This window comes from Bos grunniens, chromosome 16 (assembly GCF_055505025.1).
Source record: "Bos grunniens cultivar Pamir isolate PY7600 chromosome 16, Bosgru_T2T1.0, whole genome shotgun sequence".
NCBI lineage: Eukaryota > Metazoa > Chordata > Mammalia > Artiodactyla > Bovidae > Bos > Bos grunniens.
In genome coordinates this window covers 19,997,425-20,141,603 of record NC_141180.1, presented here as the reverse complement: position 1 = coordinate 20,141,603, position 144,179 = coordinate 19,997,425, and the positions used below count along the sequence as shown (strand labels likewise).

Here is a 144,179-nt window from a genome sequence, read left to right as displayed (position 1 = left end):
GGATGGACTGGTTGGATCAATTCTAATATATCTATATCAATGATGGTATGCTAATTAACCAAAAAAATGTAATCTGGAAACATCACTGATAGTTGACCCAGATAGAACAGGTTTCCCATTTGGGTTTGGGGGGTTTTGTATCAGATACCTTTATTGCAGAAGGCAGTCGAAGAGTTATATGGAGGGTCAATAAACAGTTAAATATCACTTTGACAGTTAAATGTCATATATGAGACTCGACTGTGATATGAACTGGAACAGCTGTTTTTCATATGTTTATGTAATTATGCACAATTTGTTTCTAAAGAAGAAAACTCATTTGAATGATTGTTCAGAGAAAAAGGCAAGTTTGAGTTCTGTTCTTCACTTCTCCAGATGGACAGTCACTGGGTTCCAGGCAGAGTGAATCTGGTAGAAGCAGTCTTTACATATTTAGTATGTCAGGTTGTAACTCTCTGCTGCTGCTAAGGCACGTCAGTTGGGTCCGACTCTGTGCGACCCCATAGACGGCAGCCGACCAGGCTCCCCTGTCCCTGAGATTCTCCAGGCAAGAACACTGGAGTGGGTTGCCCAGGCAAGAACACTGGAGTGGGTTGCCATTTCCTTCTCCAGTGCATGAAACTGAAAAGTGAAAGTGAAGTCGCTCAGTCGTGTCCGACTCTTAGCGACCCCATGGACTGCAGCCTACCAGGCTCCTCCGTCCATGGGATTTTCCAGGCAAGAGTACTGGAGTGGGTTGCCATTGCCTTCTCCGAACTCTCTGTGCTGCTGCTGCTAAGTCACTTCAGTCGTATCCGACTCTGTGCGACCCAATGGATGGCAGCCCACCAGGCTCCTACCTCCCTCGGATTCTCCAGGCAAGAACACTGGAGTGGGTTGCCATTTCTATAACAGCACAAAACTACCAGCAAGAACCCTGCCAACACTGGGTAACCTGATGGCGACTAATTTTACACTTTGCCAGTTACATGGGGATTATGGAATCATTGTGTTATTAAGGCTCTTCAGAATAATTTGCAAATGACCAGATCATTTAGCCAGAGCTATCTCAAACTGATGAGTGTCAACACACTTTGACTGAGGCCTGTTGAGTAATGAATAGTTAAGATCTTATTTAAATTAGAAGAGTGAAGGAATGAACCTTTGAGAGGCTTGTACAATTTGACTACTTGACTTTGACTAAGACAGCCAATCTGCCAATATGTTTCCCTATCTTCTCCCATAAGGTAGGCTTTGTTTGGTGGGTAACTGAAGTAGTCCAAAGCATCAAATTTAATAGATCATTTGAAAATGAGTAAATAGGTTTCTGTATATGGGCAGGAGTAGCAGTAAGAAATGTTGAAAAGATAGGGAAATGTTCGTGGTTTAGGGTTAATTGTATTTTATTGTCAAAAGATGGGTTGACATCTACTACACTTAGAAAAACTGCCGTCCCCTCCCCATATTTTTGGTGTTAAGGTTAATCTATTAGAAGTAGTGGCAGCCCCCAAGGAATGTGAAGTGGGCAGTGGGAGCCTGAGGTATGTATTGAGGGCATGGGGGGTTGAGAACACACAGGAGAATCCTGGTCATAAACGCCTTAGGTTAGAAGAAAGAGTGGCTTTACTGTTAGCCACTCAGGTTTTAACTCCAGTGGCTTGTAGTCAGCACCCCTCTCCTGTCCAGAAACACACCATGAGAAGTCAAAAGAGAGCCATGCCAGCTGCACCAAACCATGCCTTTTCCGTCTCACTCTCGCACATTTGAGATGCCAATTGTCTGTTTCAAGGCATGGGGATGACAAGAGACTTCTGCCTGCAGTCAGGCATGTCCAGCCGAAAGACTTTGTAGGATTTTGATGTAGAAAGGATGTCAGATAAGGAAATTTGAAACCTAGGCCGACTGACTTGTCTGTGGTCACACAGCTTAAATTCCCATGTCCGCCAACTCCTAGCTCAGGGAGCTTTCCACGGGCGAATAGTGCAAAACCATCTGTGTCATATCAATGATTTGATGTCAGAAAACATAGTTTGGTACTTAAGTCCAAACGAATGGTGGTTCTGATAGGTAGCTGAGCAATCCCTGGTGTTGGTGGGGAAAGAGGTTGATCTACAAAGGTACCATGTTCTTCATTGTGTGTAGCTTAAATAACAGTGGGCCAGTTCTGCAGCTGAAGAATCTGGACAGGGGCATCTTTGGGGATGAGAAACTAGAATCTTACAAAGCAGTCCTTCTGAGACTTCCTATTAGCATCTGTACTAGGTAGCAAGGCCTTTCTAACAAACTTTTGGTATCTTTTCAGAATTAAATTTGTTGTATTTATATGTACAGTGCTACATTGTTCATAATTTTGCAGGAGCCATCACCAAGACATTTAAAAGATTCATTTCCTATAGTCCATTCAGATTATGACGTTTTCCAAGATGTCAGCGAAGGTGCCTATTAAATAAATTTGTCCACATGCTTTGAACGCAACCCTATTCCTAACAGCTAGGTGTCATTTGTCTTGGTCACCGGTCAGCCGAGTAAGTTCTTGGTGTCATAAGCCTTTTGGAACCAGAATACCTTAATCTTTGCTGTTCTTGACACCATGGTAGACAGAAATTGTTTTAGCTTTTCAGTCGAGGACTTCTTTAATATTAGAATCATCCTGTACCACTATTCCATGAAATTGAGTGTTTGATGTACCCCAAAACTGAGTAGAGAACTTGTTCACAACTAAATTTTCTTGGTTATAAGCATAAATTTCAGGAAATGCTTTTATTTTTCTGTTTGGTATAAACTTTGTTTTATATTTCTGTTACATTTTTTTAGTATTTTTTAATTTATGGAAAATGGTTATATAGGAACCAGTGTTTACTTGGTTATTATTTCTGGTGCAGTTTAGATAAAAATTTAATGAGGAAACCAAGATATGACTCTCTGCCCTCTAAACCTCTGTTATAGAACTCATGGGAAGTTATTGGGCTCAAAGAATTATGATCAGCCTAATTCTTGGAGTTTGAAATAGCATTTTGTTTGATTTATTTAAATATTTATGACGTTGGAATTTGTTTTGTCAAAAATGTTGAGGTGTTTTTTGTGCTTTTTGTTGTGATGATTCTGCAGGAATGAAAATTTCACTTAAATATGTGACCTAAAGAACTTAATTGAGTACAGTGCAAAGTTCCATTATACAGTAAAAGCAAAGATTTGACATTCTTCTTGACTAAAATGTTTGTCTTCATTTTGGGCACGACCTCTTTATTCTTCACATACTTTGACTTTTGTGAACCTTTGCTATCCTGTAGCTAAACACCTTAATTCCATGAAATTGGAGATTCATTCACACTGGAGCCTTTTAAATACTTGGCAGCTACTCAAAGACTTCTTTCTCTTGTTGACAGCAATGTTATCGAATCTTTGTAAATTGTTTCCCAGTTTCTTAGATGCTCTCTGGGGACTCTTCCACATGCTGAACAGCAAACCTCATCCCATCCTGCTGTGACTGGGGTTCAGTGCTGTTTCTGTCACTTCCTGCATTTCCTGATTCCGCGTACAGAAACTTTCCTGCAGCAGCTCTTCTGCCTGGAGCATAGTGTTTCCAGGTACTTCTCAACTCCATGTAGGCGATGTCTGGAACAAACTCTTCCTTAACCTGTCATTCCACAGGACCATAGTAGAAACCAAAGACTGAGCTCAGTTCATTTCTTACTGCAGCAAAGGACTTCTTGACAAAAGTATCCTGTACTACAGTACTGTTACTCATATGTTCTGATAAAAAAAATCTCTTCTCATGGCCATATATATGACAATACCTGTCAATTAAGTGACTGTATATGTAACATTTAGACTACTATTAGGCAAAATGGATTGTTTTGCCTAATTGTTCCTTATTTTGCCGCAGATTGTTCCTTATTTCCTCCTCATGATACCTTTCTCCTAATGGATACAGGTCTTTGCCTAGAGGGATGAAACTTCAGCAGACATATCACAAGTTTATCCTCTCTTTTCTGAATTTTAAAAGCAATAACTTCTCTTGTACTGATCAGGAGTGGGACAGAGGCCTGTCAAATTGTACCTCTTAAATGTCTCATTAGTCCTGGTTCTCTGTAGAGTTCTTGAATTGAGAGAAGAGGGGTGGAACTTTACTATAATTAAGTGATAACATCCTTCTTATGTCTCACATTGTAGGCAGTAGAACATCTGTTTATGATCAAGTAGAATGTTTTTCAACAACCTTTTCTGCAGTTGATGCAGATTTATCTTTGATAAACTATTTGAACTCAGAAACTTAACTCCATCAAAACTTTTTGGTCTTCATTTACTTTCTACATGGAATTGATGCAACAGTTGACTTTATCCAGATTGATAAGGCTCGGTAAAGTTGCCTCAAAACATGAATTAAGAGAAAAATTGTGAGTTTTACAATAAAGGCCAAAATCAATTTTAGCAAACATCATGGGATTATCAATAAACCTGCATTCTGTACGGGCTTTGCTTAGAATCACTTCAGATTTACAAAGTTATTCAACATTCAATTTTTGGTATCAATTCTAGAGTTTTGTGGAACTTTTATCAAGTCTTCTAAGTTGAACGAAATTAATGCTCAGTGAGGCTTCTTTGTTCTTATACCAGATCGTAAGTATGGAATACTCTTGAGACATAGTTTTATTAAAGACTATTTGAACAACTTGGCAAAATCATGTTTGATGTGAATGTAATGTTTAAGAATTTCCAATTTTTATATGCTATGTATCACTGATCCCTAACCTTTTATGGGATTATTAACTTTTGTCAAATACTGAGAACTATCCAGTGTCAGGAGTGTCTGACTCTGTGACCCCATAGAGTTCTCCAGGCGAGAATACTGGAGTGGGTAGCCATTCCCTTCTCTAGGGGATCTTTATGACCCAGGGATTGAAGCCAGTCTCCCAAGTGCAGGCGGATTCTTTACTATCTGAGCCACCAGGGAAGCCCCCCAGAAAGTGCACATTCGTTCAAAATTGTTCCCTATATTCTAGGAGTCTATGACTCCTGAAACCCACCTTACACATTTATGAACAGAAAAAGGTCAAGAAAATCACCCTTCTCCACCCAGGCCCTACCTCCATCCCTGGTGTCCCTGCCGCCATCCACTAGTTGCCTCAGATATAAATCTCGGAGTGGGATCATTCTTGACTGCTCTCTGCCCTTCATCTCACATCCAACCCATCATAAAAGCCTGTCAAATGCTACCTCCTAAATAGCTCATCAGCCCTTCTGTTTCTCTGTGGAGCTACTGCCACCACCTTAGAGCTACCTCCTTTCTGGCAGGTTAGTAGGTGTTCAGTACATTTCGAGTGAATGAATGAGTAAACAGGACAGAGAATAGGATATAATTCAGGTCAATTGAAATCTTGATTTCTTTCTGCTAGGCTATATATTCTGAATGTCTATTAAACAGAAGGCTTTAGTGGGAAGAGTCTGATCAAATATGAGCAAAGAGTCCATTTAAACTTTGAATTTCGAGATGAATAAGGAGCACATCTCCCAGATGAGAGAACTGAGAAGGACTGGAGATGTTTTGTCTAGGTTATTCTTCTTCACAAACCATATTTGGTTATTTTCCTGGTTTGGCTTATGAAAGAAAGTGCCAAAATAAATAAAAGTTTTATATTTGCAGCTTCTCAGCAACCAGCTTCTTAGCTTTCTCTCAGAGAAGTGTGATTTACCAGATTGGCTCCTTGGAGTTTATGGCTCTGATTCATTCTTGGAGGCACACCTTTGATGTCCCGTCTTATTTTCCAGAAACTTCTTTCAGCACCACAGACCCCAGTTCAGTGATCAAACAAAAGAAATTGATTAAAATTGTTCTTTGGGGTTAATATATTAGTTTGGACGTAAGTTGTTTTTGTGGGCTTTCTCAGTTGGGGCTGAATTGAGTTGTGTAATGGGGGAGTTGCAGGCAGGATTGTAACAGTACTGCTTATAGTTTCAAATCATGGCCTATAGTTTCAAATCATCAAAGGGGCAAAAACAAAATGAAAGACACCAAAGAATCTGCTCTTCTTACCAAGAGCCTCCTTTTTAGTTTTTGGTGGCTTTTATGTCATTAATACTTTTAAAAGTACTGTTAATACTTTTATGTCATTAATGCTTTTAATGACTTGAAAGATTCATGTTGTGAGGTTTCTGTTTTGAATTCAGTGTAGTGATTTGCAGCTAAAGAAATTAGCAGGGGAAACTGCCACTGGCTTTCAACTTGCTAGATGGCAAAGGTTAAATTGAAAATTCACAATGAAAAATCAAATGCTCGTGACTGCCCATTGCCAGCGTTTCCAAGCCCACAGGAAGGGCAGCAGTTGGCCAGCCTGGCCCTGTTTCAGTCTCCTGGGGGACTTTGAAAAAGGTCTGCAGCGTGGACCACAGCATCCTCCAAAGGCTTTGGTTTTATTGGTCCCAGGTGTTCCGATAAGCTGAAGGGCGGAGAATCACTGTGCAAGAAGATAATCCCAACTACAGGAAAAACTACGCACTGTGTCCTGACCTTTCTCACCATGAGCTTTAATTTTTTAGCAACACGGCATGTGGCATCCTGGTTCCCTGACCAGGGATTGGAACCCACATCCCCTGCATTGGAAGCTTAGAGTCTTAACCACTGGACGATGAGGGAGGTCCCCTCAACCATGATGGTTCTTACAGGAGGGCTTTTTCAAACTGTTCCTGCCGCCCCCTTCAGCCTTCGCGATCCCTCGTCCTCTGCCTCCTCTGACAGGGTCCAGTGTCCTCCAGCACCCCCCACCCCTCGGCCCCCCAAGTGCAGAGACGTGAGCTGCTGTGACGGACTAGGGGGTTTATCCCTCAGAAACACTGCTGTGGGAGTAAGAACTTGAGAACTGTTGTTAGAAAATCATTATTATTTGAAAAATAGGGTGGTGATTGACTTCTGCAACCAAATTTTGAATTTTAAGTGAAAACATTGGACAGGAGATCAATAGATTTTGGGGTGCAGAATACAACATCATTCGCTATAGCTGCGATGGACAGCAGATCCCTCGAACTTACTTATCTGAATTTCTGAGGTTTTAACTCCATTGATTGGTAACTCCCCATGTGCCCTAAAGTGATTTTAGGTTGTTTGCTGCTGCTAAGTCGCTTCAGTCGTGTCCGACTCTGTGCGACCCCATAGACGGCAGCCCACCAGGCTCCCCAGTCCCTGAGATTCTCCAGGCAAGAACACTGAAGTGGGTTGCCATTTCCTTCTCTCTTGGTTATCTGATATCTAAATCCAGGTTCTTTGATCTCCCCTGGTGGCATTTTCCCACTCAGTATGGTAAAGATTTAACATGGGAGGTATGATGTGCTTCTCCCCCCTCTCAAAAAGGACCAAGTGTTACAGTCCCATGACAGGTGTGGAAAGGACATGCCCAACTGGTGGAGTCAGTAGTAACTGTTTTACTCTTTGTTAACCAGGTCTCATTTTATCTTGATTGGACAAGAGAAACTGATACAATTGGAAACTTGATATGAAACCTTGACAAAATTCAATTTCCTGCTGTCTTTGGAAGAAATCTATAGCAGTGTTGGAATGGTCTGGTGTCACAGAAGGCATTAGCTCCGGGTATGTTGCTAAAACTTCGCAGGCTTTCCTTCAAGACCAGACATAGCTGAGCTTAGAACAGCAGCTGCTGAAATGCGAGACAGCAAGAGTGAAAGTGTGGAAACCTCGTGGGAGTTTTGACTTGAGGATTATGAACCCAGGATTTCTCTACCTGAATTACCTCTCAGAGTAGATCTGGTGATGGGAATATTTCACCAAAGCTGGACTTTTTTTTTTTTTTCCAAAACTGGATTTTAAAAAAATCTGCCCTGTTCTAATTGAAGTTCATAGTTCTGAAACCAGGTTTTGCTGCCTCCTCACTGCTAGGTGGCGCTCTGGGACAGGAGTTCTGTTGCCAACCCTAATGCTGAAAATCCTTTCCTTGACATTCTATTGACAGCACTGTAGAGTTTCAATGTTGCATAGACCTTGGAGCTCACCTTAAGCTACCCTCTTTTTTTTTCCTTGAAAAAAACAAAGTGACATAAGTGACTTCTTTGGGAAGTAAGGATCTTAGAGTAATTCTCATAGGGCAGCCTTCAGTTCAGTTAAGTTCAGTCGCTCAGTCGTGTCCGACTCTTCGCGACCCCATGAATCGCAGCACACCAGGCCTCCCTGTCCATCACCAACTCCCGGAGTTCACTCAGACTCACGTCCATCGAGTTGGTGATGCCATCCAGCCATCTCATCCTCTGTCGTCCCTTTCTCCTCCTGCCCCCAATCCCATCAGTCTTTTCCAATGAGTCAACTCTTCGCATGAGGTGGCCAAAGTACTGGAGTTTCAGCTTCAGCATCATTCCTTCCAAAGAAATCCCAGGACTGATCTCCTTTAGGATGGACTGGTTGGATCTCCTTGCAGTCCAAGGATCTCTCAAGAGTCTTCTCCAACACCACAGTTCAAAGGCATCAATTCTTTGGCACTCAGCCTTCTTCACAGTCCAACTCTCACATCCATACATGACCACAGGAAAACAGTTTAAACTTTCTACTAATTTGACCCCATAAGAAGCTACCACAGAGCTCTCTTTACAGAACTTGGACTTTAACACTGTATGTACATCTTTATCACATGAAGGTGGAGGGGAGGCTCCAACATAAGCACATTTGGAAGCTACAACTACTGATGCTAGCTTGCTCCACTGAAAAAATTCAAAGGGAAAAAATGTCACCTTTCCATCTTTATTTTGGGCTTTCCAAGCAGATATACTTTTTATCTCTTTTATAAATTTCTGTTGTTAAAAAAAAATGCAAAACTTTTACAATTGAAGCACATTTTGAATCTTTAAAAGGATTTTCTTAAGGCTTTAAATGTTGTGTGTGTGCAGGTTTTCCTGGGGAAAGTTCCCCAGATTCTTCAGATCCTCAAGAACAATAAAGAATACCTGCAGGAATTCTGCTGCCTGTGCTAGGAGACTATAGAGGAGATGGAAAGCAACTGGTAACCCTTGTGACTTCACTCTCGGGTGAAGGCAAGCGACTTCTCTGTGTGGAGAATGGGTTTGGCTCACAACAAGATCTTGAGTCAGTTATAATAACCATCACTTCATAGGGCTTTACACATTGCCAGGCAGCAGAGACAGCTGCCATCAGAAGTTAACGAGTTTGGATCACATTAACACAAGGATAGCAAATAAGTTCAGCACCCTGTCCCTTCTGGGCAGCACTGTATTTATAAAAGAGGTAGGCCAGCATTCACAAAAGAATTGCATAAATAATAAGAGCTTTATCGAATTTATGTAATGTGGCACAAGCCATTTGTTACAGATTATCTGCTTTATACAGATTATCTCATTTAATCCTTTCAGTAACACTGTGGAGTAGGTACTATTTCTACTCCCATTTTGCAAATAAGAAAACTGAGGCATGGAAAGATTAAGTATCTTTCCCACACAGAAATTGTGTCATAATAATGTTGATATTAATTTACTAAGTATTTATTATATGCTACACCCAATACGTACTTTGGAGTTTCCCTGGTGGTTCCATGGTAAAGAATCCACCTGCCAATATAGGAGACGCAAGAGGCACGGGTTTGATCCCTGGGTCAGGAAGATCCCCTAGAGTAAGAAATAGCAACCTATTCCAGTATTGTTGCCTGGAAAATTCCATGAACAGAGGAGCCTGGCAGGCTACAGTCCATGGGATCAGAAAGAGTCAAACATGACTGAGCACGCATGCACATACATATTTTATTTGATTTTCACAGTATCCATATTACTATTCCTGTTTTACAAAAGGAGAAGCTTGACGCTCAGAAAATTAATTTATCCAAAGTCACATCTCATATGAGGCAGGAACTAAATGTCTAACTCCTCCAAAGAGTTGTCTACATGGTCTCCCATCATGTCTCTCCTATTCTCTCCCAAACCCACTCCAATTCCACCCAAACCATCCTATCAAAAGTGCTCCTGTTAAGATCTCCTGTGACCTCCAAATCTCAGAGTCAGCTCTCAGCGCTCATCTTGCCTGACCCATCAGTAGCATTTGATACCCCTTCTCTCTTTCCAGGACTCACCTTTTCTGGGGTTCCCTCCTACTTGTTGGTCGAGGCCTGGCTTCTGCTTTCCTGGCTCCTCCTCCTCCCCCTGACATCTCCATCCTAGAGAGCACCAGGCTTCACTTTCTTGCAAGTTCCTCCAGTCCCAAGGCTTTAATTACCATCTGTATGCTCCCACACAGCTACCGCCCAGAACACTCTCCTGAACTCTCTACTCAAATGCCCACTTGACCTCTCCACTCAGATATCCAAACAACCTCTGAAGCTTAGCAGGTCCGAAACAGAACTCATGATCTTCGCCCTGTCTTCTGCCAGAACCATGCCTTGTGCAGAGTCTTCTGTGACCCCTGTGATTGCAACTCCCTCCGTCTAACTGCGCAGGCCCAAACCACAGATGCTTTGCTTTTCTCTCACATCTCACACCCAATCAGCCACAAAATCCTACTGGCTCTTCTTTCAAAATGTATTCATAGTTTACCTGAAATTCAAATGTAACTGGAATCCGTATTTTTATTTGCATACTCTGCCAACTCTCCCCACAAGGCCATACCTGACTTGTGGCCTCTGTTGCCTTCTGCCCTCATCCCCACAGCCTTCACCGTGCTCGCTTGAGTCCTCCCACACTGACCTTTATCTTTTTGTCAACAGGCAGCTCCCACCTTTGGCTTTGCCTCGGCTGTTGTCCCTTCAGTATTCGAATCTCCTCAAAGAGTTCATTTTGAAAATTACTGCTTGACCCTGCGCTCCAGATCCCTCTTACCCTGCTCTACTCTTTTTCTGTAGCACCTAACATATGGTTCCCAGATCACTCAGTGGTAAAGAATCTGCCTGCAATGCAGGAGACCGGGGTTCAATCCCTGGGTCAGGAAGATTCCCTGGAGAAGGAAATGGCAACCCTTTCCAGTATTCTTACCTGGAGAATCCCATGAACAGAGGAGCCTGGTGGGCTATAGTCCATGGGGTCACAAAGACTTGGACATGACTTAGAGACTAAGCAACGACAATGTATGGTATAACCTTTTATTGTGTATTGTCTGTCTCCAACAACCAGATTATGAACTCCACGAGCAGGCATTTTTGTCCATTTTGTTCATTATTGTATCCCAAGAGGCTTAAACAATAGTACATAGGTGGTCCAATCGCTGTCATGTCCAACTCTTTGCGACCCCGTGGGCTGTAGCCCACCAAGCTCCTCTGTCCATGGAATTCTCCAGGCAAGAATACTGGAGTGAGTAGCCATTCCCTTTTCCAGGGGATCTTCCTGACCCAGGGATCGACTTGCATTTCGTGCACTGCAGGCGAATTCTTTACCATCTGAGCCACCAGGGAAGCCCTAGCACATAGGTACCGGATAAATGTTTATTGAATGAATGATCTCAAAGGACTGTGCTCCTTTTTGTTGCGTTAGACCCCCTCTGTTTCAGCTTGTCTCATGAGAAATATTTGAAGAACCTGAGAGTGTATAGTTTGGAGAAGAGATGATTGGCCAGCTTGGGGAATGCACGTACTTCCCAGCTGTGACGGTTCTCTGGGACCTTCTGGGTCAAGGCCCAGAAATGTCCACAGCTCTCTGCCCAGGCAATGACCATGTCCCCTACCCTCAGCACCCTACTTAACAAAAAAGTTGCTTATTTTCTATACACAAGGCTCCATGCTAAACTCCAAGAATATGAGAATAAACAAGATAATTCCTATGTAGAAAGACCTTATATGGTGGTGGGTTTGAGGTTCCTGCCTGTTTGGTAAAACAAAAGGGAACTGGGCCTGACTGGCCACATTTGCCCCCTTTCCAAAGAAAGCACCGCAGCTTCCAAGTGCCCTCTATATCCAATCACCTCCTCCACCCCCCAGCTTTTTTCCTACTCTGGTAATCCCCAGAGAAAAAGCAGAGCGAATATTAAGCACAAGCAGTGAGAAGAACATCTGCTCTAACCTCACCATGACCCCGATGCGCTGGGCAGAGATAAATTAAAGCAAGCGCAGGAAGCCTGTTGGCGTCAGTGTCCAATGACGCCAACAGGAAGGTGGGGCGGGAGAGGGAGGGCGCGTGAGTGCACACATGGGCACCAAGAAGCAGACTCGCTGCTGAAAATCATTTCCTCCCAGAACATCCCAGGAGGGGAGAAAATCGTTACTACTGGGATAATAATGTTTACTCAATAACGTCGTATAAATCTTCAACCCACCTTATTTCTGCACTGTTATATTCCTGAAGTACTGATTAGAGACATCACCATCTTGATACACAATCAATCACTAGAAAATTCTAAAGCGTTTTGCAGAAACGTGGTAGTAACACATCAGCTAGACAATGGAGAAGTATTTTGGGGGGAGGATGGTTTTCTCACTTCCCGCTTCATCCTGGATGGACCTTCAGCTTGTACTGGTCACTCAATGAGAGGGCTGTCAGTATTCTAATTCAATGAAAATTTACTATAGGCTTGTTTGACACAGACTAACACTTCTGTGTCCACGGCATTAAATTTACTGAAAGGGCTCATCTTTTACAAAATGGAGATGGCTCCCTAGTGCAAAGGACCAGGCAGAGAGAGGGTAAAACCAAGTAGGGCTTGGGATCAACTACATGCCAGTAGCAAGAACTTGTTCTCTCTTCTTGTCAAAATTGACCAGATGTTAGCCGGAACTCGGGACACCTTAGATGACAGCCCAGGGTTCTAGAGGGGAATCCTGGACCTGGCAGATCTTGGAAGGCAGAACTGGCCCAGCCAAACTGGGGAGGAGTCATATTGATCATCAGTGTCACTGGATTTTCATTGTCAACTCTTCTCTCTCTGACCTTTGTTCACTGTGCCCCATGGAGGGCCCTGCTCTTCCCCATCACAGCACACACAGGCCCTGCTGGTGGTGCTGGCCCTTGTTCCACATTTTAGAGGCACGATTAAGCTACGCAGTTTATTTTTTTTTAATATATTTATTTGGCTGCTCTGGTCTTAGTTGTGGCATGCAGGATTCTCATTGCAGCATGTGGGATCTTGAGCTGTAGCATGTGGGATCTAGTTCCCTGACCAGGAATCGAACCCCAGTCCCCTGCATTGGGAGTGAGGAGTCTTAGCCTCTGAACCACCAGGGAAGTCCCTAGCTATGTAATTTAAAACTGTATCCATCACTCCTAGAAACTATTAGTGTCTTATAGTGAAATCTAGTCCCCTGGCTAAATCTTCCCTCTTTTTTTTTTTAATAATTGCACATGTAAAGAGAAGAGACTATGCTCTCTGCATATTTGCTTCAACATCATGAAGACTTTCCCATCAGTCCTTTATCTTTGACTTAAACGTTTCTCTGGTTTTTGGTAATGACATCCTATAAGGAAGTATCTTAAACTTGTTTTGGCACTTCCTGTCACTTTGATGAAGTGCGAATCTGGGGACCAATAAGATTCAAATTAAAATAATTTTACTGGGACAAATTACCCCTTGAGCACCAAAGTCAGAGCACTATTTTCAATCCTTTAAGTAGATCGTGTCCCGAGATGCTCGGGGTAGGACTGGCAGGCAGTCCACAACCATTGGGAGCATTCAGGCTGGAGGTTCAGCTCTGTGCTTTTTTTTTTTTTTTTTCCTTCCTTTTGCTTGTTTGTTGTACCATTATTTTCATTTTAAAGGTTAATAAAATTACTACGGCCACAAAAACTAGGATCTGACAGGATCCGCTGTCAACTTTATCGCAAACCCAATCTTCTTCCCAGGGAGCTTAGCCATCTAGCAGGGGGATGTGGCGAAACCAAGTCAAAAGGAAAAGCTAAGACTATCAGAGTTTAGACGACCTTTCTTGGAGTGTTTGCCTTTTGGAGGAGCAATGTATGAATGAAGAAAACGAGCATCTAAATGTCCAGGACCAAATAGGCCCTTCTTAGATGCTATGCCTCAAAATACTAAGAGAATTAACTATAATTCTGAGACTACATCAAGAAGACAATATTCCACTGACCCTTCTCATAACTGAGACAACTTCTAGTTAGTTTTATTTTTTAACTGAAGGATATTTGCTTTATAATGTTGTGTTGTTTTCTGCCATACAACAATGCAAATCAGTCATAATTATATATATATATATATATGCATATTTATCCCCTCCCCCTTTAGCCTCCCTCCCCCTTCCCATCCCACCCATCTAGGTCATCACAGAGTGCCAGGCTGGGCTCCCTGGGTTATATAGCAGATTCCTGCTAGATATCTATGTTATGCATGATAGTGGATACATCAATGCTACTTTCTCAACTCACTCTACCCCTTCCTTCCCCTGCTGTGTCCACAAGTCCATTCCCTACATCTGCATCTCCATTCCTATCGACCGTTCCCTCTTCCAGACAAATGCCAGTTCCATCGTTTCTAATTCCTCACATAAGGCAACATTAAGCGGTATTATTCTAACTACGAAAAGATGTTAAGTTTATCACTTTGTCCAAAAATGTGTGATTCAGTCACATGCAAAATGAAAGATGGCTGTTAAGGATTTCTTCCAAGACAAATAAGTCTCCAGCTCTCCCAACTCAAAGGACCAATTTTAAACTGAGGAATTGGCTGCTAGAGGAGACATTAAAGCCAAGTGTGAATAAATGCCTAGACCACTGGTCCTGAATGGCTGAAGCTCAGCTTCTTCATTCAGTCAACACATATTTGCCAGGAACCTACCATATGCCAGTCATTGTGCTAAATGCTGCAGAAATCCTGTCTTTAAGGATTTCACAGTTTGGTGAGAGGGTGGGCAGGGTGGTGGGCAGATAAGCAGCCATTGCAGGCTTGATGGGCTTCCCTGCTGGCTCAGATGGTAAAGAATCTGCCTGCAATGCAGAAGGCCAGAGTTCGATCCCTGGGTTGGGAAGAGCCCCTGAAAAAGTAAATGGCAACCCACTCCAGATTCTTGCCTAGAGAGTTCCACGGACAGAGGAGCCTGGCAGGCAGCAGTCCTTAGGGTTGAAGAGTCGGTCACAACCGAGTGACCTGGGCTTCACAGGTGGTGCTAGTGGTAAAGAACCTGCCTGCCAGTTTTGGAGATATAAGACACACGAGTTCAATCCCTGGGTCAGGATTGATCAACGCTCTTTGGAGCATGTTTAGGGACCCTCAGCAGCACAGAAGGCCTGACCAGCCAAGGGCTGGCGAGCAGCATACACTGCAGAGAAGGCTTCTTCGAAGTTGTCGCCTGTGCTCAGTTTTGAAGGTCATAAACCTGTCTGTGGTTTCAGTGCACAGAAGGTGTTTAAAAACCACTGAAAAGGTATTTCAAAAGCACAAAGAAAGGCGGTATGGGAGATATATTCCAGTGGTTGGTGGGGATTTAAAAAATAACTTTAGGGAAAATATCCCAAACTTCTAAAGAAGGTAAAAGATGACTTTATGACCTTTGATGTCAAGCTAAGAGCATTTTCTAAACAGCCTAACAAATTTCTTTTGCATAACTGATTATGGCCTAAACATTTTACAAGTCTGTGAAATTTATAAGGTGATTTACTTTTCTGCCAATTTAAAGAAAACTGTGGTTTGTAGTTTATTGTCCTGTAGGACATTCACCAATTTGAATTAACTTGGCAAATTTATTTCACCTTTCTTTTTTCCACTAATTATAAAAATCCCAAGTTTTCACATTACCTTTAAAAACAGCTTTGCCATCCTGCTGGTTTCATTATTAGAGTAAATAAAACTTTAAAATGAGCATGCTATTTTTTGTTGAAAAATCAGGTTTGCAACATTTGGGGATTACACTTTGATAGGTAAGTGTGACCAGAAAATAAATAGCTCGTTATGAAAACATATACTGCATGCAAAGTGCTTATTAAAGGTTTTGAATTTAGTGATGTTACCCAACCCTCATTAGCTATGTTCTCCTCCGTTTTTCCATCTTAAGAAAAACAGGGATATTCAGTAATATTCTAGACTCAGCACTTTCCTCTAGGCTGCAGTCTCTACTCTTCTTCTGTCGCCTATGTGCCCAAATAGGAACTGTTTCCCACTGTTTCACCTAGGGGCCTTATGGAAATGTTCATTTGTGTTTTTTTGTTCCCCTTGTGCTTTAAAAAAGCATATACATTTACAGGGATTAATTTGAGAACACCAGAACCATACAGAACAATGAACCATGTAGAACAATACACCAGAACCAACAGGCAATAAAGAAAGTGTATGCCTGCCAGGAAACCAGCCTACATCCTGCTGGAGTAGCACAGTACTGTGACTTTCTTCTGAGCCTGGTCATCACAAGATCCAAAACTTTTGACATGAGCTTGAGTCATTTTTAAATTAGTTCATGGTTAAAATTTGTAAGGGAGTTCTTTTCTTCTTCACTTAATTAATTGCATAAAAATTGAGAGATAGACATATAGATAAGTAAGGTGGAGAGTGAGTATGCATCAAGCAAAGAGCCCACATGTGCAGAGGCCTAGAGACGTGGGGATAAAGGGAAGAATGTATTTAAGGAACTCCAAGCGGATCAGTTTGACTGGATCACTGAGGAGCAGATAAGGTCATGAAGACATAAAGCTGCCCAAATAGATAGAAGCCAAATGAAAATGGGCCTTGCAGGCCATGCAAAGGAATGGAGACTTCTGAAGGCAGTAACAAGTCATTGAAGGATTTCAAATGCACTTTATAAAGACCACTTTGACAGCAAATATGAATTATAGACTGAAGGAGGCAAGATTAGAAACAGGGTCACTGGTTAAGAGGTCATTGCAATAATCCATAATCCATGTATTATTTGGCCTTGGAATACAGAATAAAGCAGGGCAAAGACTAATAGAGTTTTGCCAAGAAAATGCACTGGTCATAACAAACACCCTCTTCCAACAACACAAGAGAAGACTCTATACATGGACATCACCAGATGGTCAACACCGAAATCAGATTGATTATATTCTTTGCAGCCAAAAATGGAGAAGCTCTATACAATCGGCAAAAACAAGACCAGGAGCTGACTGTGGCTCAGACCATGAACTCCTTATTGCCAAATTCAGACTTAAATTGAAGAAAGTAGGGAAAACCACTAGACCATTCAGGTATGACCTAAATCAAATCCCTTATGATTATACAGTGGAAGTGAGAAATAGATTTAAGGGCCTAGATCTGATAGATAGAGTGCCTGATGAACTATGGAATGAGGTTCGTGACATTGTACAGGAGACAGGGATCAAGACCATCCTCATGGAAAAGAAATGCAAAAAAGCAAAATGGCTGTCTGGGGAGGCCTTACAAATAGCTGTGAAAAGAAGAGAAGCGAGAAGCAAAGGAGAAAAGGAAAGATATAAGCATCTGAATGCAGAGTTCCAAAGAATAGCAAGAAGAGATAAGAAAGCCTTCTTCAGCAATCAATGCAAAGAAATAGAGGAAAACAACAGAATGGGAAAGACTAGGGATCTCTTCAAGAAAATCAGAGATACCAAAGGAACATTTCATGCAAAGATGAGCTCGATAAAGGACAGAAATGGTATGGACCTAACAGAAGCAGAAGATATTAAGAAGAGATGGCAAGAATACACAGAAGAACTGTACCAAAAAGATCTTCATGACCCAGATAATCACAATGGTGTGATCACTGACCTAGAGCCAGACATCCTGGAATGTGAAGTTAAGTGGGCCTTAGAAAGCATCACTACGAACAAAGCTTGTGGAGGTGATGGAATTCCAGTTGAGCTATTTCAAGTCCTGAAAGATGATGTTGTGAAAGTGCTGCACTCAATATGCCAGCAAATTTGGAAAACTCAGCAGTGGCCACGGGACTGGAAAAGGTCAGTTTTCATTCCAATCCCAAAGAAAGGCAATGCCAAAGAATGCTCAAACTACCGCACAATTGCGCTCATCTCACACGCTAGTAAAGTAATGCTCAAAATTCTCCAAGCCAGGCTTTAGCAATATGTGAACCATGAACTTCCTGATGTTCAAGCTGGTTTTAGAAAAGGCAGAGGAACCAGAGATCAAATTGCCAACATCCGCTGGATCATGGAAAAAGCAAGAGAGTTCCAGAAAAACATCTACTTCTGCTTTCTTGACTATGCCAAAGCCTTTGACTGTGTGGATCACAATAAACTGTGGAAAATTCTGAAAGAGATGGGAATACCAGACCACCTGACCTGCCTCTTGAGAAATCTGTATGCAGGTCAGGAAGCAACAGTTAGAACTGGACATGGAACACAGACTGGTTCCAAATAGGAAAAGGAGTTCGTCAAGGCTGTATATTGTCACCCTGCTTATTTAACTTATATGCAGAGTACATCATGAGAAACGCTGGACTGGAAGAAACACAAACTGGAATCAAGATTGCTGGGAGAAATATCAATAACCTCAGATATGCAGATGACACCACCCTTATGGCAGAAAGTGAAGAGGAACTCAAAAGCCTCTTGATGAAAGTGAAAGTGGAGAGTGAAAAAGTTGGCTTAACGCTGAACATTCAGAAAACGAAGATCATGGCATCCGGTCCCATCACTTCATGGGAAATAGATGGGGAAACAGTGGAAACAGTGTTAGACTTTATTTTTCTGGGCTCCAAAATCACTGCAGATGGTGACTGCAGCCATGAAATTAAAAGACGCTTACTCCTTGGAAGGAAAGTTATGACCAACCTAGATAGCATATTCAAAAGCAGAGACATTACTTTGCCAACAAAGGTTCATCTAGTCAAGGCTATGGTTTTTCCTGTGGTCATGTATGGATGTGAGAGTTGGACTGTGAAGAAGGCTGAGCACTGAAGAATTGATGCTTTTGAAGTGTGGTGTTGGAGAAGACTCTTGAGAGTCCCTTGGACTGCAAGGAGACCCAACCAGTCCATTCTGAAGGAGATCAGCCCTGGGATTTCTTTGGAAAGAATGATGCTAAAGCTGAAACTCCAGTACTTTGGGCACCTCATGCGAAGAGATGACTCATTGGAAAAGACTCTGATGCTGGGAGGGATTGGGGGCAGGAGGAGAAGGGCACGACAGAGGATGAGATGGCTGGATGGCATCACTGACTCGATGGACGTGAGTCTCAGTGAACTCTGGGAGTTGGTGATGGACAGGGAGGCCTGGCGTGCTGCGATTCATGGGGTCGCAAAGAGTCGGACACTACTGAGCGACTGATCTGATCTGATAATCCATGTAGAAGTAATGAAAGCCTAAAGGAGGACCTAGGGAATGGAGAGGATTAGATTACCTCCCCTTGAAAAGAAAATGGTTCAAAGATCTTATCAGAAAGTATAACTCTTTCCCATGTTTTGTATCCACATCTAAATGAAACCAAAGAGATAATAGTAACATTCCAAGCAATAATTCTGTCTTGAGTCTGTTCCGGGAATAATTCTGCTACACATTGGCCTCTCCAGCTGCATTTTTTGCTGTATATAGAGTCTATGAAACTTGCCCCACATCCCTCAGAAGAGCACCCTGAGAGGAATTGATCACATGGGAGAAACACTGAACTACAGTTATCTCCCTTCAAGTCTTTTAGAAACAGAAGTTTTTCATTTCCCAATTCCAGTGAATCACTTATAACTAATCAAAACTCTCTTTCTTAAAAAAATGCATCATTTTCTTTTGCTAAAGTTGGTATTTTCTCTGACATGCAGTGGAAAATTAGATACGTTGATCTCTTACACGGGGCTAGGATCTCAAATGGTCATTTAAGAATGAGGAAACAGCTGCAGAGCCTGGAACCTAAAACCATCTGGGAAACTGGTGGAGTAAAAATCTCCAAAAATTTTCTCCTTCATAAAAGCAAAGAAAACACTAGTAAGATCGCAAGAATCAACTTGTTCTAAACCCTGGAAATTACCAAAGGCTTGCAGCAATCCAGAAAACATTGGTTCAAGAAAAACTTGATAAGAAGAGCAAGCTTTGTGGCATTTTAATTTGCCCTATTTCCATTCCCCCTCTCCCCAGCATCACGGTGGTCTTGAAACCAACAATCACTGTGAAAATCAGCTGTCTGGCAGCTACTGTAAGAAACACAAGAGAATTGGAACTTCTTCGAAGTCCCATTACCAGAGAACTTCTATTTTTTTTAACTGTCTGGCAGTTCCCTGGAAGACTCCATTAGCAAGTATATCTTTTTAAAAAATTTTATGTTGGAGTATAGTTGATTTACAATGCATGTTAATTTCCAGTGTACAGCAAAGCGATGCAGTTATGCATAGCTATTTAAACTTATGGTTACCAAAGGGGAAATACGGGGTGGAGGGGGGGAGAGATATTTTAGGAGGTTGGAATTAACATATACACACTATTTATATAAAATAATCAACAAGGACCTACTGTACAGCACAGGGAGCTCTACTCAATACTCTGTAATCACTTACTTGATGTAGAGTTCAACCAGTGCAAACAACCTATTCTCTGGGTATATTTATTGAGAACAATCAGAGGCAATTGTTTTACGTCATGAATGCCCAAGGCAGTGAATAGTAATAGTTGGGACAATTTGTTGTAGACCAGTCGCTAAGTCATGTTCTGACTCTTTGTGACCCCCATGGAGTGCAGCATGCTAGGCTTCCCTGTCCTTCGCTATCTCCTGGAATTTGCTCAAATTCATGTCCATTGAGTCAGTGATGCTATCTAACTATCTCATCATCTGCTACCCACTTCTCCTTGTCCTTAATCTTCCCCAGCATCAGGGTCTTTTTCAATGTGCTGGTTCTTCACATCAGGTGGCCAAAGTATTGGAACTTCAGCTTTAGCATCAGTCCTCCCTGTGAATATTCAGGATTTATTTCCTTTAGGATTGATTGGTTTGATCTCCTTGCAGTCCAAGGAACTCTTAAGAGTCTTCTCCAGCACCACAATTTGAAAGCATCAGTTGAGACAATAGGTGAACCAAAAAATCTTAAAAACGGAGAATGAGATATACATATTTTAAGGTTGGTGCAAAAGTAATTTTGGTTTTGCACTGCTGAAATTTATCATTTGATATTGGAATACATTCTTAAATAAATGTGGTTATGTTCTACATTGTTTTAATGTGTATTTCTTGCTTTATTTTTTGCTAATGACTTGTTACTTGCTGTTTATTTTATATGTATTTTAGACTATGGAAATGATGTTAGACAAAAAGCAAATTCGAGCAATTTTCTTATTCAAGTTCGAAATGGCTTGTAAAGCAATGGAGACAGCTCAAAACATCAACAATGCATGTGGCCCAGGCATTGCTAACAAATGTACAGGGCAGTGGTGGTTCAGGAAGTTTTGCAAAGGAGATAAGAGCCTTCAAGGTGAGGAGTGTAGTGGCCAGCCATAAGAAGTTGACAACGATCAACTGAGAGCAATCATCGAAGCTGATCCTCTTACAACTACATGAGTAGTTGCCTAAGAACTCAACATCAACCATTCTACAGTCGTTTGGCATTTGAAGCAAATTGGAAAGGTGAAAAAGTTTGGTAAGTGAGTCCCTCATGAGCTGGAAATAAAAAAAAAAAAAATGTTGTTTTGAAGTGTCATCTTATTCTGCACAACAGCGATGAACTGTTTCTCAATCAGATTGTGACATGTGATGAAAAGTGGATTGTATATGACAACCAGATTGTATATGACCAGCTCAGTGGTTGGACTGAGAAGAAGCTCCAAAGCACTTCCTAAACTCAAACTTTCAGCAAAAAATGTCATGATCACTTTTGGTGGTCTGCTGCCGGTCTGATCCATTACAGCTTTCTGAATCCCAGCAGACCCATTACATCTGAGAGGTATGCTCAGAAAATCAGTGAGATGCACTGCACTGAAAACTGCAAAGTCTGCAGCCAGCATTGGTCAACGGAAAGGGCCCAGTTCTCCATGACAAGGCCTGACCACACAACCAATGCTTTAAAAGTTGAATGAATTGGGCTAAAAGTTTTGCCTCATCTGCCATACTCACCTACCCTCTCACCAACTGACTACCACTTCTTCAAGCATCTCGACAACTTTTTGCAGGGAAAAGGCTTCCACAGCCAGCAGGAGGCAGAAAGTGCTTTCCAAGAGTTTGTCGAAATCTCAAGGTACAGATTTTTAGGCAACAGGAATAAACCGACATTTCTCCTAGGCAAAAATGTGTCGATTGTAATGGTTCCTATTTTGATTAATAAAGATGTGTTTGAGCCTAGTTATAATGATTTAAAATTCAGGGTCCAAAATGGCAATTACTCTTGCACCAACCTATAGACTGTTGGAAAGCTCTGATATGCGTATTCCTGGGCATCTAGAAAGCCATGTATATCTTCAAGGCTGTGCATATGCTCTGGGAAGAGCATATATACAAAATTAACTCAAAATATATCAAAGACCTAACTTAAAGCTGAAACTGTAAAACTTTTAAGAGAACATATAGGCATAAACCTTAGTGATCTCGGATTTAGCAATGATTTCCTGGATATGGGCTTCCCTGGTGGCTCAGATGGTAAAGGGTCTGCCTGCAATGCAGGAAACCTGAGTTGGTTCCCTGGGTTGGGAAGATCCCCTGGAGAAGGGAATGGCTACCCACTCCAGTATTCTTGCCTGGAGAATTCCATGGATTGTATAGTCCATGGGGTCACAGAGTCGGACATGACTGAGCAACTAACACATACTTTCTGGATATGACACTGAGAATACTGGCAAAAAAAGAAAAAACACAAACTGGATTTCATCAAAATAATCTTGTGCTTCAAAAGATACATCAGGAAAGTGAAAATATAGCCCAAAAATGGGAGAGAATTTTCATAAATACATTCGATAAGGTACTTGTATCTAGAATATATGAAGAAATCTTACAACTCTGAAATAAAAAGGCAACTAGCCCAATTTAAATGGGCTAAGGATATTAATAGACATTTCTCCAAAGAAGATAAACCAATGGCCAATAAACACATTAAAAGGTACTAAACATTAACAAATAGGGAAATGCAAGGCAAAACCTCAAAGTAATACTTCACACTCACTACTGTGGCTGTGATAAAAAAAGATAGTAACAAGTGTTATGAGTATGTGGAGAAATTGGAACTCTCATACACTTCCGGTGAGAATATAAAATGATGCAGCTGTTTTGACAACCAGTCTGGCTAAATACAGAATTACCGTATGACCTGACAATTTTACTCTTGGCTATTTACCCAAGAGTAATGACAAGTTATGTCTTTATGAAAAACTTGGACATGCATGTTCATAGAAGCTTTATTCATAGTAGATAAAGAAGTGGAAACAACCCAACAACGACTGAACGAATGGATGAACAAAATGGGGTATACCCATATGATGGAATATTATTCAGCCATAAAAGGAATGAAGTAATGATTCATGATACAACATACATGAACCTTGAAAACACGATGGTAAGTGAAAGAAACCAGACGCAAAAGGCCAAATGTTGTATGATTCCATTTATATGAAATTTCTATAATAGGCAAATCCATAGAGAGAGAAAGATCAGTGATTGCCAATGGATAGTAGGGAGGAGAAAACAAGGAATAACTGTTAATGGATATGGAGTTTCTGTTTGGAGTGATGAAAATATTCTGAAATATGGCAATGGCTTCCTAATTTTATGAATAACTCACTGAATTGTGCATTTTAAGAGGTGAATTTTATGGCATGTGAATCATGTCTCGGTAAAAATAAGTTAATTTAAAAAGTCTTTTGATAGGAGCAAAAGCCTATATCTGATCAAACAGGGTGCTTTTGACTTCACAGACTCAAAAGGAGGCTCAGGACACAGTGCTGTACAGGATCTTAATCACAGACATGGATCAGAATCATTTGTGGAGCTTTTAGACCATGCAGACAACAGGCCCACTTTTACATTTTCTGATTTAGTGGGTCATGGATAGGACCAAACGTATGATTTTATATATTCCTGATTTAGATGTTGAGGACTGCAGTTATTAGAGGACAGGAGGAGAAATTAGGAGTTGGAAAATCCAGATGCGTCACAATTCTAAGTCATTTTGGTTCTAGAGCGAGATTTCTCTCCTCTATTCTAAGAGTGGTTACTGTCTACTCCTTATGTTTCTTGAAGATATTTATAAAGCATATTGGTCAGTTACATTTCTCTTCCCAAATTCATGCCAGTATCTCAACTGTGTTAGTTAAATAAGAGGTACTCAATATTGTTAGTGTATTTTCCCTTATTTATATATACTTTTATCTGAGCCCCTACAGCTTTAGGAATGAATGGCAGCCCACTCCAGTGTTCTTGCCTGGAGAATCCCAGGGACGGGGGACCCTGGTGGGCTGCTGTCTACGGGGTCACACAGAGTCGGACATGACTGAAGCGACTTAGCAGCAGCAGCAGCAGCTTTCTCAAAGAGTAGCCTTGGAATCTGGAATAGTAGCTTTGGTGATAATACTCGAAGTATTGAGAGAATAAAAAGAATTTAGATAAGGATTAATATTGGTTCATCTAAAAGGAAATATGAGTTCTGGGGAAGATTAGAAATCTCCTTCATCACTGAATGGCATTCCATATGTCAATCTGTTGCTCACAACCTCAGTCTTGGCAAGTATTAGGACACGAACTCTCTAGGGCTGTCCCAAACACAGTGGGTCCCAGAAAAAGAAGTATGACTCGTGACAAGAACCCTGTGGGGTGCTTCAATCTGTTTCCATGATTTATGATCCCCTTACCCCAGTTGTGACTCCTACCATTTGGTCCAAACCTACAGAGACCATGTCTGACATTTTGGCAGAGAGAGGGGCATGTACTATCTTGAATCTATCTTGGGCTCACAAATCACCTTTCTTCCCTACAAAGTTATTAGTTGCTTAATTATAGAGGAGAAGTTTGCATCTGTGGCCAGATACCAGGGCCAAGTTTAATAAAACCTGAAATGGCTCCCAGTTCCCAAGGACAATCAAAATCGAAGAATTCCACTGCACACTTGCCCAGGACTATAGGGTTGACGAAAAATGCCAGTCTTCCCAAGTATAATATTTTCTCAGATTCCTGAATAGCTACTGACGATGTGTAATAAAACAACTGCTAATACATCTGGGTTTGAGTGAGATATCAGGAAAACAAAACTATCAAGGTGACCTACAAAAACTCACTTCCCATCTGTCTCCATTCCTCTTCCTCTAAAACAATATGTAGGGCACCTTGGTATGGCCTCAAAAAAGATAGGGAAGAGGGATGAATGACTTTTTTAAAGAGTCATTCACTTTAACTTCCCATACTGTATAATCCTATGTTGGGGGCTTTTGTGCAATTATCATTTTTACAGCTAGTAATATACACATTGTACAAAACTTAAAAGATTTTAAAAGATCTACAGAAAAAGTCTCCCTCCCATTCATTTCACTTAATCCTCCAGTGTCTTATCCCGGGATGGGGGCGATGGGGCAGGCATGGATGGTGCTAAGCAGTGTTTTAGGTCCTGGGGACAGAGAAGCAAACCTAACAAAGTCCCTGGCCTCAATGAGCTTACATTCTAGTGTGGAGAGACACAAAATAGGGTCCTGGTAAGTCCTATGAGAAAAATAAAATAGCCTGAGGAGGACTAGCCTTTGAGGCTCTCAAGAAGAGCTTTGGTTGGCTCTACCAAGTGTTGCCGAAATGCTGAGTGTGGAGCTACATGTAATGATGTGTCTACCAGATTTCCCAGCATGAAGTTGGTTGGTGACCTTGGCATTGGAGGGTAGGGAGAGAAGCTTGATTATGATGGATGGAAGAATGTGTAAGTGAGACGCAGAGGCAACAATACTAACTCACTCCAGAGGTTTGCTGTGAGTGGGCAGAGAAATGGGGCCCTGGCTGGAATGTTGTTGCACGGGTGAAATGGAACAATGCATATACAGTGCTGAGACCAACACCTGGCACAGAATGAGCCAGGGCTATTCTCCGTATTATATTTCCTATCCTTAGTTCTGTCTGTGTCTATTCAAAGCTCATTTTTTTTCTGAAAGATATTTTCAATCTATGCTTGTCTTATTTGAGTCCTGCGAATGTACAGTGATTCAGAGAAGTATCCACAATTATGAATGATTATATCTCTAGCGACTATGGATAAGAGTTACTGTTCTAGGAATTGTAAAAGGAAGGGCTTTGTGTTGTAAGTGGTTTGTCAGAATGCATTTGGTGCTGGCGGGGTGAGGTCAGATGAGAACTCATTTCAGCCTGAAAGAGTGCTTTGAAGGGCGCTGCCAAGTACCAGGTTTCAGGCGGTAAGTGATCTTTCTCTTTTTTCTTTCTGCTGCTGGGTCCCACCTTCAGTTCAATCACAATACAGATGTGAGGGCGCCCAGGGAATTCTCTAGACAGGTTTTCTGTGTCTCTAGACAGGTTTTCTGGCATTTCCTATTTTCTGGGCTTGGGGGCAGTGGTGGTGCTGGGTTTGTGGTTTGTCTGCTTTTGGTCTTTTGTTTGAGAAATGTCAGCCATATAGACACATTTCCCAATTGTTACTATTTACAATCACTTAAATGGCCATAGGGTCACAAAGAGTGGGACACAACTGAAGCAACTTCACACACTCGCACAAATGGCCATAAGGATAGAAAGACAAAGCAACTTGGACCACCGACAACCGAGGTAAACTACCCTAGCAGGAGGGAAAGAGGGCTAGTGGTACCCATCCTAAGTCACTCTAGTCCTGTTCCTCAAGGCACCAGCTCATGTCCCAAGCAGTAGCTCCATATTTGTTTAAAAATCTGGGTATATTTGCAGAATGTCAATCCTGTTAAAGAATCAGCTAACCCCAGATTCCCAGTATATTCATCTGTTGGTACCCGGCTGGATAGCTATTATCCTGGGAAGACAAGAACAGTCCTCTCATCTTCCAGGTGCTAGAGTCAGAATGCACTGTTCTGTTGCTCTTCCTGCCAGCTCAAAGACTGCATCCTGGAGCTTCTCCTCTTGGAGTTGTGGCTCCCTCCACCCCCATCCCCAACTCCCATGATGTCTCTTCAGCACTGTCCCCTTTTTGAAAGCAGTTTAGTGTGTGTTCATTATATAATCCCATGTATTTGTGACTTCAGTCACTGTCTTGCATTAACATATTAGTTATTTTGTATGTCTTATCTTTCCAACTATAATTGTGAGACCCTTAAATTTCTTTGAATTCTCTTTGGCTGAGTATATAGAACAGACACTCTGTAAATAATTGTGAATTAGTTCTAACACATTTCCTTACCCTCAAGGATCTTAACATTTCACTGGGGAGGGAAGGGATACTCAGGTGAAATAGCTCAATAACCAGTCAAGACAACAATTCACCGCCAAAGTGGAAGGTAGGCCTAGGAGGCACAGTGGCAAGGACGCCAGGGGAGAAAAAGCCACAAGGCTGAGCCAGTCTGAGAAGGCTCTTAGTTGCCCTGAGACAATAAGTCAATAGTTGGTTTTATAAATGAATCCAGCTAGCCTACTAGTACTACTGCAACTGTCATTTTGGCTTTTGTATACTGATCTCGCTGCTTCCCAAAAGGGATTTGTTCTACAGACAGGCCCACGTCCTGGCCCCTAGAAATCTCCCAACAAACTTTACTCCTGTCCTCTTTTCCCACTTTCAAAGCCCTTTCATCATTCTTCTTCTTTTTTTTTTTTTTAACTTCTGTTTCTATGAAAAGATTTATCTTACGGTTCAGCTCTCTAAAAGAAAGAGCCGCTAGCTGGAGAATGGGCATACAGAGGGTGCGTGTGCTTCCCTGTGCTGCTTTCTGGGTGCTGCAGTTGTGCTTTTAATCCTGCTGCTGTCAAGCTCCATTAGGAGGTTTGAGCATCAGCCTCCTACCTTTGGGGCCTGGCCTCCCATCAGCTCTGGCTGAAATGAGGACGGTGTTTGAGACTGGTAATCAAGAAGAAAGATAGGTTGGATATTTGCAAAGAGCCTTTACTCACCATGCTTACCACCCAGTCACCTTTCATATCACATGGGGGCATTTATCCTCCCATTTGCAAGCACTGACTGCCATTAGGGAAGCCATCAGGATGCTATGTGCTGGCATCCATAAAATCATTTTAAAACAGTAGTAGAGAATCAAGGCTAAGCTTCTGTAACTCTCACACACCTTTGAAAAGGAAAGGATTTCTTCTTTCTGGGAACATGGAACAGTGCTGAAGGAGCAGGGCCCCCCTCTCCTCCAAAGTAGGCAAAGCAGTTTTGATAATCCGGGGTGACAGATGTTACAACCAACAGCTTTCACATCTGGCCTCCAAGATACTTCAGTGGGTCAAAGAGGCACTTGGACTCTTGCCTCAGAGCACTGACAGCAAATTTCTGGGAAGGAAAAGGCCCCCTGACTTCTCTTTCTTTGCATTTGATATAAAGCAGGAACCGATGCCTTAGAAAGAATTCGTAGGATCACTGTTTCTCAAGCTGAAATGAACACCTTTATTGTCATCAGCAGAACATGTTAAGAGCCTATCTATGCAAGTTATTATGCTGGATCTCAAACCAGAATCTGTATATTTTTTTGTGAACCCTTAGTATAAAAAAGCACTCATTTGAACTCAGTAAATATATGAAAATCTGGATGAAATGCAAAGCTCAAAGTCATTGTAGGGAAAACAAACAGAAAGGTTATGAGTGGTTATCCCTATCTTGTTACCACAGCTATTTATTAAAATAAGTGCTTCTTTTTAAAGGAAAACTCAAACATTTACATAGAAATGTATTTTTTGAGCCAGGTATTTACTTTGGAATGTTAATTTAATTTATTCATTAGGAATTAAAATTTGCAAAATTTGAATTTGCAAAAAAGTTGCATATTAATACCCATAATTAGTTTCATTGATACAAGTCTAACACACTCATTTTTGAAATGATTGTTTGTCCTTCATTATGTTGAAGCAAAAACTTTTCTACTACAATCTGTGAAACAAATATATTTAGTATTAGAGGGCTGAGATAAGTTCAGACAGATTGGCCTCAGAAAAAAGAAGGAATATAAATTTATGAGATGATACACCATAAAAAGCTATGAATGTGAGTTTGGCTGTGAAGTAGCAGAGGAGAGACTGAAGTAGCAGCAAATGTCCAGATGACAATGAGCAAATCACTTCTGATGTGAGAGCCTGGGAGATCAGCACTAAGCTAAGTACGAAGAATGAGAGCTCTTCTTTAGACAGCAATGGTAACAGTAGCAGAGTGCTCTCAAAGACATTTCCGGAGGAAATAGGACAGTTTGCTCTGTAAGATGTGACACATGAGAAAACAATTTATATGGTTGCTTTTTAAAAATAACCTCTAGTATAAGAAGAAAATTTTGACTTGCGGTGCCCACCTTGGACTGAGTTAAGCAACGCTCTGGACTCAGGCCACTCCGCCCAGACTCAGCATTGCCCCAACTGCAGTGTTAGAATGGCTTCATCACAGATCCCACGTCTTCACACAGTTTTCCAGTTAAGAGAACACCATTCTTTGTCTGTTTGTTTAGTTTTGGCTGCACTCACTCTTCGTTGCTGTGGTCGTGAAAGAGTACTTTCCTGTGATTATAATACATTTCAGAACATTGTCTTAATGAGTAATATTTGTACCCCTGCCCCCCACGAATAGAGACTGAGACATGACAGCAGTTTCACTGGCTGTGAAGTGGCTGCTCAGTCTCATGCATGGGCCAGTTTTGGCCACCAGGGCAGGTGAGGGGCCAGAGGAGAGGATGTGGACCCAGGCCTGCTCAGAAAGGCTACTAGAGTGTGAAAGAAAAAAGGGACGCTCAATTGTGATGTGAGCACAAAGTGCACAGAGAGGAGTCAGTGACAACTATTTTTTTTTAAGATTTATTTATGGTTTTTCCAGTGGTCATGTATGGATATGAGAGTTGGACTATAAAGAAAGCTGAGCGCCGAAGAATTGATGTTTTTGAACTGTGGTGTTGGAGAAGACTCTTGAGAGTCCCTTGGACTGCAAGGAGATCCAGCCAGTCCATCCTAAAGGAAATTAGTCCTGAATATTCATCGGAAGGACTGATGTTGAAGCTGAAACTCTAATACTTTGACCATCTGATGCGGAGAGCTGACTCATTTGAAAAGACCCTGATGCTGGGAAAGATTGAGGGCAGGAGGAATAGGGGACAACAGAGGATGAGATGGCTGGATGGCATCACCAACTCAATGGACATGGGTTTGGGTGGACTCCAGGAGTTGGTGATAGACAGGGAGGCCTGGCGTGTGCAGTTCATGGGGTTGCAAAGAGTCGGACAGGACTGAGTGACTGAACTGAACTGATTTATATTTTTGGCTGCACTGGGTTTTCGTTGCTGTGCAGAGGCTTTCATTAGTTTCGGTGAGTGGGGCCAGCTCTCTAGTTGTGGTGCACAGGCTTCTCATTGCGGTGGCTTCTCTTGTTGCAGAGCATGCGCTCTAGGAACACGGCCTTTAGTAGTTGCCATGCGTGGGCCCAGTAGTTGTGCCAGGCAGGCTTAGATGTTCTGGGGCATGTGGGGATCTTCCCTTGAATTCCATTCAGTTCAGTTGCTCAGTCATGTCAGACTCTTAGGACTGCAGCACACCAGGCCTCCCTGTCCATCACCAACTCCCAGAACTTGCTCAAACTCATGTCTGTCAAGTCAGTGATTCCATCCAACCATCTCATCCTCTGTTATCCCCTTCTCCTCCTTCCTTCAGTCTTTCTCAGCATCAGAGTCTTTTCCAATGAGTCAGTTCTTCGCATCAGGTGGCCGAAGTATTGGAGCTTCAGCTTCAGCATTAGTCCTTCCAATGAGTATTCAGGATTGATCTCCTTTAGGATGGACTGGTTGGATCTCCTTGCAGTCCAAGGGACTCTCAAGAGTCTTCTCCAACACCACAGTTCAAAAGCATCAATTCTTCGGCACTCAGCTTTCTTTATGGTCCAACTCTCATATCCATACATGACTACTGGAAAAACCATAGCTTTGACTATACACACCTTTGTCGGTAAAGTCAACTCTCTGCTTTTTAATATGCTGTCTAGGGATTGTCCCTTACGAGAGATCAAACCTGTGTTTCCTACATTGGCAGGCAGATTCTTAACCAACAGACTAAAGGGAAGTCCGCCACTGTCTATTTTTTAAAGTTGTCTTTATTGCATACTAACTCTGCATAGCCACTGGGCTAGGTGATCTTTGTGTGGGCACACTTAAGAGGTAGAGAGTTGGGACTTCCCTGGTGGTCCAGTGGCTAAGACTCCATGCCCTCAGTGCAGGAGGCCAGAGTTCGATCCCTGGTCAGGGAACTAGATCCATATGCTGCAACCAGGAAGTTGCATGCCACAACTCACATGCCACAGTGAAGACCTGCTGTAGTCAAATAAATAAATAAACTTTTTTTTTTTAAGAAAAAAGTACAGAGAGTATTTATCTCTCATTCTATAGCTGAAGAACTAAGATTAAGAAAGATTAAGTAACTTTCCCAAGATTATTCTGGTTGTGAAAACACCCAAACTCAGTTTGTTTGACTATTGACTGTCCTATTTGTTGTTGCAGTATGATTTAAAATGCAAGCCAAGAATTCCTGATTTCCAAGAAGCAACTATAAAACACTGTTTCAAGAGAGGATTGGACATGCGTGGTCAGTCATGTCCACCTCTTTGGACCCTATGGACTGTAGCCCACCAGACTTCTCTGTCCATGGAATTTTCTAGGCAAGAATACTGGAGCAGGCTGCCATTTCCTTTTCTAGGATACCTTCCCGACCCAGGGATTGAACCCACGTCTCTGTGTCTCCTGCATTGGCAGGCAGATTCTTTACCAACTGCACCCCCTGGGGAGCCTCAAGAGAGGACAGATGCTTCATCTGTACTGGGAAGACCAAAAAAGGGAGACAGAAGAAAATGCAAAATTGAATAAATTTAAATGCAAGATAAAAATTCACAGAGGTAGCACACTCCTTTTTGTTGGATAATTGATTACACCTTTTCTGAATCTTGATCCCGAGGCTGTGTGAGAGAAGACCTGTCCCCTATTATTTCTGGGAGTTTTCCAAGGTTATTTTTTCACATTTCTCTCTTTCTCTGGGCTTGTATATTCACACATGCCACCTCCTTTCTGACCCAAATTGCAGCAGGCACAAAGGCAGCCCTCTTTACCTGTTCTTATACACCCACAAATTCATACACAGAAAGGCATATTGTTGGTTTAGAAACTTTGCTGAAGATCTGGGGGAAGACGTTCATAGGAAAGGGTGACATATGTCTGTGTTCACTATCCTCCTCTCATCGTCCTTGTTTCTTACACCCCAGGAGCAACAAAGTCTTCTCTTTGCCTCAGAGAGGACAGTTTTTTGAAAATCAATTTTCCCCCTAAATTTAGAAAGGAAATTCGGTGCATATCCTGTGTATTAGCATAACACACCCCTAATAGAGACTGGAGTGGCATTCAAATACATCAATGTTTTTGCAGCAGAATGAATAAATACTGGCACCAAGTGAGATAAATAAAGATTTTAAATAGCCTCACTGTTGCCTGAGATTTGCTACCAAATCAAATCAGCTCAGATTTTTTTTCTCAAATGAAATCATTTCTAAACTGAGGTTCATCGATTTTTGAATTTCAAATTGTGGATAAGGGATTGTAGAACTGTGTAAGAAAACCACTGAGCTAGGTTTTCTTTTTCTTTATTTTTTAAATTGTGAAAGTGTGGTAACACATTTACAGAAGACTTGGAAGATACAGAACAAAGTTACATATAGTTCCACCGTAACAATTATTTTTTTAAGTAGCTAAACTAAGACTTTTAGTTGAAGTTTCAAGGAGCTAGGTTTTATAATCTAGCCCTTCTCTGGAGACATCTGTGGCCTTAATCACTGATTAAACAGTACTGGACATCTTTAAAAAGAAAAACTTAAATCCTAGCTTTGATTTAATATGTAGCTTGAGTGTCTGATGGCAGAGTTGGTCATATGGAAGAAATTAAACTAACACTCCTTTTTGAAACTTTCCCCAGCAAAACCTGTCATTAGATAAAAAGAATTTTTATTTTCGCAATTATAATGAAAACACCAAGATTGCTTTGGGAAGAGAGAAACAGCCTCCTCAGATAAAGAAGGGGATGTTTCCACTGGCCAAAGAGACTAGGCTGAGGTGATGTAGTCCTTGTCTAAAGGGTCCTTTTATTTATTTATTTTTAATTTTTATTATTTTTAATCTGTGGGATCTTAGTTCCTCAACAAGGCATTAAATGCATGCCCCCTGCATTGGAAGTACAGAATCTTAATGAAGTCTCAGGTCCTTTCATTTTACAATGAAAGTCAATAGAAAAATAATATTCACTTTACAACTTACTTTACCGGAATGCATCTAAGAGAGCGAGGGATATGAGTAATTTTCTTTTTTTCCTTGAGGTAGTCCTATAGACTTCTAGCCAAAAGACAGAATTTTTACCAAAATAAGCCCTTCCAGATTAAAAAAAAGCAACACGTTCATGCATGCAACTGAAGATCTTCTGCTTCTGATAGTGGCAGACTTACCCTCCTGAAGGGTTAGCTGAAGGTGAGTAAAAGGTTGGATAAAACATGATTAAATAAAATCTTAAAAGCATTAAAGAGCTAACAATAAGGAATTACTAGCATTAAACCCAACCTGAAGATAGAAATCCAAAGAGATGGAACCTTACATTTGGGACACTGGGGGTCTTTTGATAATCCTGGTTAGAAGTCAGAAGTTGAAATGCACTGTTCACCAAAAGTATGAATGCTGCTAAAAAACCACCCTGTGCTTTGGTTTGAAGCCTTTTAAAGGAGTTACACTCTAGGGTAGAGCGAATGGACGTGCACTTATACTCGGGTGTGGGCTGGATCTGGTGACTCATTTCTCATGAATAGTATACGGCAAAGGCGACGCTCTTTCACCACATGAGCTTTCATCCCTGTTTCTTTCTTTTTTTGGGGGGGGGAGGTGCATGGCATGTGGGAATCTTAGTTCCATGACCAGGAGCTGAACCCATGCCCCCTGCAGTGGACATATGGAGTCTTAAGTCTTAACCACTGAACCACCAAGAAAGTCCCCTGGGTTTCTTTTTAAAAAAAATTTTTTTTAATTTACTGAACAGGTAGTTGATTTACAATATTGTATTAGTTTCAGGTGTACAGCATAATAATTCAGTATTTTTTCAGATTATATAGGTTATTGTAAGATAATGGGCATAATTCTCTGTGTTATACAGTATATTCTTGTTGCTTATCTATTTTCTATTTAGTAGTTTGTTAATCCCATACCCCTAATTTGTCTCTCCTCTCTTTCCTCTCCCTTTTGATAAGCACAAGTTTGTTCTGTATCTGCAACTCTATTCCTGTTTTGTATATACATTCACTTATATTATTTTTAGATTCCACATATAAGTGATATCATGTAGTATTTTTCTTTCTCTGTCTAACATTTCCCTAAGCATTATGTTCTCTAAACTGAAGATCAACAAGGATATGGAAGACCTGAACAAACTATAAAACACCTAGGTGTAACATACACCTATAGGATGCTCCACCTACAACACCCATCTTCTCTGGTGCGCATGACCTTCTCTAGAACAGCCCGTACATTAGGTCATAAAATACGTCTCAGTACATTTTAAAGACGTGACATCAAAGAAAACATGTTCTCTAACCAGAATGGAATAAAACTAGATAATACTAACATAAATAAATTTGGGAAACTCACAAATATGAAATAAACAACATACTTCAAGATAACCAATAGGTCAAGGATGAAATCCAATGGAAAATTAAAAATTTGATATGAACGAAGATGAAAACATAACACACCAAAACTTATGGAATACAGTGAAAGCAGTGCTTAAGGAGAGATGCATACCTATAAAGAGCCATCAACATATTAACAAAGAAGAAAGACCTCAAATCAATTACTTAAACTTCTACCTTAGGAAACTAGAAAAAAGAGCAAACTAAATCCAAAGCAAGAAGAAGGAAATAATAAAGATTAGGGTAGAAATAAGTGTGATATAAAATAGAAAAACAATAGAGAATCAACAAGGCCAAAAACTGTGACTTGAAAAAAAATCAACAAAATTGACCAAACTTGAACTAGACCACTCAAGAAAAAAAGAGAGGAGACTTAAGTTACTATTTGTTATTTTATTTGCTCAGTCATTTCCAACTCTTTGCAGCCCCATGGCAAGCTACTATACTCAAGAATAAAAGCTAATCACTACTGACATTACAGAAATAAAAAGGATTATAAAGGAGTACTATGAATAATTGTATACCAAAAAATTAGATAAGCTAGATAAAATGGACAAATTCCTTAAAAGATGTGAACTACTGAAACTGACTCCACAAGAAATACAACAATCTGAATATACCTATAACAAATAAAGTGATTTAATTAGTAATTAAGAAACTACTCACAAAGAAAAGCCTAGCCCAGATAGCCTCACTAAAGAATTTTATATTGTTGAAAGATGAATTCTTCCTTCATAAACTCTTCCAAAATAACGGAAGAGGAGGGAACACTTCTCAATTCATTCTGAGACCAGTATTACCCTGACACCAAAACCAGATAAAGACATTACAAGAAGAGAAAACTACAGATAAATATACCTGATGAATACAGATGCAAAACATCGCAACGAAATACCAGCAAATCAAATCCAGCAACACATAAAATGGATTATTCAGCAGGCTGCTGCTGCTGAGTCGCTTCAGTCGTGTCCGATTCTGTGCAACCCCATAGACGGCAGCCTACAAGGCTCCTCCGTCCCTGGGGTTCTCCAGGCAAGAACATTGAAGTGGGTTGCCACTTCCTTCTCCAATGTGTGAAAGTGAAGTCGCTCAGTCGTGTCTGACTCTTTGAGACCCCACGGACTGCAGCCTACCAGGCTCCTCCATCCATGAGATTTTCCAGGCAAGAGTACTGGAGTGGGTCGCCATTGCATTCTCCTATTCAGCAGGACCAAGTGAGATTTAGCCTAGGAATGCAAGATTGTTTTAACATCCAAAAATCAACAACTATAATACACTACTTGAACAGAATAAAAGTCAAAACCATTTGACCACATCAATAGCTGTAGAAGGCATTTGGTAAAATCCAACATTCTTTTTTAAAACAAGAAACATTCAACAAACTAGGAATAAAAGGTATCTTCTTCAGCCTGATAAAGGACATCTAGGCAAAAACCCATAGCTAACATATTTTGTGGTGAAAGACTGAATGCTTTCCCCCTAAGGTCAAGAACAGGACAAGGAAGTCGGCTCTTTCCACTGCTATTCAATATTTCACTAGAGGCTCTAGCCAGGACAGGAAATGTGGAGTGAAGTAGGCTGACCACAATGAATCAAAGTAGAAATCAATAACAGAAAGATAAAAGGAAATCTCCAAACACTTGTAAACCAAACAACATACTTCTAAATTATCATTTCATCAAAAAAGAAAGTCTTAAGGGAAGTTAAAAAAAATATTGAATAAAATAGAAGTTCAAATACAACATATCAAAATTTATGGGACTGAGAGAAAAATTTATTTCATTAAGTGCGTGTAAATAGAAAAGAAGAAAGTCTTGAACCAATGATCTAAGCTTTTGCCTCAAGAACCTAGGAAAAAGAGCAAAATAAACCTAAAGTATTAAGAAGGAAGACAAGATTAGAAACAAATAAAACTGAAAACAGAAAAACAATAGAGAAATTCAAGAAAGAAAGAGTTGTTTCTTTGAAGGAATCGGTAAAATTAGCAAGACTGACAAAGGAAAAAAAGAGATAACACAGATCACCAGTGTTTCGAGAGCAAAACAGGAAATATACTATAGACCCTGCAGACTTCAAAAAGATACCAAGGGAATATGGTGAACACACATAAATTTGACAACTTACATGAAATGCCAATTCTTTGAAAAATATGAAGTACCACATCTCACCCAAACTGAAGTAGACAATTTTAACAAACCTGTAACTATTAAGGAAGTTAAATCTGTAATTTAAAAACTTCCAAAAAAGAAACCTCCAGGCTCAGATAGTTTCACCAGAGAATTCTACCAGCATTTAAAGAAGATTCGACATCAAATCTACATCATCTCTCCCAGAAAATGGAAAAGGAGGACACATTTCCCCATTCATTTAATGAAGCCAGTATTACTGTGATATGAAAATTAGATCAAGACCATACAAAGAAAGAAAACTTCAGACCAATACATCTAATGAATATAGACACAAATGTGCTTAAGAAAATATGAGCAAATAGAATTTAGCAACGTATAAAGAGAATTATATACCATGACCAAGTGGGCTTCATTTCAGACATGCAAGGTGGGATCAATTTATAAAAATCAATCAATGTAATTTGCCATATTAACGGGCTAAAAAGAAAAAAAAATCACATGGCTATATAATCAGTGTAAGAATGATTGACCAAATTCAACCCCCTTTTGTGACAAAAACTTTCACAAAAATAGGAACGGAAGGCAAATTTGCCAAGTTGATAACTACAGCTAATTTATACTTAATGAGGAAAAGATTGAATGTTCTCTCCCTAATTCTTATCAAAATATCAGGAAGGTTCTTTGTAGATATAAAGAAGATTATTCTAAAGTTTAAATGGAAAAGCAAAGGAACTAGAAGATTTAAAACAATTTTCAATAGGAAGAACAAATATGGGTAGAATCAGTCTGCCCAATTTCAAGGTTTATTATATAGCTACAGTAATCAAGACTCATAATAGGAAAAACTGAAAAACCAGACCTTATTAAAATTTAACATTTCCTCTGCAAAGGGAAAAAAAAGTATCCATGTAAAGAGGATGAAAAGACAAGTTACAGACTGGAGAAAATATTTTCAAACCACACATACACAAAAGGACTAGGAACTAGAGTATATGAAGAACTCTCAAAACTCAACAGTAAGAAAATAAACAATCCATTTAGAAAATGCCCCAAAGATATAAACAGACATTTCACCAAAGAGAACATACAGATGGAAATATAAGCATGTGAAAGATGTCCAACATCATTAGCCAGTAGGAGAAGGTAAATTGAAATCACCATGAGCTATCACTGCTGATCTATCAAAACGGCTAAAATCTCAAAAACAATATTAACACCAAATGTTGGCAAGAATGTGGAGAAATGGGGTCCGTCATATATTGCTAGTGGAATGGAAAAATGGTAAGCTACTCTGGATGGCATCACTGACTCAATGGACATGAGTTTGAGCAAACGCCAGGAGATGGTGAAGGACAGGGAAGCCTGGTGTGCTGCAGTCCATGGCGTCCAAAGAGTCAGACACGACTGAGCGACTGAACAACGCTCTGTAAAACAGGTTGGCAGTTCCAAAAAACCAAGCATGCAACCACCACACAATTCAGAGATTGCTCTCCTGGGTATCTATCTCAGTAATAGGAAAACTATTTAGACCAAAAAACCTGTGCGCAAATGTTTACAGCAGCTTTATTTATAATAGCTCAAAAAACTGGGGGGCGAGGGAAGATGTCTCTCAATGGGTGAGTGAATGGTTAAACAAACCACAGTACATTCATACCATCCAATAAATAAACCTGCATGATTTTCCAAAGAATTATGGTCAGTGAGGAAAAAAATCCAAAAAGTTATGGACTGGACAGTTTTATTTATTTATAATGGACAGTATATCATTCTTGAAATTACACAATTTATTGAAATGATAAATAGACACATGGTTTCCAGGAGGGATGGGAAGGGGTGCCAGGCGAAAGCAGGTGTGGTTTTACAGGGAAACCTGAAGGATTCTAGTGGCGAGTAAAGATTTGAAAAGGCATTTAACAAAACAGAAAATTTGATTAGTCTATAAACACATGTAAAAGTGCGCAACCTCATTTGTATTGGGTTGGCCAAAAAGTTCGTTTGGGTTTTTCCATCCGATGTTACAGAAAAATCCAAACAAACTTTTTGGCCAACCCAAATAATTAGGTATATGAAATGAAGATCACAATTTTGATACCATTATGCAAATGCAACTACCACACAATTCAGAGATTGCTCTCCTGGGTATCTATCTCAGTGATGTTGACAAAAATGAAGAAGTCTGACAATGTTATGTTTTGGCAAGAATGTAGAGTAATTGGAACAATCATCCATCTCTGCTAGGAGTGTAAACTTTATGACCACTTTGGAGAACAATCTAGTATTCTCTGAAAGACTTAAATGTAAGTATACCCTATAGCTTAGCCATTCTACTCCAAGATATATACACTAAAGAAAAGTTTGCCTTTGCATGCCAGGAAATATATAGATACATGCAAGAACATTATTAGCAGCATTATTTGTAATAACCCAACTACAACTGCACACAACAAAACAGATGACCTCATAAACATAACGCAGTGAAAGAAGAGGCCAGACACACAACAAAATGCTCATGCTATATTGCTCCATAAACAGAAAGTTCAAAAACTAAACTACAGTGTTTAGAGATGAGTAACAAGCTGATAAAACTATAAAATATATATAAGGAAGTAATTACCATACACTTAGGATAGTTGTTGCTTTAGGGGGAAGGACTTATGAAAAACAATGGGATCTGAGTTGATGGCAATGTCCTGGTGGTTATTACAAACTTTAGTGTATTTTTCTCTGTGTGTAATTGTTTATGAGAAAATAACGCATCCCTTCATATTTCACTGTCTCGACTTTGAGAAGAAATGAGGACGGAGGAATGTAGATGTGAGGTTTGACTGTGTGAGAAAAAGCAGCACAGGAGAGTCTGAGGTCAAAATTTAGAACCTGTCAAGAGAGCCGGGGCGGGGGCGGGGGCGGGGGCGGGGGGGAGGGAGGGGAATGGAGTGTTGAGGAAATGGCAGACCTGCTAGGTTGATGAAGTGGGTAGATTGCCTATGGATGTTGTTGTTGTTGTTGTTTTCTCAATGCTTAGGAATAATAAAGTTTGCTCTAAAGTGCTGAATTTCTTACTCCCCTCTGTTACAAGTTGGACTTGAGCTGAGGGACTATAGTTTTTTTTTTTTTTTCCAAACTGTATTTGGTTCACCTTGGCTTTGAATCCTCCAGGCTATCCAGGGCAAGAAGAGGAAAACATTTGACGTGGAACAGAAGGGCTCCCTCCTTGAGCATGAAGACGGGTGACCCCATCCCTCTCTCCTCCCCAGTCCTCAGTTTAAGCAAGATGGGAACCGGGTCAGGAGAAAGATAAACAGACCAAATCAGGTAAAAGTTTCCCAAATTTGGAAGTCCTGGAAAGGGACACTTTCCTTCTGTCTCATTCCGTCAGGTTCTCCAGGCAGATCTCCTGAACTATTGATGTCAAAATTCATTGTCTGGAAGTACAGCACAGAAGCAACTTTAAAAGCTTTATGTGCTGTGTTGAGTTGCTCAGTCATGTCCGACTCTATGTGACCCCAAGGACTGTAGACTGCCAGGGGCCTCTGTCCATGGGGATTCTCCTGGCAAGAATAGTGGGGTGGGTTGCCATGCCTTCCTCCAGGGAGTCTTCCCAACCCAGGGATGGAACCCAGGTCTCTCTCATTGCAGGCGGATTCTTTACGGTCTGAGCCACCAGGGAAGCCTGTCATCTCAACTCTGAACCGCCAGGGAAGCTCCTATAAAAACTTTATAAGAGGATGATTTAACGAGAGTCTCGAGCACCCTTAACGTTTTCTCCTTGTGTTGTGGGGAAGAGCTCTGCTTCTTCTTCCCTGTCTTTTCCTGCCAAATCTTGCCAGCCCAACTCTGATCACACACTGACTCCCTCCCTGCCCAGCCCCGAGGACCGGGTACCCCTCAATGGCGGGGACATCAGGTGTCACTGGGGCTTCAGGGACCAGTGCGGACCGGAGTTAGGAGTTAGAAAAATGAGCCGTTCAGGCGGCTCTCGAGGCCAAGCCCAGTGGACAGCGACACACCCCGGCCCTTACGACTGTCATTCTCCCAGGGTTTTCCGCGCCGGACCCAATCTGTACGTAGCATACCAAGTCCCCTGAGCCAGCCTTCCTAAGGCGCCCGACACCGAGTTTCCATTTTTTTTTAGGCAAAAAGGCAGGGAAGCCTCTTTGGAAGGCAACCACCTGCGCTGTTCCATCTCTTCCCTTCGCCCTGGAGCAGGCAGCCTCTCTAGCTGGGGATTCTCCCAGGATGCGGGCCAGCGCCAATCAGGACGCTCGGCACCTGCCCCCAGTGCCAGCACCTGGAGGGGCGATGAGGTTCTCGGCTCCGGGCAGCGCCAGTCCTCCGAGTGCCGGGGAGGGCGGAGGAGCCTCACGTGGGCCTCTCCAGCCCGGGGCGCCCGGAAGGACGCGCGCAGACCCCGTGGGAGCCCAACCTCGGAGCCGCCGCCGGAGCGGAGCCGCTCAGCAGAGGTAAAGAGTAAGGCGTTAATCCAAGCCGAGGTTCCCCGAAGGAGGCAGAAGGGAGGGCGCGCGGCGGGCGGAGGACCACGCGGGGCGCCCGGATTTGCGCCGGGATGCTCCCGGCCAGCGCGTACTTTCGAAGGCGCCTCCGAAGCCGGGTAAGCGCGCCCCTGGATCGCCGCCCTCTGCCGATTCCTATCTTGGCCTTGGCCGTGGCCATGCCCTGCTGGCTCTGGGCACCCGCTCGCCTCTCCCGCTCGGCCCCAGAGCAGCTCCCTCCGAGGAGGTGGGGGTGGGGGTGGGGGGAATGTCTCCGGCTTCGTGGCCAGGCCCCCGGGTCCTGCGGTCCCCGCCCCGGGGCGGGCCTTGCCGGGCTCCTGCCCGCGGCCGCACGTCCGCCGCCCGCCTCGGCTTGGCCTCGCCGACCTGCTCCGCGGCGCTTTCCGCCCGGCGGGACCCCGACACGGACGCGGCTCCTGCGCCTTGGCGCACGCGAGCTCCCAGCGACCATGCGGCTGCCCCGGCCCGCGACGCGGCTGGCCGCGAGGTCTGGCCCGGCGCGCGTGAGTGAGCGGGGCTCGGGGCGGGGACTGAGGACCCGGGGTGGATGGGAACTGTCCGTCCGCGCTGCGGGTGGGTCCGAGCGCGCGGGCGCCCCCGGGCCAGCCTTGCAATTTGGGCTCGATGTGCTGATGGTTTTCCTGAAGTTTTTCAAAATAAGTCGGGCGGAGGTGCGTTCGCGAAGCCTGTTCGGCCTCGCCGGTCCAGGATTGCCGGGGGCTGACTGCCTGCCTCGGGGACAGAGAAATCGGACTGTCACCCGGGCCCTCTGTCCGCCTCGTCCTGGGGCCCAGGGCGGGCGTCCAGCCCCGCATCCCTCGGGCAGCGCGCGGGCCGGGGGGCGCGGCAGGTCTGACTGGAGGCGCCAGCCACATTGGAACTCGGCTCAGCGGCCGGGAGGAGGGTTTGGCTCGGATAGAGAGATCCGGAGGTGAGCGGAAAGCAGTGTCGGGGTGATTCCCCCCTTTCTGCTGCTCGCGCTCCACTAACTCGGAAGTTCGGCTGGGATGGGCGAGTAGAGCGCCCAGCGCGGCGCGTGCGAGACCCTCAGCGCGGGGGTGGAGGGCTTCCTGGCTGCTCTGCGCCTCCAAAGGCGGCGAAGGAGGGCAGGGGTGGAGAGCTGTCTTCTCTGTCGGTGTCTTTGGGCTATTTACACCATCCATGCTTTTCTGCCTCATCTGGGCATTGCTTTTCTCTGGGGCCCTGCAAGTTTGCTCCAACTACTTTAATGTGGCGGAGATGCGGATTGGGGGGCCGGTGTCCAGCGCGCAGGCTGGGGGCCCCCGCATCAGCTGAGGCACTTTCTTTCGTCCTTTCCAGTCCGCCCTGCTGCGGACCGGGAGGACCTGGGTTGCGGGGAAGGTGGTTTCCACTAGCAGGACTCTGCTGCGATCCTAAGGAGGCTGCAGTGTAACTGACACGGGTCGCGGTCTACACAGTCTGATCTCTGTGCTCTGCCAGGTCTCCCCGCCCCCCCCCCCCCCCACCAACCTCCCGTGGGTCGGCACGTTTTATACCGTGTGAGAGACAAACGATGTTGGACTCCAGATGCAGCAAGTTCACTTTGTTGCGATCCGCTGGGATCTGGAGTCTTGGGCGGGGGTGGGGGGTGCGAAAGGCCGCTTTATTTCTGTACTAATGAATGTACTTGAAATCACATTTGAATCTTGCCCCTTTCCTTCAGACTGACAGAGTTGGACCTAGGGGGAGGAAAGAGCAAAGGAACATTTTCTGAAAGCAATGGTAATTTCTCAGACGTCTCCCAGAAGGGTCCAGCTCCCACGCAGGAGATCTAAGCCAACAGAATACAGACATGTAGGTTCAGGTCGGCACTCATGTGGTTTCCTGAGGTTCAGCCGGGGCATTAGACATCAGCAGCAAGGTCCTCCTCACAGTTCCCTCACTGTCATAATTCTTGCCATGCTAGGGGTTGGGGGAAATGAAATGAGACAGGACCTTGAATGGGAAAAGTCTCAAGTTTCTTGGGAGGAAGGGGTATTATATGCATAGATAGAAGCCCAGCTGTAAACATCACTGAGATTCCTGCCAAAGCTAGAAATCTGCATGTAGTTGACCTCATCAAAAATAGTGTTTGGGAAAGCTAAGATGGGCCTGTGCTGCTGATGAGAGCAAGTCCTTCATGTTTTGCTCAAGAATCTCTGTTTTGTCTCTGACTTGCCCATCTGTAATTGGAAATGAGCTCTGCCTAGACCAGAGAGCCCTCAGCCTGAATACAAACGTCATCTGGCAGCAGAGGAGCCTGGCACAGAAACAGCCCACCCCTCACCCAGAGGCCCTGAAGGGGATTTTAGTGAGCTCTCCTGCTAACTTTGGAAGGAGCCTGGGGTGACTTACAGGAGGGAGTTGGGAATCCTCTGGGTGGCCATTTAACAAAAGAGCCTTTTCCCGGGGTGGGCAGTTCAGGACCTGTCAATTGTGAAAAGTGCCCTGAGGTTTAGAATCTGGCCTGATGGTTATTAACACTAATGAAAGCTGCTGCTGTTTGCTAACTACCTTCTGTGTACCAGAGATAAGGCTTTGCAAAAGATCAGTATTATGATCCCCATATTTCATGGAAATATGAAATTTCATATTTAGGAAAGGTTAAGCAATTTGCTAAGATCGTAAAGCTCGTCAGTGGCAAAGCTGTGCCTGGAACCCAGGTCTGTCTGATTCTGTCTCTGCTCCTTCCACAGGGCAACTCTCCTCCCCCTAAGAACAGACACACATGTGGGAGCTGAAAATACAGAACGTTGTGAATAAAGACTGTTATTTGTAGGTCCAAGGGATGTTTGTGACCCCATTAGACTTCAGAGGACGTGCTGTCCTGGTAAAACTGGATGCTCTTTTCTCCCTCTAGAACTCAGGCATTTAACTCATACAAAACAGATTAATTTCTTTAATATGTAAAGTATAAACGGCGATGACATTTATTTACCATTCAGTTAGCAAACATCAAAAAGATGGACAAACTGCTGATGAGGTTCTGAGAAAACAGGCAGTTTCATACATCGCTGGTCAAAGAGTAAACTGGTAGTACTCCTTTGGAGAGCATTTTAGACGCATTTATCAATATTAGTAATGCCCATGCCATCTGACTCAGTGATTCCAACTTTAAGAATCTAATTTGCCCTTGTTCTTGCATGTGGCCACATAGACATGTATCCGTTATAGTATTGTTTGAACAATGAAAGAACAACCTACATGCTCATTAAAGGAGGACTTGTAGTACTTCCAGATAGTGGAATACTGTTCTGTTCCTCCATTAAAAAAAAAAAATTTAGGAAGCTTACTATTAATATATAATTGATATAGGACAGTTTTCAAGATAGGGGCTAAGTGGAAAACATGCATAGGGTGTGTATAATAAGCTACTGTTCACACTATAAAAGAGAAGAAAGAAGAAGCAGTTCAAGATATTTGCTTGTATTTGCATAACCATATATACAAAAGCTAATAATATCTGTTGCCTCCAGGGAGAGTGGCCCTGTAAACTCTCTTATACATTTTTACTTTTGAATCATGTGAATGCATCAACTATTCTTAATAAAAACCTCTTTCCTTGCCCTGTGTCTGACATAGTCCCTCAAGCTCTTCTCCAGCTGAACGGGGTGGGGCATCATTCCCCCTAGGGTTGCTTGGTTCCCTTTCGGATAGAAGCAAAAGTGCTGAGAGACCGCACAGGGCCCATAGGCTCTGGGCCATCTAAAATTCCTTTGACTTCAGGCAGGTTTTGCTTGGAAAGTTGGGATGAGAGGTGTTTTAGCCTCTCTGAACTGGGTAGGGGAGATAGGATATCTCCAGCCTTGAAAACAACACGAAGAAATACCAACTATCCTTTTTACTGCCATATTTGTTGTTGTTTAGTCTCTAAGTCGTGTCCGACCCTTTGGGACTCCATAGACTGTAGCCCACCAGCCTCCTCTGTCCATGGGTTTTCCCAGGCGAAAATACTGGAGTGAGTTGCCATTTCCTCCTCTAGGGGATCTTCCTGATCCAGGGATTGAACCCACATCTCCTGCATCGGCAGGTGGATTATTTACCACTGAGCCACCTGGGAGAGCTCTCAGGATGGTACTGCCCGATTGTTCCTCTCTACAGGATAAAGCATCAGCACCTGGATAGCATTAAACAAGGGAGGGGAGGAACACTGTGGTTGGACTTCAGAAAGGGCAGAAGAGGTCTGTTTCTGGTGTTGCATTTGGACCTCAGAAAGGAGAGGAAGGGAGATACGCTTGAAAGAAAAGTTTTGAAAATTGTTCTGGGATCTAGGAATGTATTATAGACCCAGAAGAGGAAGGAAAGATATTGATGCAGTTGTCCGTGCATCAATCAATGTGTCCCCAGAAGCCCCTTTGGGTGCTCCCCATCTGCACAGACGCACAGCTCAGTTTTTCCCCCCATGCAGCCTAGAAGCCATTAGATGCATGAAGGTGGTTGGGGGCAGGTATTAGGCACTGACTTCCCTCCTTCAGGTAGGACAGACTGTAGAATAGCAGAACCAGTGGAAGAAAGGCTTGCTTCTAATCACATGAGAAGAGGCCCTCCTGCACTGTTAGGTGGGAAGCTTTCATTGGGAGCTCTCTCTGTTCAGTTACTCTGCTGAGCGTTCTGCCTACATTATCTCATTTAACCTCTTGATCAGGTACACGTGAAAACCTTTTGCCATCAAGTGACGACAACTTTATGCTCTCCTTTCAATGGCTTTTCCGATCTCTGCCCGGTAACCTGCAACACAGGCATAGCGGCATCACAGAAGCGCTTGCAGACACAGTTTGGGTTATAACAGCATGTGGCTGAGCATTCCACGCTTTGATGGATGAGCTGGAATCTGTGCAGGCTGGATAGGTTTGTATAAAGCAGGGTTCAGGGACAAAGCAGTCAGCGCTCTTGGTTTGGATTTTCATCTTTCTTGTTTCTGTCTCTGTGTGTGCATTAGGGCTGGGCTGAGTGGACTGCGAGTGTGATGTTCCCCGGGGATGGAGGGAGGAGGAGGGATTGTCTCTGCTTTAGTCCAGATACCAGTGGTGTGGAGGGCCGTGAGGATGTGCTTGGGAGGCCCGAGGTCTGCAGTCAAGGAGGGAGATGAGCAGAGTGGCCCCTGAGCCCTAGATCTGTGCTGGGAGTCTGTCTGCTGTTTGGGAAAAAAAAAAAAAAACACAACAGCCTGAGAGCTGAGAGGCTTGCTCATGGCAAACCTTTCTTCTCCCACGCAGCTTACTGGCTAGGGCTCACCTCTGACTCCCATTCCACTTCAAAAAGAAGCAGCTTGAATTTTTCTCCAAATAAATTCTGGAGCACACAGGCTCCTTCTCTATGCTGCAGTTGCCAGCAGGAGTGAGAGCAAGAAGCTGGATGGGAGTCTCAGCTAAGGCGGTCGGGAGCCAGCCAGAAGGCGGGAAAGCCAGATACCCCATCTATGGATATTTTCAAAAAGTCACCTTATGACAAGCACAAAGATGCTATTTACATACGTACGAGTAGTGGATGATCAGCCTAACACACTTCAATTCAGAAAATGCCTATTGTTTTCTGAGGAGGCAGAAAGGTGAGCACAGTCTTGTCCCCAGATCTGAGTTGCCTGCAAGGCAATCTGGGAGAGAAACATTCATGTCAGCAGTAGGACTTTGCAGACCAAAGAAGTCAACGCCAAGCAGAGGAACAGGTGACATGCTGTCACATGCAGGGGCTAGGGTGAGTCAGGCTGCCATGGTAATTCTGATAGATTATGAAGGTCTTTTTGGAGGAGGTGAGTTTTGAACCGAACCTTGAAGGTGAAGTATGATTTTGACAGATAAGCTCAGGAGAAAGGGCAGAAGTGGCTAAGAGAATAGCTTGGGCAAAGGCACAGGATTATGATAGAATGTGGAATGTTCAGAGATACACTCATATCAGTAAAACATCATGATTTACCCAGCTTCTGCCTCAGGCACATAGCATTTTCAGATACTTAGAGAATAAAACTCTATATCCCCATTAAATAGGTGCCCACTATGATTTTTTGTTGTTGTTGTTCTTTTTTGGTGGTAAAATCAACAGGGCTTGATGATGGATTAGATATTAGAAGTGAAGCTCACAAGGACAAGACTTGTAAAGCTATAATAGGTTTGTATCAGATTCATTGTAGTTTAAAGAAAGTACAGTGGCTGGTATTTTCCATATGTGAAATTTACGTTTCTGCTGTACCGCACCGCTGAGTCACTGAGTTGTTCAATTGGGAGGCAGTGGCGCATAGAAGGAAGAGTACTGGGACCAAGGATGTAGGTTCTGTCTCACTATTTTGTTTATTCATTTATTCAGTCACCCATTTATTCCTTCATTCAACAAACATGATCCATGTGCCTGGGCCACATGCTGGGATCACTGGGGAGAGGTAGGAATAGGGGAGAGAGAAAGAGAGAGAGAAGGAAGGAAAGGGAAGGAGGGAGCGAGAGAGAAAGAGAAAGGGGGAAAGAAAAGGAAAAGCCATGGTCCCTGTACCCTCCAGGGACTTGAAGTACATGGAGGAGATCATAGGAAGAGGTGTTAAATATAAAAATAGGGACGAAGGGCAATGGGAGAGGCTAGTTGCTAAAATGAATAACAACCTGATAAATTGTATGAGATACCTCCAAGAGAACAAATCAGAAAACTAAAAACTTTCAGTGGGTCTCAAATACTCGTTCAGGTAGTAAAACCCATGGGAATCATGGTGCTCTTTAAAGAACCCCATGAAATATTTATATAGTAAAATGGCTGAATGTATAATTTTGAACTAAATCCGAGAGCATCCTATGCCAGACTCTATCACAGGCACAGAATTGTAGGTGTCACATTTTAAGAAAACTTTCTGAAACAAAAACTTTAAATTGAGAATATTCTGTCAGCTCATTTTTTCTCCCTGAGAATTGAGGAATGACTGCCAGGTTTCTATTTTAGTGCAGGAAACCCTCAGTCCAGCTGGTAGAACATCAGGCCTCCACAGGAGCATGGTTTTGGCAGTTCGAAGGTTGTGGATGACTTTAACAAGGGCAATTTCGGAGGAGTGACGCGGCCAGAAGCTAGTTAGAGTTGAGTTGAAAAGTGAGGATCGCGTTTTCGAGATGTGAACAAGTATTTATTGAATGTCACAGGGGATACCATGTTCAGTTCAGTCGCTCAGTCGTGTCCGACTCTGCGAGCCCATGGACTGCAGCACACCAGGCTTCCCTGTCCATCACCAACTCTCAGAGTTTGCTCAAACTCATGTCCATTGAGTTGGTGATGCCATCCAACCATCTCACCCTCTGTCGTCCCCTTCTCCTCCCGCCTTCAATCTTCCCCAGCATCAGGGTCTTTTCTAATGAGTCAGTTCTTTACATTATGTGGCCAAAGTATTGGAGTTTCAGCTTCAACATCAGTCCTTCCAATGAATATTCAGGACTGATTTCCTTAGGATTGACTGGTTGGATTTCCTTGCAGTCCAAGGGACTCTCAAGACTCTTCTCCAACACCACAGTTCAAAAGCATCAATTCTTCAGTGCTCAGCTTCCTTTAGAGTCCAACTCTCACATCCATACATGACTACTGGAAAAACCATAGCTTTGACTAGATGGACCTTTGTTGACAAAGTAATGTCTCTGCTTTTTAATATGCTGTCTAGGTTGGTCATAACTTTTCTTCCAAGGACCAAGTGTCTTTTAATTTCATGGCTGCAGTTACCATCTGCAGTGATTTTGGAGCCCCCCCTCCCAAAAAGGTCTGTCACTGTTTCCCCATCTATTTGCCATGAAGTGATGGGACCAGATGCCATGTTGAGTGGGGAGAAAAACCAAAACAGTCAAAGCCCCAGTCCCCATGGAGCTTGAAGTCATTGGGAGGAAACAGATTTTCACAAGGGCGGTATAAAGTGACACAGTGATAAAAGCTGTAAAGCAGAGGTACATGGTGAGCTCCCTGGTGGCTCAGTCATAAAGAATCCACCTGCAATGCCAGGGATCTGAGTTCAATCCCTGGTTCAGAAAGATCCCCTGGAGGAGGAAATAGCAACCCACTCTAGCATTCTTGCCTGGGAAATCCCACTGGCAGAGGAGCCTGACAGGCTATAGTCCATGGGTTGCAAGAGTCAGACACAACTTAGCAACTAAACCACCGTCACCAGAGGCACGTGGTACATTATAAGAGGGTTTCATGGATGGTCTGAGGCCACTCAAGGAGGACCTGGGAAGTCATCCTGAGGGAATGCTGATTGAGCTGAAACCTGAAGAGTGAGCAGGAGTTAAGGATGTGAGGGGACTTTGGGAACTGGGAGAGAGTATTCTAGAAATGGAGAAAGGCTGTGGCTACAGGGAACATGGTATGTTAAGATGCCAAAGGCCAGTGGGTTGGGGTGCAGAGAGAGAGAGGGACAAGCACATGAGGTGATCAGGAGAGGCAGAAAGGGGTTAGAACATGCAGAATCTGATTGGCCACAGGTAAGGATTTGATGTTTCTAAAGGAGTGGGTAGTCACTGAAGCAGGAGGACGACATAGTCAGATTTTCTATTTCAAAGAGATCTCTCTGGTTGCATAATGTGGATCGTCTGTTCGAAGTGGTCAAGGGTATATCCAGTGAGATCAATCAGGAGACTCGTGAAGTAGTCCAGGTGAAAGATGACAGTTGTTTAGACTGGGCTGTATGTAGTAGACGTGGAGAGAAGCAGGCAGATTTGAGAGGTCTAGAGGGTAAAAGGAACGGGAAGTGGTGGTTTGGATGTGAGCATTGAGAGGAAAGTATTGTGGATAAGTCCTAGGCTCCCAGTTTTGTGTGGTGGACAGTGGTACCATTTCCTGAGACAGGATATAGTGGGGGAGGACAAGACCTCAGGGCAAACATCATGAGTTCAACCTCAACCGTGCTGTACTTGAGAAGCCTTTGAATCATCTGAAGCAGGAGGTTTGAGAAGTCTGGGCAGGAAATATGCCTCTTGTAAGTCATCAACATCTGGGGGTCATAGAAACCATGGCATGGATGAGGCTGCCTAGGGACTGAAGATGGGCCCAGAAGAGAAGGCCTGGGACTAACTTCAAGTAGAGTAGGATGATTCTGAAAAGTAAACAGAGAAGGATGATCCAGAGAGATAGGACAAAAACCAGGAGGTGAAAACTTCATGAAAGCCAAAAGCAGAGTGTTTACTGAAGAAAAGAGAAAGCAGAGGTGCTGCTGGGAAGTGAGTTAACATGAGCACCAATAAAGGTCCATTGGCTTTAGAAACATGGAGATCATAAGTGATTTTAAGCAAGAACTTCAGTGATGTGATAAACAAAAGTCAGATTGTAGTTGATGGAGGAAAAAGTGGAAAGTGAGGAAATGGACACAGCTTATATAAATGTATTTCCAGGTGTTTGGCTGTGATGGAGAGAGAGGGTCGTTTCATTGTTTTAGGAGGAGGCAGTTGAGCACGTTTAAATGCCAATGGAAAGGGGCCAGTTGCACAAAGACAGAAATATAGATCAATGGAACAAAATAGAAAGCCCAGAGATAAATCCACACACATATGGATACCTTATCTTTGACAAAGGAGGCAAGAATATACAATGGATTAAAGACAATCCATTTTAAAGACAAACCACTTTAAAAAGGGGTGCTGGGAAATCTGGTCAACCACTTGTAAAAGAATGAAACTAGACCACTTTCTAACACCATACACAAAAATAAACTCAAAATGGATTAAAGATCTAAACGTAAGACCAGAAACTATAAAACTCCTAGAGGAGAACATAGGCAAAACACTCTCCGACATACATCACAGCAGGATCCTCTATGACCCACCTCCCAGAATATTGGAAATCAAAGCAAAAATAAACAAATGGGACCTAATTAAACTTAAAAGCTTCTGCACAACAAAGGAAACTATAAGCAAGGTGAAAAGACAGCCTTCAGAATGGGAGAAAATAATAGCAAATGAAGCAACTGACAAACAACTAATCTCAAAAATATACAAGCAACTCCTACAGCTCAATTCCAGAAAAATAAATGACCCAATCAAAAAATGGGCCAAAGAACTAAATAGACATTTCTCCAAAGAAGACATACAGATGACTAACAAACACATGAAAAGATGCTCAACATCACTCATTATCAGAGAAATGCAAATCAAAACCACTATGAGGTACCATTTCACGCCAGTCAGAATGGCTGCGATCCAAAAGTCTACAAGTAATAGATGCTGGAGAGGATGTGGAGAAAAGGGAACCTTCCTACACTGTTGGTGGGAATGCAAACTAGTACAGCCACTATGGAGAACAGTGTGGAGATTCCTTAAAAAACTGGAAATAGAACTGCCTTATGATCCAGCAATCCCACTGCTGGGCATACACACTGAGGAAACCAGAAGGGAAAGAGACACATGTACCCCAATGTTCATCGCAGCACTGTTTATAATAGCCAGGACATGGAAGCAACCTAGATGTCCATCAGCAGATGAATGGATAAGAAAGCTGTGGTACATATACACAATGGATTATTACTCAGCCATTAAAAAGAATACATTTGAATCAGTTCTAATGAGGTGGATGAAACTGGAGCCTATTATACAGAGTGAAGTAAGCCAGAAAGAAAAACACCAATACAGTATACTAACGCATATATATGGAATTTAGAAAGATGGTAACAATAACCCTGTATATGAGACAGCAAAAGAGACACTGATGTATAGAACAGTGTCTTTTGGACTCTGTGGGAGAGGGAGAGGGTGAGATGATTTGGGAGAATGGCATTGAAATATGTATAATATCATATATGAAACAAGTCGCCAGTCCAGGTTTGATGCACGATACTGGATGCTTGGGGCTGGTGCACTGGGACGACCCAGAGGGATGGTATGGGGAGGGAGGAGGGAGGAGGGTTCAGGATGGGGAACGCATGTATGCCTGTGGCGGATTCATTTCGATATATGGCAGAACCAATACAATATTGTAAAGTTTAAAAATAAAATAAAATAAAAAGTTAGAAAGGGGCCAGTTGAATGGAGAAGTTAGACATTACAGGAAGGATAATTCACAATGTGAGGTTCCTAGAAGATGAGAGGACAGCGCTGAATGTGCAGGTGGAGGGACTGGCCTTGGGATGGAGAGGGGCCACTCTTGGAGGTAACTGAAGAGGGGGAGGGTAGGATAAGAGTGGATGTTAGAATGCTTGTGAGTGCTGGTGGCAAGATGAGGATGTTGTCATTGATAATGAGAAGAAAGAGTGGATAGAGGGGAGATGGGAGAAGGGCATTCTTTTAGAATGGGCGTGATGAGGACAGTGAAGAGAGAAAGGGTGATGACAGTAGAGAAAGAGGATCGTATCGAAGCACTTATTAGCTGTGTGACCTTGAGCCTGTTTTCTTACCTGTAGGATGAGGGTAATAACCATGATGCCTCCTCCATAGAGTTGTGCCTGGCACATAGAAAGTGGACAGTAAATGCAAGCTACTCTTTTAACTTTTATCCTCACTGTCAGTGGCTAGCACAGTGCTGAACAGTGGCTAGCATGGTAATTGGTTTTAGTTTGAAATAGTCATCAATACTCCCAGGTAGTTAGTAGCTCAGAGGTAGATGGCCACCTGTCCGTCTCCCGCTTGTCTAACATCCCATCTCTGAGGCACCCAACTCTTTCTTCTCCAAGCACTTGGAAGCTTTTCTACTTTGCTTAACGCTGAGGGATTTGTACATGGTGCTTAGCCAGGGCAGATTCTATTAGGGGATTTAATCATATGGGTAGGGCACAGGGCCAGGGTGAAAAGAGAAGTTCAATTAATTCAAGAGCCCAGTCTCCTCCAACCTCATTCATATCCAGAGGACAGAGCATCTGGAGAACTCATTCCTTCATTCCTTTCAGAATGTCTATTGAAGCCAGCTTTGCATCAGGCCTGCATCCAGACTGAGATAGAGATGAATAGGAATGGTTCCTGCTCTCCTCCTATTAATCTGATCAGATAAATGTTATAATGACTGTGTCACATGCTGGGAACACAGGAGAAAGAGCCCATAGCTGTGCCCAGACAAGGAAGGGAAGCCTTTCCAGAACAGGTAGTGTTTGAGCTAGAACGAGAAGATGAAAGTCTTTGCAGACAAGAAGAGAACATCTTTGCAGACAAGGAAGGAGGCCTTGCAGGCCGAGGGAGGCCCAGGAGTCTCAAGAGATGGCAGGAGGAACTGGAAGCCACATATAATCCAGTAATGTCAGAAAAGGAAATGTTAGATTATGAAGATGAGTTGAGAGACTGGATGGAGCCTGGCATGCTGCCTCCTGGGCTAAGGACCTTGACTTGCCCCAGTAGGAGATGTGCAGCCACTGTTGATTTTTGATAGAGGCAGAGTGACTGGTCAGGAGACAGTAGTGGTAGTCGAGGTGAGGGCTGACCAGAGAACAAGTTTCAATGACATGGGTCTGAGGTACAGTCACCTTAGTGCATGAGTAAAAAGAAATTAAAAGCCATTGGCATTAAGGAAGTCACGGAAATTTGAGGCTAGGCTGTTAGAGAGGTCATCTTCGTATATGTTGAAACTTTCTGGGATGATGGCAGAAGCTTAGATGATGAGGAGACAATTGCTAAAGTCCTCAGTGAGTGAGGGAGCCTCAGTGATGGGGCAGGGAATAGAGTGAAGAATAATCAAATAGCATAGAGATCTCAAAGGAATAATTGTTTTTTTGCAAGATAATGGAAATCAAACACTCTAGACTCCTGGAGAGCAGAATAGACTCATGGAAGATTTTAACTGTTGCTTGTGTCCAAGATGAGGCAGCCATCATAAAACAGGATATATTTCCAAGGTTCCAGGCCACTGCTGGAGGACACCATGCAACACTACAGATGGGCACCCACAGGTTCAAGATCTCAGAAGTCAGCTGAGTGGGCATGATGACTCCACAAGCCAAGATATTGTCCTTGGTGGAGTCCCTTTCCCAATCCCTCAAAGAACATTTCCAGTCTCTTTGCTGAGGTCTTGTCCTCCCACTGGAGCAAAGGAGTTGGGCAAACTGCCTCCCTCATCTCAAGGTTCTGGCTGTTCAACACCTGCCTTCTCTTGGCAGATGGGTTTCATTGCCAACTTACTGCTTTGTTGGGCATCCACTCTGTACCTAGGCTGTGCTGGGCACATTGGAGGATTCAGAAAACTACCAGACATGGTCCATGCCCTCAAGAATCACTCTAATTAGAAAAGTCAGACTGGTATACCCGGAGTATTAAGAGCAATAGTAAGAGGCTGTGTCCAGACAGTCAGGAAAGGAGGTACGGGCATTGAGCTATCTAGTCAAGAGTTGGTGGCTCAGATGGTAAAGCATCTGCCTGCAAGGCCGGAGACCTGGGTTCAGTCCCTTGGTCGGGAAGATCCCCTGGAGAAGGAAATGGCAACCCACTCCAGTATTCTTGCCTGGAAAATCCCATGGACAGAGGAGCCTGGGGGGCTACAGTCCATGGGGAAGCAAAGAGTCGGACACGACTGAGCGACTTTGCTTCAAACAAAAACAAGGAATCTGGAAAAAATCTTCCAATTTTTGGATGAGGGAGGAGGCTTGAGAAGTGGTGGTACCATTCACAAAGATAGGAAATTCAATAGAGGAAATCGATGAAGACCTCTGATTTGGAAATGGAGAGTTTGTAGGCTTCTTTAGATGTAGACAGATGTGGGTCTCATTTGTCTATGTTGATGAAATGGCAAGTTCTGAGCAGGCATCAAGAATAGATGTTTTGTGAGTTCCCTGGTAGCCTCGTGGTTCGGATTCCATGCTTTCACTACTGTGGCCCAGGTTCAATCCTTGTTTAGGGAACGGAGATCCCACAAGCCACGCAGGACAGCCTAAAAACACAAGGAGCCCAACACAGAGAAGGAAGGGAGGTTCAAAAGGGAGTGGATATATGTCAACCTATGACTGATTCATGTTGAGGTTTGACAGAAAACAACAAAATTCTGTAAAGCAATTATCCTTCAATAAAAAAAATTAAAAAAAAACAGGAGGAGCCAAATGAAGACAATGGTAATAAAAAGATGAAGAAGGCACATACTTTAGAGATAGCTAAGGCAAAAATGGATAAGATTTGGTGATCAGATGTGAGGGAGAGATTGGGATCACTTACAAGTTACTAGGCATGGGGACTGGGTAGATGGTGCATGTGTGCTTAATTGCTCAGCTGTGTCCCCTTAGTCATAGCCCGCCAGGCTCCTCTGTCCATGGGATTCTCCAGGCAAGAATACTGGAGTGGGTTGCCCTGACCTCCTCCAGGGGATCTTCCCCACCCAGGGGTTGAACCCGGGTCTCCTGCATTGCAGGCAGATTCTTTACTGTCTGAGCCACCAGGGAGGTCCAGTTAGATGGTGGTACCATTAATTAGAAGGAGAAATGCAAGAGGAAAACACTTTGCAGAGAAGAGCAAGTAAAACCATAAGGCCTGTTTGGGAACATTCGAATCAGAGATTCCTGTGGAATAGCTAAGCATACAGAGTCTAGGAGCCACTTGGCGGTGCGAGTCTGAAACTCAAGGAGCATTCGGCCCAGGTATATAGCTTTAAGGTCATACTGTCATGCTGCAAGAGAGTCTCTGAGCACCAAGTGATATGGGTCCACAGATGTTGGTGTTGTTATTGGACTCTTAATGCCTTGTTAATTGAAAGGTCATATGGGAAAAGGTAGGTTGGTTGAGAATGCTTCTTGTAGTATTTTCTTTCTTTCTGTCTCTGTTAACAAAGCCTGGATCAGAGCACATGCTGCTTCGCCTTGAGAAAGAACGCTTATCTGGATGTCAGAGCTTTCCTTAATCCAGGTCATCTTCCCAAATATTTCCCTCCTGACAGACAAATAGTAACTGTATCTTCTGGATCTTTTTGAATCTAAAAGAAGATATTTTATAGACTTGCCTGGTGGTCCAGAGGTTAAAAATCCACCTGCCGGTGCAGGGGACATGGACTTGATTCCTGGTCTGGGAAGGTCCCACATGCCACCGAGTACCTAAGCCCCTGAGCCACAACTACTAAAGCCTGCACTCTAGAGCCCAGGCTCAGCAACAAGAAAAGCCTCTGCAATGAGAACCCCCGCTTGCCGCAACTAGAGCAAGCTCATGTGCAGCAACAAACACCCATCGCAGCCAAATAAATAAATAAAGGTATTTTACTAAAAGTGCTTCCCAGGTGGCAACAGTGGTAAAGAACCCACCTGCCAATGTAGGAGGCATAAGAGACACGGGTTTGATCCCTGGGTCAGGAAGATTCTCTGGAGGAGGGCATGGCAACCCACTCTAGTTTCTTGCCTGGAGAATTCCATGGACAGAGGAGCCTAATGGGCTATGGTCCGTGGGTTCACAAAGAGTCAGATACAGCTGAGCAACTGAACACATACAGCACATTTTACTAAACTATTTGAGGACAAAAGGCTGCAGTTTCTCTGAAACAGATAGAACTCTTTTAATACTTTAAGAGAAAAACAACAGAAAAAAAAAAAAAGGCTAACACTCTCCTTAGCCCCATCTTCATGTCTGCTCATGCTTTAGCCACTCCCTGTGCCTCCTCTCACTAGGTGAGTTTGAGTAAGTGTGAGGCTACAGGACTGTATGACTATGCAGATGCGGTAAATAGCCATGAAGTTAAAAGATGCTTGCTCCTTGGAATAAAAGTTGTAACCAACCTAGACAGCATATTAAAAAGCAGAGACATTACTTTGCCAACAAAAGTCTGTCTAGTCAAAGCTATGGTCTCTTTCCTTCTTCAGCTCACTAACTACTTCACCGGTGTTCCTGGCCTTTTGTCTACCCATCACCCTGATTTTTAGCAGGCATTTATTGATAGAGCCGTGCAGGTCATTATAGTTTTTATATACTTTTATTTGATATACTTTCCTTTTTATATACTTTTCCTATTCCTTTCTGGAATTCCTTGAGTCCCCCACCTCTGGGGCTGCTCTGGTGCTAAGTTGCTTCAGTCATGTCCGACTCTGTGCGACCCCATATACGGCAGCCCACCAGGCTTCCCTGTCCCTGGGATTCTCCAGGCAAGAACCCTGGAGTGGGTTGCCATTTCCTTCTCCAATGCATGAAAGGGAAAAGTGAAAGTGAAGTCGTTCAGTCGTGTCCAACTCTTCGTGACCCCATGGACTGCAGCCTACCAGGCTCCTCCGTCCATGGATTCTCCAGGCAAGAGTACTGGAGTGGGGTGCCATTGCCTTCTCTAGCCCCTCTCTTAAGACTCCCAGATTTCCCCACAGTCCAGCAACCAAAGGGGTAATGTTGGCACAGCAGGGACTCCGCTTCCCAGCCCAGGGCTGCTCTGGACACCAGTACTGATTGGTCATCATGGGTCCTACCCGTTGTTTTTCTGGATTGAGGCTTACTGTGTATCAGACACTGGGCCAGGTGCTGAGATACCGTGGTGAACAAGGCAGGCAAGGTCCCTGCCTTTGTGAAACCTATAGTCTAGACCAGTGTTTCTCATCTCATCGCAGTTGACGGCCTGATAACTCTTTACTGCGGGCAGCTTTCCTGCACACTGTTGTGTTTAGCAGCATCCCTGTCCTCTACCCATTAGATGCTTATAGCAATCTCTCCCCTAATTGTGACAACCCAAAATACGAACAGACGTTGCCAAATGTCCCCTTGAGGCCAAAGCATCCCTCCTTCCCCACTGAAAGGATGAAAGGTATTATCAAATGATTGATCATGAAAAGAAAAATACAAAGTACAAAGATGCTCTGAAAAAAAATTAGCAGATACCATGATGGAGAATGAAAGGAGACTTTAGGTTTGATTATATGAATCAAGGCCTCATTAATGAAGTATTGCTTAAGCAGAAGTTAAGTAACGCTTAAGGGGGATGAAAGACTAAAGAGCCTGTTGATGAAAGTGAAAGAGGAGAGTGAAAAATTTGGCTTAAAACTCAACATTCAGAAAACTAAGATCATGGCATCTGGTCCCATCACTTCATGCCAAATAGATGGGGAAACAGTGGAAACAGTAACAGACTTTTTGCAGGAGGGGCTCCAAAATCACTGCAGATGGTGACTGCAGCCTTGAAATTAAAAGATGCTTGCTCCTTGGAATAAAAGTTTTGACCAACCTAGACAGCATATTAAAAATCAGAGGCATTACTTTGCCAACAAAAGTCTGTCTAGTCAAAGCTATGGTTTTTCCAGTAGTCATGTATGGATGTGAGAGTTGGATCACAAAGAAAGATGAGCATCAAAGGATTGATGCTTTTGAACCGTGGTGTTAGATAAGACTCTTGAGAGTCCCTTGGACTGCAAGGAAATCCAACCAGTCCATCCTAAAGGAAATCAGTCCTGAATATTCATTGGAAGGACTGATGCTGAAGCTGAAACTCCAATACTTTGGCCACCTGATGGGAAGAACTGACTCATTTGAAAAAACCCTGATGCTGGGAAAGACTGAAAGTGGGAGGAGAAGGAGACGACAGAGGATGAGATAGTTGGATGGCATCACTGACTCAATGGACATGAGTTTGAGTAAACTCTGGGAGTTGGTGATGGACAGGGAGGCCTGGGGTGCTGCAGACCATGGGGTCACAAAGAGTCGGACACAACTGAGCTACTGAACTGAACTGAACTGAAGGGGGGATGAGAAAGAGCCAGTCACATGAGGAATAAGGGGCTGAACAAAAGGTTTTTGCTGTTTGAAGAACAGAAAAAAAAAAAAAAAGACTTGTTGACTGGGGCCTAGGAACCAAAGGGAAAAATGATGCAAGATGAGAGAGGAGAAGTAGGCAGGAGCTAGATTATGAGAGCCTTATAAACCATGGTGTGCTAAGAGTACCCCCAAATATTTGTGCAGTGTTTTAAGTAGACAAGAGATATGCACAGGTTAATGTCTGAAGATTATCTGTCTGCTGAGTGGCAGCCAGTTGGGAAATGATGCCAGTGGTCCCAGGCAAGAGACTGGGGGTGGCCTGGATCAGGGCCGTGGAGATGGAGAGGTGTGGATGGATTTCGCATCTGCCTTGCCTGTTCCTGGTGCCTCACATATTCTGGTCATATCCAAGGGTTGGCAGTACTGGTGCAGGGACCACCTTGCCTTTATTCAGTAGCATTAGCTGAGTGCCCGCTGCACGCCCAGTGAGTAAGACACTCGTCCAGGCAGCCCAAAGTCTAGTAGGGAAAGGGACACACAATACGATCCCAGAGTGTGGAGGTGCCATGACTCTTGAAGCATGGAAGTTTGTGGAGTGGGAGGTAACCCAGTCTAGGGGGAGAAGAGTCAGGGGAGGACTGGAGGAGGGGACAGCTAAACTGACTCACAAAAAAATAAGTTAACCAAGTGAAGTGGTGGGGTGGGGAACAGGCATGCCAGGCCTAGCACGACCCAGCGGAAACCAGAGGATGCAAAGTATGCATGGGAGGGCAGAAGCATAAAAACCAGGGCAGGAGCAGGAGAGAGAGGAGGCTGCAGGGGTCGGCAAGAGCCTGACCATGAATTAACCTTTGGGTCTTGAGGTGAGAACAGGAGCGGATGGGAGGCGTGCGCTCTCCAGCTTCCGATCTAGTCTCCTCCAGTGCATCCCCCGCTTGCTACCAGAGCACTCTCTGAAGTCTAGATCTGCTTAAGACCTCTCAAAGTTCTCTCATATTCTGTGTCCCACAGAGTTCCCCACAGCGGCTCCCAGGTGTCCTCGCTCTACTCAGCTTCTGCCACTCCAAGTGACTTTTACCAAACCCAGTCTCTTCCACAAACCATGTGCCCTCATTCACAACTAAAAGAATCCTAAAAAGAGAGCACAAGATTATCATCACAGGTAAAATAACTAATATGACAGAAATGTTTACTAATCAGAAGATTCCTCGGTAAACTAGCAGCCACTTAAAATGACGTAGGGACTTCCCTTGTAGTCGTGGTTAAGACTCCACCTTCCGATGCAAGGGCTCCTGGCTCAATACCTGGTCAGAGAACTAAGGTCCCACATGCCTCGGGGTATGGCCAAATTTTTTTTTAAAATGATGTAGAAACATATTTGACATGAAAAGATACATATGATCTGTAGCTAAATTATAAAGTGGCATGTCAGTTCAGTTCAGTTCATTCGCTCAGTCATGTCCGACTCTTTGAGACCCCATGAATCGCAGCATGCCAGGCCTCCCTGTCCATCACCAACTCCCGGACTTCACCCAAACTCATATCCATCGAGTCAGTGATGCCATCCAGCCATCTCATTCTCTGTCGTCCCCTTCTCCTCCTGCCCCCAATCCCTCCCAGCATCAGAGTCTTTTCCAATGAGTCAAATCTTTGCATGAGGTGGCCAAAGTACTGGAGTTTCAGCTTTAGCATCATTCCTTCCAAAGAAATCCCAGGGCTGATCTCCTTCAGAATGGACTGGTTGGATCTCCTTGCAGTCCAAGGGACTCTCAAGAGTCTTCTCCAACACCACACTTCAAAAGCATTAATTCTTCGGCGCTCAGCTCTCTTCACAGTCCAACTCTCACATCCATACATGACCACTGGAAAAACCATAGCCTTGACTAGACGGACCTTTGTTGGCAAAGTAATGTCTCTGCTTTTGAATATGCTATCTAGGTTGGTCATAACTTTCCTTCCAAGGAGTAAGCGTCTTTTAATTTCATGGCTGCAGTCACCATCTGCAGTGATTTTGGAGCCCAAAGTGGCATGTACGCAGTATAATTCTAGTAAGCATGTGGGTATATGTCAGTATGAGAGTACAGGAAAAAGTCAACAGGTCTTATCTCCAAGCGAACAGTTACAGGAGATTTTAACTTTTGTCTTTTGACTTATGTATTATATTTTAAAAATTTCTAATACAGTTATTACTTTTACAATAAGAAATAAACAACAAACAAAGCTGCTCTGGGGACATGGCTGGCCATGTTCCCAAGGGTGACTGACCTCCGGCTGGTTACCCTGACTGCTCCTTGTAGACACAGCAGTATTTTTCTCCAGGAGGACTGCAAGCGAGACTAATTCATTAAGTGCTTTCAGTCCTGAAGATGACAGAAACCAGGAAAGCATAAAGTCTCGTTACTACGACAGCCAGTAGCCTTGATGTCTGTGTGTTTATTTATTAACAGGACTTTATGTATCCATCCTCCCACCAGTTCCAGGAGCCTCACAGCTGACTTTGATACAGATCACATTTTCAAATTGGTACAGCCCATCCATCAGAAGAAAGACAAGGCTGTCTCACCCGAGGATTAAAACTACAAGAACATGGTCCTTGGAAGCAAAATGAGCTTGAAAGATACTGACAAGGGCTGGTGAGGGGTTAGGAGAATAGTGTGCCGAGGAGCAAACTGGATCCGTGGATCGCTTTCTTTAAGTTAACGATGATTGAATAATGACTTTACTGTGCAGGCGTTGAGTGTGCTTCTGTCACCTTTGCAGCAGTTTTATAAGGAATTATTCCCATTTTAGAGCTGCTGAAACTGAGACTCAGAGAGGATGAAGAACTGGTTAATAAGAGCTTAATTTTTAACATAGCTGTTTCTTCAATGAAATATCCACTCCCCCACAACCCCCACCCTACTTAATGGATGTTGCTTAAAGGCAGGGGATTTTAAGGCTTGGGAAATTTTCTATTGATTTTGGCTTAGAAGTTACTTAGAAGTTAGCATCAAGTAGATGCCAAATGCCCTTGTTGAATGGATGGATGAAGGTGTGGGTGGCTGGACAGATGGACAAAGAAAGAATGGTTTTTAACAATCATACAAAGGCAGAGAGAAATGATCACATTAGAAACACCCACAGTCTCTACAAATGGACGTGACCAGGATACTATAGGTCTGTCTGTTCTCTACCAGAGACTTACAAGTCTATGCCTGTAATCATCAGGAGAGACATTTTTCGAATGCTGGAGAGAAATGGGACCCTGCTGGGGATGTGGGTCAGTCAGTCCTGTCACAGCTTGGGGAGGAGAGGTGCTGGCTTGGCCGAGTTTGTGAACAAAGCTTAGATGTCTGCTGTTCTCCTTTGCAGACTGGTTACCGTGGTCCTACTGTGTTCTAGCAGTTTGCCTGCCTTACTCTACTCTCATGGTCTCGGAACACAGGGCAGTAAGGAGACCCAAACAGCACTGCTTCATAGGAAGCAGAGCTTTATTTTATTTTGTCAAGGTGGTACCGAACTGACAGCTTTCTCTTGGCTCAAGTGAAGAGCTGTTTTTCTCCGTGTGTGTGCTGTCAGCTTTAGGAACGCACGACATCAGTTATTGGGTCAGCAAGTAGAAAATGAAGGAAGCGTTGGTTCACATGTCTTATCTCCTGAGTCATCTTGCTTGCTCTGCGTGGAAGAGGCTCACACCTTCATTTTTCCAGCTCTGCCTTAGTCAGCCAGCAGCAGGAACAAAGGCCCTTGTATCCAGACCACTGTGGAAGCCTAGAAGAGAAATACTTTGGGCAACTCGAAGGTCTTTTTCTTCTAAGGAGTTCATAGCTTCCTGAGAAAGAGAGTGTCCACCAGCTTCAGATCACAGAGCAATGGGATTGGAGTAATGATGAAAAGCCTGTGAGTGGAGGGGCTGCAGAACCCTGGACTGGCTAGTTTCCTCTTATGAAAAAATGAAGGCAGTTGGGATGGACTCTGCTTTTTCCTATTCTTTTTTTGCTCTAAGAATGTGAACTTCTTTAATCACACACCTAATGAGGTTAATCTGGGAAGACCTGAAGGCGCTGACTTCTGAGAAACGGCACTTTCTCATAGGACACTTTGAGAACTGTATCTGAGCCTGAGAGGAGATGCACGGTCTCTGGTGGTAGGCTGTGGCAAGTACCACTTTGCAGATGTGGAAACTGAAGGCCAGACTTCCCCACGTCCCCCCAGAATGGCAGGGAAATCCTAATGCTTGGACCTGTGCAGTGGCTGCAGGACAGGTGCCTTCCCTTTTGGATAAGAGGCACTTTCCCAGAGGCCTCCCCAGGTGTATGGGAGAATCTGAATCCCTCTCCTTGATCTGCCCTGGTGCTTCCTTACCAGCCCCATCCAGCCCCAATTTGGATTGGGGAACAGCTTTTAAAAATTATCTCTAAAAGATCACACGCCTACATATACACACCAAGTCAGCTCTTTGTATTTTATTCAGGAAATCATAAATGACTCTTAGACTGAATAGAAACCTGAACCAATCAAATAAGTTCCCCAGGGGCTCCAAAGAAACAAGATTCACAGAACTGGCTGGCAGCACTGCAGAAAATAGAGCTGATGGAGACCCCCACATGGGTGTGGGGTGACCTTGACAAGGGAAATACTAGCTGGTATTTTGATCCGCCTTCTTTCTTTCAGGACACTGATGCTGCTGGATGCACCAGCAACAGGCTCCTGCTTCTTTTCATAACACCTGGGCAGATGAGATGGGGAAGATGGCAGGGCAGATGAGAGGGTGCCCACGTGAGCCACAGATGGAGAACGAGCCCTGCTGAAATTCCTACAAGCAGGGATTTCTGTGGTGGCTAAGACTCCAAGCCCCGAAAGCAGGGGACCTGGGTTTGATCCCTGGTCAGGGAATTAAATCCCACATGCCACAAGTAAGAGTTTGCAGGTCACACTAACAGTTTGCATTCCACAACTAAAGATCCCACATGCTGCAATGAAGATTGAAGATCCCAGGTGCTGAGCTAAGACTCTGTGCAGCCAGATAAACAAATAAATAAAAATAAATATTAAAAAATTTCCTATGGACAGGATTTGGGGTTCCTAAACTAGAAACAGGCTACCCACACTCTGATTGTGCTCCAACAGCTCAAATTCTATAATCTCAAAATTTTCCTATTACATTTAATTGTCTTTCATTCTGTTTCTCTTCCTTTACTCTTCTGTGGGTGGTGAGGTTATCAGGCATTGGTAGGGCAACCAACTTGCCCAGGCCTTCCAGTTGTAACACCGAAAATCTCACCTCCAAGGAACTCTTGCAGTCCTAGGGAAACCCAGATGGTTGGTCACCCTAAAGGTATGTCATTGCTTTAAGAGAAACTCCTATGGAGGGAGAGTGTGTCTCCAGGTTTCTTCTGGAGGCGGTCTCATATGGTAGTTAAAGGTGTGGGCTCTGGGCACATGGCCAAGGTGCACATCCTGGCTCTGACTCACATCCATGCCAGATCTAGGGCAAGTCACTGGACCTCTCTGTGCCTTGGTTGCCTCATCCGAGAAATGGGTATAATGGTAATCCATACCTTAAAGCATTGCTATGTGAAATCATATAAAGCAACACATGTAAAGCACTTTTATTTAAAACTACCTGTTAGTTGCAGTTATTTTGTTAATGAATGTCAAAGATCACAGGAACTCAGAATCGATAGGAAGCCCTCTTAGATTTCATCTCGTGCGTGCATGCTGTTGCTTCAGTTGCGTCAAACTCTTTGCGAACCTAGAGACCATAGCCTGCCAGGCTCCTCTGTCCATGGGATTCTCCAGGCAAGAGTACTAGAGTGCGTTGCCATGCCCTCCTCCAGGAGATCTTCCTGACTCAGGGATCAAATCTGCATCTCTTATGTCTCCTGCACTGGTAGGCAGGTTCTTTACCACTAGTGCTACCTGGTAACCCCAAGTTTTCATCTCAGTGACCCCCAAATTTAAATGTGATTCACACATTGTAGCCACCCCAGTCTGTGCCCCTTTTCTGTGTCTCCCCACAGTGGTGACAGCTGCTGCTGGTGGAGATTAGTTTGTTCAGCCTCTGAGTGGATGCCACTCCGCTATACCTGGTGGCAGGGGTGTGGGGTGTGATGGCTAGGAGTGGTAACTCTCGATTGTGAATGTGCACACAGAACACCTAGGGATCTTGTTAAGCCTTCTTAAACGTGGATCCTGATTCAGCCGGTCCAGGTGAGGCCCAAGATTTTGTATTTCTAACAAGCTCCCAGGTGATGCTGCCGATCCAAGGTCCACAGTGTGAGAGCAAGGCCACATTGAATGTCGGCCTGCATGAGTCTGAGCAAAAGATGAATATAGTTTCCTGTGCTAGACAACAGGACCTGTTGTTTGTCCATCCTGTATATTGACATGATAGTTTACATCTGCTAATCCCATACTCCCAGTCCTTCCCTCCCCTACTTGCCTCCCCCTTGGTAACTACAAGTCTGTTCTCTATGTCTGTTATGTTCTGTAGGTAGGTTAATTTGTGCCATATTTTAGATTTCACATATATAAATATATATATATATAAGAATGTCTATGTGTGTATAACTGAGTCACTTTGGTGTACAACAGATAGAGATTGGCACAACATTGTAAATCAATTATGCTTCAATTAACCAAGCCTATGAAATTCATGCCCAACAAATTCCTGAGATTAGAGAATTAGTCCTGTGGTCGGGAAGATCCCTTGGAGAAGGAAGTGGCAACCCACTCCAGTATTCTTGCCTAAGAAATCCCATGACAGAGGAGCCTGGTGGGCTACAGTCCATGGGGCCACAAAGAATCAGACAAAACTTAGCAACTAAGCCCACAGGCCTGAGGGCTGGGATGGGAATTTTTTGCTTATTTTCAGCATCAGAGCTGGTTCGAGACTATTGCTTTAATCTGACCTCCTCACTCACTCGTGTCCATGGGTTTCCTCTCTTAAATGGTAGAGTACCCCACCACTGCCCAGAAATCACACATGGAGAGTGACATGGGGCTGTAGAAAGGTTCAGAACTACTGGCCTAAAGAGACAGGAGCCCCTAAACCTGGGACTCTGGTGTCCCACCCAATATCCCCTCAGTCACCTTGCCTGGGAGGGGTCTAAAACTTCCTCAGTCACCTCAGAACATGAGTCTGAATCTTCCACCTCCACTTTGGATAGACATCCAAATAGATGGATCTGAGTACCAAAATAAGCATAAACAGCAAACCCCTCACATCTGAGGAGCCTTTATTCCTTCTCCAAAGCCTTGAGCAGGAGTCCCCTTGCCCTCCGTCTTCCCTCTCAGACTGTATCAGGCACCAAGACAGGATCACCATCCAGTGCAGTGAATACATTCTTTGCTTCCCGCCTCAATAGATGCGGGAGGAACCTTCCCAGGAGAGGTCAGAGAAAAGGCGCCGGAATACCAAATCTGCCGGCTGCTGCCTGGCTTCCCCGAGGCCAGACTTGTGCTAACTTGAAAAATGGCCTTATGATAATGAGCCTTAAAAGCACTCCACAGACCCCGGTGGCCAGGGAAGAGACTGGGGGATTCACTCTTCTCAGCGCCTTCCCCTCCACCGCCACTCTCAGCACCCGCGCTTTTAATCTCCCACACGTCTGCCGAGTGTATTACACATTTGTATCTGTCACTTCAGATCCCCCCCGCATGGCTGCTCCCAGCCAGCGGGGCTTTCTCCTTTCTTCCCAGAATGTTCCCCCAGGACAGCCCGGCCGGTGATAACGGCTTCCAGTTTCTTTTGTTTCTCTTTGGTGAATCCCAGCCCCCAACTCCAGCCTTACAGGACCCAGCCCCCTGGCGCCCCCTACCTTCAGCCTGGTGGAATGCAGCCACATGCCTTCTGAGGGATCCCACAGAAGTTCTTAAGTTTTCCAAGTTTCTGAGAGCTCCCCTCTCACCCCATTTCCCTGAGTGGCTCCCTGAAAGAGAGCAATGGTGTTCTGAGACACCTCCCAACACAGATCAAAGTAACAGCAATTGTAGTATGTGCCTCCGTTTCCTGCAACCGGAATGGACCCCCAGAAGTTGTTGTTGTTTTAAAATATAAATTTATTTTAATTGGAGGTTAATTACTTTACAATATTTTATTGGTTTTGCCATACATCAACATGAATCCGCCACAGGTATACACGTGTTCCCCATCCTGAAACCCCCTCCCTCCTCCCTTCCCTTACCATCCCTCTGGGTCATCCCAGTGCACCAGCTCTAAGCAACCAGTATCATGCGTCGAACCTGGACTGGTGATTCGTTTCATATATGATATTTTACATGTTTCAATGCCATTCTCTCAAATCATCTCACCCTCTCCCTCTCCCACAGAGTCCAAAAGACTGTTCTATACATCTGTGTCTCTTTTGCTGTCTCGCATACAGGGTTATCGTTACCATCTTTCTAAATTCCATATATATGCGTTAGTATACTGTATTGGTGTTTTTCTTTCTGGCTTACTTCACTCTGTATAATAGGCTCCAGGTTCATCCACCTCATTAGAACTGATTCAAATGTATTCTTTTTAATGGCTGAGTAATACTCCATTGTGTATATGTACCACAGCTTTCTTATCCATTATCTGCTGATGGACATCTAGGTTGCTTCCATGTCCTGGCTATTATAAACAGTGCTGTGATGAACATTGGGGTACACGTGTCTCTTTCAATTCTGGATTCCTCAGTGTGTATGTCCAGCAGTGGGATTGTTGTTTTTAATCCTGGTGAAAAACATAACAAAGTTTAAGGTCTTAGCCATTAAAGTAACTTTTTTCTTGGCCCCTTGACATTTGAGATCTTAGTTCCCTGACCAAGGATCGAACCCCATACCCTTGCACTGGAAGCACAGAGTCTTAACCACTGGACTCCCAGGTGTCTTAGCCATTTTTAAGTGTACAGTTCAGCTGCTGCTGCTGCTGCTGCTAAGTCGCTTCAGTCATGTCTGACTCTGTGCGACCCCAGAGACGGCAGCCCACCAGGCTTCCCCGTCCCTGGGATTCTCCAGGCAAGAACACTGGAGTGGGTTGCCATTTCCTTCTCCAATGCATGAAAGTGAAAGGTGAAAGCGAAGTCACTCAGTTGTGTCTGACTCTTAGCGACCCCATGGACTGCAGCCCTCCAGGCTCCTCCGTCCATGGGATTCTCCAGGCAACAGTTCAGCAGCATTGAGTATATTCACACTGTTGTGGAATAGATCTCTATAGAACTTCTTCATCTTGCAAGACTTAAATTCTATACCCACTAAACACTAATTCCGCTTCTCCCTACCCCAAGTCCATGGCAACCACCTTTCTACCTTCAGTTTCTATGATTTTGACTACTTTGGATGCTTCATAAGAGTGGGATCACACAGTATCTTCACTTTTGCGACTGGCTTATTTCTCTCAGCATAATGTCCTTGAGGTTCATCCATGTTGTGATCTGTGGGTGACTTCCCTTTTAAAGGCTGCATGGTATTCCATTGGGTGTATCTACCACATTTTTTTTTTAATCTTTTCATCTGCTGATAGACAATTGGGTTTCTTTCTTGGGTTTTCAACTCTTTATTTTGCAACCAGTCACCCACATAAACTAAATGACTTGCCCACAACCACACAGCCAATCAGATGTCTGTTTGGTTAGGATTTTATCGTTGTCTTCTGGATTTTGGAATCTGCATTTGGGGAGGTCTGGTCCAACCTGGCACTACTGGGATAGACCTTCTAGGATTTTAACCGACTGCCAAGGCAGGTAATGGCATCCAGGCAAGTTCTAATGACTGTGAACCTATGAGAATGTTTGGCTTTGAGTTTGGTGTGGTCAAATGCCCTAGGTATATGGACTCTGGATTTTTATGATATTAGGCAATTATTGTTCATTTGTTTTGGAGTGCTAATGTTATTGTGTTATATGTTTTAACAAGAACCACTTTTAGAAATGCATACCAAAATGTTTATAAATTAAATGCATGGTGATTTAGGGTGTGCTACAAAATAATCAGGAGAAGGTATGGATGGGACAGGCTGGGGGCTCGTTATACTACTCTCTACTTTTGCTTTCTGTATAACCATACAGAAACTGTATATAACCATAGTTTATATATATATAGATTAAAAGTTTAAAGTTTTATTCTTTGAAAAGCATTTTTTTCTTCTTACATTTGGATAGGGTGATATATGCCCACTTTCCTGGAACTTAGATTCTTACTGAAATAGCACTTTTGACTAGTTTCAATGGTATATTGCAGAGAATAAAATGCTGCCATCATTGGGCAAATAATGTAAAAACGAACATACAAGCCCTGCAGGATGTGGAGATGACACCAGAAATAGCCGTGTGGCTGAGGGTCAGTGGCATGAGGGGTTCAGATTTCACCACCAGAACATCACAGGCTCTAGACTTTGCTCTCTCATCCTGGACCTGAGGAGCTTCTCCACCAGACCCTTCTGTCAGCAGTCCGCAGCTTCCCAACTTTTGAATATTTGGCCATGGTATGAAGCAGATATGTTAGTCTGTTGTTCAGTTGTTTACACATTCATTCTTCTGCCCATCTCCAATTCATCCCCTTTTCTAACCACCCCGTCCAAGCAATACCATCTGTGTTTGAGTTTGCCTTCTAAGTGTCTTCTATGTTTAACCCATAGCTCACTTTAACCCATAGCCATGGCCACGCCCCTCATCCACCCCACTGACATCCATAGCTCGGTTATTCTAACACCTCTTAATTGCTTTCCTTATCACCACTCTTATCCTGTTCTTTCCCTTTCCATGTGTTCTTCAGATTTTTTCATTCATCCTTCTTAATTAAAACCCAGAAAGTCCTCCCAGTGCCCCTGCAATGAAGTCCAAACCCCAGTGATGCCTTCCAGAGACCTTGGGACCTGACTCTAATTGCCTCTCCAGTCTCATTTTTCATCCCCACCCTCTCTTTCCCAGTGCCCCAGCCCCCCTGAAATTCTTTCAGTTCCTCAAAACAGCATGCACGTTCTCATTTTCAGGCCTTTGCACATGTTGGTCTTTCTTCCTGGGATGCTCTCCCTGGCCCCACGTCCTCTGGGTAACTGTTCCTCATCCCCCAGGTGTCATCTAATGCTCACTGCCTCCTAGAGGTGTTCCTTGACCCAGTCAGTTGGTACTCCTGCTCTGAGCTCATCCTGTAGTTCTCTCATCATCGCACTTAGCTCCACTTGGAGGTATTCTAAAATATTTTTTGAACTGACAGAACAAATTTGATTTGAAAGAAATAGAAAATTTAAAAATATATATTACAACCATGTTGATGTTGGATGGCATCACCGACTCAATGGGTATGAGTGTAAGCAAAGTCCAGGAGATAGTGAAGGACAGGGAAGTCTGAAGTGCTGCAGTCCATGAGATCGCGAAGAGTCAGATGCAACTTAATGACTGAACAACAACAACAGTATATTCCAACCAGCAGGTTATAGTATCCTCAGATACTCTGTGATCTCTCAATCAACCCACAAATATTCCTTGACCTGATATTCCCACAAATAGCCCCTGGTCACCGAAAGTTTTCCAGTTGCCTCAGTCCATGGTGCTGCCCTCTGCTGTCGGGACCTGCTTGTTGTGTGACCTTACCCTCTTCAGGTATTCATTCCACAGAACCTGTCACCCTCCTCACTTCTAGGCCACTACCACACAAGACCAGCCCGACACCCTCCAGCCACCCCACCTTTCACCAGGGGAGCTGGACGTTCCCAGCTGGTCTGCCCAGTGGCCCCAGAGCCTCAGCCCTAGTGGAGATTCCTGCCTGGACACATGTCCTGTGCTTGCAGCCCCGCCCTGCGGCCACGGAGCCTCACCCAACAGTGGGGTCCTTTCCTGCCCCTGAGATGCTCAGATTCCATCAGCCTGCACTCTCTGACCTCTGGGCCTCATTGCACTGCTTCTGCAAGATCTGCTATCACTGTTCTTCTCTCTTCTTCTCTCTGACGCATCCCTCTGACCTATGCTCCCAAGCCCATCCTCTGCTTCCTCCTTCAGGACCTTATGCCATCATTGCCCTCCTTTTCCCAGTATCTTTGGTCCGTCGCCCTCTCCCCTATGTTCTTTCCTTCTGTCTACTCCTGTGCTTGGGCTTCCATCTCATATAAAATCCCCTACCCTCTGACCCCCATAAGTTAACATCCTGGCTCTCTGCTCCCTCTCCTCACCGGTGCCTTCTCACCACTTCTGTCATCACAGGTCTCCACTCACTCCTCAACCACTCTGGTCCCACCACTGTCACCAAAGCCATTCCTGTGCCCATCTAGCCACAAGTCCTAAGTGGTCACCTTGACCTCACGGATGCCTTGGGCGTCGATGGCAGCCTCTTCTCTAGGGCACTGTCTTCCAGCTGCCTGGCATGGTCTTGGCCTGCCGTGGCTTCTGTCCTTGGTCACACCTTCTGACTCATCTGCTGGCATGCTCCCATCTTCCCAACTTCTAAATGTAAGTTTTGTTGAGATTCTGTCCTCTGCCCACACCAGCTACCCAGCTGCTTCAAAAGACCCCTCGAAGTGGTCTCCAAACATCTCTCCCGCTCTTGGTTTGCATTTCAACGTTGCTGAACAAGGCAAAACTCAAACTGCCCTCCTCTAAGTGAGCAACTCTTCTGGACTTTCTCTGTCAGCAGTACTGTTATTCTCTGGTGCCCCAGACTCAAAACCCGCAGCCACCTTTGGTACCATCCTCTGCTCACGCCCAATCAGCCTCTAGCTCAGTCAGTCATGCTGTCCCCAGGATTCTCACATCTGTCTCCTTTGAGTTTTTCCTACCTCACCTTAGTTTAGGTCTCTCTGCCACTGGCAGAAACCGTCGCCCTTCCTACTCCCCCAGATCCTTTTATTCCAGTCTTTATGCCTCCAGTCCAATGTATACTCTGCTGCCAAGTCCATGCATTTGAAGAAGTTGTTCTCCAGGAACAGCAGTTTCCACATCACATACTCTCAGGCTCTGATCCAGGTTCTCCTGGTTCAGAAATGATCTGGGTGGGGCCCAGCAACAGTGTGGGGCGATTCTGACATATCTGAAAGTTATGTGCAAAAGAACCACTGACCAAAACCGCACTAAGCAAGTTTCTCCTCTATTGAAAAACCTAAGCATTTTGTTTAGTTAGGATTCAGTGGATATTACTTTAAAAAGTCTTAAACAAGATAGAAATGTATATCTCCCTCACTTAAAAGAAGTCTGGCCATGGATCGTTGTTGCTGTTTGGTGCCTAAGTTGTGTGTGACTCTTTTGTGACCCCATGGGCTGTAGCCTGCCAGGCTGCTCTGTCCATGAAATTTCCCAGACAAGAATACTAGAGTGGGTTGCCATTTCCTTCTCCAGGGGATCTTCTCGACCCAGGGGTCAAACCCACATTTCCTGCATTGGCAGGTGGATTCTTTACCACCTGGGAAGCCCCTGGCCATGGATAGCGCAGGGGTATAGCAGCTCCACGGTATCATCTGGAACCCAAAGTCCCAGCTTTCTGTTTCAACTCCTGGAACATGGCTCTTGTGGTCCGGGATGGCTGCTAGAGCTCTAGCTGTCACATCTGTTGCTTTTGCTCCAATTTCCAAGTGTCAGGTATTTGTTTTTCCACATCAAGCAATTCTCACACACCAGCTGAGTGTTCTGCAATTCAACCCGATTCTGACACTGTCTATCCAGAGACTGCTGTTATTAAGTGGTTAAGTCGTGTCCGACTCTGTGCGACCCCATGGACTGCAGCACACCAGGCTTCCCTGTCCTTCACTATCTCCCGGAGTTTGCTCAAACTCATGTCCATGGAGTCGGTGATGTTATCTAACCATTTCATCCTGATGCCCCCTTCTCCTTTTGCCTTTGATCTTTCCCAGCATCAGTCTTTTCCAATGAGCTGCCTCTTTGCATCAGGTGGCCAAAGTATCGGAGCTTCAGCATCAGTCCTTCCAATGGATATTCAGGACTGATTTCCTTTAGGATTAACTGGTATAATATCCTTGTAGTCCAAGGGACTCTCTAGCACCAGAATTCAAAAGCATCAATTCTTCAGCGCTCAGCATTCTTATGGTCCAAGTCTCACATCCGTGCATGACTACTGGAAAAACTATAGCTTTGACTAGATGGACCTTTGTCAGCAAAGTGATGTCTGTGCTTTTTAATATACTGTCAGATTTGTCATAGCTTTCCTTCCAAGGAGCAAACGTCTTTCAGTTTCATGGCTGCAGTCACTATCTGCATGATTTTGGAGCCTAAGAAAATAAAATCTTTCCTATTCCCACTTTTTCCTCTTCTATTTGAACATGAAGTGAGAGGACTGGATGCCATGACCTTAGTTTTTTTAATGTTGAGTTTTAAGTCAGCTTTTTCTCTCTTCTCTTTCACCTGCATTAAGAGGCTCTTCAGGAATCTTTGCTTTCTGGCATTATAGTGGTATTATCTGCATATCTGAGGTTATTGATGTTTCTCTCAGAAATCTTGATTCCAGCTTGTGATTCATCCAGCCTGGCATTTCTCATGATGTACTCTGCAAAGAAGTTAAATAAGCAGGGTGACAATATACACCCTTGACGTACTCCTTTCCCAATTTTGAAACAGCCTATTGTTCCATGTCTGGTTCTAACTGTTGCTTCTTGTCCTGAATATAGGTTTCTTGGGAGGCAGGTAAGGTGGTCTGGTATTCCCATCTCTTTAAGAATTTTCCACAGTTTGTTTTCCACATATTAGATACAAAGGAAACTGGGAAATACAGTTTTTGTTCTGGGTGGTAAAATGCCCAGCTAAAAATTGAGGTTCTCTCAAAAAGTTACATACTGTATGATTCAATTTATATAATATTCTCTGAATGTCAGAAGTATAGAAATGGAAAACAGAGAATGGCTTCCCAGGTGGCTCAGTGGAAATCTGCCTGCCAATGCAGGAGACATAAGTGAGAACTCACAGTATTTGTCCTTCTCTGTCTTATTTCAGTAAGAATACCCTCCAGATCCATCCATTTTGTTGCAAAATTTCATTCTTTTTTAATAGCTGAGTAATATTCCTGTGTGTCTGTGTGTGTGTGTACCACATCTCTCTTGATTTATCTGTTGATGGACACTTAGATTACTTCCATATCTTAGCTACTGTAAATAGTACGGCTATGAACATTGGGGTACATGTATCTTTTCAAATTAGTGTTTTCGTTTTCTTCAGATATATACCCAGGAGTGGAATTGCTGGATCATATGGTAACTCTATTTTAGTTTGTTGAGGCTCTTTCTTAACGTTTTCCGTAGTGGCTGTACCAGTTTATAGTCCCACCAACAGTGTACCAGGGTTCCATTTTCTCCACCTCCTTGCCAACATTTGTCATTTGTGGTCTTTTTAGTTTTAGCCATTCTGACAGGACAGGTGTAAGGTGATATCTCACTGTGGTTTTGATTTTCATTTCCCTCATGATTAGTGATGTTGAGCATCTTTTCATGTGTCTACTGGCCATCTATATGGCTTCTTTGGAAAATTGTCTATTCAGGTCTTCTACCCATAATATAGCCAGGTTGTTTGGCTTTTTCAAAAAAATATTGAATTGTATTAGCTGTTTATATATGTTGGATATTAAAGCTTCATTGGACATACCATTTGCAAACATTTTCTCCTATTCAGTAGGTTGTCTTCTCATTTTGTTGATAGTTTCTTTTGTTGTGCAAAAGCTTTTAAGTTTAATTAAGTCCCATTTGTTTATTTTTGCTTTTGTTTCCTTTGCATGAGGAGACTGAGTCAAAAAAACATTGCTACAATTCATGTCGAAGAGTGTTCTGCAGGTTTTTGTTTTTTTTTTTTAGGAGTCTTATGGTTTCTGATCTTGCGTTTAGGTCTTTAATGCATTTTAAATTTAATTTTGTATGTGGTGGGAGGGAATGTTCTAATTTCATTCTTTTGCACGTAGCTGTTGTTTTCCTGGCACACCTGTTGAAGACACTGTCTTTTCTCCATTGTGTAGCCTGGCCTCCTCTGTCATAGATTAGTTGACCATAGGTGTGGAGGTTTATTTCTGCACTCTCTATTCTGTTCCACTGATTTATGAGTCTGTTCTGTGCCGGTACCATACTGTTTTGATGACTGTAGCTTTGCAGTGTGACATATTTTGAGTGGCCTGTCATAAACTCCTCCATTAGGTTTATGCTGTTTGTGTTGAAACATAGAAAACAGACCCCAAGGGTATTTATGAAGCACTTATCTCTTCACTTACATGATCCTGATTAGAGCCAATGAAGCAGGTAATTTTCTCCCCTTCGGGAGCCTCCATTCGGAGAAAGCACCAAAATCCTTAGGTGTGTTGCCAACCTGACAGAATGAAAATGGCTGTTGTCTGGTGAGCAGGGGCAGTGAGGAGCAAAGAAGGACTTTTTTTAGATCCATATGTTGCTGTAGTGACTACAGTGAGAGCAGGAAGTACTGAAGCATATTTTACAAGGACTTCTAAAGAATTTCATCCTGTCGTCTTTCTCCATGTTCTGGTGCTCTTTCCTGAAGGCATTACCCAGCACCAGCTGCTTTCGCACCCTTGGGCAGCTTTGCTGAACTTGACTGTGCCCCCATGGGAAGGAATTAAGCTGCTCATCAGGAGCTTATGCTCAACCAGAAACCTGCCCAGAGGCTTTTCCCAACAGCTTTCTGAGCTGCCCCAGAAGGGGCAAAGGAAGGTGCTGAGGAGGGAGTGAAGGAGGAGGATACAGGGCTTGGAGAGGATCCACCCCGTGGGAAAAGGGTGCCTCAGTGGCAGAAAGATGCTGATGAGAAAGAGGGAAGGCACCTCGAGGAAGAATAAAGGGAAGCAGGCACAGGCCTGGAGAGTGAGGAGGAGGGATGGAGTCAGGCAGAGGAAACATTAGGGGCCTGTAAAGAGAACCTGGGGGCCTGCCTAGCAGAGCTGTCCTCAGCCCTGAGGGACAAGCACAGTACAAGGCAGAGACTGCCTGCTATGGAGAAGCCTCCTGGGCTACAGGGCAGGGCATCCTCACCCTGAGCCACAGACTCTCAGGAGGGTTCAGGGATGGGCTTTGGGTGTTCCATGAATTCCCTGAACTGGTAGGCATGATTCTGTGTGAGCATATGCTTTTTTTCTTTAGAAAGAGTGGCCATGGCTTACATCAGGCTCTCAAAAAGAGCCATGTGCTGCTCAGAGCCGAGAATGTGACCAGTGATATGAAGAAAGGGAGCTTTGGAGGGTGGAGTTGTAAGGAAGTTGTAGGTAAGGGCCAGGTGGAACAGGGAAGGAGCCAGAGCAGAAAAGCCGGTGAGAAAGTACCAACTGGTGGGAGGGGTCTTGGGGGAGAATGGATATATGTGTAAGTATGGTTGAGTCCCTTCGATGTCCACCTGAAGCTATCACAACAGTGTTAATTGGCTATCAGTTTGGTTCAGTTCAGTCGCTCAGTCGTGTCCGACTCTTTGTGACCCCATGAACCACAGCACGCCAGGCCTCCCTGTCCATCACCAACTCCCAGAGTTTACCCAAACTCATGTCCATCGAGTCGGTGATGCCATCCAGCCATCTCATCCTCTGTCATCCCCTTCTTCTCCTGCCCCCAATCCCTCCCAGCATCAGGGTCTTTTCCAATGAGTCAGCTCTTCGCATGAGGTGGCCAAAGTACTGGAGTTTCAGCTTCAACATCAGTCTTTCCAATGAACACCCAGGACTGATCTCCTTTAGGATGGACTGCTTGGATCTCCTTGCAGTCCAAGGGACTCTCAAGAGTCTTCTCCAACACCACAGTTCAAAAGCATCAATTCTTCGGTGCTCAGCTCTCTTCACAGTCCAACTCTCACATCCATACATGACCACTGGAAAAACCATAGCCTAGACTAGACGAACCTTTGTTGGCAAAGTAATGTCTCTGCTTTTGAATATGCTATCTAGGTTGGTCATAACTTTCCTTCCAAGGATTAAGCGTCTTTTAATTTCATGGCTGCAATCACCATCTGCAGTGATTTTGGAACCCAAAAAAATAAAGTCTGACACTGTTTCCCCATCTATTTCCCATGAAGTGATGGGACCAGATGCCATGATCTTTGTTTTCTGAATGTTGAGCTTTAAGCCAACTTTTTCACTCTCCTCTTTCACTTTCATCAAGAGACTTTTTAGTTCCTCTTCACTTTGCCATAAGGGTGGTGTCATCTGCGTATCTGAGGTTATTGATACCCTGACACAAAATAAAATGTTTAAAAAACGTACTAAGCTGTGGCTTATAGGCAATCAGTACAGGCAACACTCATCCTCCCAGTTCCCTGTGGGGATACACGTCCTGGCCTGCTCTCAGTCCAGGCAGAAATCACAGCCAGGACACAGGATGGCCTGCTTCCACCCGCAGGCCCTGGGGCAGCCCCTGTCCAGGCTGACTCCTCCTGATCAAATCATTTATCTCAGCATAGTGAAACCCTCAAGCTCAGGCAGACCTTCCCTGAGAGCCCAGACCGGTCTGTTCCACTGAGAGACCTTTCCTAACCCACCTGTACCTGCCTGTTGAAGCCCCAGCACTGGTCACTGTGCCTGGTGTCTGTCATTCTCTCTTCAGGGAGCCCTCCTCTTATCCACAGTTGTAGCCCCAGCAGTAGCCTGGCCCAGCATCTGGCATATGATAGTCACTCAATATTCAATAAATATTAATTGGATGGATGGATAAATAAAAATGTAAGAGTGTGTTGCCTTACAGGTGAGGATATGACACCCAGGGAATAGTTTGAGGCTCCAAGCTCAGAAAAACAGCAGAGGCTGACCTTTAACCCAGCAGGAAAGAATAGGAGAAAGATGAGTCTGACTTTTCGAAGGCACTCCATTGAGATGAGGCCTAATTCCACCTACAAGATATATCCTGTGGGGTCCTTGGCAGGAAGATTTCTTCTCATTAATTCTTTGCATGTTATACATTCAAAAGCAGAAGAGGCTGAATAAATTGATGGGGTGGGGAAACATTAGGGAAATAGTTACATCTGAGGGTGAGTGAAATAGCTGAGTCATGGATTCAAAACAGAAGCCTACTTATTTGTGGTCTAGTTAAGCAGACCGCATTTTAGGATTACTCATTGTGGGTGGGATGCTGAAGAAGTACAAGCAGTATAAACCCAAGGCAGGAGCTGATGGAAGGAAAAGAACCTCCAACTTCACCACCCTCACACTCACTGCCTCTCACCTCTGCCCTACGAGAGGACAGTAAATCTTGGCCCTGGTGAAGCCCTGTCCTTTGCTTGAGGCCATCAGCCCTGCCTTCTGCTCAGTCTATTGTCAAGTAGTGAAATGGCCTTTAACCAGCAATGCTGGTGCTCTGCTCTTCAGGTTTTTCAATTTAATTTAATGAAGTGAAATTCACAGAACCATTTTAAAATGTAAACTTCAGTGGCACTTAGTACATTCACAGTATTGGGTAATCACTGCTTCTATCTAATTCCACATTTCCATCAATCCCAAAGAAAACCCAGTACCCATTAAGCAATTTCTCCCCAGTCTGCATCTATGGGTTTGCCTGTTCTGAAATTTCATGTAAATGGAATCATGCAATACATAAACTTTTGTGTCTGGCTTCATTCATTCACTTGACAGTGTTTTTGAGGTTTACTTATATTGTAGCGTGTGTCAGCATGTCTACTTTTTATGGCTGAATAATATTTCATATTCTGTATATAGAACAATTTTTATCCATTCATCACTTGATGAATATTCGGACTGTTTACACTTTTGGGCCGTTATGAATAGTGCTTCTGTGAACACACGTGCACTTGTATCTGAGTACCTGTTTTCATTTCTTCCGGGTATATACCTGGTAGTGGAAGCCCTCTAAGTCAGCAGTCCCCAACCTTCTTGGCACCAGGGATGGATTTTGTGGAAGACAATTTTTCCATGGACCCAGGGTGGGGGGGTGTGGTTTCAGGATGACTCAAGGGCATCACATTTATTGTACATTTTTTTCTGATCTTATGTTGCCACTGACCTGATAGGAGATATCCGTCTGCGGCCCAGAGGTTGGGGACCCCTGTTCTAAGTTTTTGCCCCCAAAATTAAACATGAATTTAAAATCTGCTGGCAAATGCTTATCAAAAGCTCAGTAAGGAGAAATATCACTTGTGACAGGTTTTTAAGCTTCAGTTTTTTGATGGGAAATCCTTTTGTCAAACAGCTGACCCCAAACACTAATGAAACAGAAAAGCAGAGATGCTCTGTGTGAGCCAGGTGAGACCAGAGGCTCTGTGAGATCAGCCTTCGTACAATACAGCGCCTCACCCACCACCCAAGACCCAGGGAGGCTCCCCGGACCTCCGAGGCTCTGGACAGCAGCTGTCAGTACTGTGGCTCCTGAGGCTCTAGGCTCCGGATCAAGCTCCCCCTTCAGAGAGCTGCAGATTTAAACATGCCACCTGTAGGCTTCCCTGATGGCTCAGATGGTCAAGAGTCTGCCTGTAATGCAGGAGACCCGGGTTCGATCCCTGGGTCAGGAAGATCCCCTGGAGAAGGGAATGGCAACCCACTCCAGTATTCTCGCCTGGAGAATTCCACGGAGAGAGGAGCCTGGAGGCCAACAGTCTGTGGAATCACAAAAAGTCAGACTCTCTCTTTCAGAGAGGTGTCCCTGGGTTTTAGGAGATACGGTAAGAAGCTGATTTTTTAAAAAAAATTTTTAATTTTATTTGGCTGCACCAAGTCTTCCTTGCAGCACACAAGATCTTTAGTTGTGGCACGTGGGATCTAATTCCCTGATCAGGAATCAAACCTGGGCCCTCTGCATTGGAATCACTGAGTCTTAACCACTGGACCGCCAGGGAAGTCCCAAGAAGCTGCTTTTTAATACATAGAATGAGGTAATAACAGCCTTCCCATCTAGATCTCAGCCTCCCCTTTAAGAGGGTCCTTGGAAGAAACTCCTCTCAAGGCTTACTGAAAACACAAGCTGAGATTTGTTTTAACTCTCTCGTTTCCCTTTTTGCTTTGGTTGCTAAGAAGCTCAGAGGTAAATTTGCAGTCCACATCCAACAATTCCGTGTATCAATTTTATGATTAGTCAGGCATTGTTATGCTAACCCTTCTTGCTGTCTTTATTTAGTATTTATTCAACTGGATGGTATGCATTTCTGAAGCACTTAAAATTATTTGGGGGTTGAGGTTAAGACATAGTCATTTTTTCATCTTGCTGGTCAGGTGTATACATGTCCTCCTGTCAGTAGAACCCCAATTAGATCACGAGGAGGCCACAACAGCTCCCTTGCACCCCACTGGCCCTGACTCCAAGGAGGAGAAGCCCCCCCCAGACAGATCAGATGAAGGTGGGTGGGCCCAAGGCCTTATACATCATCAATTTCTGTTCAGCCACGCCTGTGCAGCTGCTTGTGAGCAGCACTTTATGGAATAAAAGACAACATAAGGATGATCTCAGGCCACTAGGAATTCTAGAGGGCAAGACAGAGTGGGCATTAATGACTGTGGTTAGTAGTTAGAAATGGAGCAGAGTATTATATACCCCAGGAGCAAGGGGAGGAGGAGAGTTTTCTGACCATGGGATGTGAAGGAATGATAATTTGTTCTGGGTTTTCTGACAGGTGGTGGTTGGGAGGACAGTAGCATTCTAGGCAGCAGGAATATTTGAGCATAGGCAGATGTGGGAGAAGCTGTGTAGATCAGTGTAAGTAGATGCACAGACTGTAAACTCAAAGGCTTGCAGGGATGTGCAGTTAACGTGCATGTATAAGGCGTGTGTGTGTGTGTGTGTGTGTGTGTGTGTGCGTGCGTGGTAGGAAGTGCAGAGGGGCTTGTAGTGGAGCCAGGTACCACCCACTCCACCTAGTAACACTGTCCTTTCAAACACTGTGGGGCATAACAACCAGCAAGACGCACATCTGCTGGCTGTGTGATTCAGGCTCCAGGCTAGGGTCACAGGGCTTAGGCCGGAGGTTCATAAGGAGAGATAAGATGGACCCAGGAAGGCAAGGGATGTTTAGGTTTTATCTTAGAAGCAGGAGGAGCCTTCAAAAGATTTAAGCAGGAGGGCAATATAGTTGTATTTTAGAAAGTAACAAAACAATGCTCTTAATATACACTCATGTGTTGAAAATGATAGAAAAATATTAGCAGCAATTATTATCCCAGATATTAAGAATCTGGGTGGTTTTTATTTTCCTTATACTTTTTTATCTTATGTTTATATTATTAGAAAAGGAGTAAGTAAAAGTTATAGCAAAATTAAACATTTAAACTATTTTTAAAGCTTTTTTTAGAAAAATTTTATTTTTAAGATTTTTTTAATGTGGACCATTTAAATTTAAAGTCTTTATTGCATTTGTTACAATATTGTTTCTGCTTTATGGTTTTGTTTTGTTTGTTCGTTTTTTTTTTTTTTTTTTTTTGGCTACAAGGCACGTGGGATCTTAGCTCTACAACCAGGGACGGGACCCAGGCCCCTGCACTGGAAGGTGAAGTTGTAACCACTGGATCATTAGGGAAGTCCCTAAAATATTTTTATGGACGATAATCTGTGAGGGGTCACAAGGCTCTGAACACCAGGACGTTGGTAGCAGAAGTAGAAAATAGTAGGTGGATGTGAGCGTTTTTTAAAGTGGGAGTTAGCCTAGTTGAGAGAGAGAAAGAGTATGAGTGGACAGGGGCTGGAGCAGACAGGATCAGCCTTTCCTTTGTGGAAAAACAACGTCTGGAGAGCCCAGGTGCCCCCCTGGCCCTCCAGTGTCCCTGCTTCCCCGGGAATTTAATGAGAATTACTGGGGTTGGGGCTTGTGGTGCCTCTTAGCTGGCACAGAGAGCTGCTTCCTCCCAAAGGCCTTAAAAGCCCCAGTGGGACTTGGTTAGTAGGTCTCATAGAAGAAGCCCGGGCAGTGACGAGATGATGTCTCAGCTAAATGAATAGACTGAGATGTTCCAGGGAACATACTCATGCATTCCGGGCATCTGAGTCTAAAAATCATGTACTAATATGCATTCACATTTCCTGCTTCTCTGCCCCCATTGGTTTTTGCTCTCCTCCTGTAGATAAACAGATTTTGTTGTTTTAAAGTGGAGATCCCAAGGCCTTCTTAATGACAGGTGGAGTTTTAACTCTAGGAGTCCACATGAATGATAAAGCAACGATATGTGGCCATGACCTTGTGTAGAGGCCTGGCTTTACCACTGGCTGGGGGTCTTGGGAAAATCATCTCAGTAAATGGAGTTTCAGTTTATTTTTGTGTTAAATAGAATAATAATATCATTCCTTATGTTGCAGGGTTGCTTGAGCTTTACTGTGTGTGTGTGTGTGTGTGTGTTCAGTTGCTTCAGTCGTGTCTGACTCTTTGTTACCCCATGAACTGTAGCCTGCCAGGCTCCTCTGTCCATGGGATTTTTCTGGCAAGAATGTTGGAATGGGTTGCCATTTCCTACTCCATGAGATCTTCCCGACCCAAGGATTGAACCCAAGTCTCCTGCATTGCAGGCGGATTCTTTACTGCTGAACCACCAGGGAAGCTTTACAGTAGATGATGTGATAATACTGCATAAAATATAAAGAGCCATATATAAGCATGTGTTCGTGTGTATGTGTGTGTAGTTACTGTTATGAATATTACTATTTCTTCTCCAAATATAGTTGTTTTTACAAAGTGTACATGCCCCTAAACATGCCTGCTGCTGCTGCTGCTGCTAAGTCTCTTCAGTCATGTCTGACTCTGTGCGACCCCATAGACGGCAGCCCACCAGGCTCCCCAGTCCCTGGGATTCGCCAGGCAAGAACACTGGAGTGGGTTGCCATTTCCTTCTCCAGTACGTGAAAGTGAAAAGGGAAAGTGAAGTCGCTCAGTCGTGTCCAACTCTTTGCGACCCCATGGACTGCAGCCTACCAGGCTCCTCTGTCCATGGATTTTCCAGGCAAGAGCACTGAAGTGGGGTGCCATTGCCTTCTCTGTAAACATGCCTAGTCATGACCTAAACAGTCTCATCTTAGCTCCATCTCTGAAGTAAAACACCTGAGGGGCTGAGGCTGAGCAGGCTCCCGTGGCTTTATGATACAGGCCATGACACACAGGTTCAGAGGAGAGCCCTGGAGATAATGGGCCAAAAGGGGCCCGCCAGGATTATGCGCGTATATATTTATGTTATGGGTAAACGTCTCAAAGGTGACTGTAACTAGTAGGAGAGTATAATCTATAAATTCACGGTCATGCTTCTATTCAGAAAGGAAACTATTTGCTATTTGATTATGCCATTTGCAAGCATATTAAGAATGGCTAATCTTGGCTCCCTAGTGTGAAATGGAAAACTCTGACCATAAAACATACTTACGAAAATGCGAACAATGTTATTCACCAACGGCTATATTCGAGACAAGATGTCAGCTTAATTAGCTTGAAGGAGTGACATATAAACAAAGCCAAATGCATGAGATGGGTGATTCTTCTTCTTTGCCATGGCCGTTACTTGATGTAGAGGTGGTAACCATGCCCGTACTGTGTCAGCTGTTCTCCAAGTGTGTCCTGGTCAAGCAGTATCAGCATCACTGGAAACTCATTTTGTTGTTGTTGTTAGTCCCTAAGTCGTGTCCGACTCTTTGCGGCAACCCCAGGGACTGTAGCCTGCCAGGCTCCTCTGTCCGTGGGATTTCCCAGGCAAGAATACTGGAGTCTCTGGGAAATCTTCCCGACCCAGGAATTGAACCTTCCTCTCCTGCTTCACAGGTGGATTCTTTACTGCTCACCCACCTGGGAAGCCCTTTGAGAACTAATTAGAAATGCACTATCTCAAGCCCTACCGGAGTCCTGCTGAATCAGAAACTCGCAGCCATGCATTGTAACAAGCTCTCCAGGGGATTCTGATGTTGGCTAAAGTTTGTGTAATTCTTGTACAGGTACCAGCCCCCAAACAGTTGGCATTAATTATCTTTGTGGTTTCTTGTGTTTCCTTAAAATGCCTTATTCTTCATGCCAAAATAACTGAGGTTTTCCATGTTGGTTAAACTTCTAACACTAAGGATATCACCTAGCCTACAACTTTATTCCCAGACTTACACCAAAGAACTAGGAGGGCAGTGGTGAGAAGACAGGGGGCACTTGTCAATTGCAATGTGCGGCCAGTTCCCTGCAGCATGTAAGTGCCTTGAGACCTCAGAAGTAAAAGCACCGATGGGCCTCATGCAAAGGTCTCTTGGTATCCAGTTATGAAAGAAAATGTAGAGATGGGGAGGATGTGTGCAGGATGGCTCTTAAACCCAGTGATTTAATGGAGACAGAAAGTATTGATAGATTAGTGATTTTCCAGGCCCTGAAGAAGAGAATGGCAGGGGATTTCTTTTGGAGGGTGATGAAAATATTCTAGAATTAGATAGTAATTATAATGATTGCATAATATTGTGACCTTGCTAAAACACCACTGAATTATATACTTTTCAGTGGTTAAAATTTGAATTTTGTTATGTGAATTTTATTTCCAAAAATGTTTTAAAAACTGGTGGTTTGAGTGGAGAAGTAATGATCCTTCTTTTTTCTTTTCCCTTCTCCCACACCCAGCTGCAGTTTGACACAGGGCACGTAGTAGATGCTCAAAGAGCTCTCTGTTAGTTGACTGACTGCTCTGACCCCTAAGAAAGGGGTTCAGATGAGCAGGCACCAGGGGATTTAATGTGGTTGGGCTGTGGTCCCCGAGGCAAGTGTACCTTTTCTTGGAGTAAATCCTCACCTCTAGTTCCAGAGATTCCACTGTGATCATGGGGGTGGGGGTGTGGGGGGAGTGAACAAAGGTTAAAGGAAAATGACATTGCTTTGAGAGCCAAATTGCTTCCGGTTCCCTGTGGGGAGCACAAATCTGTTTATGCCGTCAGAGGCAGGGCTTGGGAGGCCAGCTGCTGCGCCGCCCTGACGTGGAGAAGGCGCCTCTCCTGGGCTGAGTCCTGCCAGCCGTAGACAGCCCCAGGGAACCTGGCGGGATGAGCTCAGGGGCCTGGGGGAGTGAACATCGCAGACAAGGACCAGGCCCCTCTGCTCGCAGATATAATCAGCTTTGATGGTCAGAGGCCGAGGCGTTTTTCCAATTAGGGCTGTTAGAGGATTCTGGCAGGGGCAGCAGTGGGCTTAATTGAACAGACCCGCACTCATTGAATTAGCCAGTGGAGGGGGGATGAGAAGGGTGCTGATGTGAGTGATGCTGGAGCAAGGATGGAGGAGCGATGGGGACCGGAAGTGGGGAGGTTGGCAGGGACACACAGTGAGGCCTGGCCATGCGGTCAAGGGGCTGCTTTTCAATGTGTCCTTGTTTGGCGAGAAAGCTGTGCAAACAGGCATGGGGGTGGGGCACAGAGCCACCTCTGGTACAGATAGGGCTGCCTGGGGTGGGGGTGCTCTGGGTGCTCAGCTTGTGGGGAACTGGATTCTCAAAGGCTATGGCCAGGGTTTGGGGACACTGTCCTGTGCCCATCTGCCTTCTGAGGGACCTGCAGCTGGTGTCATCTCCTCCTTTTTCTAGAACCCCCAGAACTAGGTCTGCACCACCAGGCAACCTTCTTGCTGGTTTGAGAACATGAGCATCACTGAGCTCCTTACAGGTCCTGAGTCCACACCCTCCTTTTACAGAGGAGGAAATTGTTTCCTAGAGAAGTTTAGGAAGTTGCCTGAGAGACCATGTAGTTCATAGAGGCAGTGAAGGGTTGCAGTCGAGGCCTCCCTATTTCTATCTTTCCTATTCCCCAACGTTCCGTTGAAATAATAGAAGAAAAGGGAAGAGATAATCCTATTTTATTTGTTTTTCAGTCGCTCAGTCTTGTCTGAGTCTTGTGACCTCATGGACTGCAGCACACCAGGCTTCCCTGTACTTAACCATCTCCCGGAGCTGGCTCAAACTCATGTCAGTGATGCCACCCAGTCATCTTGCCCTCTGTCGTCCCCTTCTATTCCTGCCTTCAGACTTTCCCAGCATCAGGGTCTTTTCCAATGAGTCAACTCTTCGCATGAGGTGGCCAAAGTATTGGAGCTTCAGCTTCAGCATCAGTCCTTACAATTAATATTCAGGATTGATTTCCATCAGGATTGACTGGTTTGATCTCCTTGCAGTCCAAGGACTGTCAAGAGTCTTCTCCAACACTACAGTTCAAAAGCATCAATTCTTCAGCTCTCAGACTTCTGTATGGTCCAACTCTCACATCCATACATGATTACTGGAAAAACCATAGCTTTGACTAGACAGACCTTTGTTGGCAAAGTAATGTCTCTGCTTTTTAATATGCTATCTAGGTTGGTCATAACTTTCCTTCCAAGGAGTAAGCATCTTTTAATTTCATGGCTGCAGTTGCCATCACCATCTGTAGTGATTTTGGAGCCCAGAAAATAAAGCCTGTCATTGTTTCCATTGTTTTCCCATCTATTTGCCATGAAATGATGGGACCAGATGCCATGATCTTTGTTTTTTGAATGTTGAGTTTTACGTCAGCTTTTTCACTCTCCTCTTTCACCTTCATCAAGAGGCTCTTTAGTTCCTCTTCACTTTTTGTCCTAAGAGTGGTGTCATCTGCATATCTGAGGTTATTGACATTTCTCCCAGCAATCTTGAGTCCAGCTTGTGCTTCATCCAGCCCAGCATTTCACATGATGTACTCTGCATATAAGTTAAATAAGCAGTGACAATATACAGTCTTGACATACTCCTTTCCCAATTTGGAATCAGTCCATTGTGCCATGTCTGGTGCTAACTGTTGCTTCTGACCTGCATACAGATTTCTCAGGAGGCAGATAAAGTAGTCTGGTATTCCCATCTTTTTAAGAATTATCCACAGTTTGTTGTGATCCACACAGTCAAAGGCTTTGGTATAGTCAATGAAGCAGAAGGAGATATTTTTCTGGAATTCTCTTGCTTTTCCTATGATCCAATGGATGTTGGCAATTTGATCTCTGGTTCCTTTGCCCTTTCTAAATCCAGCTGGAACATCTGGAAGTTCTCAGTTCACATACTGTTGAAGCCTTGCTTGGAGAATTTTGAGCATTACTTTGATGGCATGTGAAATGAGCCCAGTTGTCAGTAGTTTGAACATTCTTTGGCATTGCTGTTCTTTGGGATTGGAATGAAAACTGACCTTTTCCAGTTCTGTCACTACTGCTGAAGTTTCTAAATTTGCTGGCATATGGAGTGCAGCACTTTAACAGCGTCATCTTTTAGGATTTGAAAAAGTTCAGTTGGAATTCCATTACCTCTACTAGCTTTGTTCATAGTGATGCTTCCTAAGGCCCACCTGACTTCGTTCCAAGATGTCTATCCTGTTTTATAGATGAGAAAAACAGGGCACAGAAAGGTTTTTAAATTTTCCCAAGTTCACATAGATCAGATCAGATCAGATCAGTTGCTCAGTCGTGTCCGACTCTTTGCGACCCCATGAATCGCAGCACGCCAGGCCTCCCTGTCCATCACCAACTCCCGGAGTTCACCCAGACTCATGTCCATCAAGTCAGTGATGCCATCCAGCCATCTCATCCTCTGTCATCCCCTTCTTCTCCTGCCCCCAATCCCTCCCAGCATCAGAGTCTTTTCCAATGAGTCAACTCTTCACATGAGGTGGCCAAAGTAGTGGAGTTTCAGCTTTAGCATCATTCCTTCCAAAGAAATCCCAGGGCTGATCTCCTTCAGAATGGACTGGTTGGATCTCCTTGCAGTCCAAGGGACTCTCAAGAGTCTTCTCCAACACCACAGTTCAAAAGCATCAATTCTTCGGTGCTCAGCCTTCTTCATAGTCCAACTCTCACATCCAAAATGACCACAGGAAAAACCACAGCCTTGACTAGATGGACCTTTGTTGGCAAAGTAATGTCTCTGCTTTTGAGTATGCTATCTAGGTTGGTCATAACTCTCCTTCCAAGGAGTAAGCGTCTTTTAATTTCATGGCTGCAGTCACCATCTGCAGTGATTTTGGAGCCCCAAAAAATAAAGTCTGACACTGTTTCCACTGTTTCCCCATCTATTTCCATGAAGTGATGGGACCGGATGCCATGATCTTCGTTTTCTGAATGTTGAGCTTTAAGCCAACTTTTTCACTCTCCTCTTTCACTTTCATCAAGAGGCTTTTGAGTTCCTCTTCACTTTCTGCCATAAGGGTGGTGTCATCTGCATATCTGAGGTGATTGATATTTCTCCCGGCAATCTTGATTCCAGCTTGTGTTTCTTCCAGTCTAGCGTTTGTCATGATGTACTCTGCCTATGAGTTAAAGAAACAGGGTGACAGTATACAGCCTTGACGAACTCCTGTTCCTATTTGGAACCAGTCTGTTGTTCCATGTCCAGTTCTAACTGTTGCTTCCTGACCTGCATACAAATTTCTCAAGAGGCAGATCAGGTGGTCTGGTACTGGATATTAAGTATTAATATTAAGTAGCAAATCTAGAGTCTGATCCTAAATCCATATGAACCTTCAACCACTGTGAGGGACTGCTATGTGCCTTGCATTTTTAAAATACTTTCCAAATTTTCTACAATGAGCATATAAAAAAACCTAATTGTACTTCCTGATGGGCTAGGCTTGGTGGCTGCAAAGAACATCTCCCTGATTATATTTCCTGACTCTGCAATTTGCTCAGACATTGGCCATTTTTACCCTCAAGGCCACATTTAGAATGAAAGTTCCTAAAGAGAGATGTGCAAGTGAGCCCCACTCCTCTGGGGCTCACTAAGGCCTGTCCATCTATGGAGGAGCCAGAGGTTGGCTCTGGTCTGCAGTGACCAGGTTGCAGGATTCCTGGAAGGCTGGGCAGATTTCCCAGGCTTCCCAGGTGGCTCAGTGAACCTGCCTATAATGCAGGAGATGCCAGAGATACAGGTTTGATTCCTGGGTCGGGAAGATCCCCTGGAGGAGGGCACAGCAATCCACTACAGTATTCTTGCCTGGAGAATGCCATGCACAGAGGAGCCTGGTGGGCTACAGGTCCTAGGTCTCAAAGGTCGGACATGACTGAAGCGACTGAGCACAGCACACAGCACTGCTCTACACCCACCAGAACCTTGGGCCTTCCAGAACCTCCTGTCCTCTCCACTTACATGTCCCTGTCCTCCCCTCGGGTCATGCCTCCTCTTTGAGAGCAGTGGTGGAGGAGTGAGTGTGAGATCCAAGCCTCACTGCCAAGTTCACAGCCCATCTCACTTCCCAGTGGAGTGATCTGGGCAAAAAGTTGCTTTAATCTTTCTGAAATGCTTGTGTGAAAATAAATACAAACGTGCATCACAGGATTTGTTGTGAGGATGAACTAAGTCTGCAGTTACCGCAGTGCCCGGCACATCAAAGCCATCCCTCTGCTGTAACCGTCTGCATGGTCTGTGTCCAGCGTTGCCCCACACACCTGCATACCCAAACCTGAGAAAACATGGTGTGGCGTCATCTCTTGAGGGACTTATTATCTTGTGAAGGCAAAAAAAACCCCTCCACATATGAAACACAAAATTAGAAAGAAAAGTAGGCTATATGCAGACAATTCTTATTATGTACAGAGAAAGAAAAAAGATGCTGCAATGCTTTGATGTAGAAGATAGCCCAGAATTGAGACACTCACAGGGTACAGGAACTCAATGCTGGGGCTTTAGGGCATCCCTTCTGGTCTCCTTTCTTTGTGATTATTTTATTTCACTGATGTAAGTGACTTGAATCCTCCCATCCCTGTCCCTTCAATTCTGCCCAGCAAACTAGACTCTTCTGTTGCTTGGCTACCAGGCAGGTGGTCTCAAATGTGGGGAAATAAAAAGCTGCCCAGCCTTAGAAATTGGCCACGGACGTCACTGCAGGAAGACAAATAAATATAGAACATGAAGGGGTTATTCATTTAGAGCCCTGCTCCTCCAACATCGCCCTGCTGTGATTCACCAGATCAATTCAAGATGCCGTAATTCGGTGTGTCAGGGAGGCTGGGAAGAGAACAGATCCAACCCCTCCTGCCTCCCCTCAACCCCAGCCACATCCCCTCTTCCCCATCCCTTAGCCCTCACCTTAGCTGCCTCTGATGAGATTCGCTTCTCCCTTGCCTTGGGATATAAGTTACTACAGCTTGTTTCAAGAAAACCAATTAAGAAACCATAAATTGCGGTTGACTCGGAAGGTCAGTGCACAGGCTATAAATACAGGCGTTTCTAACCTGTGAGTGCAAGTCAGTCTGAAGCCCATTCTCTCCTCCACACCCACGTCTTCCAGCTGAAGCTTGCCTCTGATGAACAGAGAGCACGTCCAGGATCAGAAAGGCACCCTGGGTTTTAATTCTGCGGCCTGCCGGCTGGAGTGGACCTGAGCTCTGGAGGAACTGCAGGCCTCAGACACCTTAGCTAGACTCCCAGTTTTGTTTTTCTTCATAACAATCATTTCTTCACAGTGCATAAAACGTATATAAGTTCAAGGTAGAAACTTGGAAATTAGTGAAAAGCACAACGGGGAGATAACCCATAGTTCTACCCCTTAAAACAAATCTAACATTTTAGGATATATTATTCCATGCTTTTTCCCCCTTGGCTATATATATATATATATAACAAATAAGGAGATATATGTATGCTGCTGCTGCTAAGGCACGTCAGTTGGGTCTGACTCTGTGCGACCCCATAGACGGCAGCCCAACAGGCTCCCCTGTCCCTGGGATTCTCCAGGCAAGAACACTGGAGTGGGTTGCCATTTCCTTCTCCAATGCACGAAAGTGAAAAGTAAAAGTGAAGTCGCTTAGTCGCGTCCGACTCCTAGCAACCCCATGGACTGCAGCCTACCAGGCTCCTCCATCCATGGGATTTTCCAGGCAAGAGTACTGGAGTGGGGTGCCATCGCCTTCTCCAGCATATCTCCATATTTGTTTCTCCTCACAAAAATGTGTCATTTAATGATATTGTTTTGGAGCCTGCTTGCTCAGCAATATTTATGTTAAAGATATTTTTCCATTAGTGTGTGCTCAGTCGATTCAGTCGTGTCCAACTCTTTCTGACCCTATGGATTATAGCCCTCCAGGCGCCTCAGTCCATGGGACCCTCCAGTCAAGAATACTGGAGTGGGTTGCCGTGCCCTCCTCCAGGGGATCTTCCCAACCCAGGGACTGAACCTGCGTTTCCTTCATTGCAGGTGGATTCTTTACTGCTAAGCCACTATTCTGGAGAAGGCAATGGCACCCTACTCCAGTATTCTTGCCTGGAAAATCCCATGGACAGAGGAGCCTGGTAGGCTACAGTCCATGGGGTCGCTAAGAGTCAGACACAAGTGAGCGACTTCCCTTTCACTTTTCCCTTTCATGCATTGGAGAAGGAAATGGCAACCCACTCCAGTGTTCTTGGCTGGAGAATCCCAGGGACGGGGGAGCCTGGTGGGCTGCTGTCTATGGGGTCGCACAGAGTCGGACACGACTGAAGCGACTTAGCAGCAGCAGCAAGCCACTATTCTGTGTGTGTGTGTGTGTGTGTGTCTGTGTGTGTGTGCTCGGTTGTGCCTGACTCTGTGACTCCATGGACTGTAGCCTGCCAGGCTCTTCTGTCCTGTCCTTGGAATTTCCAAGGCAAGAAGAATACTTTGTCAGGTAGATTCTTTACCACTGCACCACCTGGGAATCCCTGGTATTCTCTGTGTACCAGAATGTATTTAACTTTCTCCTGCTGTTAAGCATTTATATTGCTTCCAGATCATCCCTCATATATAATGCTGCAGGTAACATTATTGACTTAAAGTTTGCATAGAGCCTTAATGACTTCTTTTGGGTAAATATGGAAAGTGAAATGGCTTGACCTGTAATTTTTAAGACTGGTACATGTTACCAAGTTGCCTTCTGGAAAAAAATTGAACCTGTTTCCACTTCCCCCACATATACTTGTGCCCACTTCCCCATACCCTTGCCCCTTACCCTGACTATTGACAGATATTTTTTTAAATCTTGACCACTGTGTATGGTTGAAAAAAGATGTCATGTGGTTTTAATCTAAAAGCCAATTAGCACCTCCTAATACTTCACAGTGGAAACAGTGTCAGACTTTATTTTTCTGGGCTCCAAAATCACTGCAGATGGTGACTGCAGCCATGAAATTAAAAGACGCTTACTCCTTGGAAAGAAAGTTATGACCAACCTAGATTGCATACTCAAAAGCAGAGACATTACTTTGCCAACAAAGGTTCGTCTAGTCAAGGCTATGGTTTTTCCTGTGGTCATGTATGGATGTGAGAGTTGGACTGTGAAGAAGGCTGAGCACTGAAGAATTGATGCTTTTGAACTGTGGTGTTGGAGAAGACTCTTGAGAGTCCCTTGGATTGCAAGGAGATCCAACCAGTCCATTCTGAAGGAGATCAGCCCTGGGATTTCTTTGGAGGGAATGATGCTGGGGCTGAAACCCCAGTACTTTGGGCACCTCATGCGAAGAGATGACTCATTGGAAAAGACTCTGATGCTGGGAGGGATTGGGGGCAGGAGGAGAAGGGGACGACAGAGAATGAGATGGCTGGATGGCATCACTGACTCGATGGACATAAGTCTGAGTGAACTCTGGGAGTTGGTGATGGACAGGGAGGCCTGGCGTGCTGCGATTCATGGGGTCGCAAAGAGTTGGACATGACTGAGCGACTGAACTGAACTGAACACCTCACAGATCTCCCAGAACCACCAGGAACTTAGCCTGGAGTGGATGCTTCTTCCTCCCCACTTTGCTGAGGCCTTCAGAGGTCCTCACCCTCAGGAGGGTAGCGGTGACAGCACCCAGGTCCCAGATTCCCCCTGGGCAGGTCCCGAGCAGGGCATCTAAAGAGTCCCAGTCCTGATCATCTCAAAGAAAAACGATGCTCCAGCCATGCACCTGGGCCGCAGGCCTGCGAGTCACAGGCACAGTGAAGCACAGCTCTGAATGGGAACGTAACCGAGGCTGTGGGCTCGGGCCCGGGGCTGGCTCCTTTGTTTCCCAGCAGAGACTTCAGTTCGGCTGCCAAGAGGGGTCTTGGGGCTCAGTCTCATCAGCCACATGTGTGTGCAGCATGTAACCATCTGCTAAGCCCTTTGACATATTGATAACTGTGTCATTTAATCCTCAAGACAACCCCTCAAGGAAGATACAAAAAGTATCCCCATTTACAAATGAAAACATCAAGGTTCAGGGACTTCCCTGGGGGTCCAGAATCTACCCTCCAGTGCAGGGCACTCAGGTTCAATCTCTGGTCAGGGAACTAGGATCCCACATGCCACGGAGCAACTAAGCCCATGTGTGGCAACTCAGACCCAATGCAGCTGAAAATAATTACATAGTTTTCTTTAAAAAAAAAAAAAGAAAATATTAAGGTTCAGAAGGATTGAGCAATTTTTCTGGGGTCAAAAGGAGAACTAGGATTTAAATTTAAACTTTAAAATACTAAACATTTCCAGTGTGACCTATAACATATCTGGCCCCTGACATTTCTCAGCCCAGCATCACTGCCCTCATTCTTACGTGTTTGTCTTTCAGGACCCAGGAACTCTTTCTCAAAGGTCTGGCTGGGAAAGCAGGGTGCCTGAGCCGTCGCTGGCAACCCCCTCCCCTGCCAGCTCGGCTTGCACCCCAGCCACATCAGGCCTGCTGCCAGGAAAAGGGAGAGAGACCTCCATAACCATCAGGGCTGTGAGAGGATGAATTAGATAAAGTCCATTAGGCGAACCTTGACATCCTTTGACTTACAAAGCAATATTATTAATAATGTTTGAAATGAGATTATCTCAGAAACATTAAGTGCTCATGGAACAAGTGGTATCAAACCCACAGCAGAGTCTTCTTCCTAAGCAATAGCTTTAGCCCAAGGCTCCTCTTAATTTGTAGTAAATACAGTAAGCTATTTAGCTGTGTTAAGAGAGCTCTCCTCTCTTTGAGCCAGGAGAGCTCATAAACATATCTATTCTTGAAACTTGCTTGATCTAAGATGAATATAAATGACAGCTCAAGGTGCCTGCATGCATGTATACATTTATTCATTCATTCATTTGGTGTTTATTGAGCCCCTGCCACATGCCAGTCCCTAATCAGCCATGAGGGATTCAGAAATGATCAGGTACAGCCCTTGTACCAAAGGCTGCCTCCCCAACATTCTTGTGCAGTTAAATGTATCTGTAATCAAATAACTCCATAACCCCAAGAGCAGTGCTAATAGAAGATACACAGCACCTGCTGCAGGCCTGGAACTCAGGGAACACTTCACAGAGGAGCTTTGCACGTGGAGTGGGGTGAGGGTGAGAGTGGGGGTGGACACCCACTCTATAGCTCCCCCAAAGTTCCAGGATGTGGCCTGAGGGAGCTGGAAATGGAAGCAGGGGAGGGACCTGATCAGATGGGTTTTAGGGAACTCAGTCTGACGGTAGAGTGGAAAGGGGACTGGGAGGGGAAGAACTGGGGCCAGGAGCCCAGCAATGCAGGGCCCAGGTGAGAGACATGGGTGGCAGTGGCCAGGCTGGTATCAGCAGTGCCCAAACCCAGCTCCCCGTGGGGAGCCTTGTGGTTACATTTAACCATGTACCTGAGGAGTTCTGAGTCCTTTGGTCTGGACAGAATCTGGGGACCTGGGTGGGACCAAAACTCTCCAGGTGATGCTGGTGGCACCTTGGGAACTACTGGCTGGGGTGTCCTCCAGCTTGGAGATTCTAGACCAGTTAACATGCAGGCTTTGTGAGCTATAAAATGCCGTGCAAACATGAGCAATACATTTCTCAGGATTTTCTGTGTAAAAGTAATTTTACCAAATACCACCATTTCACTTCTCTTGGTGTGAAATCAGGGGCAGGTTTGATTTTCAGTCTCTGGCGCTGTATCTGTTTCTCTGGTCCTCCAGCCTCTAACAGTCCAGGCAAAAAAAGAATTCTTCTCCAGCCAAGGGATACAAAAAGGGAACCACTTTGACAGTGAATAATCCTCTCTCTTTCCCACCACCAACTCACCTGTTTGTGTATTTGGGAAATTCAAATGATATACCTCTGCTTTTAAACAAGACTATTATTATACTCTCAGACTGCTCTTGTTAACCATTCAGAGTCCATTTACCTCCTCCCGGGGGACTTCCTTGGCCTAAGCCTCACAGGGAAAGCCTGCTCTGGCCAAGACCCGCTCTTCCACTGACCCTATTACTGTCATGTACCTGCCAAAGCTCATAAGCTCTCTAATGGGCTGAGTCCAGATAAACTTGATGTGGTATATGAGGTCCTTTCTCTTCCCAGTGGCATGTATTTGAATGGGTAAATTTAAACTTCTGAACCTCAATTCCACCATCTCTAGAATGGGGGAAATAAGACCTGTATCCCAGGGATCATATAAGAATGGAATGAAGTGATGCACGTCATGTGTAGGAATACGGAATTACAGAGTTGCAGCTTTTGGGAAGAGAGATGTCACAGTAAATGAAAAGGCTCAGCAAGTCTGCAGACAAAGCAGTCTGGCTCTGCCAGTGCTTTCCCAGCAAGGCCCGACCCTTCAGCCTGACAGCATGGTCTCCTTGTAGACACTTATGTTACCAAAACACCCTCTATGAGCCCAAAGATGGCTCTGGTAAGTCATCAGATCAGTTTAAAAGAAGTGAAAACTTCCAGTTACTTCATCTCAAAAATCTTCCAAGGCATTCCTGGGAGAGGAGATCAGATTCTTCTCTCTCCTCTTCTTCTACTACCCTCTTTTTTTTCTTTCTCCTCCTTTTTCTCATTTTAAAACATTATTAAGTCCTGAGTTTGACCAGCCAGCTGGGAGGAAGTTTGCCTTGAGTTGTCTCTTACAAAAGAAGGACAGAGAGTATCCTAGACGAGACCTGCATGGACTAAAAATTTTATATTTGCAGAGTGATTTAAATTTACAAAGTGCTGTCACATTATCTTAGTCGATCCACATAGCTGCCATAGGAGGAAGGTAAAGTCATTCAGTAACAAAGGTGTATTACTACCCTTGTTCTGCAAGATGACAACATGGGCTTGAAAACAACTGAGAGCCCTGTCTAGAGTCACACAACTGATAAATGGCACATACTGGGTTTAAACCCAAGGTATCTGCCAGCAGAATTCACCAATGTGGCTTGAACCGAAGACTCGTATTTTAGGTGATGGGAAATAGTGGTGAAGAGGAAGACTGGAGCTACATTCTAGAGGGCTGGACAGGCAAGTTGTGTTTATGTAGTGGGCAATGGTGAGTCTCAGAATTCTTCAGAGGAGAGAAGAGACCTGACCAAGGAATGCTTTAGGAAAGTGAATGTAGCAGCACACAAAAATTGATGGAAAGAAGAGATTGGTAGGAAAGGGACAAACTATTTGATTTCTTTCTTTAAAAAAAACAATTGAAGTATAGTTGATTTGGGCTTTCCTGGTGGACAGTAAAGAATCTGCCTGCAATGGGGGAGACCTGGGTTCAATCCCTGGGTCAGGAAGATCCCCTGGAGAAGGGAATGGCTACCCACTCCAGTATTCTTGCCTGGAGAATTCCATGGACAGAGGAGCCTGTAGAGCTACAGTCCCATGGGGTTGCAGAGGGTCGGACACGACCGAGCGACTAACACACACACACATTGTTGATTTATAATGTGTTAATTTCTGCTGTACAGCAAAATGACTCAGTTATACATTGATGTATATATATTCTTTTTCCATTATGGTTTATCACAGGATGTTGAATACAGTTCCCTGTACTATATAGCAGGGAACTACTCTCGTTGTTTATCCATCCTATATATGAGTTTGCATTTGCTAATCCTTCTCCCTGTCCTCCCTCTCCATTGGCTACCACAAGTCTGTTCTCCAAGTCTGTGAGCCTGTTTATGTTTTGTAGATATGTTAATTTGTGTCATATTTTAGATTCCACTTATAAGTGATATCATATGGTATTTGTCTTTCTCTTTCTGACTTGACTTAGTGTGATAATCTCTAGGTCTATCCATGTTGCTGCAAATGGGGACAAACTATTTGAAATGTGACCCTCAACTCAGATTGTGGTAGTTGACATAGAAAGAAAGAGACAGATTAAATACAAGAGACAGTTAAAGGGTATCAGAAATAATGCCAAGGCTCCAAGCCTTGGAGTGGAATGAGTACCATGAACAGAAGTAGGAAGTATTATTAATAACAGCTTTTTTTTTTTTTTTTTTTTTGAGAAACTGGAATCTACTAGCCACTGCAAAATTAAGAGATTTGGGGGGATTTTTTCATTAAGTCCTCCTAATGGCCCTGTCACATAGTTAAAATCATCATCCCCATTTTAGAGATGGAAAAACTGAAGTCATTATGAAGCCCAAGATTACAAAGCTAATAAGCTGGGGGCCAGTTTTTCAACCCAAGTTTAGCTCACAGTCTCTAGAATCCACATTCTTAACCCAGCGCTGAACAGCACTTTCCACCCACCTGCAGATATAAACTGGGACACAAGGACAGTCGGTTTGGTGAGCAGGCACACCTGGCCTTTGTAGCTGCTGTCACCACTAAGAGAGCAGGTTTACCCTTCTGCTGATCAGACTGTCACCCCTCAAGGAGATTGGGTTTTCTGTTTAAGATGATTATTATAGAAAAGGTCTAGGCAGGGTGGGTGGGAGGTGGAGAAGGCAACTCTAGTTCAGATCCTGGACAGACTTGGGAAGGTATTGGCCTTTGGAACGTTATAGAATAAGGAGAGGATGCAACTAGAGATTATCATACTAAGTGAGATAAGTCAGAAAGAGAAAGAGTGATATCATATCACCATATGATATCATTTGTATGCGGAATTTAAAATATGACACGATCCTATCTACAAAACAGAACTCGTAGACTTAGCGAACAAATTTGTGGTTGCCAAGGGCTGAGGGGAGGGAGAGGGATGGACTGGGAGTTTGGGGTTGGAAGATGCAAACTATTACATTTAGAATGCATAGACAACCAGGTCTTACTGTACAGCACAGGCAACTATATTCAACATCCTGTGGTAAACCATAATGGAAAAGAATATAAAAAGAGAATTTATAAATGTGTATAACTGAGTCACTTTGCTGTACAGCAGACCTGGGCACACATTACAAATCAACTATATTTCAACTGAAAAAAAAGAATAAGGAGAGAGATCAGTGGAAGAAACTTGTAGGATAGAGGAGGAAAATACTCAAAAGCCCAGAACATTCTGATAAGTAAAGGACTTTGTATGGGCAGCCAGGCAGGGAGAAAAGTGCAAAAACCAAAAAGAGATGAATTTATTTCCACCAGTTGTTTTGTCTGGGTTTCTCCAGCAATATTTCTTTTTAGGCTGTTGCACTCAAAGTCTAACAGCTGCTATAGCTTCCCTAATCCCCAGCTCAGAATTATCCATCCTAGATATCTTGGTCCCAGACAGAGGATTTGGTCTTAAACTCAGATAATATAAACATCCAAAAGACAGGAAAGACCCGAGGAACTTAACATCATGGAACTCTCATATTGGAAGAAGCCCTTAGACCAGGCAAGAGAGGCCCTGGTGCTGGGTTTCCTCGGCCATGCCATCTCCGATGAGCAGACAAGTCTGTGGGGGTCCAAAGGAGGGGTCTGTGCCTTCTCTTTTAAATCATTCCTATGCCCTTTCCAAACAGCCGTGAGGTGCTTCTGGGACCTGTTCAGGCCTCTTCTCCCTTGTCTGTTCTTCCACAGGTATGCATCCTTCTGTGCAGGTGACCAAGAGGCAGTTCTTCAGGGACAGTGAATGGAGCCTGGACTTTCAGCCTGGAGAGTCCACACTCCATGTACATGAGGCCCCTCATGGGTACAGAGCAGGTCTGCAGTAGAAAGAGGAGGGGACTGGGCTGCAGACTGGCTACTGGGCCAGCTCTCTGCAGGCTGCCTCATTTCAGTGTGAAGTTCCAAGTAGTCTTGGCAGTCTCCAATTGAGCCTGGATGTCCAGGTGTTACAAAGTATATTTATCAAGGCAGGAGGATAGAAATTTTTATTTCACAGGTGCTAGCCTGATTTTTTGGAGAAGGCAATGGCACCTCACTCCAGTACTGTTGCCTGGAAAATCCCATGGACAGAGGAGCCTGGTGGGCTGCAGTCCATGGAGTCACTCAGAGTCAGACACGACTGAGCAACTTCACTTTCACTTTTCCCTTTCATGCACTGGAGAAGGAAATGGCAACCCACTCCAGTGTTCTTGGCTGGAGAATCCCAGGGACGGGGCAGCCTTGTGGGCTGCCATCTATGGAGTCGCACAGAGTTGGACACGACTGAAGCGACTTAACAGCAGTAGCAGCAGCAGCCTGATTTTTAATTTTGAGATATTTATACATGTAGTCTGTGACCTCCACTTGTCATCTTGCCCTGGGCCCCACAAATGTTGGAGGAACTAGGATAAAAACCGTAAAAGTCATCTATTTCAACCACCAAGCTTGGGTTCCCATCAAATGCTTGAACACCTCCAGCCATGACTGGTATTGGTCTCTCTGCCTCCCAAGTCACTAGACTGCTCTGTTTCAGCAGCTTCTCACTTCCCAAAAGTGCCCCTGGGTGAAAATTCCATCAAAAGCCCATCTTCCTGTTCCAGAAATAACATTTAGTAGTCCTAAATAAAGGCTTACTCTGCTGAGCAGTAATGTGCTGAGATTAATGAGCTTTGGGGCCTCATAGATCAGGGTCCAAACCCTAATTCTGCCAGTTAGGAAATGTGTGGCTTTGGGCAAGTTCCCTGACCTTCAGTTTCCTCATTTGTAAGGTGGAAATAATAATTCCCACTTCACAGGATTGTAATGGATAATGAATATCTATGATCAACATTCAGTTCAGTTCAGTCACTCAGTTGTGTCTGACTCTTTGCGACCCCATGAACCACAACACGCCAGGCCTCCCTGTCCATCACCAACTCCCAGAGTCCACCCAAACCCATGTCCATTGTGTCGGTGTTGCCATCCAACCATCTCATCCTCTGTCATCCCCTTCTCCTCCTGCCCTCGATCTTTCCCAGCATCAGGGTCTTTTCAAATGAGTCAGCTCTTCACATCAGGTGGGCAAATGATTGGAGTTTCAGCTTCAACATCAGTCCTTCCAATGAACACCTAGGTCTGATGTCCTTTAGAATTGACTGGTTGGATCTCCTTGCAGTCCAAGGGATTCTCAAGAGTCTTCTCCAATACCACGGTTCAAAAGCATCAGTTCTTCGGTGCTCAGCTTTCTTTATAGTCAAACTCTCACATCCATACATGACCACTGGAAAAACCATAGCCTTGACTAGACGGACCTTTGTTGACAAAGTAATGTCTCTGCTTTTTAATATGCTGTCTAGGTTGGTCATAACTTTCCTTCCAAGGAGTAAGCGTCTTTTAATTTCATGGCTGCAGTCACCATCTGCAGTGATTTTGGAGCCCAGAAAAATAAAGTCAGTCACTGTTTCCACTGTTTCCCCATCTATTTGCCATGAAGTGATGAGACCGGATGCCATGATCTTAGTTTTCTGAATGTTGAGCTTTAAGCCAACTTTTTCCCTCTCCTCTTTCACTTTCATCAAGAGGCTCTTTAGTTCTTCACTTTCTGCCATAAGGATGATGTCATCTGCATATCTGAGGTTATTGATATTTCTCCCAGCAATCTTGATTCCAGCTTGTGCTTCCTCCACCCCAGCGTTTCTCATGATGTACTCTGCATATAAGTTAAATAAGCAGGGTGACAATAGACAGCCTCGATGTACTCCTTTTCCTATTGGGAACCAGTCTGTTGTTCCATGTCCAGTTCTAACTGTTGCTTCCTGACCTGCATACAGGTTTCTCAAGAGGCGGATCAGGTGGTCTGGTATTCCCATCTCTTTCAGAATTTTCCACAGTTTATTGTGATCCACACAGTCAAAGGCTTTGGCATAGTCAGTAGGTGTCAGATTCAAAAAATCATCTCCAAGACTGTCAAGGAGCTTATCGCCTATTTTCTCTTAGGAGTTTTTGTGGTTTTAGGTCTTACATTTGTCTTTAATTCATTTTGAATTAACATTTGCATATGGTATAAGATAGTGGTCCAGTTTCTTTTCTCTTTTTGCATGTGTTCGTCCAGTTTTCCCAACACTGTGGGAATCAGGCATCTTCCCTCCTTTAATTCCCTAGTGGGCCACAACAAGGACAAGGCCCCGAAGTGATAGGCTGAATAGGAGATAACACTACTACCGCTGTGCTAGGCAGATGCAGAAGACAACTGAGAGTGTGAGAGCTAGGACAGCTGGTGTCCTAGGTGGGACTTGGCCCGCAGTGCCCCCCTGCTACCTTAACAGATGCTGGCTGTGGCCACGGTGAATGAAACTGACAGCCCTGGGGCCAGCGTCCCCCTCCAGCTATCCTCCAAGGACCAGGCTCTTTTCACCCACAGAAGGGGCTTTAAAGGCGACTTCATTCATCCAAATAATGCCCATATTCAAGAGTGAGAATGAACAGCAGTCAGCAGCCTGGGGCCAACAATAGCCACCTAGAGTGTGGTGAGGCTCTGCCGTCTGCCTGATGCCCAGTGTGGTATTTAAGCAGCAGCACCTCCAACTCCTGTGGCTGGGCTGTTGTTTCCTTCCAGGGGAACTTTGCTTTTGTTCATTTTGCTTTTCCTTTTAATTTACAATCACAGGAAAGCACTCAGTTCCATCAAAGTCAGTTCTGAAAACTTTGAGCCTAAGAGAGTTAAAAAATGATATCTGACCTAGTCTCTGACCTACCCACCAGGATCCCTTGAGATTTAATAAGACGCCATCTAGAGTTGAGGTTTTCACTGTCTCCTAATAACATTAAACCAGCAGTGCACAGAATCTCTTCATGAGCAAGTACACGTTCCTATGCCTTATACTCTCTTCCCAGACATACTTTTTCCATGTCCATGAGACAAGCCCATACATCACTATGTCAATGGACGATGAGACTTCTGATTTGTAGTGTATCTTACAGACTCCTGGAATTTTAGAAAGTATAAATGGCTTTAAAATAAGGTATTAATTATGCTATAGTTAATAAATTGGTTATAGAGATTATGTGACATATGTAGACTTGTAAGTCATTGGGGCATAAAGAGAATGGACCGTGTTCACAGCCAACCAAGTGAACAATGGTTGAAGACACTGGGCTTGTTGAGTTTGCCTGGGAGAAGATGTTGTAGAAAGCATGAGAGGACAGGCTATGATAGTTTTTTGTCAATATCTGAAGACCTGTCTCTTAAAGACCTGTTTTTGTGCTGCATTTTTTCCATTAATCAATGTGACTCCACACTTTCTTTTTCATAATATCCCCCTCCCCACTGCCTCCATCTCTTTCAAGTGCCACTTCCTTCATGAAACCTTGCTGAGATAGAGCCAGTTGTCTCCTCCATCAGACTGCCAGAATTTACCACACTATATTCTTTTTAAAAAAATTCTTATTATCTCTTTGTCTTGTTCACTAGAGTGTGGGGTCCTTGAGGGCAGGAGCTGGGTCAGTTCAGTTCAGTCGCTCAGTTGTGTCTGACTCTTTGTGACCCCATGAACCGCAGCACGCCAAGCCTCCCTGTCCATCACCAACTCCCGGAGTTTACCCAAACTCATGTCCACTGAGTCAGTGATGCCATCTAACCATCTCATCCTCTGTCGTCCCCTTGTCCTCCTGCCTTCAATCTTTCCCAACATCACGGTCTTTTCAAATGAGTCAGCTCTTCGCATCAGGTGGGCAAAGGATTGGAGTTTCAGCTTCAACATCAGTCCCTCCAATGAACACCCAGGACTGATCTCCTTTAGGATGGACTGGTTGGATCTCCTTGCAGTCCAAGGGACTCTCAAGAGTCTTCTCCAACACCACAGTAGGGGCCGGGTCACACTTTCCTATTTCAGCACTTATCATAGAATAGATCTTTCATGAATGTCACAGAATGAATAAGTGAAAAATAATTTTTTGATAGGAGTTTTTTAATATAAGAGCTCTGTGAAATGATGGGGCCATCATCAACTCCATTTCATTGATGAGGTAGCCAAGGCTCAGAAAGAAGAGGTGACTCACCTAAGGCCACACCACTAGTAAGTGGGGTTACAGACAACTTCTCTGGTCTTCCAGGTTGAATGCCACCTTCTTACCTATGAGAAAAAGTATAATAATAACAAGCAAGCTGCTATGTACTGGTGCTAATTATGTCCCTCCTCACTGGGACTGGGCCTTCAGTTAAGATGGCAAGACTGAATAATGTGCTGGTAGAAACTGAACAGATTGGTGGTTGCCAGAGGCATGGGTTACAGGGTGGGAGAAAAGGGGGAAGTAGTTAAAAGGTACAAACTTCCAGTTACAAAGTAAATAAGCTGTGGAGATGAATATGTAGCACAGGTGACTACAGTTAATCCTGTGTTGCAAAAGACAATCCTCAGAATGGGAGAAAATAATAGCAAAAGAAACAATTGACAAAAGATTAATTTCCAAAATATACAAGCAGCTCATACAACTCAATACCAGAAAAACAAACAACCCAATCAAAAAGTGGGAAAAAGACCTAAACAGACATTTCTCCAAAGAACACATACATATCAGATGGCTAATAAATACGTGAAAAGATGCTCAACATCGCTCATTATTTGAGAAATGCAAATCAAAACTACAATGAGAAATCACCTCACACTGGTCAGATGGCCATCATCAAAAAATCTACAAACAATAAATGCTGGAGAGGGTGTGGAGAAAAGGGAACCCTCTTGTTGGTGGGAATGTAAATTGATACAGCCACTATGGAAGACAATATGGAGAATACTTAAAAAACTAGGAATAAAACTACCATATGACCCAGCAATCCCACTACTAGGCATATACCGTGAGAAAATGATAATTGAAAAAGACACACATACCCCATTGCATTGGGGTTCCTTGCAGCGCTATTTGCAAAAGCTAGGACATGGAAGCAACCTAGATATCCATCGACAGATGAGTGGATAAAGAAACTGTGGTATATATATACAACGGAATTCTACTCAGCCATCACAACAAATGCATTTGAGTCAGTTCTAGTGAGGTGGATGAACCTAGAACCTATTATACAGAGTGAAGTCAGAAAGAGAAAAACGAATATTGTATATTAACACGTATATATGGAATTTGAAAGCAGTACTGATGAACCTGTTTGCAGGGCAGCAGTGGAAACACATGGGGATTCCCTGGTGGCTCAGACAGTAAAGAATCCACCTGCAATGCAGGAGACCTGGTTTTTATCCCTAGGTTGGGAAGATCCCCTGGAGAAGGGCATGGCAACCCACTCCAGTATTCCTGCCTGGAGAAAACCCACAGACAGAGGAGCCTGGTGGGCTACAGTTCATAGGGTCTCAAAGAGTCGGACATGACTGAGTGACTAAGCACAATGGAGACACAGATATAGAGAAAAGACTTATGGACACAGGGTCAGGGGGAGGAAGGAGAGGGTGGGATGTATGGAGAGAGTGGCATGGAAGCATATACATTACCATATATAAAATAGATAGTGGGAATTTGCTGTGTGACTCAGGGAACTCAACGTAGGGCTCTATAACAACCTAGAGGGCCGGGGTGGGAAGGTGGGAGGGAGCTTAAAGAGGGAGAGGACATATGTATACTTATGGCTGATTCATGTTGATGTTTGGCAGAAATGAACACAATATTGTAGAGCGATTATCCTTCAATTAAAAATAAATAAATTTAATTATAGAAAAATGGTATATTCCAAAGTTGCTAAGAGAGAGTGGATCTTAAAAGTTCTCATCACAAGAAAAAAAATTATAACCATGTGTAGTATCGGATGTGACCTACGCTTCTTGTGGTGATCATTTCACAATGTGTACAAACATGGAATCATTATGTTGTACACCTGAAACCAATACATCAGTTTTAACTTTGAAAAAAGGAATGGATAATGTTGATCATACCAGACAACCTGACCTGCCTCTTGAGAAACCTGTATGCAGGTCAGGAAGCAACAGTTAGAACTGGACATGGAACAACAGACTGGTTCCAAATAGGAAAAGGAGTACGTCAAGGCTGTATATTGTCACCCTGCTTATTTAACTTCTATGCAGGGTACATCATGAGAAACTCTGGGCTGGAAGAAGCACAAGCTGGAATCAAGATTGCCAGGAGAAATATCAATCACCTCAGATATGCAGATGACACCACCCTTATGGCAGAAAGTGAAGAGGAACTAAAAAGCTTCTTGATGAAAGTGAAAGAGGAGAGTGAAAAAGTTGGCTTAAAGCTCAACATTCAGAAAACAAAGATCATGGCATCTGGTCCCATCACTTCATGGGAAATAGATGGGGAAACCATGGAAACAGTGGCTGACTTTATTTTTCTGGGCTCCAAAATCACTGCAGATGGTGACTGCAGCCGTGAAATTAAAAGATGCTTACTCCTTGGAAGGAAAGTTATGACCAACCTAGAAAGAATATTAAAAAGCAGAGACTTTACTTTGCCAACAAAGGTCCATCTAGTCAAGGCTATGGTTTTTCCAGTGGTCATGTATGGATGTGAGAGTTGGACTATAAAGAAAGCTGAGCACCAAAGAATTGATGCTTTTGAACTGTGGTGTTGGAGAAGACTCTTGAGAATCCCTTGGACTGCAAGGAGATCCAACCAGTCCATCCTAAAGGACATCAGTCCTGGGTGTTCATTGGAGGGACTGATGTTGAAGCTGAAACTCCAATACTTTGAGCACCTGATGCGAAGAGGTGACTCATTGGAAAAGACCCTGATGCTGGGAAAGATCGAGGGCAGGAGGAGAAGGGGACGACAGAGGATGAGATGGTTGGATGGCATCACCGACTCAATGGACATGGGTTTGGGTGGACTCTGGGAGTTGGTGATGGACAGGGAGGCCTGGCGTGCTGCGATTCATGGGGTCGCAAAGAGTTGGACACGACTGAGCAACTGAACTGAACTGAACTGAAGCAAAGACAACAAAGCCAAAACTAAACACATGAGATGAAATTTGACCAAAAATAGACAAGTTGGGTGAAATCAGACCAAAAAATAGACAACTGGGATGCAATCAGACCGAAAAGACATGTGGGATGAAATCAGACCAAAAAATAGACACGTGGGACGAAATCAGATGAAAAACTTCTGCACAGCAAAGAAAACCACTAACAAAATGAAAAGACAACTATCTGAGTGAGAGAAAATATTATGAAATCATTTATCAGAAAAGGAGCTAATATCCAAAATATAGAAAGAATTGTACAACTCAGTAGCAAAACAACAATCTGATTAAAAGATGGGCAGAAGATCTGAATAGACATTATTACAAGAGTACTTACAGATGGCCAACAAATACATGGAAGTATGCTCAGCATCATTAATCATCAGGGAAATGCAAATCTAAACCACAAGGAGATACCACCTCATACCTGTTAGAATGGCTATCATCACATTACAAGAAATAACAAATCCCGGTGAGGATAGAGAAAGGGAACCCTTGTAACCTGTTGGTGGGAATGTAAATTGATACAGCCACTATGAAAAATAAATAGTAGGGTGGTTCTTCAACAAATTAAAATAGGACTACCGCATGATCCAGCAATTCTAACTTCTGGGTATTTATCCCCAAAAGAAACTGCTACTGCTAAGTCACTTCAGTCGTGTCCGACTCTGTGCTACCCCATAGATGGCAGCCCACCAGGCTCCCCTGTCCCTGGGATTCTCCAGGCAAGAACACTGGAGTGGGTTGCCATTTCCTTCTCCAATGCATGAAAGTGAAACGTGAAAGTGAAGTCGCTCAGTCATTTCCGACTCTTAGCAACCCCATGGACTGCGGCCTACCAGGCTCCTCCGTCCATGGGATTTTCCAGGCAAGAGTACTGGAGTGGGTTGTCATTGCCTTCTCCGAAACACCTACTTAAAAAGCTATATGCACTCCTATGTTCATTACAACATTTTTTTCAATAGCCAAGAAAGGGAAATATGTCTATCAGTGGATGAATGGACAATAAATTATGATTGATAAGTAGATTTATAGATGGATAGAGAGATTATTCATCCATAAAAAAGAATGAAATCTTGCCATTTGCCACAACATGGATGAGCCTTAAGGACATTGTGCTGTGCTAAGTTGCTTCAGTTGTGTCTGACTCTTTGCGACCCCATGGACTGTAGCCTGCCAGGTTCCTCTGTGCATGGGATTCCTCTGTGCAACTGGAGTGGGTTACCATTTCCTTCTCCAGGGGATCTTCCCGATCCAGGGATTGAGCCCAGGTCTCCCACATTGCAGGTGGATTCTTTACCAGCTGAGCCACAAAGGAAGCCCCAAACAAACAAAACCAGGCTCAAATTGGTGGTTGCCAGAGGTTGGGGGCAGGGAGAAATGGGTAAACTGTTTTTGTTTTTTATTTAAATAAATTGAACAATTTATCATTTAAAATTCTACAAAAAATTGATAATTAAATAAACAGTAATTCTTTGCTTTTATGAAGGGCTTGCCTGGTGCTTTCATATGTGTGACTTTGATGTAACAAATAGGAGTACCCACAATGTACACATACCTTTCTAGATGCTGTGGGAAATACAAGATAAATAAGACAGTTTCCTTATTTACTTGGACAGCCATCAAAAGAATTTAGGTCTGAAAAGAAATTCAGACAGATACTACATGAAGTGGACTCCAAGTAACAAGGAAATGCTGAAGAGAAACATTTACACAACAGTGTTAACTGTACAAGTAGGAAGGGCTTTACTATAAGGAAATGGGAAATGGGAATTTCAAAGAGGCTAAGTGACTTACCTAAAGTTTCACTAAACCAGGAATCTAACCTGGGCCCTCTAGCTCAGGCCTGGTTACATGCTCCCCACGTAACCATGGACACCATCCTGCAACCCTGAAGAGAAGCTTGCACATGATAAACCATTGGTGAGGTGGCAAAAAGGGGTCATGGGAGAGGATTATCAGAGTGACCGGAGTTACTGAAAAACCCAAGAATTAATCTAAAGAGGATTTATAGAACAAAGGGGAGTTTATAAAAAATGTATTATAGAACAGAATTACAGAAAGTTATAAAAATAAAGGGGAAAAGTATCTGTAATCCTTAACACCACTTCCACTCCCAATCCAGAACTCAATAGTCCATTTCTTTGTTCTTGCACATTCAACTTTTTGCCGGGTTGTTATCATATTTTACATGAATTGATGTCCAAGTTTGTCCACTTAAACGTTTTTCCATAATAGGATAAAGTCTTCATAATTATAACAATAATTTTGCAATGTGTCATTGTTATTCACTCACTCAGTTGTGTCCGAGTTTTTGTGACCCCCATGGACTGTAGCACATCAGGCTTCCCTGTCCTTCACCATCTCCCGGAGCTTGCTCAAACTCATGTCCATTGACCTGATGATGCCATCCAACCATCTCATCCTCTTTTGCCCCCTTCTCCTCCTGCCCTCAATCTTTCCCAGCATCAGGGTCTTTTCCAGTGCATTGGCTTTTCACCTCAGGTGGCCAAAGTATTGGTGCTTCAGCTTCAGCATCAGTCCTTCCGATGAATATTCAAAGTTGATTTCCTTTAAGAGTGACTGGTTTGATCTCCTTGCTGTCCAAGGGACTCAAGAGTTTTTTCTAGCACCACAGTTCCAGAGCATCAATTCTTCAGCGCTCAGCCTTTTTTTTTTTTAATCTTTTAATTAATTTATTTTTAATTGAAGGATAATTGCTTTAGAGAATTTTGTTGTTTTCTGTCAAACATTAACATGAATCAGCCATAGGCTCAGCCTTCTTTATGGTCCAACTCTAACATCTGTACATGACTACTGGAAAAACCATAGCTTTGACTAGACAGACCTTTGTCAGCAAAGTGATGTCTCTGCTTTTTAATATGCTGTCTAGGTTGGTCATAGCTTTTCTTCAAGGGAGCAAGCGTCTTTTAATTCATGGCTGCAGTCACCATCTGCAGTGATTTTGGAGCCCCCAAGAATAAAGTCTGTCACCGTTTCCATTGTTTCCCCATCTGTTTGCCCTGAAGATAGAACTGGATGCCATGATCTTAGTTTTTTGAATGTTGAATTTCAAGCCAGCTTTTTCACTCTCCTCTTCCACGTTCATCTTTAGTTTCTTTTCGCTTTCTGCCATAAGGGTGGTGTCATCTGCATATCTGAGACTGTTATATTTCTCCTGGCAATCTTAATTCCAGTTTTAGCTTCATCCAGCCTGGAATTTCTCATGATGTACTCTGTATATGGGCTTCCCTGGTGGCTCCGACGGTAAAGAATCTGCCTGCAATGCAAGAGATGAAGGTTTAATCCCTGGGTTGGGAAGATCCCCTGGAGAAGGGAATGGCCACCCACTCCAGTATCCTTGCCTGGAGAATTCTATGGATAAAGGAGCCTGGTGAGCTACAGTCCATGGGGTCGTGAAGAGTCGGACACTACTGAGTGATTATGACTCACTCTGTATGTAAGTGAAATGAGCGGGGTGACAATATACAGCTTTGACCTACTCCTTTCCCAATTTAGATCCAGTCTGTTGTTCCATGTCCGGTTCTAACTGGTGCTTCTTGACCTGCATACAGGTTTTGCAGGAAGCAGGTAAGGTGATCTGGTATTCCCATCTCTTTATGAATTTTCCACACTTTGTTGTGATCCACACAGTTAAAGTTTTTAGCGTAGTCTATGGAGTAGATGTTTTTCTGGAATTCTCTTTTTCTATGATCCAGCGGATGTTGACAATTTGATCTCTGGTTCATCTGCCTTTTCTTAATCCTGTTTGAACATCTGGAAGTTTTTAGTTCATGTATTGTTGAAGCCTAGCTTGAAGAATTCTGAGCATTACCTTGCTAGCATGTGAATGAGCCCAATTGGTAGTTTGAACATTCTTTGACATTGCCTTTCTTAGGGATTGGAAAGAAAACTGACCTTTCCCAATCCTGAGGCCACAACTGCGTTTTCTAAATTTGCTGGCATATGGAGTGCAGCACTTTAACAGCATCATCTTTTAGGATTTCAGTTCAGTTCAGTTGCTCAGTCGTGTCCAACTCTTTGTGACCCCATGAACTGCAGCACTCTAGACCTCCCTGTCCATCACCAACTACTGGAGTCCACCCAAACCCATGTTCATTGAGTCAGTGATGCCATCCAACCATCTCATCCTCTGCCGTCCCCTTCTCCTGTCTTTAATCTTTCCCAGCATCAGGAATTTTTCAAATGAGTCACCTCTTCCCATCAGGTAGCCAAAGTATTGGAGCTTCAGCCGCAACATCAGTCCTTCCAATGAACACCCAGGACTGATCTCCTTTAGAATGGACTGGTTGGATCTCCTTGCAGTCCAAGGGACTCTCAAGAGTCTTCTCCAACACCACAGTTCAAAAGCATCAATTGTTTGGCACTCAGCTTTCTTTATAATCCAACTCTCACATCCATACATGACTACTGGAAAAACCATAGCCTGGACATGGAACAACAGACTGGTTCAAATAGGAAAAGGAGTACATCAAGGCTGTATATTGTCACCCTGCTTATTTAACTTCTATGCAGAGTACATCATGAGAAACGCTGGACTGGAAGAAACACAAACTGGAATCAAGATTGCTGGGAGAAATATCAGTCACCTCAGATATGCAGATGACACCACCCTTATGGAAGAAAGTGAAGAGGAACTAAAAAGCCTCTTGATGAAAGTGAAAGAGGAGAGTGAAGAAGTTGGCTTAAAGCTCAACATTCAGAAAACGAAGATCATGGCATCCGGTCCCATCACTTCATGGGAAATAGATGGGGAAACAGTGGAAACAGTGTCAGACTTTATTTTTTGGGGCTCCAAAATCACTGCAGATGGTGACTGCAGCCATGAAATTAAAAGACGCTTACTCCTTGGAAGAGAAGTTATGACCAACCTAGATAACATATTGAAAAACAGAGACATTACTTTGCCAACAAAGGTTCATCTAGTCAAGGCTATGGTTTTTCCAGTGGTCATGTATGGATGTGAGAATTGGACTGTGAAGAAGGCTGAGCACTGAAGAATTGATGCCTTTGAACTGTGGTGTTGGAGAAGACTCTTGAGAGTCCCTTGGACTGCAAGGAGATCCAACCAGTCCATTCTGAAGGAGATCAGCCCTGGGATTTCTTTGGAAGGAATGATGCTAAAGCTGAAACTCCAGTACTTTGGCCACCTCATGTGAAGAGTTGACTCATTGGAAAAGACTCTGATGCTGGGAGGGATTGGGGACAGGAGGAGAAGGGGACGACAGAGGATGAGATGGCTGGATGGCATCGCTGACTCGATGGACGTGAGTCTGGGTGAACTCCGGGAGTTGGTGATGGACAGGGAGGCCTGGCATGCTGGGATTCATGGGGTTGCAAAGAGTTGGACACGACTGAGCAACTGAACTGAACTGAACTGACTAGAGGGACCTTTGTTGGCAAAGTAATGTCTCTGCTTTTTAATATGCTGTCTAGGTTGGTCATAACTTTCCTTCCAAGGAGTAAGCGTCTTTTAATTTCATGGCTGCAATCACCATCTGCAGTGATTTTGGAGCCCAGAAAAATAAAGTCAGCCACTGTTTCCCCATCTATTTGCCATGAAGTGATGGGACCAGATGTCATGATCTTCGTTTTCTGAATGTTGAGCTTTAAGCCAACTTTTTCACTCTCCTCTTTCACTTTCATCAAGAGGCTCTTTAGTTCTTCATTTTAGGATTTGAAATAGCTCAATTGGAATTCCATCACCTCCACTAACTTTGCTTGTAGTAATGCTTCCTAAGGCCACTTTACTTCACACTCCAGGATGCCTGGCTCTAGGTGAGTGACCACACCATCATGGTTATCCAATGTGTCATTGAGTCCCTGTACTATGAATAAAATGATGATTCCTGTATCATTAGCAGTTTACTTATTTCCATTTTTTCTGTTATAAATAACACTATGGTGAATATTTCTCTGATTCCAGTGTTGCCTTATTCTGTTTCATTTCCTTCTGAGTATATTACCAGAAATAGGAATGTTGCATTAAACAAATGAACATTTTCAGATGTTAATTTCATACATACAATCTTTAATATAAATGGAATGTTACTCTACCTCATTCTCTTTAACAACTTCATAGTATTCTGTGGAAGAACTGTAATTCATGTAACATGTAATTCAGCTTGGGGTACAGACAAGTTCATAGCTCTTATTTCTCTAATTAATTAATCAACCCCCCTCAAATATTCCTATTAGCAAAAAGTTCATTTTCACCCTCTTGAGACCTCTTTACCCTCTCCCTCTAAATGTTAGGGATCTTATTCAGCCCAGAGGAAGCTACTACTGTTTCCAGGTACAACATTGAGAAACAAACGTAGAAATTCCAGCCAGTCTGCTTGCATTTGGTTGGTGCTACGTAGTGTGCCAGGTTTTCCCTAGTAGCTCAGCTGGTAAGGAATCTGCCTGCAGTGTGGGAGATCTGGGTTTGACCCCTGGGTTGGGAAGATCCCCTGGAGAAGGGAATGGCTACCCACTCCAGTATTCTGGCCTGGAGAATTCCATGGACTGTATTGTCCATGGGGTCGCAAAGAGTCAGACACGGCTGATTGACGTTCACTTTCCTTTTCACGTCGTGTGCTATTGAATGCAAGCTCTGGCACTGTCTGACGGACGTATTCATCCACTGCTTCGGATGTAATTCACTTAACATTTCCTCTACTGATTGGTATTTATCAAATATTTGCAATCACAAATAATACTACAAAGAATATACTTGTATCTGTGCATATGTGTATTTCTGGTAGGAAAACTTATCATTGTGGATGTCTTCTCTGCCATCTGTTATGGGGCCATGGGTTCTTGGTGTTCACCATGAATCTGCCCTCAACAGCTTCTTCTCATACGGAAGCTTCAGTTGGAGACACAATTTTCTGATTTTTAGGGCTGCTATAAATGTGTTTATTGTTTCTTATGATTTCAACAGGATGTTGTTGGGGATAGGAAAGATAAATACAGATTTTGATAAGCCATTTAAAACTAGAAACCTTTGCTACATAAATTCCTAAAATAAATATTGCCAAATATTTTCCCAAAGAGTTTTACAAATTTTCACCTAGAAACGAAGAGTATTAAACCCCAACCTGATCAACACTAGGTATTAATATAATAATTTCCTATAATTTAGTAGAAAGAAGAAATATGTCTCAGTTTCCATTCCTTTGACTATTAGTGAGGTTGGATAGTTCTACATATATTTATTAATTCATTTCATCCTTGGTAAATCATCCATTTCTGTGTTTTGCTCATTTACCTATTTGGTCTTAATATATTCCTTTATCATCTAAATAAGTTCTCCTATTTATTGCAGGTAATTCCCCAATCTATTATTTACCTTTTAATTAATTTTTGTCCTGGGTTCATGTACACATAGAATTTTAATTTTGAATGTAGTTAGGTTTTTCTTTTGTGCCTGTAACTTGGGCGACCCACTTCACCAGTTTGGGGTACAAATAAGTTCATAATTCTTATTTCTCCAATGAATTTTTCAACTCCTCAAAGGTTCCTATTACCAAAAAGTTCAGTATCTCCCTCTTGAGACCTCTTTACCCTCTCCCTCCAAACCTTAAGGATCTTCTTCAGCCCAGAGGAAGTTGTTCTTGTTTCCAGGTACAAAGCTGATAAAGAAACTTAGAAATTCTGGTCAGTCTGTGTTTGGTTGGTCTCCAGGATGTGCTACTGAATGCTAGCTTTGGCTCTGTCACATTTGTCTGCTGCTGTCGCAAAATCTTCTCTGCTGACATGGTCTCTGAACAGCCCTGATCCTAGGTTAAATATCTCCTGGTGCTCACACAGCCATTGCTCCCCAAAGCCCCATGCTATGCCAGCCTGGTGCTCTGTGATGATCTAGAGAGGTAGGATAGAAGTGGGGAGGGAGGCTCACGATGAAGGGGATATATATAATTATGACTGATTTGCATTATTGGACGGCAGAAACCAACACAACATTTTAAAGCAATTTTCCTCCAATTAAAAATTTTTTAAAAAAGAAAGAGAGAGAGAGACTTCTGGGAGCTCAGCTCAGAGCTTGGTGATGACCTAGATGGGTGAGATGGGAGTGGGATGGGAGGGAGGGCCAAAAGGGTGGGGATTTATGTATACATATAACTGATTCACTTTGTTGTACAGCAGAAAGCAACACAACATTGTAAAGCAATTATACTCCAAAATAATAATCAAAATGCTGAAATTAAAAGAGAAGCATCTGACTCAAGTCACGTGACAGGCCAGAACCAGCCATCACCTTCACAGGTACCCTCTGCTCCCCTGGAGTTCTTTACTTCCAGCAGATCTTGGTCAGGGCCACTCCCCAGGATTCCCTAAGTTTGGATCTTAGGAAGGAATGGAAGTCTTGGTCTCTGCCCTCTCAGAAGGATCTTGGGATCCTTATACAATTTCATACATTACTTTTTCAGCTCTGTGCATACCAAATGGCCTCAAGAAGAGAAGTACAGTTTTCATCAAGCCACAAAAGCTTTGGATGACTTTTCCTGGAGGTCAGTGGGTGCCTGCTCTTACTGGTCAGGTTGCAGATACTAAAAGTCACTCTACCTATCTTTTAAATTATTTTTTCCTAGTTTTTATTTTTGCTTCATTTCATTTCAGCTATGTTAAGAGTAAGTATATTTGACACGGGGGATTAGGTGCTTACAAGTCTTTGGAAGATCTAAGGGGCAGGCTCTAGGCTGAGCCCCTACAAATGATCCCTGAAACAATAGCACTGTATCAGGAAGCTGAGGGATCACAAAGCTAAGACTGTGGCTACTGGCCATAGGAACACATGGCCTCAGCTGTAATCTAGAGGTCAGGAAGCTGCCACCATAATGACTGGCTCCAGAGCCACACAGATCCTGCCTACTTAGTCGCTAAGTCTTGTCCTACTGTTTTGAGGCCCCATGGACTGTAGCTTGTCAGGCTCCTCTGTCCTTGGGATTTCCCAGACAGGAATACTGGAGTGGGTTGCCTTGCTCTCCTCCAGGGGATTGTCCTGACCCAGGTGAACTTGCATGTCCCACATTGGCAGGCAGATTCTTTACCACCGAGCCACGTGAGAGGGGATGCATCTGATTGGCCCCACTTAAATCATGACCAGAACCCTGGCTGCAAAGGGAATCTGGAAAATGTCACTTTTAGAGTTCTAGCTTCTGCAATGCAGTAAGACAGGCAAGAGGAGGAAGGACTAGATATTACACTCCAACCCACCATACCAGTTATTTATAATTACATGACAAAAAGAGGCTACACAGGTGATTCCCCTGCTAGGAAAGAAAGTGTGGCACAGTGACTGTCCCTATCTATAGACATAGAAACATCTGGAATAAATTTGAAAAGCCCACATAACCCAGCAATACTTACACATCTAAACTTAATGCCCTTCCCCTTAGATCTTTAAATGTCCTATCAGAAGAGATGATTCTTGACTGGAATATTAGATGTGCATGGCTCGGGGAGGAGGGAAGTATTCCGAGAGGAAAGAAGCGACTATGACCATAGTTGAGGCCCTGTCCCATGCCAGCCATGAATTTTGCCACTGGACGAGGGGGCAAAGCCAGTCCAGTGAAGCCAGCACCAGTCAATTCAAACCCAGAGAGCCCTATTCAGATGTGGGGCTCCCAATTTGATGATGAATTTGATACATTGGAGCTCATTCTGAAGACAGGGACAAGGAAAATAAAGAGATTCAAAGCCATGTACCTGGGGAAAGGTAAAAGGAAATGAGAACATTTAGCCTGGAAAAAAGAAAACCAGGGCAGATGCTCTGTCTTTTGTTCATTCAATCACTAAGTGTTTACTGAGTCCTTTTTGTCCCAGGCATTCTGCTAAGCAGGTGCCATTCCTGCCAGAACTGGGCTTGCAGTTTAGTAACAGAGATGGGCCCACTGCAAAACAATGATAAATTATGGATTATAAATTATGCAAGTGCTACAAAGGAGGGATCCATAAGGTACAGAATGAGGAAGTGTGAAGCCTGCCTAGAGGAGTTATGGAATGCCAGAAGGGGCCGGAGTTCTTCTCAAGCTGATTCCTAAAGGAGTAATAAAAAAATTGCCAAATAGATACAGGTGGGAAGAAGGTGGCCTAGGATGAAGGAACAGTGTATATAAGGATGAAGAGATAGGAGAGAGGACGGCTTAACTAGGGAAAGACATGCATTTCAGTATTAGTGGAGCAAAAGTGCAAAGAGAATGCCAAAGACTAAAACTGGACTAGAACGTAGGGGCTGTGGCAGAGATTCCTCTGCGCTATACAACCTGGTCCTGCTCTTTCCCGGGCACTCAGCCCTTCACGTCTCCCAGCTTCCCTTGCACTTAGGTGTCGCCTGAGTCTGGCCAATGGCATGGGAGTAGAAGTGACGTGCACTCCTGGAGGTCTGACCCACAAAACCCTTCCTCTCATGATCCTCCACGCATCCTCTGTCTGATGGCTGGAGGCAAAGAGGCCCAAAATGGGAGGATCCTGGGTCCCCCACGTGCAAGGCTCCCTGCCCGATACCCAGGCCCCAGGTCTGGGGACTTCTCTTTTATGCCAGCTAACTGAGCATTGATATATGGCACGCTATCTGTCTTGAGATGTTGAGAAGACTGTGTTTCAGAGAGAGGGATCCATCATAAATGACCCTTGAAGGCAAACCAGCTTGAACAGGTGAGAGTTACACAGAGGCAGCTTTCCACTCATCTCTTCCTTTATTATTTGTTACCCAAGTGTCATCTTTCTACCTCTCCCCCATTCCCCCTCCTTCTCCAGAAAATTTAAGAAAACAAGGAAGCAGGCCATGCGGGGATCAGCATGTCCACACAATATGCTACTTCTCTTCCTCTCCTTGCCACTCTCAGCAACGCTTTGGTTGTTTTTCATCTGGGAGTCCCTCACCTTCTGGTTGGATCTGCCCTTTTTGTATTAGCCTCCAATGAGCAGTGGGATAGAGAAATCACATTTGCCTTTAGTGGCCTAGTTCTCCAATCTCCCATCCCTGCCAAGACTTCTGCAGGAACAGGTTTGATTGGCAGGTCGGGAATAATTAGAGGGGTGTAGTCTGCCAGGAGGAAAACACTGAACTGGATATGGAGCCTGGCCAGTCCTATAGCATCAAGCAAGACAGCAAGTGAGTTATCTCCCTTTTCCTCTTTTTCTTCCTCGCTTTCTCAGAGGGGACCATTCTTGGGTCCATGACCCACAGGCTTTGTTTGTTCCTTAGGATCTGCCAGCCTTGTCTCTCCATGGCAATACAGGGGACATGGTATGCTCGAAGTCCATTTCCCAGTACCTGAGCTCACCAATCTAGAATCACCTAGGGCATTTGGGGGAGGGAGAGTCTTCACCATTGCAGGTCAGTCCAATTTGGGCTTTGACCCTCCCTGTCTGCCTGTCTCTCTCGCAGGTAGTGTGATGCGCGGGTTTGTGTATGGCGGTTCTCCATAGGGTTGGCGTTGGTTTGAGCATGTGTGTGCACACACGCACATTCATACCACATGTCTCCCAAGGCCAAATAATTCTGAGACAGTTTAGTCTGAATCCAAATTAAGGAAAAGTTTTCCCTAACAGAGCATCACCCATAAAGGTTTCCCTGTCCACAGAACAGAACTCAGTAGACGGTATTACGCAGGGCAGCTTTGATTTGGAGTGGGATGTCCTCCCCTGAGGGCTCTCTGCATAGAGAAAGGAGTAGCAGCCCCTGCACCCACCCTCTCAAGGGGCCTGTGTCCCAGATCCTCCCGGTTCCACCACCTGGACAGTGGAGTTGAAAAGGGAATAGCCCAGCTCTTCCTGCTGTTGGTGAGAAGAAACTGAGAGACTTCAGGCTTCAGTTGCTTTGCCTCTTTGCTCATTGACAGATGACACGGTTCAGTGCCCTTTCCAGGTGGGAAAGCTCGGGGGAAGAAGTTCACATCTCTCTCCTCATCATAGTCCAGCCACAGCAATCTTCTCCACCTTGGCTTCTGGTTATAAGGCCCTGAGCCACTCTGTAAGAAGCTATGGCCCAGGAGCCAGCAGTGGTCATGAGAAAGTGGTTATGAGAAAGTCTACACTCATGTGCCAATCACCAGAGCTCTGCCCAGGAGTTAAAGACAGACTCGTAAGCCAGAACCCTAAGGGAGACTTCTAGGGGGCAAGTTACATGGATGTGTTCGCAGTGAGAAAATTTGATTTGTGCCCTTTCTATATGTGACACAGACTTCCTTAGTAACTCAGATGGTAAAGAATCTGCCTGCAATGCAGGAGACCTGGGTTTGATCCCTGGGCCAGAAAGATCCACTGAAGAAGGAATGGCTACTCACTCCAGTATTCTTGTCTAGAGAATTCCATGGACAGAGAAGCCTAGTGGGTAGGTACCCATGGGGTTACAAAGAGTGAGACAAGACTGAGCAACTAACAGTTTCACTATATGTTACACAGTAATAAAAAGTTAAAAAGTAGTCTTACAATATGGAAGCGAGCTAAGTGTCCATCTACTGATAAAGAGATAAAGATATGTATGTATATATATATATATCATATATCTATACACACAAGTGTGTGTGTTGGAATACTACTCAGCTGAAAAAAATAGTTTACTGCTTGTAACAACATGGATGGATTTGGAGGGTTTTATGCTAATGGCACCCCACTCCAGTACTCTTGCCTGGAAAATCCCATGGATGGAGGAGCCTGGTAGGCTGTAGTCCATGGGGTCGCTAAGAGTCGGACACAACTGAGCGACTTCCCTTTCACTTTTCCCTTTCATGCATTGGAGAAGGAAATGGCAACCCACTCCAGTGTTCTTGCCTGGAGAATCCCAAGGATGGGGAAGCCTGGTGGGCTTCTGTCTATGGGGTCGCACAGAGTTGGACACGACTGAAGTGACTTAGCAGCAGCAGCAGCAGCATGCTAAGTGAAATAAGTCATATAGAGAAAGAAAAATACTGCATGATGTCACTTATATGTGGAATCTAAAAAATAAGACAAACTAGTGATTTTAACAGAAAAAGAAACAGATTCACAAATATAGACAGCAAACTAATGATTACCAGTGGAGAGAGGGCAGAAGGGAGGGGCAAGATAGGGGTAGGGGATTAAGAGGTACAAACCACTGTGTATAAAATAAATAAGCTACAAGAGTATATAATACAACACAGGGAATATAGCCAATATTTTATAATAATTGTGATTGGAATATTAAATGTTAGAAATTGTGAATCACTATTGTACACCTGAAACATATAATATTGCACATCAACTATACTTCAATAAAAGTATATATAATCTTACAAGTCATTAAAAATTTATGATAAATCAAGTTAATTAAAACAGTGGGGCATATGAATAATTGTAGGTAAGTAGAATTGAATAGGGAATTTAGAAATAGATCCACACATAAATAGATCTGAAATTAATATGTACTAAAGACGATAATTTAGTCTAAGACAATTCGGCTTACCTGGCAGAACTGGCTTTCTATCTAAGGAAAAAAAAACTAAAATTGAAACCCTAAGAGCACAAAAACAGATCCCTGCAAGATGAATAATTAAATTTTTAAAGTGAAACATTTCTTACATAACCCTGTGTGCAAAACTTCCTAAGCCAAGTAGGGAACAAAAAGTGATGAAAGATTTAGCTCCCTGAAAGTTTAAAACTTTTACACTGTAAAGGAGTTCATACTGGGGAAAACATTTACAGTAGTTTTGACACTGCAAGTGTTAATATGCCTAACTGGTAATATTCAAAGAGATTGATAAGAAAAGCACAAAGTAATGAGTAGGAAAAGTGTATAAAATTAAGGAGTGGTCATTCAAATAAGAGGAGATTTTTTTAAAAACATCACCATGGCCCCCCAGGGTCAGAGACCCAGATGCAGGCTTGGCCATAGCCTGGAGCTCATGTTGGCTGGTCCCAGAGGGACTACTTACTAGGAATATTTTGGGGAATTGTTTATCATTCATACTTCCTACCAAATCCCTATCTTCTCTGTCTTTCTACTTAGGAAGTTCATAAACACTAATCTCTATATCTCTTTCCAACTTGACCTAAATTGGCATCCTCCCACCTCTGAGAGTTACTGGTGAAACTGAAATTCTCTCAGTCATGTCTGACTGTATGTGACCCCATGGACTTACAGCCCATGGAATTCTCCAGGCCAGAATACTGGAGTGGGTAGGCTTTCCCTTCTCCAGAGGATCTTCCCAACCCAGGGATCAAACTCAGGTCTCCCACATTGTAGGCAGAATCTTTACCAGCTGAGCCACAGGGAAAGCCCAAGAGTTACTGGTTCGGTTCAGTTCAGTCACTCAGTTGTGTCCGACTCTTTGCGACCCCATGGACTGCAGCACGCCAGACCTCCCTGTCCATCACTAACTCCCAGAGTTTATCCAAACCCATGTCTATTGAGTCACTGATGCCATCCAACCATCTCATCCTCTGTCGTCCCCTTCTCCTCCTGCCCTCAATCTTTCCCAGCATCAGGGTCTTTTCAAATGAGTCAGATCTTCACATCAGGTGGCCAAAGTATTGGAGTTTCAGCTTCAACATCAGTCCTTCCAATGAACACTCAGGACTAATCTCCTTTAGGATGGACTGGTTGGATCTCCTTGCAGTCCAAGGGACTCTCAAAAGTCTTCTCCTCCAATTATCTTTCTTTGGACAAATCATCCTCCTTTATGATGATAACCTGTGAAAAAAAAAAATGGAAAAGTTGCCCTGTGGGCTCAGTCTCCTCAAGGTGTCTTATTTAAACTCAATCCAATATGCAAAACCTATGTGGAAAGGAATGTAAACCTTTATTGAAGTGTTTGGGAAATCCCAAGGGAATAAATTTCATTCATAATATATAAAATACTCAAAACTCCTCTTTACCTTGAGAGTCCCTTGGACTTCAAGGAGGTCAAACCAGTCAATCCTAAAGGAAATCAATCCTGAGTTTTCATTGGAAGGACTGATGGAGAAGCTGAATCTCCAATACTTTGACCACCTGATGTAAAGAACTGACTCATTAAAAAAGGCTGATGATACTGGGAAAGATTGAAGGCAGGAGGAGAAGGGAATGACAGAGGACAAGATGGTTGGAGGGCATCACTGACTCAATGGACATGAGTTTGAGCAAGCTCCAGAAGATGGTGAAGAATAGGGAAGCCTGGCATGCTGCAGTCCATGGGGTCGCAAAGAGTGAGACACAACTGAGCGACTGAACAACAACCTCTTTCCCATTTCCACCTCTCCCAGTGTCTCATGCACATGGCAGCCACCTCGTCTCCTCCTCTTTGCAGTCTCTCCAGAATGCTTTTCAAGTACCTTTCATGCCAGCTCTTGAATTTCTCCTCTTCTCCTTTCATTGTCTAAGTATATTCAGGTCAGGTCATATCTATTCAAATAGAATGGTGTCTCCCGATTTACCTTTTACTCTCCAGTCCAGATGAGCTGGTAGACACAGATTAGCAGAAAGCAGAAGAGGGGGAAAGCTATAAATAGTGTATGTTTCCCTATTATGCAATATGTTTTCCTATTGCACACACACACACGAATGTAAAGTTGCTCTTTTGTAACCTGTTTTCTGAGAGAGCATGGCTTATCTGTATCCAGTCTGTTCTAGAGCTTTCCCTGATGAGTAATCTGGCCACAAGCAGTTTTCAACCCCTTCAGCCCTCAGGGACCAGTGGATGAAATGGGAAACGATCTCCATCTCCACTTCTTGTGGGGAGCTGGAAGCCCCAGGGTTTCTTGGGGAAGCCTGCCTACCCCATCCACAGGGTGCAAAGTGATAAAGATTCAGCTGGAAGAGCCATCCCAGGCCACTCTCACGGCCAGAGAAATCAGTGCATATAACACAGATAGAAATACAACTCATCAAGATACAAACCCTGTTTCCTTGGTTTTGCTCCCTCTGCCCAAGATGATATTGACAAATCATGTAGGTCAATTTTTAGAAAAGTTTAACGGAACGCCACAAAGACACCCAAAGAATTACTTGAGAATTAGCAAACCCAGAATATGAAATAGGAGCCATATATATTGTGGCATGCAGTTGACTTGAGTGTGTGTGAGTGTGTGTGAACTATTAAGAATAGGAGGCATATTTGGATGTAAATTTCCCATTCTGCTCACTAAGCCCACAGGATTCTACCAGGCACTCTCCCATGGTTTCCATGAAGTGTTGCCCCACCTGCCAAAGGCCTGCTGCCGCCATTGCTGTATTACCTGCAAATGGCCTTTAAATAAATAAATATATATATATGGTTTCTTTTTTTTTTTTTGGTTGTTCTGGATCTTTGTTGCTGCCTCTGGGCTTTCTATAGTTACAGTGAAAAGGGGCTACTCTTTAGTTGCGGTGCACAGGCTTCTCATTGCAGTAGCCTCTCTTGCTGCGGAGCACAGGCTCTAGGCACACAGGATTCAGCAGTAAAGGCTCAGGGGCTCTAGAGCGGGGATCAGTAGCTGTGGCACATGGTCTTTGGTCTTCGGTTGCTCTGCAGCATATGGGATCATCCCAGACCAGGGATCGAACCTGTGTCCCCTACATTGGCAGGTAGATTCTTAACCCCTGGGCCACCAGGGAAGTCCTCCTCAGGGCTCTTTTGCCCATTTTAGAATGTTCTCATTGAAGTGATTAAGTATCCTGAATAAATCCTGGTGCAATTGTTAAGCCCCCCAAAACCAGAAGTTGCCTCGTCCCATCCTTGCTGTATCCTCACCCTGGCCCAGTCAAACCCAACCGGCAGCATGAATAGGCCAGGTCTCTAGATTTGACCCAGGAGACGGAGCAGCTCCGTAATGCTCCCCAAGCCTCCCTGTGCAATGTAGGTTGATAGATTTCAAATCTCACTGTTACATTTGTTTGTGTCCTGTGAGATTTGCCTTAATTTGGTCTCAACGTCTTTGGTCTCCTTTTATCCCATTACTTCACATCCGTCCCTTGGACAGCTTGAGCAAGCCTCCCCCTTTCTGCTACTCTGAGTTAGATGGCTCTATGGTCCTGAGACCCATCCCTCACAGGTTAGCTCCTTCTGGTCCACCTGTTATCCTAGCGCCTTGCCTCTCCTTATCACCATCTGGCCTGAAACTTTACTTCCTTTCAATGGCCTGCGTTCTCACCTGGATCTCTTCCAGACTGCTGATGTCTTTCCAGCAAGGAGAAACAAACCCCACAGAGGCTTCTGCCTTTCCTAACAAGCATGTTCACAGTCAGCGGGCTGGAGGCCTGCTGCCTAGGGATCTCGGAACACCTCCCAAATGCCAGTAGAGATCAAATACAGATGGAGAGAAATCCCAGTGAACCATATAGACCAATGAGTCTTCCCAACACACAGGCCGTGATGCCCCATCCCTCCTGCGAGTGGTGAGTCAGGAAATAGAACGTGGAGTCCGAAAAGCTGGGGTGACATGGAAATGGGGCCATGGCACAGGGCATGTGTTCCTTGCAGAGCAAGAACTACACTGGGCATGGAAGAATGGTGAGGGCAGGGTGTCCTGGCTCTCCCCAAAATAGCTGTGTGACCTTGGCTGAGCCACTTTGCTTTTCTGAGCTTTATGTTTTCTGTGAAATAAGAGAAGTGAAAAAACTGCCGTGTCTGAACATCAAACAAGATGCACACAGGAAAACTCTGTCAGAAGTAACGAATGTTGTTTTGAAAGGCAGAAAGGGAAAGAGAGTTGAGTCCAAGGTGAACCAAGCCTTTAAAATGCTTGCTGACCTCCACAGTCATCTCTCTGAAGCAGAGAGAACAGGCCCATAATCGGGAATCCTGACCCCAAGAGCCGCAGAGACAAGTGTCATCTGCATAAAACAGCCCACGCTCTGCATGCAAAGCAGCTTCCCCATTAGATCTGCCATCCCACAGTTTAAAATGTGCTGAACACTGGAGTGGAGCTTTATGAAGACACAAGATTCCAATGCCCTTAAATTTTAAGAAGAAATGATTCTGTCATTTTAAGAAGAAAACAAAATATACCCACTTGACCCCAGTGTGGCAACAATACAGTTACCTGAGAACAGATAGGAAGGTCAGATAGAAGTGTGCAGCACGGAGGCCCTCCTTGGGGTGGTGAGAGACCCCTTTCCTTTTTGTTTGGGTTGGACCTCAGATGTAGAATGTTAAGTTAATTATACTCATTAGTATTACTTCTCAGATAGTCCACAATATGATTCATCATTGGTCTGGGCAAGGCCCTTCTTCTCTATTATTTTTTTTTCTCTTTTATTCTTATTCCTGTTTTCATTCTCCTCCTTCCACAGTCAGCCATTCTAACATGTTTAATGCATTTACATTTTGGGGTATGTATTTTGGATTTTGTTTTATTGAGGTAAAATTGACAGATAACAGTGTATTGATTTCAGGTATATCACATAGTAATTTCATATTTGTATACATTGCAAAATGATCACCACAATAAGTCTACTTATCACCTGTGACCAGTGGCCAAAAAATGTTTTTCTTGTGATGAGAACTCTTAAGGTCTACTCTCCTGGAAACTTTCAAGTACAATAGAGTTTTATTATAGTCACCATGCTGTGCATTATTTCTCCACGACTTATTTACTTATTTTATAACTGGAAGTTTGTACCTTTTGACCTTCTTCACCCATTTCTCCCTCCTCCACTCCCTACCTCTGGCAACCACCAACCTGTTCTCTGTATCTATGAACTTGGGTGAGGGGGTTGTTGTTTTTGTTTTGGTATGTGTTCTTTTTTTTAAAGCATAGTTTGGTGATTGTGGGATCTTTTCTTTTTTCAGTTTGATTTGTTTATTTTTGGCTATGCTGGGCCTTCATTGCTGCTCAGGCTCTTCTCTAGTTGGGGTGAGCAGGGGCTGCTCTGGAGTTTCGGTGTGCAGGCTTCTCACTGTGGTGGCTTCTCGTATGGGGCTCAGGCTCTAGGGCCTGAGGGCTTCAGTAGTTTTGGCAGATGGGCTTAGTTGCCCCAGGACATGTGGGTTCTTCCTGGACCAGGTGTCGAACTTGTGTCCCCTGCATTGGCAGGAGGATTCTTAACCCGGTTGCTGGACCTGTGCTTGTATTTTAAATTTATATAAGCAGTGTTATACATCTTTATACGTCTAATTCTGTTTGTGTGTGTGTTTTTTTTTAACCTAGCCCTCTGCTAACATTTATCCCTGTCACTCTGTGTTACTCTGGTCCGATTGGTCCTTGCTCTCAGCAGTTGCATTATCCTCTGAGGTGTATGTCTACCTGACTTTATACTCTCCAGTGATGATCACTGAGCTTGCTTCCAGTTCTCTGCCACCATAAAAAACACAGGGATGAACATCTTCACACGTGGCACCATATGGATATATTGAGAAATTTGGGGGACTACAGACCCAGGAGCAGAGTTGCTGTCTCATGGGGTCTGAACTTAATATGACCAAGTAGTGGTAAGTCTCTCCCTCAACGGCTGTTATAACTACACCCTACCAGCAGTGCCCCTAAATCCCCACCAATTTTTGCTAGTCTACCAGTGTAGAGGGATAGCTCACTATGGTTTCCATTTGCATTTCCTAGATTATGTTGAGTTTGGGCATCTCTTCATTTTCTTGTTAGCCTTTTGATTCTGTTTTATAAACTGCCTGTTTACTATCGTTATTATATTGAGGTTCTCTTTTCCCTTGATGATTTGCTGAGTTTCCCTGTATCTCTCAGAGAGGCCCCTACTCAAACAGCACACACCTCTCTCCTGCTGTGGTACTTCCTCTGGGACAAAGGGACCAATCTGACCACCAAGTCTTCCCACCCTCATCCTGGGAATCAGGGCTTGGTAATGGCCATAAGCACAATCAGAGTAAAAGGAGCCCCTTTGTCTGATTCCCTCCGCCAGCCATGCCAGAGCATTGATGTCTGAGGAGACAGGGAACAAGGGGAAAAAAACTGCTCTTCTTAGGAGCTGCTAACCTGCTGTGTCAATTTCATGAGTTAATAAATGACTGGAGAAGGCTTAATTGCATCAGAAGAAATTGAGATCAGCCGGTGCTTAGGCCCTGCTCAATTAACTTGTGCTCCAAAGGGGGCCAAGCAGGGTGCAGGGGGCAGCTGATCGTTAATTACATGGGCTGGTGCCAGCTGCGGCAGGAGCTTCCTGTCACTGCTGGTCCAGGCGGTGAGGGAGATGACCCGCCTCCGGGTGCTGAAGTCACTGAGGGCAGGGGTCCTTCCGAGAGAGCACAGACCCCTGGCCTTATGGGGACTGGGAAACCCATTTCCAGCACATTCTATCAGGGAGGCTATTTTTTTTTTTTAAGTAGAGTTGCTTTACAATGTTGTGTTAGTTTCTGCTCTTCAGCCAAGTGAATCAACTATACGTGTACATACATCCCTTCCTTTTTGGATTTCCTTCCCACTTAAGTCACCACAGAGCACCGAGTAGAGTTCCCTGTGCTGTATACAGTAGGTTCTCATTAGGTATCTTTTATATCCATGGTAGTGTGTGTGTGTCCATCCTAATCTCCCAATTCATCCCACCCTCCTTTCCCCCTTGGTATCCATACATTTGTTCTCTATGTTTGTGTCTCTTTTTCTGCTTTGTAAATGAGATCAGATCAGGGTGGCTTTTATGTTCCCCCAGCTTTCACTAGAAGAATGGACTTAAGGTTCCCCACCTTGACCTCTATTGGCTCCATCCCACCCAGAGACACTGTGTTACCTTTGGTTCTCCCCGCACTCCCCTCGTCCTCCTTTTGGCCTGTGTGCCCTGAGGACACAGAATCCAGATTCAGCCTTGTTATGGGCAGCAGATGATGCCACAGGCTCCACAAGGTCACCCACCTCCCCTGCTGCCTCCAGCCTGAAATCCTCCCAAAGACCTTCATTCCTGCATCTTTTCCCAAAAGTACCAGATGGCAAGATTCAAACCTGTTAAAGATGCAGATTCTGGGTCCCTCCTCTGGAGATGCTGCTTCAGGAGATCTGGAGTCTCTGCCTTAATGTGTGGCTCAGGTGGATTGTTACTGTCAAGCCAATGTGAGAAATCCAGCTTTAGGGACACCTTAGCTCCTGGTGAGATAAGAGCAGATGTGCTGGGAGGAGAGACAGCAGAGGCCAGGAGGCTCTGCTCCCAGTGCCTCTCCAGTCCCATCTCTATCTTGCTGTGTGTGGTTAAGTAAGTCACTTGTCCTCTCTGAACTTGATTTCTTCTTCTAGAGAAGTAAAGATGTTGGGACAAATTTTTTAGAGTTCTTCCATTTCCACGGACCATTTTTCTATAAAGTAACTGGTTAAGCAAGCATGTTGTATGATTTATGCCCAAAAAGCAACTTTGATTTTTTTTCTTCAAATATCCCTTTACTTTTTATTTTATTTTTATCTTTTTGGTATAACTTTCCATTTATTTAGACATCTTTAAGTCTTTCCGTAAAATTTTAAAGATTTCTAAAAAAAATCCCTATATTGTTGTTCAGTTGCTCAATTGTGTCCAACTCTTTGCAATCCCCACGGACTGCAGTACGCCAGGCTTCCCTGTCTTTCAACATCTCCTGAAGCTTGCTCAAAGTCATGTCCATTGAGTCACTGATGCCATCCAACCATCTCATCCTCTGTCATCTCCTATATAGCTTGTATTTTATGTGTGTGTGCTCTCGGTTGTGTCCGACTCTTTAAGACCCTCATGGACTGTAACTTGCTAGGCTCTTCTGTCCATGGAATTTCCCAGTCAAGAATATTGGAATGGGTTGCCATTTTCTACTCCAGGGGATCATATACACCTAAGACTTAATGCTGCTGCTGCTGCTGCTGCTAAGTCGCTTCAGTCGTGTCCGACTCTGTGCAACCCCATAGACGGCAACCCACCAGGGTACCCCGTCCCTGGGATTCTCCAGCCAAGAACACTGGAGTGGGTTGCCATTTCCTTCTCCAATGCATGAAAGGGAAAAGTGAAAGTGAAGTCGCTCAGTCGTGTCTGACTCTTAGCGACCCCATGGACTGCAGCCTACCAGGCTCCTCCGTCCGTGGGATTTTCCAGGCAAGAGTACTGGAGTGAGGTGCCATTGTCTTCTCTGATAGGACTTAATAATTTTCTCATTATTTTATATGATGTCTTTAAAATTACGTTTTCTGTGTTGCTAGTGAAAAGTGATAGTAAGATGACTTAGAGCGTTTCTTCTTTTTCTGTTCTTGGAATGCTTTGTGTGAGATAGGATGGTTTCTTTATTAAGTGTTTGGTAGGTGTTTCTGGTGAAGCTCTCTGGGCCTACGTGTTTTATTTTTTCCTTCTTTATTTTGAAAGTCAACTTCTGATGATTTGATTTCTTCACATTATAAGATCTTTCAAGTAATTTATTTCTTCTTGAGGAAATACTGGTAGGTTACATTATTCCATAAATGTATTCATTTCATCTGTATTTTTAGATTGGCATAAAGTTGTTTTTAATACCCTTTAGTTTCCTTATGTTTGCAGCGTATGTGGTAATATTCCATTTTCATCTCTCCTAGTCTGTAACTTGTGTTTTGTCTCCCTTTCATGGATCAAAATCTAGGAGGTCTATCACTTTATTTTTTAAAAACTTTCTGTTGGCATATTGTTGATTTACAGTGTTCTGTTAGTTCCTGCCGTACAGCAAAGCGAATCGGTTATTTGTTGTTGTTATTGTTGAGTCACTAAGTCGTGTCCAACTCTTTGCAACGCCTTGGACTACAGCATACCAGACTCCCCTGAGGATAGCGAAGGACAGGGAAGCCTGCAGTTTGCAGAGTTGGACACAATTTTGTGACTGAATAACAACAGCAACATGTCCATTGAGTTGGTGATGCTATCCAACCATCTCATTTTCTGTCGCCCCCTTCTTTTTGCCTTCAGTCTTTCCCAGCATAGGGGCTTTAGATTCTTTTTGCATATAGTTCATTACGGAGTGTTAAGTTGAGTTCCCTATGCTATACAGCATGTTCTTATTAGCTATCTATTTTATATATAGGAGTGTATATATGTCAATCCCAATTTCCAGTTTATCCTCCCCTCCACATCCCCTAGTAACAATAAATTTGTTTTCTACATTTGTGACTCCACTTCTGTTTTGTAATTAAATTCATTTGTATGTACTCTTTTAAAAAAATTATATATATAAAACGACATGGTATAATATTTGTCTTTCTGTGTCTAACTTACTTCACTCTATGACAATCTCTACGTCTATCTATGTTGCTGCAAGTGGCATTATTTTGTTCTTTTCTGTGGCTGAGTAAGGGCTTCCCAGGTTACTTAGTGGTAAAGAATCCGCCTGCCAAGCAGAAGACATGGGTTCAATCAGGAAGATCCCCTGGAGAAGGAAATGGAAACTCACTCCAGTATTCTTGGCTAGGAAACCCCATGGACAGAGGAGCCTGGTGGACTCCACAGAGTCTCACAGAGTCAGACACGACTTAGTGACTAAATAACAACAAGAAATGACTGAATCATATTCCATTATCTATGCACCACATCTTCTCTATCCACTCCTCTGCTGATGGACACTCAGGTTGCTTCCATGGCTTGGCTATTGTGCATAGTGCTGCTGGGAACATAGCAGTGCATGTATCTTTTTGAATTATGTCTTTTCTCTGGGTATATGCCCAAGGGTGGGATTGCTGGGTCATACGGTAGTTCTGTTTTTAGATTTTTAGTACTCTCCATATTAATTTTCCATAATGGCTATATGAATTCACATTCCTACCAACAGTGTAGGAGGGTTCCCATTTCTCCACACCCTCTCCAGCATTTCTCATTTGTAGATTTTTTTGATAATGGCCATTCTAATTTATGTGAGATGATAGTTTTGATTGTAGTTTTGATTTGCATTTCTCTGATAATTAGGATGTTGAACATCTTTCCATGTGATTTTCAGCCTCCTTGAATATCTTCTTTAGAGAAATGTATATTTAGATCTTCTTCCCATTTTTCAAAATTTTATTTATTTTTAATTGGAGGATAATTGCTTTATAATATTTGTGTTGGTTTCTACCATATATAAATACTTTTTGATTGTGTTGTTTTTTTGATACTGAGTTGCATGAGCTGTTTGTATATTTTGGAGATTAATCCCTGTTGGTCAATTCATTTGCAGATGTTTTCTCCTGTTCTGTGGGTTGTCTTTTCATTTTGTTTATGGTTTCCTTTGCTGTGCAAAAGCTTTTAAATTTAATTAGATCCCATTTATTTATTTTTGCTTATTTTCATTACTCTAGGAAGTGGATCAAAAAAGATCTTGCTGTGATTTATGTCAAAGAGCGTTCTGCCTATGTTTCCCTCTAAGAGCTTTATAGCCCCAGCCTTACATTTAGATCTTTAATCTATTTTGAGTTTATTTTGTGTATGGTATTAGAGAGTATCCTAATTTCATTCTTTTATTTGTATTGGCCAGTTTTCCCAGCACCACTTGTTGAAGAGACTGTTTTCTCTCCACTGTATAGTCTTGACTCCTTCGTCATAGATTAGGTGACCATAGGTGCAAGGGTTTATCTCTGAACTTTCTATTCTGTCTCATTGATCTAATTTCTGTTTTTGTGCCAGCATCATACTGTTGATTACTGTAGTTTATAGTATAGCCTGAAATCTGGAAGGCTGATTCCTCCAGCTCCATTTTTCTTTCTTAAGATTATTTTGGGTATTTGGGGTCTTCTATTGTGTTTCCATACAAACTGTAAAATTTTTTGTTCTAATTCTGTGAAAAATGCTATAGGTAATTTGATAGGGATTGTACTGAATCTGTTGATTGCTTTGGTATAGTATAGTCATTTTCACAGTATTAATCCATCCAATCCCAGAACATGGTATATTTCTACATTTGTTTGTGTCATCTTTTATTTCTTTCATCAGTGTCTTAGAGTTTCCAGAGTACAGTCTTTTGTGTCCTCAGGTAGCTCTATTCCTAGGTATTTTATTCTTTCTGATGCCTGGTAAATGGAATTGTCTCTTGAATTTCTCTTTCTGATCTTTCATTTTTCGTGTATAGACATGCAGTAGATTTCTGTGTATTAAGTTTGTAACCTGCAACTTTACCGAATTCATAGATGAGCTCTAGTAGTTTGCTTGTAGCATCTTTAGGATTTTCTATATATAGTATCACATCATCTGCAAACAGTGACAGTTTACTTCTTTTCCAATTTGAATTTATTTTTTTTCTTTTTCTTCTCTGATTACTGTCTCTAGGACTTCCAAAACCATGTTGAATAAAAGTGGTGAGAGTGGATATCCTTGTCTTGTTCCTAATCTTAGAGGAAATGCTTTCAGTTTTTCACCCTTGAGAATGTTAGCTATGGGTTTGTCATATATAGCTTTTACTATGTTGAGTTATGTTCCCTCTGTGCCCACTTTCTGGAGAATTTTTATCATAAATGGGTGTTGAAAGTCAAAACCTTTCTACATATACTGAGATGATTGTATGGTTTTTATTCTTCAGTTTGTTAATGTCATGTATTACTCTAATTGATACATGTATATTGATGAATCCTTGCATCCTTGGGATAAATTCCACTTGATCATGGTGTACGATCAAGTATCCCTTTAGTTTAAAATGTATTCAGTGGGAGAAATCTGCCCCTGCCCCTAGAGTAAAACTTATGCCAGGCCCATTGCTTTTTCATTCCCTCCTAGGTGATAGTCTCATAGTCACTCTAAGTTATAGATACAGTTTCAACTCAGAAATTAGAGTGTCAGTCATGAGTGATAATCAAAATACTCCCCACCCAACAGCATTACTCTTCTCCTATTCTCCAGTTTGGATCTGCTGCAACTGGGGCATTGGGCAAAATCCCTTGCTGTCTACATTCCCCCCACTCTTACCCTCCCTCCCACTATCCTCAAGAGCTGCTGCGAAATAGAGAATTCTTACTGGTTAGAGAGCAGAGAGTAGCTTTAGACTGGTTCCTGCTTTTGTGAATGCTTTCTGGGGCTCTTCTGAGGTTCCCTGATGGTTCCTTAACCCAGGCAAACACATCATCTCTATTCCTGGCCTTTTGGGCAACTCCTTGCTCAGCCCCTGGGGCATCTGGAGGCCTGGCCTCCTCAACTGGGGTCTTCTCACGCCTCCAGGTGGCACTATTGAGCAGGACTCAAGACAACGAGCCCTGCCAGTTCCATGGCCCTCCCGCCTCTTTTGCTGGTTGGAGTGAGAGATTCACGGCTCAGCAACAGCTCTTGCCAAGGAAATCTTCCTCACCAAATCTTCACCAGATTATTGACCCATCTCTCTTTTACAAAGCACTCATGAATCCTGACTCAATGAACATGAATCTGAGCAAACTCCAGGAGACAGTGAAGGACAGGGAAGCCTGGTGTGCTGCAGTCCATGGGGTCACAAAGAGTCTGGCTTGACTTAGCGACTGAACAACAGCATGAATCCTGAAGCAGATTTGCATCCTCATGTATATTTCCCCACACATGGCCAGGGAGGAGGGACCTTTTCCAAATTCACTTTAGTCTTCTGATGTCAACCCATTGGCATCTCAGTCAACACTTAGGTGGGAAGAGTCCCACTCTGACATCCAGCTACATACGACATACATTTTCATATGAGTGAAAACATCTTTTAGAAGAGAAAGCCTGAGTGTCCAGAACATCCAAGGCAGGCACTGAAGACATTGTTAAGGCCTAGATCTAGAAGGAGGTGGAGGCGGGGATGGAGCACCTCTGCAGGTGACCAACTGCCTTCTCAACTTCTCTGGGAGCTCTGTTCCTGAGACCTGCTGAACTCAGATGGGTGCAGTCCTTGAGGCCTGAAAATGTCTGTGCTTTGACCTCCAGCTTCCTGCTGAGCCAGAGATCCTGAGGTTGTCAGCCCTGTCCCTGTGGAAGGTGGCTCAGCACATCCCATTCATGGTTAGGTTCCCTCCCTAGTGAAAACACACACCCAGTGGAGCAGGTTCTCCTCAGGACAGTGAGCAGCAGCCCAGCATCACCATCCGGGGCACCCTTCCTCTGCCCACCGCTCCCAACACCCCATTCCTAGGTTGGGCCCAGATGCTCCTCTAAATAAGGTTGAGTGGATAAAGAATTTTGGCTTGAAGGGATGCCCAATAATTTGCCTACACTGGATTCCTCGGTGGATCTCACTTCCTCCACCTCCATCAGCATGAACTTATCCATCCAAGTGTCTGGTTGGCACGTTGGCCTGAGGAGTCAGGGTATTGGAGTAAGAGAAAGGTGTGAGCAGCTCTGGGCACTGGAAATACAGACAGTTCCAGGAAAGAATGGGGTAAGGGGATGGGAAAGAAGTATATGGGGCCAGAGTGAGAGGGATCGGCTATGCAGCCAAAAGGGACACGTCCACCAGGGGACAGGGCAGCATGCTCCAGCAGGAGCATGAAAGAGGAGCCGGACTTCCTTCCGCCATTGAGCCTCGCTTCCCAGAGCAGGAGGTTGCTCTTGTCCTGATGCCGCGTTGGGCAGAGAGTTCCAGGCAGTGACACTGAGGGAAGGAAACAAGGACAGGATAGGATGTGGCCTTAGAGGTCTGAGCCTAGGTTCTCAGGCTGGGGGGACCTCAGACCAAGGCAGTCATGGAGGTCAGGAAACAAGCCCCTTGGGGGTGTCCACTCCAGAGTCCTGGGGTCACAGCCAGATGCCAGAGTGCACCCATCCGTCCTCTCAGCCTCCCCCACCAGCTCTCACTGACCTTCTTCCCCTCCCTTCTCTGGCAGGAACTGATGCCCTTGGCCATGATGCGCCCCCAGCTGCTGTCTGCTCAGGCACAGCCGGCGTGACTGGGCTGTCACTGATCCAGCTGTTCACGTAAGTGTGAGGCACGGAAGAAGGTACCTGGATCCTGGGTGAAGAGAGGTGCTGGTGGAGAGGGAGCTCCAGAAAGTCCTGGTCACAGAGGGTGGGCCCGGGGCTCTGCAGTTGGCAACAGCCTTTGTTCTCTTTGGCTGTCCTCAGCCCCTGAGTTGGTCCCCACTGAATCCATTCTGTCCAGGCCCTGCGAGGGTACATATGGACCTTCTTCTCAAAGCCTTGGAAATTAATCAGATAAGAGATGCGGCAGAAACTCCATAGCACTGGCCCTTCAGTCCTGACTTCAGTCCTGACTCAGACATTTGCTATTATGACTTTAGGCAAATCATCATGATGCTGTTAAAGTGCTGCACTCAATATGGCAGCAAATTTGGAAAACTCAGCTGTGGCCACAGGACTGGAAAACGTCAGTTTTCATTCCAATCCCAAAGAAGGGCAATACCAAAGAATGTTCAAACTACACACAATTTCACTCATTTCACACAGTGTCATGCTCAAAATCCTTCAAGCTAGGCTCCAATGGTATGTGAACTAAGAACTAGATGTACAAGCTGGATTTAGAAAAGGCAGAGGAACTGGACATCAAATTGACAACATTTGTTGGATCATAGAAAAAGCAAGGGAATTGCAGAAAAACATCTGCTTCATTGACTACACTAAAGCCTTTGTGTGGATCACAACCAACTGTGGAAAATTCTTAAAGAGATGGGAACACCAGACCACCTTACCTGCCTTCTGAGAAACCTGTATGCAGGTCAAGAAGCAACAGTTACAACCAGACAAGGAACAACAGACTGGTTCAAAATTGGTCAAGGAATACGTCAAGGCTGTATATTGTCACCCTGTTTATTTAACTTATACACATAGTACATCATGAGAAATGCCGGGTTAGATAAAGGACAAGCTAGAATCAAGGTTGTCAGGAGAAATATCAATAACCTCAGATATGCAGATGACACCACCCTTATGGCAGAAAGTGAAGAGGAACTAAAGAACCTCTTGATGAAGGTGAAAGAGGAGAATGAAAAAGCTGGCTTAAAATTCAACATTCAAAAGACAAAGATCATGGCATCTGGTCCCATCACTTCATAGCAAATAGGGGAAAAATAGAAACAGTGACAGACTTTATTTTCTTGGGTTCCAAATTGACCTTGGACAGTAACTGCAGCCATGAAATTAAAAGACACTTGCTCCTTATAGGAAAAGCTATGACCAACCTAGACAGCATATTAAACAGCAGAGACATCACTTTGCCAACAAAGGTCCGTATAGTCAAAGCTATGGTTTTTCCAGTAATCATGTTTAGATGTGAGAGTTAGACCATAAAGAAGGCTGAGCACCGAAGAACTGATGCTTTCACACTGTGGTGTTGGAGAAGACTTGAGAGTCCCTTGGAAAGCAAGATCAAACCAGCAAACCTAAAGGAAATTGACCCTGAGTATTCATTGAAAGAGCTGACGCTGAAGCTGAAGCTCCAATACTTCGTCCACCTGATTCAAAGAGCCTACTCATTGGAAAAGACCCTGATGCTGGGTAAGACTGAGGGCAGAAGAAGAGGTGATAGAGGATGAGATGGTTGGATGGCATCACTGACTCCATGGACATGACTCTGAGCGAACTCCAAGAGATAGTGAAGGACAGGGAAGCCTGGTGTGCTGCAGTCCATAGGGTTGCAAAGAGTCAGACACAACTCAGTGACTGAACAACAGATAGAATTGAATCCAGCAAGGAACCAGAACCTGTGCCATCAACATCAGGCATGAGTGAAACTGTAGCTTGCCCTCCATCTCCTATTGTTGACAGTCCTTCAGCTCTACCATCTCCCATCTCCTCTCCCTCCTCCAGTCAGTAATCTTCTTGCCTGTTCCATAAATGCCAGCCCCTGAATGCCAGCTGTTTACTACTGTAGTTTTCAAGCTAGTGTAGTTTAAGATGAAAAATGTTTTGTGTTTGTTTTTACATATTATTTATGTGAAAAGTATTATAAACCTATTGCAGTACACTACTATATCGCCAGTTGTGTTAGTTGAGTACCTAGGCTAACTTTGTGGGACTTAACGAGCAAATTGGACTTAATTATCGTGCTCTCAGAATAGAAGGCATTCATATGTAGGAGAAAAGACTAAGAAAGAAAGTGAAGTCACTCAGTCATGTCCGACTCTTTGAGACTCCATGGACTGTAGCCTACCAGGCTCCTCTGTCCATGGGATGTTCCAGGCAAGAATATTGGAGTGGGTTGCCATTTCAGACTTACAGTAAACTGTAGAATGAAAGCTGTTTAGGTTCAGGGAGTTATTGTGAGTATTTACATCTATTTGCAAAGAGAAAACAAGCCCACCTGAAACCATAAACGCAGAACTGAAATGCTATGCACCACCAGGACCGGAGCCTCCAGGCGGCTGGCCAGGACCACATGCACTCTGCATGTCCCTTCTAGGTTTACGACTGTGAGGCCAGACTTAAGCGGTCACGAAATGTCTGGGTCTCCCTTTTCTGTACAGATAACCATGTTTGAAGGGTATCTTAGAGTTTACAAGGGGCCATTGTATATGTGAATCGTTTTATTCACGGTCATACTAGTAAGCTGCGTTTTTTTGTAATCTCTCTTTTACAAATGAAAAAGAAGGCCAGCTTCCAAGATGGGGTGCCTGCTAAGTGGCACATTTGGGCTTTGAATGGCCCTTCAGCCCCATGGCTCCGCCTATACTGCTGTGCTCCCCTTTACAGGCCACTTCTGCTGTGCAGCCTTCACGGTGCTGAAAGAGGGAGGCCAGGCATGGAGGGCAGAGAAGGAAGGATGCTCTCCCTGTATGGTTTCATAATTCCCTGCTTCCTAAAGCAGCCTGGGCATATCCTGGGGGACCAGGCCAAGACTTTCAGGAGAGTGGACCACTGCTGGCTCCTGCAACCTCAGGTCGCTGGAGTCTCTCTGTCTTTTGAGCCATCTCAGGGGTGAACAGGCCAGTGAAGCAGGAGAAGGAGGAGTGATGTTGTTGTGATGGTGTATAAGTCCTCCCAAGGCTGAGGTTCACCTTCTCACCCCAACTCCCAACAAACGCTCCAATGAACCCTGAAGCATGGCTCACCTCACATTTCAGCAGTCAAGCCAGTTTCCAACAAGGATGCTCTGCCTGCAGATGAGACTCAAGTGACTAGATATACACTGCCCTCTGGTGGTCGATCAGGGTCATTACTGCCAGGCCTGTAAAAGAAGCGCCGTATGGGGAAGGATATATATGTATGTGTTAGTCGCTCAGTTGTGTCGGATTCTGCGACCCTATGGACTGAAGCCCGCCAGGCTCCTCTGTCCATGGGCTTTTCCAGGCACGAATACTAGAGTGGGTTGCCATGCCCTCCTGCAGGGGATCTTCCCCAACCCAGGAATCGAACCCAGGTCTCCTGCATTGCAAGCACATTCTTTACCATCTGAGCCGCCAGGGAAGCCCATATGGGGAAGTGATTACTTTTATTAAATGCCTGCTGTGTGCCAGGCACTATGTATAAAGCTTCAGGATAGGATAGAGTATAACATGCAACTCCTGACCCCAGAGGACTCATAATTAGTGCAGGAGTCACGATGTTCCCACATGAAAGTTGACAAGCATTGCACCAAGATAGGACCTGAAAAGTGGCACATGGAAAGGCGTTACAGCAGAAGTGCAGAAAGAGAGATTGCATCACTATGAGGCAGCTGGGGAAGGCTTCTCAGAGCCCTGAAGGATGGGCAGAATTGAAACAGATGGAGAAGGTGAGAGATTATGGTCTCCCCTACAGAAACGCTTCAGGAGCCCCCATTGTCTCCATAAGCATTAAATCCCATCTCCTTGCCTGCTTCATGCCTACCCCAGCCTTCCTGGATCCTTACAATTGCTGAGAACTGTATGTTACCTCTGTGTTCTTTCACACTCCTTGACTGTGCATTCTACCCTCTGCACTTTGTCTGTTGGACAAGCCCCCACACAGCTTTTAGAACTCTGCTCATGGAACATAACATGTTCTCTGGAAATTTTCCCCAAGTAGGTAGCTGCCCCCTCCCCTGTGTTCTCACAGCCCCTGGTCTGTGCATCTCTGGTTCTTAAGGTTTATTAAGTGTCTTTTCATCACTAGGCAATACGTGTCTTAAGAACTGGGACTATCTGATGTGCAGAGGATTCCTGTGAGAGGGGCAGGGAAGGACAATGGACAGTGAGAAGGGGAAAATAAATCGGTGGTGAGCATGGAGGGAAGTCGGGGAGGGAAAAGCCACTGAAGCTCAGTCTAAATTAAGTCTGCATCCAGATAAATGTGTCCTGAAGGCAGCGCGGTGCCAGAAAGGCTCTGGAGTAAGAGGGGTGCAGGGCATGGTGAAGGGCTGACTGTAGGTGATGTGAAGACAAAACCAATGAAATCCTTTAGGAACCCATTGCACCAGTGCAGGTATGCGGGATACAGTCATAATTGCTGTGAAGAATAGAAGATTGGAAGAAGCCAAATAATTGGAGGATTTGAAAGTCTGGGCAAGGACTTCCCTGGTAGTCCAGTGGTCAAGAATCCAATGCAGGGGACACAGGTTCCATCCCCAGTCCAGGAAGATCCCGCACGCCACGGAGCAGCTAAGCTTGTGTGCCACAACTGCTGAGCTGAAGCTCGTGTGCCTGGAGCCCATGCTGTGCAGTAAGAGAAGCCATGGCAGCAAAAGCCTGTGCACCGCAACAAAGACAAGTCCTCACTCACCGCACCTGGAGGAAGCCCGTGTGCAGCAACGAAGAGTGGTAACATTTATTTTAAACATTAAAAAGAAATGCTTATTTATTTATCAACAAATAAACATTTTAAAAGAAGAAACTCTGGGCACCTAGGGGAATGCGCCACAACCTTGTCAAACTCCAATGTGCAGATAATCACCTGGGGCCTTGTTAAAACACACGTTCTGACTCCTTCGGCTGGTGGAGGGGCCTGAGATGCTACGTATCTAACCAGCTCCCAGGTGCTGCCTGGACTGATCCACAGACCACACTGCGAGCATCTTTGAGTGAGTTAGAAGCAGTGCCGGTGCCTGCCAGGCTCCAGGAGCACAATGGTGAAGAGCAGATGGTGTCTCTGGGTGAGGAAAGGCGCCCCTTCCCCAGGTGGACACAGCGGACCACACGACTTCCTGAGCAGCTGGTGTTCCAGCCCCCGCTTGCCCTTTGAGAGAGCAACAACCTGTAAAACGCTTTGTGGCAGCTCCAGTAGAACCGGTAACTCAGAGGTCGGCAGAGGTGGGGGCGCCCACTGGAAGACAGGGTAATGACTTGGCCTGTCACAATTGGGTTCAAGCTGCAAGCTGGAGACTCAGATCTGGGACCAGTGGGCCTACTGATGACAGAGCACCCGGGAGAGCCGGGTGAGGTGAGGTGGAGCCCAGCGACTAAGCTAACCCTTGGGGCCTTTTTCAGGATGACACTCTTCTAACATCATCTCCGTCTCTTTTGTTGTCTTGCAGGTCACCGTTCCCTTTATGAACGTAAGTGCTTGCGGTCATTCTGTCCTCAAGATGCCAAGTCTCCTCCCATCCTCCTGCTCCATTGGCAGAGTCAGCCTTGGTCCCTGTGTGCCTGGGGGGATCGAGAATCTTTGTCCAGTGACCTGAAAGGGGAGTCAGCCATCAGACAGCCTCACATCCAGAGCATGCCTCTGCCCCACCCAGCCCCCCTTAGCAGGACTTGTCTCCCCAGCCTCTCCCCAACCTTCCAGGAGCTGGAATGTGCCTGCCGGCTCCCTCTGAGCTCACCTTGCCCTTGTTTCCTGTATGAGTTGGAAAGAGAGGACAGATGCCACCCGAATGAGTGTGGGTTGGAGCCAGGGCAGAACCAAGTGGAACTTCTGAGGCTCAGACCCTGTGCCTTCCACCTACGTCAAGGGCTTGGGGACCATGGGTGTTTGTGCCCCAGAGGGCAGTGATCAAGAGCCTGGCCACTGGGGGTGAACCAGGCTGGGTGGACTCTCAGCCAGATCAAGTAGAGCCTCAGCTCATTGTGAGTAAAGCAGGGATAATTAACAACTATCTCGAAAGGTGATTTTGAAGATTAACTGAGATAACCAGGGGCGTGCTCAGCACAGTGCCTCACACAGGCTAAGCCCTCAGAAACAGAAGCTATTTATTCTCCGTGTCTTAGTCCCATGGGGTGGGGGCGTGGGGAGAGGAGAATTAAAGCAGAAAGACAGCAAGAACCTTTGAAACTAGATGGAAACAGGGAGCAGAATTACACCGCCAGTCAGCTCTCCTCCGCCTCTCTTCCCTCCCACAGCTGTGAGTCCCAGGTTAGGCTGGCCTGGCCGCTGAGTCTGCAGGAAGCTCCTGGCGTCCCACCCCCGGGGCCCTCCCTGCTCTCAGGTCCCCCCTCCCCACCATGCCTCCAGCTGAGGAAGGTCAGCTGCCCTCACCTCTCCCCCACGTGTCTTTGCAGAGTTTGATGGGGCGTCGGGCGGATGACAGCGGGAACAGTTGTGATCACTGGCGGAATCCTAGCTACGGTCATCCTCCTCTGCATCATTGCCGTCCTGTGCTATTGTAGGCTCCAGGTCAGTGCCCGGGGCCCAGGGCCACAGGCCGCCAGCAAACCACTTCCCCAGCGTGGAGGCGACAAAGCCCCAAGCCTAGAAAGTGGGAGGCTTATGTTGAGGGGGCTGGACCTTGCAGGGTGGTCAGAAAGGAGCTTTTCTTCAGCCTGCGTACTCTGGGCACCCGAGAGAGTGAGCTGGGAAAGCACCGGCTCCTTGTGTGGTGTCTCCGAGAGGTCTGAGATTTCAGGATTAGTGGGAAGGACACCGCTGTGGGGAGACTGAAAGCAGCTCCCAGCACCCCAGCCTGGGCTCAGTGGAATCTGTATGTCCCTCCCTCTCTGCCTCCCCGCCTCTCTCAACCACGTGCATGCTAAGTTGCTCAGTCGTGTCGGACTCTTTGCTTCCCCATGGACTGTAGCCCGCCAGGCTCCTCTGTCCATGGGATTCTCCAGGCAAGAATACTGGAGTGGGTTGCCATTTCCTTCTCCAGGAAATCTTTCCCACCTAGCGATCGAACCCGCGTCTCTTAAGTCTCCTGCATTGGCAGGTGGGTTCTTTACCCCTAGCGCCAGCTGGGAAGCCTCTCAACAGACACCTGAAGTTAATACACAGGAAGTAGGTGGAGGAAGCGAGAAGAACTGATCTTGCGGGGCTGGGAGGACTTCGCTGTGGACCGTGGGCTCCTGATGTTGACTTATATATCCAGGGTTGACCAAGGGCTTGGGCAGGGTCCTCGGCGGAGCAGGGGCGCGGGTATCTGCGCATACTCAGAGGGGAGCACCCCGCCCTCAGGCAGCCCTCCCCTCTCTCCCCTCAGTATTACTGCTGCAAGAAGAGCAGAGCGGAGGATGCAGACGAGGAAGGGGAGGAGGAGCACGACCTGCCCACACACCCCAGAGGCCCCGCCTGCAATGCCTGCAGCTCCCAGGCTCTGGATGGCCGAGGCAGCCTGGCGCCCGTCCCCGGCGAGCCCTGCGGCCAGCCGTGCAGGGTGGTGGCCGGCCACTGCACCGCCTGCTCCCCATACAGCTCCCCCTTTTACATACGGACGGCTGACATGGTGCCCAACGGGGGCGGAGGCGAGAGGCTCTCCTTTGCTCCCACCTACTACAAGGAGGGGGGACCTCCATCTCTCCAAGTGGCAGCGCCCCAGAGTTACCCGGTGACGTGGCCAGGCTCTGGGCGCGAGGCCTTCACCAATCCAAGGGCTATTAGTACAGACGTGTAACCCCTTTCACCCCTGACCCGCTCCCAACACACACCAACACTGCTGCTCCCCACCCAGGATCATCAATGGGAACAGTGGACAACCCCTCCCACAGCCTGCCAAGGACCTTCTCAGTTTTTCTGGCTCTCCTTGCCCCACAGTGGAAGGCTCACCTGGATTCAGGCTGTTGAGGGCATTGAGAACCAGGGCAGGGGCTGGCCCCATGGCCCAGAGGAAGGGGGCCTGACAGGTCATGTTGGCAGCCTGGCCGGTTTCTCTGCTGGGACTTTTCTCCGGCCAGGCCAGCGTGGCCACAGCCCTCACACTTACCTCTGTCCCCTGGCTTTGCCAGACTCTGAGGAGACGAGCAGGAGCCCAGGGGAAGCTAAGCAAAGGCTCCGGAGGTCTCCAGAGTCCTTGGGGGATGAAAGGAGAAAGTGGGGGGTGAGGGCAAGGGGAGAGGCCAGACCTGAGGCCTTGGCAGAACTCGAGAAGGGTGGGGAAGGATTGAAGGGCTTTTTCGGGACTTGCTTGCCACAATGAATTCAGGAGCTAGTTCACCATCTCGTTTTGTACTTCAGCTTCCTAGAGACTGCAGTTCCTGTAGCTGTTCCAACACAGATGCTACTTCCTGAACATGCTTGTATTTGCCCCCATCCTCACGGAACATAGCGACTAGACTTTAAAGGCCGTGGCATAAGGTTATTTGCAGGGAACGCACCCAACATGGATGTCTAGCCTTGTCTCCCCACAAATCCTCTTTCTCTGCCTTGGGAACCAGCTATCCCGGCTGTTGAAACTTTTCCAAGTTTTGTTACTAGAGTTTGAGTAGCTTAGTGAAGGAGAGACTGCCGATGGTGTCTGGGGCCCTGGTCCACCACGCTGAGTGTGGTGCCTCGATGCGGCCCTGCAAGGACCTGTGCATTCCCAGGTGTATACACACACACATCTGTCACCACCAAGTGTATACAAACATCACCACCTGGTGTGTGTGCACACACACACACACATGCCTGTTACCACCAGGTGTGTGCACACATACCACCATCACCAGCGCTCACCAGGGCTCTGCCACCTTCAGGAACCACAGAGCAGAAGAGTGATGTGACAGCTAGAAAGTCAGCCTCCAGACAGCAGGAGTGACAGGTGATCAGGGTGGCAGCCACAGCAGCCACTGATGGGTACAGGAAGCGCCTGCGGAGTCTCCCGTGAAACGATCCTGCCACGTGGAAGCCCCTCCGGAGACCCGGTATCTTACCTGGGCATCCAGCCGTGAGGCCATAGACCAGCACCCCGTCTTCCCATCAGGGATGGCAGCGCTGGCTCCGAGGATGGGAGCAGATTTGACTCAGCAATCAGATTCCACGCTGGCCACCCTCCCTCTGCTGACCCAACCCTCAGTCTCTGAACGAGGGCCTGTTTATTGCTGGGTCGCTCCAGCCCCAAGTCCAGATCCCAGATATAACTCAGCTGTGGCCTTATGCTGTTTGTGTGGCTGCATCTGATGAGTGTCCCAGTTGATGTAAGGGATGGCTGCCCACCCCCTCCTAAGGGCATTAGTAACCCCCAGCCTCTCTTGAGTCATTGCAGTGTGTGGGACAAGAAGGGAGCAGACCCCTTGGCCAATTTTTGCTGAATTTTGATTTTTGCATCTGAGAAAGGGAGGGTGCAGCTGGGGGAGGCATGAAGGGGAAGAGAATTCGCCACACCTTTGCATCCCTCTGGGCACTTCTCACCTTGCATCTCAATCTGGAATCAAGGCTAACTGGGTTGAGAACCAGAGGACCTAGGGTCTGGTCACATTTGGGTTACTCTGGGTCCTCTGAGGACCGGTCCCTTATCTCCTCTGAGACCCCATTTCCTCCAGGGAAATGGGACTCGCCCAGATGGACTCTGAAGGCCCTTTAGTGCTCCAGGAAACCAGGATTCCCCGAAAAGTCCTGCCAGCCAGACCACTCTCTCTCGCCCTAGTCCTGGCAGGGGGCTGGATACACTTTCCAACTGCCTGATCCCGTGTGCACGGATGCATGTTGATGAATCCAAGACCACAGTACATTGCAGGGTTAGCTGGCAAAACAATTTTAACATCAGAAAAAAGCCAACACGTTTGACCCTCCTACTGGGTGACTTCAAGTTCTCTGCTACTAGGAAGCAGCTTTCAGTGGGGGTAATCAGCTCTGTCTCCCAGAGCCCAGAGGGACCAGCTTAGGGACAGTGGCTTTCACATCCCCACACCCATCCCACTGACAGCCCTTCCTGGGCTAAGCACACCCGTTGATGTGAGCTGCTGGGCCTGGCCACCCTAGCTCCTCCTGATGGCCAGCCCTAGTGTCTTGCTGCCCCGGGATTCCACAGTTGCACAACCACATCAGGGGCTGTCCCTCCTCACCCCCAAAATTCCAGTACCTCCCACCTTCAGAGAAGTCAAGACCCAGTCAACTCTTAATGTGCTTCTTGGCCCTCATTCTTTGAGATCCTGGAGTGAAAAGCATCTTTGTGCAGTCCCTCTCTCCTCCCAGAGGTTCCCCAGCCTCAGTCAACCCACAAGTCAACATCTGAGTTTGGGGCATTGGAGAGATGGTGGCCGCGGCTCCCCCTGCCCCGACTGCGCAACGCTGCTCCGGGCACAGCCTCGAGGTTGCCCGCCAGCCTCCCAGCAGCTGCGAGGACCTTGCCTGTGGAAGAGGAAGCTCACCCCACTCCACTGCACTGTACTTTTTGGCCGCCGAGTCTGTGCTCTGGGACACTGTTTGGACACTTTTCAAACTGCACCCTAAAGAGGAAGCGGAGAGACAGAGACCCCCTGCTCTCGCCAAGTTTTCTCTCCACTTCACTGCTCCCGCTACAGAATTCTTGCCCTGCATCTTTGATAACTTGGAGTCACAACCAAGCAAATGTCCAAAATAAAGGAGAAATTTGAAATAGAAACCCCCGCAGGGTCCTCAGTGCTTTACCTGGGGGAAGGGGCAGCGGGGCACGGACTGAAGACTGAACACCCCCTTCTCAGCGCCCAGAGTGTCCTTTCTCCGCACTGAAATCTGCCAGCTTCCTCTCCCTTCCGGCTTCCCTCTGCTGTGCCCCCTGCCACCGCCCATCCCTTTTCTTGCCCTAATCAGAGCTCACTTCCAGGAGGGATGTGTCATGTGTTGGGAAAGGGGATTGAAGCATAGCTGCTGCTGCCCCCTGAGGTGGAAGGAGCCTTCGGCCGATGGTGGGGAGTCTCCCTGGGGAGCAGCCTGCCCCCCAAGCCTCACTGTCCAGGCCCCGGTGTCCCCCCCTGTAGTTT

At 44.5% G+C, this 144,179-nt stretch overlaps 1 protein-coding gene across 6 annotated transcripts; it reads left to right on the top strand.

Moving 5' to 3' along the window:
* Positions 1–41,002: 41,002 nt before the first annotated feature.
* Positions 41,003–143,821, top strand: LOC147356288 (protein FAM163A). 6 transcript variants are annotated; one of them, XM_086343561.1, is made up of 5 exons: positions 41,003–41,160; positions 133,068–133,158; positions 138,626–138,646; positions 139,590–139,704; positions 140,504–143,821. In XM_086343561.1, exons 4-5 carry the CDS (start codon positions 139,612–139,614, stop codon positions 140,912–140,914), a joined length of 504 nt encoding a protein of 167 aa, XP_086199687.1. In that variant the 5' UTR covers positions 41,003–41,160; positions 133,068–133,158; positions 138,626–138,646; positions 139,590–139,611; the 3' UTR covers positions 140,915–143,821. The 6 variants fall into 6 exon arrangements, with proteins under 6 accessions (XP_086199687.1, XP_086199688.1, XP_086199690.1 ...); XM_086343562.1 differs by lacking the exon at positions 41,003–41,160 and adding an exon at positions 41,167–41,309; XM_086343564.1 differs by lacking the exon at positions 41,003–41,160 and adding an exon at positions 41,515–41,698.
* The last annotated feature ends 358 nt before the right edge of the window (positions 143,822–144,179 follow it).

Excerpts from the sequence above, each read along its gene's own strand:
- LOC147356288 (XM_086343561.1), top strand. The coding sequence starts at position 139,612 with ATGACAGCGGGAACAGTTGTGATCACTGGCGGAATCCTAGCTACGGTC. Across the intron at positions 139,705-140,503 it reads TGTGCTATTGTAGGCTCCAG|TATTACTGCTGCAAGAAGAG; the intron begins GTCAGTGCCCGG and ends CTCTCCCCTCAG.